Source organism: Pezoporus wallicus, unplaced genomic scaffold (assembly GCF_028554395.1).
Source record: "Pezoporus wallicus isolate ANWC-B61680 ecotype Strahan unplaced genomic scaffold, APGP_CSIRO_Pwel_v1 contig_6658, whole genome shotgun sequence".
NCBI classification, from domain to species: Eukaryota; Metazoa; Chordata; class Aves; order Psittaciformes; family Psittacidae; genus Pezoporus; species Pezoporus wallicus.
In genome coordinates, this window is record NW_026642312.1 from 4,380,853 (window position 1) to 4,523,815 (window position 142,963).

At 41.2% G+C, this 142,963-nt stretch overlaps 6 protein-coding genes, 2 long non-coding RNA genes and 1 pseudogene across 25 annotated transcripts in view; 7 read left to right on the forward strand and 2 right to left on the reverse strand.

Annotated features, from left to right (window-relative positions):
* The first annotated feature begins 13,543 nt into the window (after positions 1-13,543).
* Positions 13,544-20,908, forward strand: SNRNP48 (small nuclear ribonucleoprotein U11/U12 subunit 48). The gene is made up of 9 exons (XM_057428821.1): positions 13,544-13,586; positions 13,663-13,776; positions 13,947-14,007; positions 14,810-14,884; positions 16,920-17,108; positions 18,027-18,148; positions 18,517-18,632; positions 19,691-19,855; positions 20,808-20,908. Exons 1-9 carry the CDS (start codon positions 13,551-13,553, stop codon positions 20,845-20,847), a joined length of 918 nt encoding a protein of 305 aa, XP_057284804.1. The 5' UTR covers positions 13,544-13,550; the 3' UTR covers positions 20,848-20,908.
* Positions 19,833-29,048, reverse strand: ROPN1L (rhophilin associated tail protein 1 like). Of its 2 annotated transcripts, XM_057428822.1 has the most exons (6): positions 28,860-29,013; positions 25,986-26,109; positions 25,653-25,814; positions 23,230-23,405; positions 22,625-22,711; positions 19,833-19,913 (listed from the first exon to the last, which is right to left on the reverse strand). In XM_057428822.1, exons 1-5 carry the CDS (start codon positions 28,988-28,990, stop codon positions 22,648-22,650), a joined length of 657 nt encoding a protein of 218 aa, XP_057284805.1. In that variant the 5' UTR covers positions 28,991-29,013; the 3' UTR covers positions 19,833-19,913; positions 22,625-22,647. The 2 variants fall into 2 exon arrangements, with proteins under 2 accessions (XP_057284805.1, XP_057284806.1); XM_057428823.1 differs by lacking the exon at positions 19,833-19,913 and having other exon boundaries at positions 22,341-22,711; positions 28,860-29,048.
* LOC130609638 (uncharacterized) lies at positions 20,906-29,265 on the forward strand. Of its 2 annotated transcripts, XR_008974833.1 has the most exons (3): positions 20,906-21,582; positions 22,637-22,756; positions 29,127-29,265. It is a non-coding gene; the product is annotated as an uncharacterized LOC130609638 (long non-coding RNA). The 2 variants fall into 2 exon arrangements; XR_008974832.1 differs by lacking the exon at positions 29,127-29,265 and having other exon boundaries at positions 22,637-25,245.
* Positions 29,266-33,740: 4,475 nt separating this feature from the next.
* MARCHF6 (membrane associated ring-CH-type finger 6) lies at positions 33,741-78,659 on the reverse strand. 14 transcript variants are annotated; one of them, XM_057428801.1, is made up of 26 exons: positions 78,502-78,658; positions 73,438-73,534; positions 72,503-72,576; positions 66,354-66,497; positions 64,284-64,356; positions 61,208-61,376; positions 59,551-59,743; positions 59,179-59,240; positions 57,201-57,233; positions 56,116-56,167; positions 52,920-52,978; positions 52,235-52,315; positions 51,090-51,158; positions 50,872-50,946; positions 50,015-50,149; positions 49,419-49,538; positions 48,523-48,623; positions 47,729-47,866; positions 45,290-45,491; positions 41,956-42,025; positions 40,771-40,952; positions 39,730-39,864; positions 38,276-38,365; positions 36,694-36,826; positions 35,652-35,787; positions 33,741-34,899 (listed from the first exon to the last, which is right to left on the reverse strand). In XM_057428801.1, the coding sequence occupies exons 1-26, from the start codon at positions 78,518-78,520 to the stop codon at positions 34,809-34,811; spliced, it is 2,733 nt and encodes a 910-aa protein (XP_057284784.1). In that variant the 5' UTR covers positions 78,521-78,658; the 3' UTR covers positions 33,741-34,808. The 14 variants fall into 14 exon arrangements, with proteins under 14 accessions (XP_057284784.1, XP_057284775.1, XP_057284774.1 ...); XM_057428792.1 differs by having other exon boundaries at positions 40,771-40,967; XM_057428791.1 differs by having other exon boundaries at positions 40,771-40,967; positions 73,438-73,537; positions 78,502-78,648.
* A 220-nt stretch (positions 78,660-78,879) lies between these two features.
* LOC130609632 (uncharacterized) lies at positions 78,880-81,270 on the forward strand. The gene is made up of 2 exons (XR_008974830.1): positions 78,880-79,082; positions 81,122-81,270. It is a non-coding gene; the product is annotated as an uncharacterized LOC130609632 (long non-coding RNA).
* Positions 81,271-98,706: 17,436 nt separating this feature from the next.
* LOC130609631 (carboxymethylenebutenolidase homolog) lies at positions 98,707-104,076 on the forward strand. Its single transcript, XM_057428816.1, has 5 exons — positions 98,707-98,916; positions 99,566-99,673; positions 101,496-101,638; positions 102,053-102,144; positions 103,580-104,076. Exons 1-5 carry the CDS (start codon positions 98,711-98,713, stop codon positions 103,757-103,759), a joined length of 729 nt encoding a protein of 242 aa, XP_057284799.1. The 5' UTR covers positions 98,707-98,710; the 3' UTR covers positions 103,760-104,076.
* A 2,415-nt stretch (positions 104,077-106,491) lies between these two features.
* LOC130609630 (carboxymethylenebutenolidase homolog) lies at positions 106,492-117,259 on the forward strand (annotated as a pseudogene).
* A 1,093-nt stretch (positions 117,260-118,352) lies between these two features.
* On the forward strand, positions 118,353-128,855 carry LOC130609628 (carboxymethylenebutenolidase homolog). 3 transcript variants are annotated; one of them, XM_057428811.1, is made up of 6 exons: positions 118,353-118,436; positions 122,928-123,196; positions 124,018-124,125; positions 125,651-125,793; positions 127,540-127,631; positions 128,623-128,855. In XM_057428811.1, exons 2-6 carry the CDS (start codon positions 122,982-122,984, stop codon positions 128,800-128,802), a joined length of 738 nt encoding a protein of 245 aa, XP_057284794.1. In that variant the 5' UTR covers positions 118,353-118,436; positions 122,928-122,981; the 3' UTR covers positions 128,803-128,855. The 3 variants fall into 3 exon arrangements, with proteins under 3 accessions (XP_057284794.1, XP_057284795.1, XP_057284793.1); XM_057428812.1 differs by having other exon boundaries at positions 118,364-118,436; positions 122,960-123,196; XM_057428810.1 differs by lacking the exon at positions 118,353-118,436 and having other exon boundaries at positions 122,862-123,196.
* Positions 128,856-138,646: 9,791 nt separating this feature from the next.
* Positions 138,647-142,963, forward strand: part of LOC130609626 (serine/threonine-protein kinase SBK2-like) — an 11,414-nt gene continuing 7,097 nt past the window's right edge. Inside the window, exon 1 of the mRNA XM_057428807.1 lies at positions 138,647-141,333. The gene's annotated coding sequence lies outside the window, so the exon portion shown is untranslated. The remainder of the gene's footprint in view (positions 141,334-142,963) is intronic.

Here is a 142,963-nt window from a genome sequence, read left to right on the forward strand (position 1 = left end):
CCTGTCCTGAAGGATTTAAAGTCTAAGACTCTAGTCCTGTAATTTACAGTATATGGCATTCCTTAATCTGCATGAAATGCCAATGCAGTCAGCTACAGGACTGTGGCCTTCCTAGAGCAGAACTGAAAATTGCCTGGGAAGACCCAGCGCTCATTTATTAAATGTATCTAATATGCTTTATTTTCTTGTAAAATTGAGGCAGTGTAGGGCAGCTCCAATAACCCACCGTGACTGCCAAGTGAATCCTGTTGTGATGAGCCTCTGTAAATCCCAGAAGGTCTCCAGGATATATTTTGCTTTTCCTTTAATATGGAAATGGTTATTTACAGCCAGCAATTGCTCTGCGACATAGAGAAATGAACAACTCGCCCGTAGTTCCTGCCTTCTGACTGGACAGACAGAAGCCCTTAAAGCACTGATCTGACTAGTAGCCTAAAAACTGTCATTAATAAATAATTACTATAGTAATTATTTACTATATTTATAGTAATTATTTACTATAAATTATTACTACAGTATAGTATTATTTAGTAGTACCAACTTTACTGCAGGATAAATGTCTTGGAGAAGCCATGAACTCTGTTCATAGTGGCTAATATTGGTGAAGGCATAGCACTCTGCATGCTTTTATGCTGACAGGTCAGTGGTAGTGGAAGGGGGATTTTGCCGTATGTGGTCCAGTGTTTTATTTGTCCATTTTTAAAAGTGCAATTGCCATTCTCTGGATTGTCATCACAGTTTGACACCTGCTGAATGAGGGCTTGCTTGGAGGGGGCAAGGGGATGGTACCCTTCAGGGCTCTGAATGGCAGCCAAACCCAAAGCACTTGTTCAGCAGCAGTGTTCATGACCCAGCCCTGTGGTCCTCCAGTCTGCTCCCTCGTTTGGCTGCCTGTGTGAAAACTGCACAGTCAAGTCCCACATGCACTGCAAGTGTTTTCCTGTGTATTTTGGAATACAGAGCACATATGCACAGGAAACTCACTTTCCCAGTTGTGTAGACAAACAGTTTCTGAAGAGGAAGATCAGAATAAGCCCTATTTGTTGCTGTTGTTGTAGACAGCACCAAGTAAAATAGCTCTTGGGAATCCGCACGTTTAATTACTTAGAAGTCCACTCTACTACTTTTCTTAGTCCAGACACTATCTCAGACATCTCCCTTTCCCTCCCTCCCCCAAGCTTCACTGGAGTAACTTGTACCTCCATTGTGCCAAGCATTTGATGCAGCTATCGTGCCAAAATGAAAGTTAACTGTGTGGGTTTTTCCATTTATTCTGAATGTGCATAGCTTAAAACATAAGGAAATGAAGTGTGAGGAGGGCAAATGTCTTCATTTGTGACAGGACTTTTTGATAATCTATCATGTATTGTAGGGGTTTTTTTCTGCTCCAAAGGTGGGCGAGATGTATTGTCACATCTTAGAGCGCTTGACTATGTTTCTTTTAACACTGGGTATCATGAGATTTCTTCAAAACTGAACTGCTGCCAGCTAACCTACACTGGGGCTGTGCTTTGAGGAAACCAATTCCCCAGCAAGTGTGGGTGCTGCCTGTTGAGGGATGGCAGTTCTGCCTCTCTGTCCATCTGCCAGCCCACAGTCTGCTGTATTTCCAGCTGGGAAATAACGAGCTTCTGAACAAGGTAGCAAAATAATTGAACATATTTTGAAATAGCTAAACCATTAAAACAGCAATTTAGGAAAAAAAAAATCATGTTGGCTATCACAGCTTAGAAAGAGCAAAAAGCTCTGCATTAGCCTTTGTGCTATTTACAGGTAAGAGTCAATTCTTCTAGGTCAAGTTTACCTTCCCACCATGACCAGTGAAAAACATATAAAGCAATACATAGAGCAGCTTCAAACTATATGCATTGACTTAACTCTTCGTTTATTTTCAGCATGATGAGCAGTTATATAGTCCCTCCATAGTGTTTTTAATAAAAGCGTAGGTATAAAACCAATCACTGCTTCCTCTGAAAAAAAATCTGTGTTTACTGCAATTTACTTTGCAACATGGTCATATGTTGTTTTTCATTCACTCTATGCATATATATATATGAAAGAATACTTCTTCTCTTACTAGCACTTAGAAGTTATTTAACTACTGTATATATAGAAGATGAGATCTCAGAGTACTACTCATACTGTGCAGTATTATACTTTCCCTTCTATCTGCTTTTCTCCTTACCCCCACTCTAGCCTGATGTGCACAATAGCAATACTCCTTGCCAAGTCTCATTTTTGCTACCAAAATATCTCCTTTTCAGGGAGAGATAGCCAGGGTGCTGCTCTGTGTGCAGCAGCATGGGATGGGGTAAACGTTGGCAGCACTGTAACACAGTATGGAATCCATAATCTGACTCATTTGCAGAAGTGGTAATTATGCAGTTGAGCAACAAATGAAAGGGCCTGCTTTGTTCCTTAAGGCTATTTATGATGGGTTTAATCACAGCTGCAAGGGGTGGTGTACCTGCACCTGAAGCAATGCCCCCCAGGGGAGTCCCAGTCAGGTCAGACTGAATTCTTACCCCACCTCTGCTGCCCAGCTGCACTGCTGCCTTCAGCATGCCCTGCTGTCTCTGTGTCTCCACTCTCTGTTTGTCAAGTAAAATTAATTGCAATCAGATTTTCCTTCCTGCTACCAAGATTAGAAGGGTAAAGCCAAGCGTGTCTGTGAGGGACTCGGGTGGCAAGTTGTAAACTATTTTCCTGGGTTTGTGGAAGTCCCTTTTTAGCAACGCGTGGTCAGGCAGGAAAGTCCATGATCTCCCATTGTCCCTTCTCCATTTGGGAAAGCACAGGCATAATCTCCTTAGCTAATCTGTGCTGTTGCACCTTCACATTTTACCTGTACGGTGTTTTTCAGAGGAGTAATGAAACCTGTCACAGGGGAACACAAGAAAGAACCCTGCACCGATGCCGGCACAGAGGAGCAACGCTGTGATCCTCCTTATTGCCTACAAATCACAAACTGTGAAATGGAGAAAGGAGAATTGACAGGGGCTTGCCACAGAATGCTTTTACTGTCTTAAGGCTTTCAATGAGGAAAAAAAGCATGCCCAAGTGATTCAAAGCATTGCTTTCTTTTTCCATAAGATTCTTCCCTGATGCTGCTTCCAGGTTTCTATAAGAGAAGATTTTTGGTGATGGCTTTTTCCCATTTTGGGATTTTTCTCTCACACTTAGCGGTTCTCTGACCCCCTTAACACAAGAACAACGATGTTAGTTACCTGGATAATGCTATCTTCTGAAGTTCAAACACAGATACAAAGATATCGTGCTCTGACCACCGGATCAAAGCAAGGGCTTCCATGCATAGCCTGAGCACATGAAGCCTCGCTGTCCCATTAACATGTGTATTATTGTTGGTCACCAGAGAGGTGACACAAACTCCAGGATGATATCTGCCTGAGCACGGGAGTAAACATTGCCAGTTTATTATTTAGTTAATCTGTACCTACAAGCTTCTGACACTAGAGTTTCCACAGCTTCTCTGACATGAGTTTATTCCAGATCACTTTCATTTTGTAGGGACAGCATTCAGTCTAAGCATATACCTCCTAAAGGGGCCTTACAAGTGTTCAGTAAAATATAAGGAGTACTTGCAGGATTACTTATAGTTCTTATTCACTAGTATTCTGTTCATACAGTCCTGTGTAGTGCTCACCTGTTGCACAGCAGTCTGCCACAGGCTTGTGTTCAGTTTATGGTGCACTGTAATTCCCAGACCCTTTTCTCCAACACTTCCTATATATACAGTCCCAGTTTGTACTCATGATATTGATTGTTCCTGCCAAAGGTTGTGCTTTGCACTTGTCTTGACAAAATTTCATCCTCGTTTCTTTTTCAGTCTGTTTCTCCAACTTGTCAACTTTAAATTCAAATCCTGCCACTGGTATATTTGGGAGAAGGAGCTGAAACAGTGATGTACTGAGTGTGGTGAGCATGATCACAGTAACCTCATATCCTTAGGAAACTAGTAAAAAATGCAATGAGAATTCAAGATTTGGCACGTTGCACTAACCATCCTGCGTTTGCTGTAGAAGGGAAAAATAGTGACTACAAACTTCGTTCAAAATTCCAAAAATTCATCCTTTGGCACAGCCAGTCATAGTAGAATCCTGCTGCTGCCCATGCAGCCCAAGGCTCCCCCAAGGATGTCAGAACACCCAGAATTTGGCAGGGTGTGCCCAGACATGCTCCAGCACATGTTGTCAGCATGTGTCTCTTCCTACTGATTTGAAGTCACTGAAACTACAAAGCAAGGTCTGTTTGAAGCGAAGTGTGCACTTGTTACTTTGCTGGACAAGAGCCTTAATCTTCAGATGAAGTGTGAATACAGAAATCCAAGTAAAATCAACCAGATTTTTCTACCTCCTAATAAGAAGGATAAACCAAGCATTTCTTGGTTTCACACCTATACTGGGCTGACAGGACGAGCACTATTGGTGTTTAAGTGAACAGCAATGCATGCTTTCCATAAAGGCACTCATGGTCAGTATGCAGAATAAGGAGATTGTACTTTTCAGTCTTGTTTTCAGTAGATTATTGCCTAATTTACTGGCAGACTTGGATATTTGACAGTGACTACAGTATTTAGCAGCAGCTATTTTGGCCTATTTGTTTGGAAGCCTCTAATAGCTTAGTCTGGTTGAGCTCATTTCAGAGCTTCCTGTAAATGTGGGACCATCTGTTATCCACCTCACTTTTTTTTTCTTTACTTGATTGGTTTCACACAGACCCTGTAGTTCATTTTAAATTAGGGTTGTTTGCAGAAAATCAAACTGCAGTTGTTCCCCCCTCCCTAATTACATTGAAAACATCCCATGATGAAGAACATTGTTGAATTTACAAGGCTTTGTGGAAAAGAGGTGGGGTGTGTGTGATTTTCTCCAAAGCTGGAAGGCTTCTGCAGGTAAGCCTGTAAAACCTGCAGAAGGCAGAAATGATTACAAGACTTTACTGCCATCCTACCAGGTGACCTCTGGTATTTATTCAGCTAGACAGAACAGCTGAAAATAGTGAGACTCATACTGCTCATCTTTTACGCCTATATGCACACACATTCATACATATGTATAAATGCACAGTATTCACCTTTAAAATATATACATAAATAATATTATATATAAAAAAAAACTTATTTCCTTGGAGATTTTCTCTTTTATTTAAGAAGCTCTGGCTTCCTTCTCATACAGGTCATGAGCAAGGCTGGAGAAATGTAAGGGAAACAAAAAGATATTAGAAAATTCCTCTTGAAAAACCTCTCCAGGCACATGAACCTGGGGGGGCCTGGTTTGTTTCTGAGACTTTTTTTATGATCTCAGACTCTGAGCAAGAGCTAGAGAATGTCGGACTGGGGAATTGCTACTGTGGGGAAGATCTTCAGAAGCAATACTTCAGAAACAAAAAGCAATGCCAAGCTGAAGGAACCTTGCCTTTCATCTATTGTCATTTTGTCATAACGAAAAGAGCCCTGTGAAATCCTCTGGGCTTAAACAATTCACATTTCAGACTGAGGAGGAAAACAAAATACCAGGGAGAAGGTGACAAGTTCCAATATCCTCTGTGTTGTCTGAAATAATGTTGCAATAGGCCTAACCATCAACAAGCACAGGAGTGATCTTAACTTGAAATGTTAGACTTTTAAAGCACAAAAGGTCCACTCACTGGCTGCAGGAAATGGGGCATTTGCAGAATTGCTTATGGCATGTTACTGCTGTGGGATTTGTCCAAGTACAGCTATTCTGTCTGTCCCATGGTGCGTTCAGTCTGAGCCTGGCACAAGCTCCTCCAGTTGAAATCTTCTTGTGTACCTTTTTCATAGCCACAGAGAGGAAAAAAAACAGGAAAATGGAAATGTCATTAAATCATAGAATAGTTAGGGTTGGAAAGGACCTTAAGATCATCTAGTTCCAACCCCCCTGCCATGGGCAGGGACACCTCACACTAAACCATGCCACCCAAGGCTCTGTCCAACCTGGTCTTGAACACCACCAGGGATGGAGCATTCACAACCTCCCTGGGCAACCCATTCCAGTGCCTCACCACCCTCACAGTAAAGAATTTCTTCCTTATATCCAATCTAAACTTCCCCTGTTTAAGTTTTAACCCGTTACCCCTTATCCTGTCACTCCAGTCCCTAATGAAGAGTCCCTCCCCAGCATCCTTATAGGCCCCCTTCAGATACTGGAAGGCTGCTATGAGGTCAGCCTGGAAGCACTTCCATTTTGGCCGGGAGTAGGGCACTGCATGGCTCAGGCTGGCTGGGAAGCCTTGGAAGAGCTTCTGAGTCTCTCCTGCCCACCCTCTTACAGCCAGACTGTAGGTACCTGCTGCAGCCATGGCCTCTGCCATCCTTGTCTGCTTCTGGAGCCTGTGCAGGGCTCCTGGGACAGCGGAAGAGTGAGAGGAGAGCTGATGGGATAGGGACGGTTTCCAGGGTCCCTTATGGGGCTGGCAAAGAAAACCCCAAATACAATGGAAAGAGCCGGGTGAAGGACATGCTCCAGGTTTGTACTGGGAGAAGGATGATGGCTACCCCAGTGATGTTAAGACCAGGCCCCTCCAGAAGCTGAGGAAAGTGGTTGTGCAGCTGTTCCATTAGAGACATCACTGCATCCATGTTGCTATGCTTTTCCCAGGCAGTGAGGCATAAATCTGCTGCCTGCAGCAGTCAGGGATGGGACGAAGAAGAGCTGGGGTCCCAAGACAAAGCCATGGGTGTTTTGTTTGAGGAAAGGGAACACCTCTGTGCACCCTGTGCCACCAGCTGGTGCTGCAGGCCTTCACAGTAGTTTTCACAGTCCCATCTGGTGTCAGGCTGTGGCAAGGGAAGCATTCCCAGAGCTGTTCCCGTCCCAAAACTTCCCTCTGCTCTCCTCTCTGTGCATAACAGAAACCACTTCTCTGCCAAAGCCTCCTGAGGTGCCTGGTGAATTCCACCACCCCTTGCCCTTTGCAGCTGCGGAGGGCAGCTGGGATTTCTAAGAAGGGATCGATTGGCATTTGGCTCTTTTGCTACGTATCACTTACTGGGTGAAACTGGTGGTAACCTTCTCATTTATCAGCACGAGCAGGCTGTGAGCAGCGACAAACCGCAGGTGCAACCTGAAGCATGGTTCTACACCACAGGCTCGTGTGGTAGAAAACCACACCGACCCTTGTTAATCAGGCTTGTTTTCTATCAGCAAGAAGAGCCACAGCTAAGGCTTGTTTTAGGAACTGTGTGTTTACAACTTGCTGCACTGCTGCTCCTGCAGATCCCAGTGTGAGGAGACAGAAGAGGTAGCCAGGGAGCTCTTTGCTTCTCGCCCTGCAGCTGCTGCCTGGGTGATAGCACCTGAGCAATCCCAGGAGGAACCAGGGGTAAGTGCAGGTATCAGGGAATGTGATCCTGAATCTTCAGCTCTGAGGTTTATGTCTGCAACCAGAAAACAAAGCCTGGTTTGCAGGACCTCACGTTTTTCAGTGGTATGCAGTAGTAGCTGCTTTTTTCCAATACTGAGTGAGGAACTTTAAGAGGAGTGATGACACTGCTATACCTTGCACGAGCATCTGGTTTAAATCAGCGTTGCTACTTGGTTCCTCATCTGGTTTCCTATGTAGCCCCCTACAGCCTAGGAAAGGCAAGACCGAGTTAAAACATCCTGACTTCCCTGACTGCATCTCCATTCCTGTTAAGACATGTGACTATCCTTCCTCTTACTTTAGCAAGAAGGGGGAGTCTTCCAGGCTTGCAGAACAGCTCCAAATCCTCCCAAGGCAGCCACAGAGACTTTCGGAAGGAATCCTTCCAGCCGTGGGCTGTTGCTTATCCTACTTGTAATCACAGCCGTACCCATCAAGACTCTGCTGCCGGAGACAGGAATAGATCAGAGTAATCCTGTTGACCAGCAGCCTTATAGATAGTTCTGTAATTCACAGCCGTGTGCATGACATATTAATTCAGCTCCTTCTGCCGGGGCACTGCCACATACAATATGTATGGGTGCAATCTGCTTCCCACCCACCAAGGCACTGCTGTTCTCCATCCACGCTGCAGACCTGAGAGGTGTCTGCACCCTCAGCTACAAATCTGGCTTTTCCTACATTTGAGTTTGCAGCTTAAATGACGTAGTCTTAAAGCAGCTCTTTTCACACAGCTTACGACTCTGTATGTACCAGGTGGACCCTGGATTGATTACTGACATGCTCTCGCTTTGCTAACAGCTTTTGCTGATGTGAATGGGGCTGTTGTCTTAAGATATGTCCTATTAGTGTTTCTATATCGCTTCTGCTGTGGTGGGTGGGAGATGTATCTGAGGTGAGACACTTCATTGCACAGTGCGTTTGACAGACATGAAGAACAGCACATGCGAAGTTCTGCCTCAGTGTCTGGATATAAACAACTGTTAAAGGAAAACAAGCTTATTCTTCATGCACACTTGTGTGCCAGGGTGCTGTGTGCACTAGAATGGAAGACAACTGGTGAAGTGGGTGAGGGGGGGTGCTTTTCCTTTCCACTGCAGTCAGTGCCTTGTTGTGAGAGACAAAGTGTATGCTAGGGGATGTGCAAAAAGGTGGTTCAGAACTGCAAAAGTAACAATGGGCTGAGCAAAACGGGGTGTTTTGCTTGGCTGGGAACATTTCTTGTTTGGAGGTAAAAGTGTAGCAGCACAGTGGAGCGGCTCCTGCTTTTCACTGAAGAGGTGAGGTGACTGCAAAACATGTAAAATGGCATTTACATGCCATGATCTGACTGGGAAGGAAATGGGTAATGCTTGCAAAGAAGTAACGGAGGATAGAAGGAAGCCCACACTGAGGAAGAGAGGGATGTGGAGATCACAGTGTGTGTATGGTGAGCGCAGTACTTTAGCTGCAATCTTGCAATGACTTGTATGAGTACAGTCAAGAGAAACTGCGCAGGACATGGATTTTGATGCTGTAATTCAGGCACGCACACACACCTGAGGACCATTTCTGACCACAGGGAAGCAACACTTCTGTTTTATGTCTCAGCCAAGAGGCTGAGCTTCCAAATGTGATGCCGCTGGGGTGCACTTTTAGTGCTGAGCTGATGAAATACCATCACTGATGAGCTCAGCAAACACAGTGATCTTGAATTATGAGCCCCTGTGAGAGCTGAAGCCACACTGTGCTTTCCCTATTGGCAACTATTGAGCGGGATCTCCATTTCTCCTGTGCTTGCTTTCTCTTTCTCCCCCCTCCATGTGCTTGGGAAGCCTGAGATGGTGTGACCATCTGAGCATACGCCAAACTCTTCAAAGGGCATCTCTAATCTCCTGTGCTAATCCTCCTGCAAGAGGAAGGATGCTTGTAGGCAGCACTTGCAAATCCACACCCAGAATATTAAGCTTGTTATAAAACCTGGCCTGTTGTTGTGTCTGTTGACTCTTGTTTCCAAAGAAATCATTGCAGGTGAGTAAGTTTCTCCTTCCTGTCCATTAACCTGAAATGTTGCTTCAGGTTAAAGTAATACTGCTGTTTTCACACACCCTTATGAGAAGAAATGGCTAGGGACAGCTATCATTGTTCACTGTGCTAACAGTGCTAAACATTATAGGCCACATTCTCAAAGTGACCTCTAAAGCTGCACAAGACTGCATATGTAGCAAAAGCAGGTGGCTTGATCCATGTGTCCAGACATGGGCTGCTGACCCCATGCATGGGGCATACACAGGGCCCCCAGGAGAAGGGCTGAAGTTCCCTGTACCGACACAGAGTGGGGCACATGCCCACATGGCAAATGCAAGGGGGCTTCAGCACCAACTGAAACACACAGTTGACACATGAGTTCGGTGTTGCTCTGAAGCTTTAGAAGTGGTGCAAGTGCAGAGTGCGCAGTAAGGTCTGTGCTGTTTCAGCTCCCTGTTGCCTTGCCCTATGTTGTGGTTCATCTGCCGGAGTGTGGAAGAGCTCCAGCTGGCTGTGGTGCAGTGGTGCAGGGCTGGGACTTGGCTGGCTCGCCTGGAAGCATTGAGGTGCTTCAGAGGTTGCAGGTGGCACAAAGGGAGGGGATGGCATCTGTCCCTGGAAGGCACATCCACATGTCCCATTGACACAGGGATGGGTGGGCACCAAGGGGGTGGCCTGCTCCAGCTGATCTTTGGCAGGTGATAAGCTGGGCAGGCTCCCCATATTAACACACACCAGGCAGGGGCCACAGCAATGCAAGGACAAAGGTCTGTCGCAAAGCTGGGACAGCAACTCAGGAAGCAGCATTCATCTGCTGCTGAGCCTTAGATGCACTCACAGAGGGAGGAAGATGTAATTTGGCTAACACCTTTCAGCCACATAACAAATTAACACACACTTAATTCATTAGCTTTTACCCTGGGGTGGGGACCTATTACTGTGGAAAATGAAGCAGAGGCAATAAAAGCATGTATTTTTGGAGGTGGCCACATGTTACCTGCTGTCCTCTGCCCACTGGGCACTCAGACCCTGCTCTCAGACCTTCCCAGAGAAGCAGCACTGCTAAGTGACCACCTATGATGAACACACCCAGCACCTTCATAGAAAATCCTGGATACAACATGGACCCAGGAGGCCCTGATCCAGCCTCCCTCATGTCTCTCCCAGGCCCAGTACCCTTGCCCTCATGAGGAAGCTTTTGGGGCTGCAGCCTGAGGCTATGTGCAGTGCAGAGTACCTGTGGGTATTGCCAGAAGGGATGTGCATTTATACTGGATTACTCCTGATGTCAGACTGCTTCTTTGTCAGCATCAGCTGCTGACCTTGGTGAGAGCTTTTTACAGCCCGGGTCACAGAGCACGGCAGCTTGCTGCATGATGCATGGCTCTGCACAGTGGGCTCTCTCACTAGCAGGGAGCTAACTCCTGATGGGACAGCTCTGCTCAGCAGCTAAGGCAAAACCCAAGCTCCTGGCTGGGACGCATTACACAACCTCACCTCAAGCACTCATCTGGAAAGATTCCCTAAGAGGACTGACACAGGGAAACAGCAAGCAAATGAGTAAATTCTTATCTATCAATTTCAAGCAGACATCAACTGGAAATCAATTGGACATCAATAGTGTGCTTTTAGAAGAAAACCCCAGGCTCTTCTGTGCTTCCTTGGCAATGAGCACAAGCAGCCTCATGCTGGGAGGATCTTCGTGCCTGTGACATGCAGGGCACGGGCACAGCAAAGACAAGCAGGGTCTGAGTCACTAGTCAAAAGTCACCAGTCTCCACAGTTATGGAGCCCTGGCCACACTTTGGTCTACCTGGTTTCCACCTCGGTGGTATTTGTGACAAAAAGTGTGGAAGAGGTTCTCATTCTTCACAGGGATTATGCTTAATCACAGAGGGTGTTAAATAAATGAATATGCTCAAAGCCAAAGGAGACTGTGCCTATCCAAGGCGATTAACAACCCAGGAGGAAATGGCAAAGAAAGGGCAGAAGGAGCATGCAAAGGACTGAGAATCACAGTGCAGCAACTGTGAAGGTGTTATGGCTTAAACAGAAAGATCCGTGCAAGCTCAAAACCACATATACTAAAATCCCATTGTGCAAGAGGACACTGGGTTTATTTCTGCCTGTTTAATGGTGAATTCCCAGCTCTGTCAAGTGAGAATGTTTTACATCAGTATTCCTGCAGCGGTACGTCTTCTCACTATGTTTAAGCACAGATGGTTATGTAGCTTCCATAGAAATCTGTCATGTGGGGTCAACACCAAGCTTTCAATTGCTTTATCTTTAAAGATAAGGATGATACCAACCTGATAAACTGATCTAAATCTGCTAAATCTATGAGACATCACATAGAGATAAAGAAAGAGGAATCAATAAGGCATTAACAGATGTTGGAATTGCCACCTGTATATCAGTTTGGAACTGTCCCCTGTACTGCAGTTCATAAAATACACCTTAGGCTGCAGTTGTTAACTGGACTAACATACAAAAGAGTAAAGATCCAGGAGCCAAGGACTTGTAGCAGGCTCTGAGTGATACACAGCTGAAGGAATAAATCAGCTGCACTCCCCCAGCAGAGGTCTGAGCAGTCTCTTGACTTCCCTGGTTGCCATCAGCACCTGTACTGCTCCAGACCAGGGCTTTGAGATGAGCCGGAATTAAACTAGAACTTGGAGAGCAAATGATGAAAATAAACTCTGGTCTAGGGTCCAGAAGGGAATTAGGGATTGCCTATGTCATCAAGAGTATTTCTGTGAATTGACTTATGCATGCTACAGAAATTCACCTCATGTCCCTGCAGATAGTGAAGCTGATTCAGCTGAATCTGTGCCACAGATTTTGCATGCAGCATCTTAGCTGAGGTCTAAGACAGCAGGGAGTTAATAGCAGCGGTGACAGAAAAATGAAATTCAAGTGTCTATGTGCTTCATCTTTACAAAACCTGTCTCTAGTTAACAGTAGCTTTTGCTGAGTGACGCCCATGCTACCAGCTTGGGTACCACATCTTCTTCCCTGGAGGAAACGAGTTTGACACGTGGGCTCTAGGGGCAAGGGAGGAGAGGCGGCATCACTACAAAGGTAAACGAGCAGAGCTGCTCTGAGGTGAGCGCCATCAGTCTCACCACCGGGGTGCCGGAGCCCCCTGCCTCCCGTTTACCACAGCATAGGTTAAGTTGCAAGGGCAGCTGGGAAGGAAGTCTCTGCTGCAAGTATCCTGAGCCACGTGAAGTCAAAGATCCCCAGGCAAATGTAGCTAGAGGCAGCAAGTCTCTCAAAGGGCTGAAATTCCAGCTGAGTCCCAAATTCACTGTGCAGGAGGGAAAGGGCTGTAATCTGCTAACGAAAGCAGATGTACAAGAGTCATTCTGGCAGCTACATCTGCCGTGCTGCCTCCCCCACCCTGCCTTGTTAAACTCACTCTTCCTTCTAGCCATATGTGCTTTTCTCATAGCGAAAACAGGCAAGCACAAATGTCAATCACGAGACAGTTATTCTGTAGGACAGTAGGTGTTTCTTCATCCGATGTTACAGTCTTACTGAGCTCTAATGCCCCTTCAGCCTCCAGACGAAGGCTCTCACCATCTTGGCCCGGTGACGGGCAGCAGTCCCTTGGGGCATGCTGCAGCCATGTAGCTCCCCCCCGCACTGACCCCTGTGCTGCTTATGCTCGGGAGGGGTGCTGGGAGGAATCACACATCCTGGCCCCGCACTGTGTAGTGTATTCCTTACGGATCCCCTCACGCAGCGCGGGGCTGGCACGGCGGCCTCCTTCCTTCCTCCTGTTGCAAGAGGGAAGCAGGGGCTCGGTGGCGTCGAGACTGATGTCCCCCTGCCCCATCACTAACAGGCCTGTGCTTTAGAGGGGTGGCTCCCGCCCCCGCTGCCCCCCAGAAACAGAGCGGGCTCGCCCAGCACGATCCCGGGCCTCCCCTCCGCGGCGACCGCTTCAAGGCCCCCGGGGAAGGGAGGGGAACCGGCGGTCCTCCTGCACCGCCGTTGCAGCCTCCCGCCGGCAGGCGGCGCTCTCCCACCCCGCTCCGGCCGTGGTTGGTGTCACGACTCTCCGGATGTGACGTCCGGTAGCGCGCCTCGTTCACGCTCCCGTGGTGACGGAGCCTGTGCGCCGCTGCGCGATGGCGGCGCCTTGTGCGGTGTGGCTCGAGGATGTGGTAAGGCGGCGGTGGCGGGTGGGGACGGGCTCTGCCTGGGGCAGTGGGGGTTGCTCTGACCCGTGTCCCGCTGCAGGTGGAACTGGTGCCGTGCCCCTACGATGTCCATCATCGCGTCCCCCCGGCGTCGCTGGAGAGGCACGCCGCGTCCTGCCGGCTCCGCAAGATGGGCTACTCTGCCGAGGAGGAGGTGGGCGGCCCGGGGGAAACCGGCTGCGGGGAAGGGGCACGGGGCCGGGATGCTGTGCGGCAGTGCCACCGGGGGGTCCCCGCTGGCTCGGGGTCACTCGGCGGCAGAGCCCGGAGCCGGTGTCCTTGGGGGCGTTCCCGGGTCCTTGACTGAGGCGCTTGGTCCCGCAGGCCGAGATGTACGACTCCAGCGTTTTCTACGAAAACCTGAAGGTTCCCACCGTCACCATGGGTGAGCGGCAACGGGGGCCTCGGGGTGGGGACAGCTGGGGCTGAGGGGAGGACCGGGGGACACCCTGGGGGAGGCGCGGAGGATGAGGGGAAGTGCCCGGGAGGAGACAGAAGATAAGCGGCTGAGGGGAGACCCTCAGGGAGGGTCAGGGGATAATACTGCAAAGAGGTCACTGGGGGAGGCTTAGGATGGGGTTTAGGGGAAACCCCATGGGTAGAGTTCAGGTCTTGGCAGTAGCACACCCCAGTGCCTTGTCAGCTTTGTCAGGCTTCCTAAACCTCCAGGGTCAGTAGGTTTATTTTCTCACCGTTGTAGTTTGCGTTATTTTACTCTTGCGTTGCTTCTGTCGCTGTGCGTTTCTGCTGTGTAGGTCACTTTTCATCTTGAAATCCAAGGAGGAACGTTTTTTTTTTCCTCTTAGATCATTTTCCAGGTTCTTCCTATGGTCTTGCATCAAGTGCAAGAAGTGGATTAAAAACACATGCTTAGAAGGTGAAAAAGCTGGCCCTAGAATTTGGGGGTATATAAGCAGTAGAGAAGAGAGTTGCAATATACGTGCATGTCTTTTTCCTTATCCCTGTAACTCAGGAATCCGTTTTGTTTTTTTTTTTTACTTTTTCTTTCCCCTCAGTTCAAATGTGGATTAGATTCAAATGATATTTTTAGTTCAGACCTTCCCTTATGTGTAAATAAAACTACAGTGTTCTGTAACATACCATAATAGAAGCTGGGGAATAAAGACTAACCCTCCCAAGTACTCAACATAAAAGTTCTGTGATATTTCTGTCTTCTCTGTCTACAGATAAAGATCTACAGTTTCACATTGTTAAACAAGCTAGAGCTCAAAGTGCCGGAGAAGGCACAGGCTACAGCGAAGGTAAGTAACAAGCAGGCACTGAGGCAACTGTATGAGGTCTCATGGAGAGCTGTTCTTGTCTCTCCTATCGCAGCTTCCTCATTCCGCTTGTGAACTGCTATGAGACTTTTTTTACTTATTTTTAGTATTCCTTCCCTTGTATTTTTTGGAGCATAACTACTTTGTCTGCTTGGAAAGAAAACCTGATAAGAGAGCTCGAGTCTGTTGTGCTCACACCTCTAGTTCTCTGCAGGACTGGAGGATGAAAACTGCAAGATTAAGGAGTTTCTTAAAGCACTAGTCCTTCACTTCCCATCCCACTACCTACACTTTACTTTCTTCCTGTGTTTCCTTCTGCGCTTTGTGGCTCAAACTCTCCTAATGCTGCCTTCAGCCTTGTTGTTTGTGTGATGGTTCTTCATGTAATGTTTTGTTTAAGGATTAATTGCTAGACATGAGTTGTATGTGCTTATCCACCACTCCTTAAATCAAAACAGAGGCAACATGTCTATTATTATGTTGGATTGTTTCGAGACTGTCCTAAACTGTCGTGGTTTAAGCCCAGCCCATAACTCAGAACCGCACAGCTGCTCGCTCACATGCAAGTAAAGAAACGGATACACCCTTTAAAGTGGTGCATTGCAAAGATACATCCGTGAACCACTAGGTGCCAGCATTTGCCACCCACTGCAAGCATGTGTTTTTCTGAAGCTAACACTAAAACTGTGTTGGGATAGTTCTCATTGTGGTATCTTGGCCTCTTGTAAGATTTACTTAGTATTGTTTGTTTAATTTAAAGTCTTCTTTAAGCTGGCTATGTAATAGGACAGGAAGGCTGGTATTAATCACAACCTGTAAAAGCCTTGTAAAATGACAAGTGCATTACAGGGTACTTTTATGGGCTACTGTGACCCTGTATAACAGTGCCTTTTAAAAATGAAATTCTTGTTTTCATGTTTAAATCTGTTAGTTTGGACTGGAAAAGTTCTGGTTTTGGTTTCAAGTACAGTAATGACAAAACCTTGTCTTCTGGGTTTGTTGCAGAGTTATTGTGGCTCCTCTTCTTTGGTGTCTTTAGTGAAATCAGGAGGTGAAGGATTGCCCAGCTTCTGTTAGGTGATGAATAATGTAGAGAAGCAGTAGCTTTGCTGTTCTGCAGGCTCCTGCATAAACCCCACCTTATGTGTTGGCTGTTCTCTCTGTCTGGGTATGTCTGTGTCATATCATCTGGGTATGATTGTGTCTTGAGGGAGAAGGTTGTATTGTGGGGAGCAGGATTATGGGGATCAGGTCAATAGTTGCTGGGAATTGAAATGCTTTTCTGCAGGCAATATCCTAGAATACTGCATCCTGTGTCCTTAGGGAGGTCACTTTGCAGCTGTTGCAATGGATTGAGAAAGGATTTATTATTTGTTTGGAGGATATATGTTTTAACCAGGGAATGGAAATTGCGACTATTCAGGGAAAGAAGAGTATGCAGGCAGTGTGTGTGTTTCCGTAACATTAAAGTTAGTTATCTGAACTAATCTGAAGCATTTTGAAAGTGCCTTTGTAGCCTTAGCTAGAAATGCCTATGGCAGTCTATAATAAAGAGCTCTGTAAAGGAAGTGACAGTGTGAGTGACACTGATTTGCACAGTGTCCAGTTGTTTAGTCTCCTAGAGGCTTTCATTGTTGTTGGCAGAGGAGCAGGTATTTTGCAGATGGTACTTTAAAGAAAATTTTAGGAGTAAGACAAACCCACAGGTTGGAGCTCTGCCTCTTCTCTCATGTAATCCCAGAGCCGAGTGTCCTTTTGAACTAACCTAGTGTGATCCCTTCAAAGCATATGAAAACCTGTAAATAAAAGTATAAAAAGGAAAGGTTACACAGCCTGCATGGGGCTGGGGAGGGATTTGGACCTTTTTTTTTTTTTTAATTTGAGTGATTTTTATCCTTTCAAATTAAGACGGGTGAATAAAGCATCGGTATTTCCTTCATTGGTGTTTGTTGAACTTCTGTGCTTTCCTATAAAATTACACTATTTTACTAATAACAGCTGTCTGTTCTCATTCTAGGATCTTACTCATTACTGCCTGTAGAAGTTCCCCAAAATCACAAGCGTTTCACCTGTGACCTGACTCAAGCTGATCGCCTTGCTCTTTATGATTATGTTGTTGAGGAAACAAAGAAACAGAGGTCTAGGTCCCAAATAACGGAAAATGACAGTGACCTCTTTGTGGATTTAGCAGCAAAAATCACACAAGGTTTGAAGAACTATTTGTTGTTGAGTTTTGTCTTGGATCTTTCATTTTGTATAGTTAGATGACTTTTGTTGCAAGCCAAGCAGAATTGCTTGTGCTGTTTTTAGTGTGAAAAGCATGCTTTTCTTAAAAGCCTCAGTGAAGACTTTGCATCAGAAAACACTAGTTTGGTATCCTTTATGTTGTTTTCCATCTGAGAGAGCCTCAGTGCTCTGCTCCTGGCACACATATTGTGTATGTTGGTGGATGAATCTTTTGTCTTTGCTGCAACTGACAGGTTGCTTAATGTTGCCAGCTTACTACGCACTTGAGAACAGTATTTGCTGTAAGAGATGGTGAGATTAAAGATCACTTAAGAGTAAAAGCCAAACAAGAAAGTTTGGCAGTCATCCGATGGAGCTCTTGAGCAATATACAAACGGGAGTGTTGGACCGAGGCCTCTCATCTCTGTTGAGTCATGCCAGTTTGTAACTGTACGAGTGCAACATAAGCATCAGTGTTACCCTGTGGGCCCTGCTCTGCATGGAGTGTTTGTGATCTACACAGGTAAATTATTTACAGAATCTGGCTTTTTCAGTCTCTGTGCCTTATTGTAATACTGGCTCTGAAAACATGGCTTGTACTTTGTAGCTGTTTGACCAAATTGCAAGCCCATATGTTGATTTAGATCACTGTTAGGAGACTGAGATCACATAAGAGATTTGCTCAGTGGCTTTTTAGTCTTGTGTAAACAGCTAGCAAAAAGGTTGGAGAGGAAGCTTGTGCTGAATTCATAATAGTTACTAAGTACTGGGGAAACTTCAGAAAGAACACAATATATTTTCTGTTTCAGACTTGTATTATTAAAGCCCCAGACTTGCATACCTGCAGGTGCTAATGTCCTGCTAATGACCATCTGTTTTACTTCCAATTTTTCACTAGATGATAGTCAGAAAGGTCCCAAATCCCATCTTGAAATTCTGGCTGAAATGCGAGATTACAAAAGGCGGCGGCAGTCATACAGGGCTAAGAACGTTCATATAACAAAGAAGTCTTACACTGAGGTGAGATCTGAAAATAAGGCGGTTTTTGCACAGAAGTGCTTATTATATATCAGCATAAACAATGCTATACCCTTTCAGACAAAGAAAATGTCTTTTGTTTATTGCTGCAAGTTACAAATAATAGGGGCATTTCTGACTCACATTTTGAATGTGAAAATGGCAGCAAGATGTAGTTGACTGTCTGTTGTAAAAGGGTGCTATTTGAATTTCTGCTGAAATACCTGTTTCTGCAAATCAGACTTTCCATTCAGCCATCCGATTATAGGTTTTGGGGAGGATGTTTACTTTCTGCTGTCTAGTTGCAAATTCAAGCCAGTATCATGACCTGCTGCTTTTCTTGTTTCTTTTTAATATATCTTAATCTCCAGGTGATTCGGGATGTGATTGGTGTGCATATGGAAGAACTCAGCAATCACTGGCAGGAGGAGAATAGGTTGGATAATGCAGAGATGTGTGAAGGAGGAAAGTCAAAATCTTCAGGAAGGTATGCCATCGTTGACAAATTCCTTGGGCATGTGAGTGGGCTGATGGCCTGTAATTGTATCTTACCACCTTCTTCCAGTAGCGCATACCAACCTTGGCTGAGACATGTGCACAGTTTATTTTCTGCTAATGCTATTAATTTCTTGCTTGAGAAGCTCTGCCTGCATGAGGGATGGGGGGGAAAAGGAATTATTAGCTTGCTTTCAGGGGTAAGAAGGTAAGTTACAAGTGATCCAGGTGAACAGGTAGGTTTTGGTGGAGCTGGGGAATCAGTAGTACTCCCTCTTCTGTCCAAATACATATGCATGTGATAGCTGGGGACAGAAGGGTACTTGAAAATAGAAGTGTACAATTTCTTCCCCTTCCCTACAACATGACAGGAAATGCTATGGTAGATATAAAATACCTCAGAAGAAAGGTTTTCCTGAGTTACTAAACATGGGGACCCTTTAAAGTTCTTATCACTGTGAATGCTGCTGTGCTAACTGAGAGTATGTTTTGTATATACATGTATCTTCCTGTATCAAGTAACACCACACACTCTTCCAAACATTTGTCACTGAAATGAAGATGGAATCATGACCTGGCAATAGCCTATTTGTGCTTCTTCAGAAGATCTTTGAGATGAAAATGGTATTGAAAAAAGGTGATACTCAAGGTGTTTTCAGCATTAAAATGAAGGTGAATGAGGCGGCCATACAGGAGATCAAGCTTGCTGGGTTCTCCAGCTGTAGGTAGCGGCTTAAAGGCAGGTTATTGAAGAGTTAGGCACTGAAAGCAAAATGGCGTGAACCCCTTCTACTGCGTCCTGTTCCATGAGCAGAGAATGTAAGACTGAGGGGCAGTGTTTGTAAGAAATAACTACTAGTGTGCTGAGAGGTGCATATACAAGAGAATGGACTTTGGGCCTCTTTTGGGATGTATTGTGTTTCTTAGGGAGATAGAGAGCCTTAATAAAAGATACCTTCTACTGGGCCATTATATGATAAATGTGGTGCTGAAAACAACAGTGACTGTGAAACAGTTTTTATTGAACAGACTCAATAACCTTTGTTTCAGGAAGGAAGACAGGCGGTCAGCTTCGGTGGACTCCCGGCAGTCGGGAGGAAGCTCTAAAGAAACTGAATGCACCAGGCATAGGAGAGAGAGCAGCAGGAGTCCAAGTAAACGAAGGAGGAGTCGTGAAAGAGGCAAAGACAAGGATTCTCGGAGAAAAAGAGAGAGGTGAGCAGACATGGTGACAGCTGAAGTCTGCTTCTGAATCAGGCAGCTGTAGCATTGTCTGTAAGAAATTAATGCAGAGAATTAGAATATTTAGTTCAGTTAAAAAGCTGGGCTCAACTTAGTATACTGTGTAACAAGCCAGTGGCATGAGACTACTCATACTGAACAGAACATGCTGTGAGATCATAAACTGTGATCCAGACTTCAGGATTTACCCTCACATCTGAAAGGTGATGCTTTGAGCTGCATGCTGCAGGATTAGCACGGTACTGTTGCTGCCTGTTCTGCTCCTTGATCAATATACGCACAGGGGAGCATGCTGTCTGTTTAACCAGTGATGTGTGCTTGTCATGTCTCGTGCTGATCTCTGCTCTAGTTTGCACTGGGACTTGACTTAATCAGGAAGATTGTTTTCACCAATACATATGCACACATAATCACTTGAGTTGCATTTCAAAGGTAGTTGCTTTAAAACAGTGTTGGTTTCTTTTCAGTAGTTCTGGGTATGTTCTTAGGCAAAAGAAAACAAATCTAGGCCACACTTCTAATGCCATCAACAAGGGCATGTTTGCACCTGCAAGTCCATAGGTGTGTGGGACCTGTGTTTGAGCAAAGACTTAATTGGCCAGCAGAAATGCTGCATTATTCCTGGTGTGTATGGAAGAAATACTGTAGGTAACTGCACAGAAGGAGATGATTGCTTATCTCAAAACCGGCTTCATTTCCCAGAGATGCCATTCATCCTAAACTAATTGCCACTATGGCACTGCTTGACAAGGCTTTGATTAAACAGCATGGGAAATAAAGTGCTGTAAAGTAGTTTACTTTCTTTCCTTAGAAGAAGGCATCATTACATTTAATGAATGCTTTCCATTTTCCAAATATTTTTTTTTCTTCCGATTTTGTCAGTCAGAGCCTAACAGCCCACACAGTGTTTGTGGTTTTGTTTCAGGGATGAAGAAAAGTATCACAACTATAAAAGAAGAAAGTAGAAGCAAGAACCTGATTATTTTGCCAGCTTTTCAAAAAATGACTTGCACAAGAACTGCTGTTGTGCCAGGGACAGTAATGCTGTGTACGTATTATTGGTGCTACAGCTGTGCTGGGAGACCAAAAGTGTGAAGGTTTGTCAGGATGGAAGCAGTATACATCAGAAAACGTGTATATTTTTTCACTAATGCATCTCTTAATAAATTACATTGATCTCATCTGAGTTCAGTCTCACAAGGCTGAAGAATGAAATCTCAGAGAGGCTGTACTAATTTGCCTTCCTGGCCCATACGTGGTGGATAGAGTACTAATCGCTGGAGTCTGGGATCAATTACAAATGGAAAAGGCATGCAGAGAGCTCCCTTCGTACCCTCCCACCTGACACTGTCACCTCTGGGACCAGGGTTCCAGAACAGCAGCACTTGCTGCCTGGTTACCATATGAACCAGAGGGGACAGGGCATATTTCAGAGTTCTCCAACAGGCTGAAGCGTCTTCAACTGCAGCTAGTGGTAAAAGGACCACAACAGGAAAGTTGCTGTTCCTAAGCTCATGCTCAAAGAAATTTAGGATCAATGTCATGTGGCAAAGATGACAAGAATATAGCTCTCTATGGAAACTAGTGGGGAGGCACCAAGGAAGCCTCTAATATTGCCGAATGCCATTCTCAAACACCAGGTGCCTACCCATTTACTTCCAGAAATAACTAGGAGGAGTTCCCATCCTGCAGACTAGCAGGTAAGTGCACATACCAAGGGCATGCAGGAGGATTCACTTAACTTCAGTGAGATATTTATTATATCAATTCCCAGTTAATTCTTCACACAGTCTACTACAGCAAGGTCAGACATCACCAGCCAAGCTTGTTACCTCAACAAAGCAAGCAACTATAGAAGAACAAGCTTTCAGATTCATCTTTCCTACAACACTCTTCTGCTTCCTCGAGTTGCCAGGAGAGGGCACTCCGCATACTCCTGGTTTTGGCCTTTTCTGTCAAGGGAATCGCTCTAGTTTTACTGTACACTGTCTCACCTCAGTTGTTTCTTCAATTAAGTGTGATTAGATGTCACAAAGAAATCTAGTTCTGATTTAGACTTCTGTACCTACTACAGCTATTCAGCTCAAAAGAACACTGAACTCATTTGTCACCTACATGACAAATGCAGTAGCTTTTCTTGTCAGAAAACAAAATGTATTTTAAAGTAGATCCTGAATTAGACAAGTCTATCTAAGAATGGAAGAAGAGGCTTACTTAAGTTATGTGAAAGGTTCTAATTGGAGGGAAAAAAAATAAGGAACCATTGCAGTTCTTTCTTGATTTAATATTTCTTCTATCAGCTCAGTCACAGGGTTCTCATGAACTTCCCTTAAGGCTTGGTAGAACTACTTATTTAAGAGAGCGTGTTCGAGTAGATGAGGTGGTCAGAAGACAAGCTGTATTTGTGTAAGAGTCACAAAGTCAATGCTAGCAGAAGCATAATGAGAAATACACCAAATACAGCTGTCCAGTCTAAGTTTAATTCTATTGTTTACTTCTTATGACACTAGCAAAGTATAGGTAGGAAGATCCATACCAAAATATGGAGTGAAGGTATTGCTCCCTAGGTGTGAGCATCAATATTTGAGAGGCCCACTGAAGGAAGAGTTCAGGAGTGCGATAAAGAAAAGAAAGTGCCAGGAGAGGGTTGTCTTTTATTGTGATGTACAAATAACAGTCCTTTGAACACAGATTCTTTTCCTGCACATTTGTTTCTTACTTTTTTTTTTTTTCTTCTCTCACCCAATGATGAAGAGTGGGCTTGATCAAAACAGTGTTGAGGCCTGGCTCAAAAAGTTTCTGAGCAGCACCATGCCAGATTGTTTGTCACTGGAAAGGAATAAATGAAATGCTTTAGAACAACATTTGAACATGGTAAGTCCTAGTGTGTTGGACAAGATTACTGAGGGTTATATTAATTTCAAGCCAGAGCAGGGTGATTAAAAATTGGTTCTTACTAATAAATTGTCAATCTGGTAATTAATGCAAAACAAACCAGTTGTGTGCTTTTCTGAGCCCCCATGTATACAGACCTGGGTTTGTGTGTCAAGGTTTTGGTAGTGACAGAGGGAAAGGTGAGGGCAGGCTACATGGGGTGGCTTTTGTGAGAAGCTGCCAGAAGCTTCCCCCATGTCCAACAGAGGCAATGCCTGCCCAGCTCCAAGACGGACCTGCCACTGGCTGAGGCCGAGCCCATCAGTGATGGTGGCAGAACCTCAGTCAATCTTTACTCCTGTCACCATGGCTGTGCCCAAAGTGAAGACAGACTACTCACCTGAAATGAAAGGCTTATGGAAAACCCAGAGGTGCTCGATACATTAAAATTGCATGCATGGATTTTTACTTACGCTTCGTCTTTAATTTTGTGGAGGAAGACTTCAACTTCCTCTTTTGGTATCTCTCCATCGATGCTGGCCAAATACAGGTAAAGAAATGAGAATGTTTCGAAAGGTATGCGAGCTGGTCCACCTTCTGGGTCCTTTGTTAAGATTTCACAGGCATGTTTCACTGAACTCAGCAAGGACTGCAGGGGTGTTCAGTCAAGAAATGAGAGGAACAGTATCAGAGCCATGAACATCCTTTAAACACCATAACAAAATCCACACTGTAAGCCACTAATAGTGTAAATGAGATGAAGGCTTTATCATGGTTGCCTAGGTTTCAACCTCAAATGTACCCTCTGTATCATATGGTGTAGCCTGAGCCCTAATTTCCATATGGCCAAATTGCTCTGCTGCTGTAAAAGCTCCAACGTCACTATACCTACTGACAGGGATATGTGTGTGTATTTATTATCTCAATGGATCTAACTGAATTCTCAGCAGCAGTTAAGACAGAAAAATTTACAAAGCCCAGAAAATTGACAGGGGTTTGATTTTTATTATGGCATTGTAATATAATATGGTATTAATTTTTTAGGCGTGCTGCTATTTACTGTATTCCTTATTCGTGTGCAAGTCCAATTATAGTAGTTAGTGGAAAAAGCACTGAGGCAAAAAGCCTTTCAAGCATATTCCAATTTAGTCAAAGCCCAATAATGTCCAGGTTCCCTTAAAATCAAACATGCCTCAAGGTATTACTTCCAAATACTTTGAAAAACTCCTTTATTCAGTACACTGCCATAACACAGTGCCCAACATGTGCTAAGCTATACAGGGAAATATGTGGAAAAATTCATCATAGAGCTTCACTGAGTCAAAGACTGGTTGCATGCCATTAAAACAAACAAACAAAAACCCACACAGGCCTTTTTTAACCCAAGTTGTAACATTTTTGCTATAACCTTTTCAAAGGGTATCCTTACCCATGTATTAACAAGCAAGCGATGCCTTTGGAAAAAGATAAGTATTTCCTAAGAGCAGAACAGCAATATTTAAAATAAATACAGTGTCTGTTCAATATGTAGAACACAGGCCAGAGAAGTGACAGTTTATAATCCTTTAACAGTTTATTTAGTGCAGTTCCTCCCCTGGGCGGCCTTTCTGCGAAAGGAGAGGCAGCTGCCTATACGATGGCAGACTCTATCTACCCCCTGCTGTTTGCTACCCGGCTACTTCCATTCCTGCTCCTGCCACTCCAAGTGGCTGCTCTCTCACAACACAGCAGAGTTATTCACATTGTTTTTGCCATCTTTGAAAGACAGTTTAATCTGTGTGGTCATTTCTCCAAGGCTGTAAAAACGCACCAGTGCTTTGCAGAAAGATACCTCAGATCACTGGTGTTCTTAAGAAGTTCAGACTTGTCCACTCTTGTATCTTAACTGTGACCTTATTCAACTATGAACATAATTTACAGCGAAGGAAATAAATTTGTGTGTGTCTTCCTCTCTGGTTTAGGAAACTGAAGTTTAGGTTTCATTACATACAGCTGAAATCAAATAATTGACATAATATCTGAAAGGATGGATAGATGGAGGTAAATTTAGGCTGTCTAGCTCAGTCAGAATGAGGTTCCTGTCACTCTGGTTTTGATTTTTTTTTTTTTTTAAATAAGCAATGTTGCTGTTACATTTTTTTTTTAATTCAGAAAAGAGACCAAAATACAAAATCATGTTGAGGGGTGGGATTAGAATCAAGACATACACAGTTGAGATGAATATACATATATTCGCACACATACATAATTCTATCACCAGGCCAGGATAGCATTCAGGACTTCCAGAGATTGCAACGTTGCCAAAATATTATCCAATACATACTTTCTTTTTAGTACCCCTTCTTCCCTACTGCAGAAATCATTAGCAGCGTTATACTTCATAAGATCATCAGCTTAGTGCATTTTATAATCTCTCATTCTGTGGAAATGCTCTGCTGAGATTTTATTACTGACATTAAAAGAATTAAATTTAGATTTAGTAACGTTAACTGCTTCTGTGAAAATTTAATTGACTGCACAATCAATTATGAATTGACGGTTTAATTTCTCCCTCCAGTTCTCCCTCACAGACATTTATACTGATGCCATAAGCATCATTAATTTGATGCCATAAGCATCATTCCTCTATGATCCTCTCTCTCATGGTCCAAGCTCCCTGCAGACATGCTTACTCTTCTAATGCCCTCCCAGGAAGCTGAGGACTTAGCTGTCTTTCTGATTAAGCTTTCCTGATCAAAAGCTGATGGGGAACAAAAGTAAACAGGCCACTTTTCCGGCTGCTGGAAAAGCAATCCCCAAAGTCCATTTGCACTAATTGTTCTGTGGTCTACCTCATACATGATCATATATGACCATTTGTGTTTTGATATGAGGGCTGCTGTTGCTGTTACCATACCTTGCCAAGCACGCTGCACCCAAGTGCCAGAAACTTCATCCATTCCACCTCCTTGCCGAAGTTGTCCAACTGCAGGATAGCCTCCAGCTGCTCCTCTGGCAAGCACAAGTGCTTCCATTTCTCCTTCAGTTCTGCAACATTCACCATGCCTTTGGGAGAAAGCTTTACACAAAATCATGGTACCACAGTAAGAACTCTAAAAACCAGAGTGAAACTAAGAACACTATCCCTCCCCAAAATACATCAGATACTTGACAATCAGTCTCCCCAGCCATCCCCAATGCATCAGCGTTCCTCAACAGCATTGTGCATTTGATAAAGGCTGGTTTATACCTGTTTGTGCAAGACTTTAAGGAGTCCTTTGGTCAAAACAGCATCCGTTTTCTCTATTGCTAGAGGCATTTCCAGCCTCTCCTTCACAGGAAGGGTCTCACCTTTTGACAATGCTGAAAAATACCTAAGTGAATGGGAAGAGAACACACTTGAATGCCTATGGCCATTACAAGCTGCACAGAAATAAATGCTGTTACAGTCCAGTGAATGAATCCACACACTCCCATGCAGGAGCGGCAGCACTCAGCAAGCCGCCTGTGCACACAACTCTCATCTCCCCATGCCCTAGACACCACCTTTCTTTTTAGTGGAAACCACGATCCTTAGGCTTTACACACTCCTTTTTTAAGATATTCTAATAATTCTTCAGGCCTTTAACTTCCTTTGTGCATGACATACTCAGCCCTTCTTGGCAAAGGCAATGATTTATTAACATCAGAGTGCACTTGCAAACTGAAGTGCAGGCTTTTCCTATTTGACTGATGAGCACCTGAGGGCTCATTTGCTTAACATTCCCCTCGCACACTACCCAAGAAGCACAACTGGCTATTATTGCAACTCTCTCGTCAGTGTTTCTGCTATCTCTGCCCACTCCAAAATAAATTGTAAGACTAGAGCAGAAAGGGAATTAGATTTAGATCCTTTCACTTATAAGGCCACCACAGCCTTAAGAGAAACCACCTCTGCCATAGCTGGCCAGCAATCTGAACTATGCAAGGAAACCTCAGTTTTCATTCAGTTAGTGGTAGGTCTAATTTAAGGGCTTTTCTATTCATCCTCCTTCACCCACCCTGGCACCCATGTCCATGCTCAGGCTACCCCATGCTGTCCACCCCATGTTGTCCAAATACTGGCCGAAATTAACAGCAAGCAGCACAGCAGAACTAAGCATTTGCCCTTCTGATTTGTCCTTCTGATTATTCACAGCAACAAGCTCTACAACACTGTAACATCCTATACAGAAATGGCCACACACAAAGAGTTGTGGTCAATGGCTCAATGTCCGGCTGGAGACCAGTAACGAGTGGTGTCCCCCAGGGACTGGTGTTGGGACCGGTCTTGTTTAACATCTTTGTCGCTGACATGGACAGTGGGATTGAGTGTGCCCTCAGCAAGTTTGTCGATGACACCAAGCTGTGTGGCTCGGTTGATATGCTGGAGGGAAGGAATGCCATCCAGAGGGACCTTGACACGCTTGTGAGGTGGGCTGATGCCAACCTCATGAAGTTTAACCATGCCAAGTGCAAGGTCCTACACCTGGGTCAGAGCAGTCCCAGGCACAGCTACAGGTTGGGCAGAGAAGAAATTCAGAGCAGCCCTGCGGAGAAGGACTTGGGGGTGTTGGTCAATGACAAAAAGAACATGAGCAGGCTTCAGTGTACACTCGCAGCCCAGAAAGCCAACCGTATCCTGGGCTGCATCAAAAGGAGCATGACCAGCAGGTCGAAGGAAGTGATCTTGCCCCCCTACTCTGCTCTTGTGAGACCTCACTTGGGAGTATTGTGTGCAGTTCTTGTGCCCTCAACATAAAAAGGACATGCAGCTGTTGGAACAAGTCCAGAGGAGGGCCACGAGGATGATCAGGGGACTGGAGCACCTCCTGTATGAAGAGCACCTCCTGTATGAAGATAGGCTGAGAAAGTTGGGGCTGTTAAGCCTGGAGAAGAGAAGGCTGCGTGGAGACCTCATAGCAGCCTTCCAGTATCTGAAGGGGGCCTATAGGGATGCTGGGGAGGAACTATTCATTAGGGACTGTAGTAACAGTACAAGGGGTAACAGGTTAAAACTTAAACAGGGGAAGTTTAGATTTATATAAGGAAGAAATTCTTTCCTGTTAGGGTGGTGAGGCACTGGAATGGGTTGCCCAGGGAAGCTGTGAATGCTCCATCCCTGGCGATGTTCAAAGCCAGGTTGGGCTGAGCCTTTGCTGACATGGTTTAGTGTGAGGTGTCCCTGTCCATGGCATGGAGGTTGGAACTAGATGATCTTAAGGTCCTTTCCAACCCTAACTATTCTATGATTCTATGCTATGATTGGCAGTGAGTGTGAAACCACAGCTTTGTTCTGCTTCATGTGGCTTGCAGGTCCAGACTTTGCTCTGCCACAGGTGCTCTCACATCAGAGCATATTCCAGAAAGACTGATGTGCAATCAGCAGCAACCACCTACCCATTTGCAGGGACTCCTCCCATCAAACTAGTGCAATCTTCAAGCAAAGGTCATGGCATGGCCATGGCAGTGCCACAATGCCCCTGCTCTCACTAGCCATATACCCTCGTAAGCTCAAGCTACCTTCCTCAGTCTTTGGTGCTTTTGTCTGCTCAGCTGGGGCAAGCTCACTGCACATCCATCACCTCAAGCATCTTAAATCAACTTTACAGTGAGAGGTTTGTAATGTGTACTGTCACCTGTAAGTTGCAACTTTTCAGGATTTTTTCCTATTTCAGTAACATTTAAGGACACTCCTTAATTTTGTGTCTGGAAACAAAAAAAATGCACGAAACCTAAGTAAGCTTAAGAATGAGAAAACTATTTTTTAGTTTTCCTTTAAATTACAAGAATTAAAGTCTCACATGAGAGGAGGAGGAAAAGAAGAAAAATATTTGGTCTTGAGGACAGAGAAACTAATAACCAAAAACTTAAGATGCATTTTTCTGTCTGGAAACCAAACTATTCCAGAAATATGCCAGTCCTCAACCTCAATGAAACAGAAAATATATCAAGTACTCCACCATTTTTAAAAGGCCCAGAAGCACAAAGGCAATATACAGCTTGGTTTAGTAGTCACAGCTATCTTCACTGTACAATAAACGGCAGTGAGATTTCGTGGGTCCATATGCATAGCACTCCATTGTCATGTGAACATCTTACTTACGCAGCTGACCACTGCAAAACATCATGAGGTTGAGTCCTAACAGCAGCTTTGGTGAATTCCTTCAGAATATTAGGTAGCTCAGGGGGGATTCTGATCTGCTCAGCACAAAACATGGTTTCTGGAAGAGGCATGGTCCTTTGTGTTCAGTCATACAGACCTGAAAGGAGTAATGAAACAGCAGTTCACAGACGCACAATGCGAAAAAAAACCTGCATGAGCACATGGGGCTCACCTCGTACCCAAACTCTCTCCTGTCCTACTCAACAGCTGGGGCTACTAGAGAACTGACAGACTCAGAAGGGTGAGCAGACGGGCACTGTGCATCTCCAAACAACCTTGGTGTCAACACCAAGTAGAAGAATGGAGCTGGGACACCAGCCACGGCTCCAGGTAAGGCTTTAATATGTGTCTTTAGATAGTTTTAATCTAATCTTTCTCCTCAAGCCTACCACGATATAAACGTGTAAAGCTGGTAGTCCAGACAAGTCACAGCACTCACGCCCGTGTGAAAGCTAGCTGTGGTGACAACTCACTACTGCACGCCAAGGAGAGTCTTACCATTTTCGTACAGGAGCTAGAGTATGTGGATTACCAAGTTTATATTATGTTTACGTATTAAAACAAACCAAACAAAAAAAAAAAAGATGTAGCAAAAAGTGAGTAATCTGTGCTCCTGGCAGACTTTACATGAAAACCTTACAGCTGGATGAACGAAAAGCATGCTGCAATTACACTGCGCTTTGCTCATACAGGTAGGTTTGTCCCATTCAACTCTTGCTGAACACAGAGGTCACCTCATCTCCGCCACCCCTCCTTGCTCTTACCTCCTACTTTTCTCTCACTCACCCCAAACCAGCCGCAGGTACCTGGCACAAAGCTGAACCCAACAGCTGAGGGCGCGCAGGTCAGGCTGGCTCAGCCGTGACACCGGTTACCCGGTTTGCCAGCAAGCGGGCCCGCGGGCTGAGGGCCGGCCAATCCCTTTTCTCTGTCAGGGCCCGCCGGCAGACCCGAGACAACAGGCCCCAACCGCTCCGTCCGCAACAGCCGCTTCTCCTGCCCCTGGCAGCGGCCCCGGCTGCCGGGCAACGCGGAGGGAGGAGCCGGGCGCGGGCCCAGGGGCGTAACGGGGCAGGGGGGGCCGGGCGCGGGCGTTGTTTGAAGGCGGGAGCGGCGCCCGCCCTCCTCAGCCGTTTGGGAAGAGCCAAAAGCCCGCGGCAGCAGGTAAGCGTAGAAATGCACCACCGAGCACGCTGTGCAAAATAACCAGTGTCCCGTCTCTAAACAGGCTTGGAGTGGGGTTCGGGAGTTCTCTTTCAAACAGGCAACACGTCCAGGCTTGAAGGAGATGTGAACAACCGCTGACTGAGCTGCAAAACAGACATAGCCAATGTATTCCCTAAAATTCCCGTTATAGCAGCTGCTGCTCCAAAGTCCTGGCGGTTCAGGACTGCAATACTGCGGATGGACTGTCCCACCAAGCACAGCACGGGCCGTAGCAGCTGCTGCTCAGCCCTGCTGCTCCAGACCTGGCACCATGGGTGCGGACAGGGCAGCGAGGGCTCTCCTGCTGCTCCAGCACCGCAGTGCTCTCTGGTTTTGTTAAGCAACAATCAAGTCTTTTCTTGCCAGGTAAAAGTAGCGCCATTTTCCAGGACCAGAGGTGCTCCTCAAAGCCAAGTGGTTTAACATAAATCAGAAAGGAAGGGTAAGTAATCCACCTGCCCCAACCTCATGGTATGTTTGATTTTCCCTTATACAGGGGCAAAAAACCCTGAAAAGTGGCTATGCAGCTCTGGCACTGGCCACTACTCAACAAGCAAGAGGCAGCAGCAAGTTAAGTGTGTAAACTGCAAAACTGATGTGCATGCAATGTTACGAAATTATGTTGGTACCGATCCATGCCTCAGTGTTACACTGAATTCCAAACATTCCATTTAGTTTGGAACAGAATTTGACCTTTGGAAATGCCATCTTCTAGAAATGTCTATTATTGAGTAACTTTGATTTCAGCCTATAATTTCTCAATTTATGGAGACTTCCAAACTAAGAAGAAGCAGAGCTTGTCTAGAATAATCAGACTTAATAAAATCCCTATTAACCATGCAATTCTTTAGTTCCAGTCAATACATGCAAGAACTGAAACATCCGAGTAAGAGAACCTTTAACTTACCATTATACTTTGTAAAAGCTGTTCCCTTACCCGTTTCAGAAGAGGGCTTCCTTTTTTTGTTCTGAATTTCATACTACTGAGATTCAATTCTCTGCTTGATGTTTTTACTACAGTAACACTGTTTTTACCAAGAACCCCACTCATTGCTCAGGCTGTATGCTGCCCTTTCACGGGTGAGCAGAACAAGAACACTGACCCTGCTATGGAGAATTTCCAGTCTAAACGAGGAGACAGACAGTGCAGTATGCAGAAATGAAATGGCACTGATCAGTATGTCAGGCAGTGGAGTCAACACACCAGGCAGAGGGCTTCTTATGGAGTTTTCTGAACAACCACAGGGCTGCTGTGCAGAGTTTTATGAAGACCTTTGCTTGAGCTTAGGAGAAAGCAAGGAATTAATGCACCCAGCTGAAAAGTAATGCGAGTACTGTAACTGGTGTTGGAGCTGGCATCACTGAAAATTTAATGGGAGATTAAGGTTAGATGTAAGGACGAAACTTTTTACTGTGAGAGTAAAGGAAGTTGTGAATGTTCCATCCCTGGCAGTGTTCAAGGCTGGGTTGGAAAGGGCCTCGAGTAAGCTGGTCTCATGGGAGGCGTCCCTGCCCATAGCAAGGGGGTTTGAACTAGATGATCTTAAGGGCCTTTCCAACACAAACCATTCTGTGATTGTATCTTACTGAGGTAAGGGCTGACAGAAAATAGTTACAGGTCTCAGAGGGCCCTTGGAAACTGAACAAATAACGTACGCTTTACCCAGCAGAGAAGAGGGAATCAGAGAAAAGATGCAGAGTTTTTACTATTTTTAATCAATCTAAAATAATCTGTGTAAAACCAAAGCTGTGCCACAATTAACTTCAGTAACCAAAAGATGGCTGTAGAGCCATCTGACAGTTCTTTGATGAAGGCCTGTAGAACTGCTAACAGCCATAGATTCTCAACACCGCAGAAGGGATACACAAACTAGGCCAGGTTGCTTCTCCAACCCCTCAAAGATTCAGTGTCAAGTTGTGGTAAAACCACATGCACACACAGAGAATTTTTCCAGCTTTAAGAGTAATACAACCCCTGCATGCTGTATTACTCTAGCAGAGATGGAAGCTTCTGGTATAGAGCTGCCAGCTATGTTAGTAACAGCCAGTTAACTTACATGCTTACTATCAAGTTTCTATGCCAGAGGAGTACAACAGACAGCCCAGTAAGGCAGACTATCAAAATTTAAACCAGTAGAAAAGCAGCGTTACTTAATTCTTGTTCTATATAACTTCCATCTTCTTTCCCAAAACACATGCAAAAATAAGTATATAGGGAGATGAGATTTTGTAAAAATTCACGATGGACAGTTTCAGAAACAAACTTCACCTGGAATCTGTAAAGCAGTGCAAAAGCAAGCACAACTGTTGATTTGAAGCCAGTTCTCCCTAACTAAGAGTGAATACAGGTAATGTAAGCTACAGTAAAATAGCTACAGTTCACACTGCATGACGGGTTCATGCCTGGTTCGGTTTCTTCTGTTATGAGTTGCAAAACAACAGTAATAAGAAATTGCAAAAAGGCTTTTTCTTAATAAATTTTAATGTTAAGACCAGTTTGTCTGGATAAAAACACAAAGTTACAAGAATCACACTGCTGCAAATTCCGCATGATGTGCAGGAGTGCTTGCAATCTTTGAGTGGTAAGACCATTTTGGAACTGTTTAGGAAAGATATGTCAAAGACAGAATCTTGGTGTAAGAAAGAATGTTACCAGTGAGTTTAATATTCTGAAAATATATCTGTCCCACAATGTACACCACTGTAAATAGTCAAATGCAGTATTTATGCACACCAAAATATACTGGGCGAATACTCAATTTGTCATTTAGTCAGTGAATGAGAGAAAAACATTTTGGTTATTTCTTTATGATATTAGTTCACTGGAAGTTTCCTAATAAATCACTCCAAAGGGTAACATTTATGGTTCAAAACAATCAGGACAACAGTGATTCCGTGAGATAGTAGTTTCTGACCTTCTGATAGTGACAGCCCAATCCTCTTGCCACTAGGTTCAGATGCATTTGGCTTGTGCTCACTGCCTCCGAACACGAGTACAGACACTAGAAAATGAACTGCCACCATCACAGCCTGGACCACATTAACTCAAAACACATCAGATCAGAGATGCAACATCAATAAAAGGAGATGATACTCTTAAAGCACCTGCCAAGCGATTCTCAAGTATTAATTATATACACATATGGTCAAGTACGGAATACTGGAGGACAGTATACCGAGCAGCAAGTTTAATGTTCCATCGATTTTCTGATTGCTGCAATGGATACTCACATTTCCCCCATTTAATCTACAAGAGATACTGCGATCTAAGCATATGATTTGATGCTATTTAAAGCTTTGCAATACTGTTATGTAGTTTCTTTAAAATATATACATAAAAATCCCCCAAACATTACTGCAAAAGAACTCTTATCTACATATAGAAATAGCACAGACTTGATTTGGTGGCTTTTGTTTGACTGTGTCCTTGCAAAGAAATCTGCTAACTTTTCCTTGTTTAATAGCATTATGTGTTTCCCTGCCCCACAGGCAATAAATGGTACAAGGTAAATCACTTCCCCAGTATTATTCCCATAAAAAATTCACAGTGACCAATTCCAAAAGAAAAGAGATACTTGCTGTAGGTCTCTTTTGTTTGTTTGCTTGGGGTTTTGTTTTGAAGTAACTGTGCAATATAAAATTCATACTAAAATTTGCAACTTTGGTAACTTACAGAAAAAAAAGATTTCAGGCTCTTTAGTTAAGGACCAGGTCAAAATGGTGCTTACACTCTGTTGTTTTTGTGCAAACACATCAGATAAGGTTCATCCCTCCCCCTGAGGTCCTGAAAATTTCTATTATTGATAAGAAATTGGCTACAATTTCAGTTATGAACCTATCTAATCCTTGGTACCTTTAAATGCTTCCATCACCTAACCTTAGTAAATTATTTACTGTTTCAGTTCAGGAAATCCTGATGCCTAAAGCCGATACCACCCCCCTTGTGTCCCCCCCCCAATCTCCCCCAACAGAAACACCCAGCTGAGTCTCAACAAGTACATCTGAATTCTCAGAAGAGGAAGTATTTTCTTGATTTAACAGCAACTGTACAATATTACAAACTCAGACACATGAAAAACAATCAGGCAATAGAAAAATGTACAACAGCTTTGGTGTTATACAAAATAATAAAAAAGACTTGACAGCAAGATACATAGTTCATTATGTTCTCACCACAGCCACTTCATTGCTGACTGTAAGACAGTTACTTACTTCTGATATTCTGTGTGGTTCTTCCACTCATGAAAACTCATACTATATTACTACAGTAAGAACTGTTATGAACGCCATAAAGTAAGCTCCAAATTTTATAAAAACATCTTGCCTCTTTGCAGTATTGCTTTGTGGCACATTGTCAACAGAACAGCAGTCCAAAATAAAGTGACAACTAGATTTAATAAATTAATATACTTTTTTAAAGATGTACAATGCACATTCTTTTTAATCCAAGGTTTTAGGGTGTCAGGATACTTCTATTTACACATATACAGACCTCAGACAGCATTGATAACATCAGAAAAATGCAGATAAGGAACAGAGCCTTAACTGCTATCTGGATGCTATTAACAGAAGCCAAAACACTGCTGAGAGCATTATTGGAAGAGATATTCAAAGACTGAAGAAGAGTCTATGAAAAAAAAGGACATGTAAAGGCAAAGGGAAGGTCAAGATGTTTATGACCATCTATTCTTGTGAAGACTGAGGTGGAGTTGTTGATGTGCCTTGTTTACCAGACTTCCGTTCATAATTCACAAGTCGTTGCCCGACAAGGTACCTGGGATTATAGTGAAAACAGTGAGAAATTAACACAAGTTAATGCAATTCTGTAACACAAATCGCTTTATCTCCTTTGCTGCAGAAGTAAGTTATCAGTGTAGTAAAAGTTGTTCTACATGTGATTCCCCTTTCCCTCCCAATAGTTTTCATTTTTTCTCATCATCAACCATCCTCATCTTTTTTCTTAACATTCAGGCATGGTATAAGGGAATACAGGCATTACAGGTTTGTGTTTACAGCCTCAACTTCGGTACTCATACAAGCTAAATGAAAATGCGAAATATAAAGAATGTGTTTGCATTATTTTTATACCCAGCCTTTTGCTGGATGGCACTTTTAAGAGCATCTTCACAGTGTTTGTTTGAGCCACCATTACTTGAACATCTGGAACAATTAATCTAAAACCAATGACTGCTAAATGAGGTTCTCAGCTCAAAAAAGAACCTGTCACAATGCAGAACAGGTATTGGGTGTGACTAAGAGAGACTTCCGTTTATAAAGAGTATCTTATAGATAAAAGAGTATCTTCCATTTATAAAGACAGTCTGTTCCTGTGTTTATCTACCTGAACTACAGATAAAACATTTGCCAAGAACAGTTCAGGTCTCCCTTAGAGGGTTGTTAAGTCCAGAAAGCTTCTCAAAATCCTTTTAGCCCCAAGTACCTACAGTGCCTGCATTCAATCTGAAGCTGTTATCACAATTTAAAGTGTAAAAATTAACATTCCCCCCCCCCCCCCCGTATACTCACTTGTCATTTTTAATATGTTCATAAAGGCGCTTGAACTGGCGGACTTGAAAGGAGAGAATTCCCATCAAAACCACCACCATAAGCAGAAAAGGATAAATTCGTCGCTGAACAAGGTTTTGCATTTCAGCAGTAACTCCTGCAAAACAGGACACAATCCCCACATAATCTAACATTGCTGAAGTGACTCATGCATCTCTGCTTCTCTACCTGCTTCCACACTTTGTTGCACTGTAACTTCAGTAAAAGGGATGTGAAATGAATAGCACAACCATTTATCTCACAGATCCAACATAACAGCTACTGTTCTTTTTCATCCAAAGCATTAAAACTGGAAGTTCTCCATTAACACAGTAAAAAAAAAAAGGCAGTTTATCAGTTTTTCTTGCTTATTGGCTTCTTTATAACTTGTGTCAGAAAAAAGGTGACATTAAAATCTGCATTCAAGTGAGAGACTGAAGAATAAAATGGGGCTTCTTGAACATGTAACATCAAAACTAACTAGCAAGAGACAACTGTTGATGAAAAAGCACACCTGCCCTGCTTCTAAGAAAATTTTTCCCTCACCTATGAAGATAGGAAAGCCTGAAAAAAAAACCCAAACCAATTTACGTTTTAATACTGAATGAAAAACTCAACCCGTATTTTCACTTGTTCTAAGCTTCCTTTATAATCTGAAAAGTCAGAAAAGATGTCCTCAGCTTTTAAACAGAGATTAAAGGTTGTCTAAACAAGAAAGGAATTAATCATCCCTTTCCCAAACTAGCTAGATATCTAAAAGTAGAAATGTAGGTATTATGCAGTCCCACGCTCTCACTGTATTCTGCAATTCATTTTTAAAAGCCAGTCAGAATAATATATTGCATTTCTCAAAAAATCCCAAACTTTTAAGATGACACACCAATTCTTAAGGATTTACATTTGCTGGCAGAATAGTGGTGTGTGTTTGTTTTTAAATAACCCAGAGCATGAAGTTTTATTTCCAGATATATTTACATTGCTCTAAACCATCAGATAATGAAAAGTATTCTGAATATATACATACCTAATAAAGGTACAACACCAGAGGCTATGATGTATGGTACACACAGGGAAAGCAACAGAACAGAGATTACGGGTGCTGCCAGTTTACGAATTATGAAGTGTAAATCAATGTTACGAATCCCATTTGCATATACCTAAGAACAAGAAGTCAGAAGGAGAGAGGATCAATTAAAAAGCCATGCTTTGTGCTTACATTAACAATTACAAGGTTTTACACAATTCTCCTTATGAGAGGAAACAGCTGTTCCCAACTTGAAGAAAACCACGATGGCCACAGTCGAAGAAGGAAAAACTCTGTACTAATCTACATCAGGATTCCAGGAAATCATCTGAACAGTGCCCGGGAGAGCAACTTAATCTTGAGTAGTATTGTGATTTGGTTGCAGGAGTGCAAGAGACCAGCTGAAAGATCATTAAATATAGCTGTGGATGGTGGTTTTATGGATGATGACCTGATAATCGCTTTGTGCTGTTAGCTTGCCAAAAGAAGATCCCGTGTTTTGCTAGTAGAGCAAATCTATTCAAGTTGGTAACACAGGCAGAAAATAGGATCTTACATTGTAGTTGACTGGGCAGACCAAAGCCTCTGCATGTGGAATCTGTGCCTGAGGAGAGGGCCTCCATAATTCTGAAGTTTCTGCAGCTACCATCAGGAGGCAAGGTCTCAACATGACTAATCACAGGAAAACACCAGCTCCAAATGGCTACCACATACAGCTAGACAATGGCCTCTGTCCCACAGCCTGGATGCATCCATTTCTAAGGACAGCTCAGGAGAATGTGTGTACAACAAACAGCACCAGGGACAATATTCAGAATGGAAGGAAGAGCTGTTGTATTCATGAAAAGGTACTCACAGAATTAAGATTAATTTCTCCAGTGTGACACCTACAGTGATTAGTAAATGGTTTAGTATCTGGGACTATATGCTAGATTTGAGAGGCCACCTCCTGTACAGAGGCCAGGACATTCACCACAGCCATTACATGTAAGAGGGTTGAAAAGTTACTTTCTGACAAACAATTGAGATACTTCATTGAGACAGCAACCATATAACTTTAAAGATTATCAAGAAAAAAAAACTTCTGCCAAAGAAAGCAACAGGCCATGTGACTCAGAACTGTTCACAAAACCTGTTCCGTCTTAATAATCACAGGGGAATAGAAAGACCGTCTTTCATATGTACACTCATCTATGAATGAGCTAATCTCTACAGCTGTGGAGAAGGCAGAAATTCTGTTCTTGAGTGGCAGACATAAATAATATCCAGTACTTGGGACACGTGTGAATTCATCTGACGAAATAATGATGTTTCTCATCACTTTAATACAAACCCGATAAAATTGCACATACATACACTCTGCAATTGCTTGATTTCAGATTTCTGAGGTTTATTTTTATTATAAAGTGTACCTTAATGGATTGGGCTGTACAATTTAATAGGATTCTACAAAATTAGTTGAGTTTTGCTCGATTACTCAAATTACTCCATCACTACAACAGTAACTGTTTTCCAACTCGCACATTCATAAAACATTAAAAATGTATTACGCAGACAATATACACAGATAATTTTTCCCTACCTGTTCAATAACAGTTTTCAGCCACCACTGGGGACCCATCAGTGTTATGGCAGCAATTATTTTGGCATGCAAAACTCCAAGAGCCCAGTCCTAATTTTGTAAAAATGGACAGTTAGCATTAACATCTTTTTAAACAGTTTGAGAATCAAAAGCTTTTAGAGCAACTTGCTAATATTACTTACAAGTGAAAAGATAATTATTTTTCTTTTTACATGGGATATTGTTTAAAGGACATGGCATCTTCTGCAAACTCATAAGAAAGACAGGATACTCTCAAGCTTAACTGACATCTATAAAATACTCAGCTCTCTGGAACATGCTAGGCTTTTTTAATTCTTCTTTTAAATTTTAATTGTCCACAAAACCCTAAACCCTACCAGATGTGGGAAAAGCTAAACAAAGCAAGGCACTGTTCCTTAAAAAAGAATGTCATACTATTCAGGGAAGAATTTATGCTTTTTACTTAATTTACAATTACTATGGCATGGAATTAAAAGAACACAATTTAACAACAGGCTTCTAGTAAACCCTGCATGTCATGTGTCAGTCTCTTCTGGATTACAGATATTTGTGAAAAGTTCTTCAATAAAACCCATCCAAAATTAGAATGCAAAGGCTGACAAGGGAGAATAAACAGGTGCAGAACTGGTAAGACATCATATGTTAACTAACTTTCTTAAAATGCTGGGGAAATATATTTGCTTTAAGCAATTATTTAAAAATACAGCTTTTATTAACATCTGTTACCCCAGATACATTAAAAAATTTAAGAACTTGTTACAAAAAAGTCCATTTTAAAGTTCCTTTGTGTTTGCTCAAGCATGTAAACTTTGTATAACTATTCTCTTATGAAAAATGGGCATTACTCCCTATTTCAATAGCTCCCTGTTAATTTAGAACAAGACTCAAATCCCACTAATTTGATGTTTCGAGGAAGCTCTGCCACATGAACGTAAAGTCTTCCAGTATATTTAATTGCAAATTTTTAAAGAACTAAGATGATCCTAAAGCATATAAAAACTCCATTCATAGCAAATATCACCACTGAATTGAAACCTTGTATGAAAAAAAGTTCAGCTAAAACTCTTGCTGCATAACTGTAGGCAGAAAGCTGTCCAGAAAGGTCAGAGTATATACATCTGTGTTTAAGTGCATACAACTATACTAACTTCTGTATATATCTTTACAATTATGCTACTGAAAAAAAAAAAATCCAATAACTAAAATGCAAAGACCCTCTAATCCCACAGAGTGTAGCTTTTCATACTTTGAATTCCTAACCATATCCCTTTGGTTGAAATAATCCTCACATCCAGACTGGATGTCTTTGCCACATAGAAACACACTTGCAGAAAATGGTCTGAAGCACACAATCAACATGAAACAAGAACTTCCATACTCCTGAATTCTAAGTAAAGAAATACATCAACAGCAGAAGAATGGGACCAACTGACCTGCCAAGGATAGAAGAGAGGTGTTTGATCCAAAGGAACTCTCAAAGGTGCAACAATAACTAGTTCAAACAGAAGACCAAGTAAAAGCGGAACCACACCAGCTAGCAGTATAGCCACTATTAATGTCTTCATTATCTAAAAAAAACAAACCAAAGGCACCTAAATGAGTATCTTCATCAGAGGATTCTTTTTGTTTAAACTTCAAAATGTAATTTAAACTACACAGAGAAAGCTGGAGGGGAAAAAAAAATACACAGACCTCTAATTAATACATATATACCCCTAAAAATAACATTCTTACATACATAGTTTTGCAATGCAAGTTTTCAAAACTGGGTTCTACTCCAATACTCCCTACAGAATAAGGAATGATTGTGCCTGAATATGTAATATTACTATACTTAGGCAAGAAATTTACTACAGAAATTCTCAAAATCAAAATAAAATAAAATATCCCACTAAAATAAAAAGGTGGGATATAAATTCGTTGCCATGGTGAGAATCTGAACTCATAACAATAATATTTAAAACCATTAATTTGAACAGCACATAGATCTGACAAATTATAAAGATCTTCCTGAAAATATGCATCAAACTTGTTTGTAGGGACAGGTTGTTCATCATCATCTGTCAGCTTAACTAGTTGTTTTTCTTACTTGATAATGTCAAGTTGCTAAATGAGTAATAGTTAAGCCTCCAGGTATATGTGAAAATGTAAATGTATTCAAGGACACATCACACAGGGTAATCTAATGAAACATACTCACTTTTAAAGGAAAACAGAAAAAAACAGGCATATACTATAAAAACCCATGCATATATATGCAAACTTATTTATACTGATGGCTTAATATTGTGCTAAGTGGCTTCCAAAAATAGTTAGCCTATGCAATGAGAGTGTAAGCTGTAAAAGTTTCAAAACAATCTGAAAAGGAAAGCGTAATATACATAACAGAGTAAAACCTGGAAGCAAAACTGAAAGAGCAAGTTTCATTAGTTACTTTCTTAATAATTAAATAAAATGCTTTTCTCCGGACTCACCATGAGAGACCATTCTTTAACCTTCTGAAAAATCACTCGACGACCCTGTGGCATCCAGGCGACCAGCACTGTCACTGCTCGGATAGTTAGCCAACACACATAAAGACCACACGCAGCTGTATACAGCTCATGGATTTTGGCAGTCCCCGTCCAAAATGACATTAACCAACGGCCAGCAAATACTGAAAATACAAACACTGTTAAATAGAGTAATGCTTTTTGATGTATTAAGGAAGGATGCCTATTAAAAAATACTTATCAAATTTACTGTTAAATACTAATGCACAAATATTATTCAACATAAAGCAGCATTTTAACACTACACCCATACAGCACGAATGCGTAAAGCACAATGTAGTTACACAGATGATGCCAAATACATGTGGGATTTTTCCCCCCTAAAATGTCATTACACGAGCAATGTGATCTGAACTACAGCAAAACAAAGCACTATTCAGAACTCTCTGACAAAAATGTGAGACTCATTTGCTACATTTCACTTTTTAATTATGTTTCTATTCACTAGTATTATACTGGAATTATTTTACATAATAATATTAAAACCATAACAAAATTAATATCATTATTAGTACAAGGAAGTAAAAATGTTCATGGGACAATGGTAGCCAGGTTACAAAAATCAAATGAGTTTACATGTCTTAATTTATTCCAAATTATTTTTTAAAATAACCTACAAAGTGCTTTTGATTTGGTTCAACTACTTATTCATGCGATTTTGGGAAATGGCATGTATATCACTTCAAAGTCTCCCAGTGACCTGTCATGATGACACCTTCAGAATATTTATTGAAAAAGATACCATAGAAGACCTGGTAACAACCTATATATTTTCCTTCTCTAAATGGCAAAGCAGGTGTAAGAGTTTCAAATTCTCTTTTGCTCTCAATACTACTACAGAGATTGTCTCAGTATTTGAAGCCTGCCCTTAGAAGAAAATTATTCTACAACAAAAAAATGAAATGGCAATCTCTGTCATTTAAATACAGGCATTATCTCTTATCATTTACATTTTAGATTATTAAAATATGTTGATGTACCATTAAAAACAAGACATCATTTTCCATGCTTTCTCCTTTTAACTTAATAGCTTCAAAACATCTGCCTCTGTTGAGCATGGCAACATGCTGAGGTTGTTTCACTGTAGTTTCACAATAATGGACTTACCTGGTAAGGTAAGGCAGATAAGACTAGCAATCAGTAATGTTATGCACATGAAAACAATCAAAAGAAATATCTGAAAGAGGAAAGAAAAAGAGAAACAGTTTATAAGGAAGTTATTTAACCAAAGCCAATAAAAACATCTAAAAGATGTGTCATCCTAAAAACACAGCTAAACTAGAACACTCAAACACCAACTCATGTTTCACTGTATGAATAGATCAGCAATAAGAAACCTATCCACAGTGTACAAAGCACATCTAGTGTTACTTACTTCTTTTAAAAGTTCACATCAGTTGTCACAACAGTAAAAATTATCATTTGAATCCAGAATGACTTAAGGGTTTTGTTGTGTTACATTAAAAAATAATCTACTTCTGCACTGATCAGCATGACTTTCAATTAAAGGTTTCTCTGCATGCCAGGTATGCAAGACAGTGGTTTTACAACAAGGAAAAAGCTTGCTGAGAGGGCTCTTCCAGATGCCCTCAGGTTTATGCGACCAGCAGCTGACAGCAAAGCTGGCAGCTAGTTAGTCAGGTTTACATCTTATCAGAGAACTCTCATGTACTCGATCTCTTTTAAGTATTTGAATGCCTCTAGCACCACATGCTATGAAATTCTGTTTCACTAATCAAAGCCACACAAAAAAACAATAGAGAAACTAACAGCTTATCATGACAGACTACTGAGAAAGTTAAACCTGTAACGCACATTTTCCTTGATGGGACTTTTTGGGACAATGTAGATCAGTCGCATCTCTACATTAGGATCTCCAGTACTGCTTAAAGGAAGGAAAATCTTGATTTTGTAAATTTGATTTTTTAAAAAAAGATTTGATTTTTTGTACAAAATCGTGTGATTTTGTAAACGTTAGCCTGAGTGAAAAGGAATGATTCCACAATACCCAGCTACTTGCCACGTGACAGCCATGTACCCTTTTTCCCACAAAATACTCTTTAGGGTTAGGGATCCCAAATGATGGAAGGAAGAAAACTGGAGTAGCTGACAACTGGACTGCAGACAAAAAACAACCCTCGATGGTAAGGAAAATACGGTGTGAATTGCTTGGGACCAGTACTGTCTAAACAATTTGTTACTTAGGGAATGCCAGAGGAAAGTCAGTCCATGTGGGAATAAACAACACGTGACAGACTAAAGCCAGAATGAAGCTTCTGAACACTACAAACAGCTGTTTCTTGGATCAGTGAGAACATACAAGAGGAAGAGCAACTCCTGATTTGGACCTAAATAATGCACAGGCAGCAAGTCACTCTTAGGAGAGATGCAGCACTGACAGTAGCGGCAATATATTCAAAGATCTTGCAAATCTCCCTGAAGTTGCCACAGCAAACAGTAAACTAAAAATGGCTTCCAGAAGATGGAATAGACCTCTGTGTGTGTGTGAATAAATCAAACCAATCCAAACCAAACCAGAAAATGGATGAACTTTGATGTGAAATTCAAAACTACAGCCAAAGGGATTTCAGAAATAGCATACCAAAATCCACGAGAAGTAATGATAAATTTATTTGTATAGATAGGGTGTTGTTTGTCTTTTTTTAATTAAAAAGCATCAACAATAAGGTAATAAAATCTAAAAATCCTCAGAATAAAGTTTTCAGAGAGTCTGTAGACTCTGCTGACAACAGTGGATTATGTAAGGAAGGCTGAAAGGAATATAAGGCAGTAGCAGGAAAATTCAACAAATTCCATGCATCCGCATTTGTTCGAGAGGCTTTGGGAGGTTTGTTTATAAAATAAATCAGCTGGAAGAGTTATACAGATTATCTGATAAAACTGATGATAGGCTCTTATGTAGAATACTACTACTACTAAAAAAAATTCTTATCTTTTAAGATTAGCAGTATATGCTTAATTAAATAATAAAAAAAAAAAGTCTTTTTTCCTTCTCAAATGCTTAAAATCCCAACTGAGAAAGTAATACAGCACTGTTCCCCAGTGAGAGCCTATGTGGGAAACACATTTTGCTTAAGATGAAGTTATCAAAGTAGAACCAAGGCCAGTATACTAAAAATTACAGCTGAAGCACTTACAGTGATGCTGAGTGTTTCATTACTTAAGTATTTCTAACAAGTGGAACGAGGGACATAGAATTGCATCAGTGAGCTACCACATGTCTGAGATTGTGCAAGTGCTTGAAAATCTCTTGAAAACAATGGATCAGATATACTATTAATTTCTACACTCTGTCGAATGTCTCCAAAGAACTACTTAAAATACCTAGATGAAGGTAAACAGACCAGAAAAAAGAGTCTTTGGCAGCAAAATATGAAACTGCTTGGTTATTATCACCAGGTGAGCAACCCAAATTACTGAAAGCTTATAGTATGATGATTTTAGCATGTCCTTATCCAGAAGCATCCACAAAAATAAACTCATATAAAGGTATTTCTAGAAAGTATTTAATGAGTCCCTAGGCTAACACAGCCCTTATTTGAGAGTCATTTTAGAGGGTTAAAATCAAGAATCAGGTATAGGGAATTATTTCCCACCTCGGCCACCTTGACCCATCCCAAAGCCCCAACTTCAAACACCCAGAAGCTCAACAGTATCCTAAAATGCTTCCAAATTTGCTCTCAGTTCTACTAGGTTAAGATTAAAGGGGAGAGAGGGGGAGGTGGTAAGAGTATGGTGAGAAAGAAAAAGCTTTATTTTGTACTTTGTCATGAGAATTCTGGCAGATTCTGCGTTTTAAGAAAACTTCATAAGCAATACTGCATTGTTCTAACTTTACCCATTACTTCCACTCTTGAGCTATACCTGGAACCATAGTAAATGAGTTGTGTTTAAGTTTATATTTATTAACTCAGAGTTCTGGTAACAACAAAACAATTTATCTATATATTATTCTAGAAATTGAAGTATTTGCCAACAACAAACTGTAGGGATCCAGAACTTTCACGTATTGTAACACCTTTCTGTGTTTAATACAGATGCAATAAAAGTTCTCCATTTAATTATTTAATAAAGCAAAATAGTTTAAAATACACTTTGGCTACAAGACTGAAGTATGCCTTCTTGAAAACCATGCCGCCTGAACTACCCGTTTGCTGGGGAGTTATTCTGTTTCTCTTCATTAACAACAATTAGGAAAATAAGAACATGAACTAACAGATAATACACAACAATTGTGGTAATTGAATGTCTTAAGTTATAGGCTGATAAAAGCTGTATGTGAGAGCAACTACTTTCTAAAAAGCAGAAATACACAAATAGAACAAGACACAAAACAACATGACCCACCACTTGATTTCTGATAACATGTGGGCCAAATTTTTGGCTTTCCCTTTTGTCTTAATGCATTAGATATACCTACCCTGAGCGGGAATTTTAAAGGCCTACGATAAGGCTGGAAACCCACAGGTCCTCCTTGTTGAAGTATGGCTTGATGGGCTGCATGAAGACCTTCCCCCACAACTGGAATGGCATTATTATTGCGAGCATGCTGGTTGTTAGCTTGCTGGTTTGCATTGTTTTCATTCTCTTCCTGGTCACCAAGCAGGTAAGAATGGAGATCCCTGTAACAATCAAAGTTTCAGTTTTGTTCTGTTTGATATGAATGATAACCTTACAGAAAAAGAGGCTGACCCAGAATGTGTATGAGCTGCATAAAATTTATACAGGCAGATTCTTGATAAAGTAAAATAAACCATTTTCTGATAATGTACTCAATGTCACCCTAAACACAGAATTTAGAAGAAAAATATGAGTGTGGATGTAGATTAGAACAGTGGGAATACAGCCACAAGTAAATGACTTACCTGTTTGACTGCTTTAAAAACATCCGGTATTAAAGTTGTGCATATAAATGGAAAATTGCATCAATATTTCAGTTCATGTAAGCAAGCAGGTCAACTGCCAGCTTTTATTTTACTGCTACTAAGCTCTACTGGAAACAATTGCCTTCAAGCCTAAACTGTACAAGGACAGTACTGAACTGCTATAGACACATTTTCCACAGTACAGTACCGAGTTTTTCAAGATTTTATATTACTCAGAACCTGTTCTGAGCTTTCGAAGAACATCATCCTAAAGAGTGTCAATCTACTTTAAAAAGTATGCTGTTGATATTTCTGGCATACATCAATAGCAAACAGACATTTGAGTCTGATTAACCCCCCTCCCCCAGACCAATATGAACATTTAGAATCTGATTTTCCTCGATTTTAGCAGAATTTTTATTAGCAGTAAGGGTTAGTGTTAGCCAACCATATCCTGGGCTGCATCAAAAGGAGCATGACCAGCAGGTCAAAGGAGGTGATCCTGCCTCCCTACTCTGATCTTGTGAGACCTCACTTGGAGTATTCTGTACATTTCTGATGTCCTCAACATAAAAAGGACATGGAACTGTTGGAACAACAAGGATGATCAGGGGACTGGAGCACCTCCTGCATGAAGACAGGCTGAGAAAGTTGGGGCTGTTCAGCCTGGAGAAGAGAAGGCTGTGTGGAGACCTCATGGCAGCCTTCCAGTATCTGAAGGGGGCCTATAGGGATGCTGGGGAGGGACTCTCCATCAGGGACTGTAGTGACAGTACAAGGGGTAACAGGTTAAAACTTAAACAGGGGAAGTTTAGATTGGATATAAGGAAGAAATTCTTTACTGTGAGGGTGGTGAGGCACTGGAATGGGTTGCCCAGGGAGGTTGTGAATGCTCCATCCCGGGTGGTGTTCAAGACCAGGTTGGACAGAGCCTTGGGTGGCATAGTTTAGTGTGAGGTGTCCCTGCCCATGGTTGGGGGGGTGGAACTAGATGATCCTAAGGTCCTTTCCAACCCTAACTATTCTATGATTCTACTGGCAAACAATGGAAACATTTTTTACAGCACTCTGCCTTTTAAGAAAAGGGAAAAGATTTTCCTCTTCTGTCATACTTAAAAACTATCAAAACATGGACAAATTAAAAATGTAAGTTTCCAAAATGCAAACTAAGAGAACAGGCTGGGAAGAGTTTCCTTATGAAAAGCTAAAATAAGTATTTTGGATTGCAGTGGGAGACAAAAGTCTTTCATTTATCTGTCTCAGACATAGCAAAAAATCAATCTTCGTTTTAATAGTGCTGCATTGGCACAACCCACAATGAACTAGACATGATGAGAGAATGACAATACACTTTGAAGTTAAATCTAAAACTTTATGGAAACAAAATCAACCTTTTTTTTTTTTCTTGGCTAATGTGTTAAACGACATATGAACTAAAAAATAATTTCAAGTTCTAAAGCTCTGCCTGGCAGTCTAAATTAAAGAACCTCACTTTGTATGAACATTTATCTGACAAATACAGTTTTATCCTTCTTTAGAGATTTTTAACTTGAAAATCTCCAATTTAAAAGGTATGCACTTCTTCAGTTTAGTGTTCTAAACTTTTTTTTTCTTCTTCTTATAGTAAGAAATGCAAGATGACTCATGGAAATGCACTGCTGACACTTACCTCTAATTTTTCCATATAACAGGAAGTTAACAAGCTGTTAGTCATACTATTACAGATTTTTTTCTTTTTCTTAACTAAGCAAATGCTGTAAGAGCATACCGAAAGAATTATTTGTCAAGAAGTAGGTACAACTACTCCTTAGAAGAAGAAAATAACTACAGAAGTTTTATATCACGTATTTATGTGTAGAATAGCTTGTCTGTTAGGTAACTCTCTGGAAAGCATGCTGCTTTCATGTGTTCCAGAATCCTTGAACTCCGGAACATACGGTAAAAGGCTAAGCTGGACACAATCTTTGTAGTTGATTTTGTTTTTCTATACTTACAGCAAGTAGCCAGCAGTAACAGTCCATGCTCGTACAAGACCTTTCAACCACTGTCTTGTATGTCCTTGTTCTAGCAAAGCTGGAAGCACTACCTGAAGCAGAAGAAGCTCTAGGGAAAGCTCACTTACTGGAGCATCACTAGAAACAACAGGAAAAACAGAAAATCAGACATGAGGAACATTCTGATAGTAATCTTTCACATTGAGTCACCACCACAATAAAAAAAGTATACTGGATACCAACAGGAACAATTCTTAGTTTTTTGCAGACACTTTTCTTTATATACTATTCCAAGGTGAAGTGTTCACGAGTGTTTAGGCATTAAGAAAGAAAAAACTGTTGAGAAGGATTATATAAGAATATGATTGGGTCTTTTACTTGCTTTTATCATTGCTGTTTCAGTTATTGCTTAGAAACAGAAAGATACTGATATTAAAAAGAACCAGTTACAGATATTCTTTTAGTCTTGAAGTAATGATAATCAGGAATGAGCGTGAAAACAAACATGACAGCAACTTCACTATCAAGAAGTTGAAGGGGAAAGTGTTCTAAGGGCACATAAAAGCCTAATAGCTATCATCATGGATGTAATACAAAATGCCTTTTATTTTTCTTGCTGGCTTTTTATTTTGATGTATCCACATCCTTTTTATTTTCTAGAACAATGAAGTTTAGATTAATTGAAAACAAAAAAAGTAACATACCAGTGTCACACTAATGCTCAAAGAGTGCAAATAATTTTTTTCTAGTTACAGGGAGACTGAAAAAACATCTTTTAAAAAATAAACACTTACCTGTAAAGCATAACATTATATGGAAGAAAGTTAGGCAGAAGATATTTAATAATGCGTATAGGAAGCCAGAGCATGAGCAGTACAATTGATCCAAAGACAATCTGGAACAAAGAAGTTAGAATTTAGTCCAATTAGCAGAAACAACCAAACATAGCTCCCTACCAATCTCTCTGACATGTTGCTTGTGTGTGATGGGTTAACCCTGGCTATCAACCCAGCTGCTCATTCATTCTCCTCTGTAGCTGAATGGGGAGAAAATAGAAGGATGACAAGAAGACTCATGGATTGAAATAATGACAGTTTAACAGAGAATGGAAAAGCTGAGAAAAAGCCTTGATGCTGTGCAAGCACCCTTCAGCCACAGCCAAAACAGCAGTGTGTTAGCAATACTGTTTCAGCCACTAATCCAGTGCAGGACATGGGCCACTATGAAGAAAATAAATAGATAAATATATATTAAATAAATATATAAATAAATATGAAAAACTCCGTCCCCTATTCCAGTGTGAGGCTGGTAAAAGTTCTGAAATAATTAGCTAAGTAAATTAAAACTGTGAGGCACTGGAAGGTGTTGCCCCGGGAAGTTGTGAATGCTCCATCTCTGGCAGCGTTCAAGGCCAGGCTGGACAGAGCCTTGGGTGACACGGTTTAGTATGAGGTGTCCCTGCCCATGGCAGGCGGGTTGGAACTAGATGATCTTAAGATCCTTTCCAACCCTAACTATTCTATGATTCTGTGATTAAAAGGTGAAGTTCAAGTAACCATCAGCTCTAACACAGTCTGAGAACATATCTTTTAAGACTTTTCAGTAACAAGCAGATCATGGCAGTGTATAGGAGAGGTAATGTGTGACATTTTCTTCCCAAATAAAGAAAAATTTTGAAAAAAGTCCTTACCACTGATAAGATAAATCTCCTGAGATGTCTATAAATGGGCAAGTGAATCATTTCCTGCACAGGATTAAAGTCTGGATCATTCAAATTCCTGAGAAACCATAAGACACCAGGTCTCAATACCTGAAAGAAGAAATAGAAAATTATATATGAAAATTACCTATTTTTCAGTTTTGATTTTGGGCAAGACCGCTGCAGTAAATAAGTTCTAAACATAATAAGGTTATTTGTTGAACAATGTTCAACAAAATGGTACATAGAACAAAGAAAGCATTATCAGAAAGACATAAAGAAGCAATAACCAATTACAAGCTTATTTCTCAAGTATTAATCTAAAAGAACTGAACTACATTTAGATTCATTTGAAGTCAACACCTATGTTTAAGGACACTTTGTTACGATAAATCTGTAAATAAAATAGACTCTTATCATCATTTCCCACTGCAGTAAGTAAGTGTGACCCTTTTTACATAAGGTTGAAATCCAATATACACAGATAAAACACAGTACCAGCAACACCCATATGTGAAATATTTAACCAAAAGTTCAACATCCAAGGTTCTCTGTGTTCTATACCAATCTTGTTCTTACAGACTTACCTCTCTCAATAAAAGGATGAAGGATGCAAAATAAAAGACGTAAACCATCCCAACTAACCAGTGCAGAAACATTGTGGTACCTGGGGCAGACTGAAAGCTCAATTCTCTATCTTTCAAAGTGGCATCAAACATCTCCTAGAAGATAAGTAGGAAACAAATATGAATAAAGTTTGGCAGTCTTCCACAGTTACTCATTTTGTTACCCTAGTTCACATATACTACTAGGCATTTAATTTAAATGTCTGCCTTGTTCTCACACATAAATAATTATAACATTTAATTAGGGAAAAAAAAGAGGGAATAATTTACAATAAAAACAGCAAATAAAGATCAATTTCTGATCAATTTCTTTCTTCTGACAGAAAGAAGTAAACTCAAACACTAACATATAGTACATAAGTTCTAAACCAGTTCAAACAAAGTGGCACTGTGGTGGAAGCAAATACTTCCTTAAGTAAAGTTCTATTTCAACTAAGACCAGAAGAAATTAATTTTCTCCATTTCTAATTAATCACAGAAAAACTGTCCTTCTCAATTCAAAGTAAAGATAACACCTATCTTCTTCAAAAACAGAGATTGGATAACTATTAAAATATGCAGTCATTGCCATTTCCCATAAGATGGCTACATAAATAAGTTTATTCAGTACACAAGTTTGCATTTGTATTTAGTAACACAAAGGAAAACAAAATCAGCATTAAGCAGTACCTAAAAATCTCTTTCCTGCTGGAAACACTATATTCATAAAAAGAGAATACTGTTGTCAAACTCTTTAACAACTCTGTTCTCAACAAAACTTTTCCATTAAATATAAACACTGTTAAAAAAGATTTTATCCCATTTATTTCCATTCTTACCAAAGAGCATATATCCAGCCACCAGCCACAGATGAGAGGAAACACACCAATTTCAACCACTACTAACAAGGAAACCTTTAGGAAAAAAAGAGAAAGAAAAAAATCTCACTAGTTTAACAGAAATTGCTAAGACAATTATAAGTTTAAATTGACAGGATTTTTTGCTACACGTACACACACACACACACACACACACACACACACACACACAGGATTACCTTGACAACAATATAGCAAACTCCTAATAAACGACGTGATCGCTGGAACTTAACAAGAGCTGCCAAACCCTGAACAGTTTTGTCAAGAAAATAATACTGAAAAATATTTTATAACATAATTTGATTAACATGAAACACTGTATTATGTGGCTTTTATAAACAGAAAATTTTATAAAAGACAACTCTGAAAGAGGAAGTATATATTTTATCAGGGTTCTATTTTCAAAATTGCCAATGACTCCGGAAGTCACAATCTGATGTGCTGGATAACTCCCCTCAACATGCATCTAAAGCAAACAAAAAAAAAAAATACTAGCACCCTTCTTAAATTAAGCATCCACAAGTTTTCTCAAGAAATACAGTTGCCTTTGAATACATCTGCCATCAGTAAGGATGTTTCAAAACTGAAGGCCTATCTTAAATGGTAGCTTTCCTTTTTATTCAGTCTGAAACAAATTCACACCTTTTCCAAGAAGAGCTGGATACATATTATATTTAGGGGACTTGTTTTGTTTTCTTTTAGGAAGTAAAACAGAGATGTGCCATCAACTGTTTTACCACATTTGCACTGGACATTGGTACAGTGTGGTCTAAAGTTGATGTTGGCTTTTCTTAAACAGAAAGCTGCCTACAAATGTTTATTCTTTCTAATTGATTTTGGGGTAGTCCCTTTAAAAAACATACAGCTCAAATACAGACTTTTTACTTGCGATCAAATCCTTCTAGCTTTCAGGACTCTGCCATTGCTTAATTTTCTCTGTGATATCACCTGAAAGAAGTTCATACTGCAAACTTTCAGTGCTTCAGAGACATGAAAGAGAAACTAGAGCAATCTGCCCTCTAAGGATCTGACAGGATCAAAAAGATGTGAATAAATTTCCCATCATACCTTATGTTTTCATAAGCCCATTTATCTTTCTGCTGAAAGTACGTAGCCCATAGCAATAGCGTAAGGATTGTGAGAGGAAAAATTAATGATTCTTCCCTCCTCAGACAGAAGAGATCTTTTCTTTTATTTCACCAAAATAGCAGAACAAAACGGTAAACTGACTGCATCTATATTATGTCTGGGACTCCTCAAAATACAGCCAGAAAATTTATTTACATGTAAAATCTAAACCAGGTAACTACTGACAAAAGGATACATGGCAAACAATTAAAGTCACTGCTAGCAGAACATATCCGACTATAGTTGTAATCAGGCCTTCAAAGTGAGATGCTTGAACCTGGAGGGGAGAGAAAAAAAGGGAACATTTATCAGTCTCTTAAGAGATTACACCTCCTTCTTATGTAATTAAGATAAACCCCAAATCTCAACTCTTCCAAGAAGAATGACATTTTTCTTTAGTTTTAACATATTTTAATAATCTATTACTTTTTTGGTATCACCAAAAATAGAAAATGTTTATATTTTCTGGAAAAGCATGAGAGCTACTTTCTTCAAACATGAAACAACCTCTATATGTGAAATGAAAAGTGTCATTTGACAACACTAGCTTTCGCTACCTAGTATCATCAACTATGGAAATTACTCAAGTGCACAGATTAAAAATATACATGGGGAACAAAAGACTCTTAAACCCCCCTCAAAACATATGCATTTTTTTGTAAAAGGAAACTTCACTTGGAATGTATATAATGGAGGAAGTGGGAAAGAGTGAGAGAACATTTTTAATCAGAGATTAAAAAACGCATGAGGAGAAAATATGGGACACACTCCAGGTGACTTTTGTAATCACAAATGTAAGTGGAAGGATGCTGTAAAAATATTGTGACTAAATAAATAGTAGCAGGTTTTTTTCCATTTTGACACTATAAACTAGTACTTACATATTCTTCAAAGCCCAGGCCAACAATGGAGAAGTGACCAATATGGTATGGACAAAATGCTGCATAAGACAAGTAGAAAGAAAGCAGAAAAAAGAAGACCATGAAACAGAGCCTTTTTTACAGGTTGTGTATTGTAACATGGGAATTATTCTATTTCTCATCAATTTTGGGAAAACTACTGAAAAAAATTACTTTCTGTACAAATATTTGGAAGTATTATATTACTATAATTTTAGAAAACACAATCAGATCAGAATTCACACTGTAAGACTACAAACAATACAAAACTACACAGAAAAAGATGACAGTCTTTTAGGCTTTTATTCTTCTTGCTTTGTGTAAATTTATTTAATTTCTCAGTCTTATGTACTAGGCTCGTATGGGTCTCACAGACTGCTGTAGGACCCTGCCCTGTATATTTACTCTTTCCCATGCACTAAAAGCCTTAAGTAGCCATTTCGGGTCAGGTGGGACTTGATTTAGCAAGTTTCAGTTTTAGTGCTTTAATTCTTAAGAATACTGTGAAACATGTAAGCCCTGCAGAAATTTGCAACAAGAAGAGAAGATGATGGGGAAAAAGACAATGCTCCAGTGAAGGGATGAGGAACAACTGAGAAGTCTTTACTGTGACTTAACATACTAAAGACAGTCATCATCCCTGAGAGCTCACTCCGGCCAATTTGGAGGTCTCAGGAGGAATGAATTAAAAAAACCCACAGGACTTGCCCCATTTTTGGACACCTGTGTATTTACAACAGGATCAAGCAGTTCTTTTATCTGTCTTTGTGGTCTTTTAACCAAGCCACAGAGGACTACAGAATACAATATCGCTTTTCTACAGGAGTAGGAGTCAGTAATGAAGTAAAGGGCTGTAGTAACTGCAAGCTTTTATTTTCACCTGTATTACCTTCACTATATCATGATAATCAACGCCAGGCACTACTGCAGACTAAACATACCCTCAAATGAAAAGCCTGCTGATTTTCCTAATTTCCATCTGACTGATACATTTAAAAAAAACCAAAACAACCCAAACCCTAGGAAAAGACTGCAGAGGACATGTATTACCTCAATCAGTTTTCAGAAAGTGTTAATTTACGCCCCTTTCAGAGGGATCAACAGTTACCAGGAATAGCAAAAATATAAAAGATAAAGGGAGGACTTGAGCTCTCTTCCTGCTCCATAAGAACAAGAAAAAGTGAGGAGGGGGAAAAAAATAAAAAAATCAGACTCCTATAGACATCAGACTCATTTTACCTTTTTGACAGTGTTTTATGAGATTATAGTGCACAATTTATAATGTTTTTTAAGTAACTTTCTTTAAATCAGAATTTCTAATAGATTGCTTTTAATGAAAAGTGTGAAGAAGTACAAAATCCTCTGAGCACTAAAGTGGACTGCAAAAAATATGAATTAAGTCCAATTTAATTAACTTGTCCAAGAGAACATCACAGGAGAATTTCTGGACTGGCAATTAAGGTTTCAAATGCTTTCCTTCCAATCTTATCTTCTAGAAAATACCTCCTACGACATCTAAACTCACCAGGACCATAATTAAAATTAAGAGATTTGGCAGTTGTAAATTAGGCAATGTTACTTAATAGGAAAGATACTAAAAATAGGCTTGAGAGGCACATATTAAGTTTCCAGAACTCCTGCTCACTTGCTTGGGAAAGTTGTTCCCCTTCTCTACCTGTTAGTTTCCCATTTGTTAAAGCACACTTATTGTTCCTGAAAGCACATCTATATGACAACTTCATTAATTATTCTTGTTACTAATTTAATCAAGAATTTAGAAATTTCATAGCTATTATCTACTTCTTAAAAAAGCCTGATTTTTTTTTAGTAGCTAAAAACCTAATTAACTTGTGAGAACTAGAGATTAAAATAGACTAAGTATCAGAAATAATTCAAGTATTTTCCAATTCTAATTAGAACAGTTACAGTTTCTTCTGAATTAAATATACATAATATTTCTTTTTATTTTCTTGATCAGCTGATTCATTTAAATAACTAGATGCTCAAATCACTGGTTCAATACATGAGCTTTACTCTGCTTATTTCTTATCTACAGTATGACTTCAGTTTTTAAAGTTCAAACTCTTCTGCCAAGAAAGAACACTGAAAAAAACAGTGCAACATTATCCATATATAAAGTACTCCATCTTGCCATGACTATGCTATTGGTTCTACACACGGTTATGTCAAATTAACAACACTAACAAGGCTCAAGCACCATAATGCAAAAGCTTCTGTTGCTGAACAGGTAAAACTGAGTCACAGGGAAGAGCTGTTATTCTCTCAGGTTACTCAACAGGTATAAGGCACCAATAAAAAAGCATTTCTAAATTTGTTACCTCCCTTTCTCCAGTAAAACCAGAGTGGAAATGCAAATTTACCCTACATATCAGCAGTAAATATGAAACAGGAATTCCAGAAACTTTCAAGGGGAAACTTACTGCTATGTACAATGCATATTATCCTAAGGCAGGTATATTATCCTTTTAGGTTTCAAATAATTGAGAAATATACATACACCTGTGGTTAGGGGATTTATATACACACACATATATGTGTCTCTGGGAAGGAGAAAAAAAAATAAAGTAAAATACACGACTGATTAGAATTTACTGTTTTCTAAAATTAATCCAACTTGTATGAACTAAGAAAAGTTGTTCCATAGTAATTTTTGACACAAAATGGAAATACATTTGACAGCTCTTTAGAGTCAGCTACATTCTTATACACCCTGCTCCCTCCCAGTTTGAGCTGCAAAAAATGTATTCTTGATGGAAAAATGGATTCTTGATGGAAAAAGGAATTTAACTATATCTAGCAAAAACTGTAAGGAGAAAAAAAGAAATAAAAAATTCTGTCCATTCCTAAAAGTACTTCACTTGCTACTAAATTAAAAGTTTCCTCCTTTAATTTAATAGTATTCAAATATTATTTTCCATGCTTTGGTTGACATCATTAAGCTTTTGGTAGATTTCCTATTTTAAACCTATTAGCTTAAAAGAACTAAAATGACAGAACTAGAAGCAACAAAGATTTATTATTCATATTCCCAGCTTGTTTATGTTTCCATTTTTAGATGTCACAACTTTATCTATTCTGAAAGAATAGCTTTAAAATTAAGCTTCATTATTGCTACAGAGAAGGAACTTCATAAAACTCAAGAGCAAATGATACTTACCAAACACAAGTATGAACAATGTATTTAAAGATACCACCCAAAAAACATGCTCCTGCAAGGGGTATGGGAGAAGGAGGAAGGAAGATGATGGTTAGTATCAGTCATTTAAGTACACAACTTTACTTTTGTATCTAAACTTCTTTCAACTGCCTATTATTACCAGAAATTGCACATCACTTGTCAGAACCAAGAAATTCACTCAAGCACAAAGAACAAAACATGCAGGACAGATTACGAAAGCATCTGCACATTTATCTAGGTGAGAGTACTTACATTTGCTTTAATACTCATGTTTTTAAAGTAAGCTTTTATTTTAAAATCTATATGAATAGTTCCACCCTCAAAAACAATTTCATGAAATATATGTAATTGTTTTATAAATGAGAAAATGTTCATATTTAAAAAATATAATAAAATTGATATTGATATAAATTAAAATAATATTCAAGAAGGAAAAAATTCTAGAAGGAATAAAAAAAACCCCAAACCAAATGAAGTCAATTTAAAATCTAGTTTATGGTAAAAATTCACTAGTGGTAGTTATGGTGGTATCAGGACAAATCACAAAAGTCTGAATGAGGATACTATTTTAACTATAACATAACAAGCAAAACTTGAGGCTAGAACAGATACGTATTTTCAGTGTATACCAGGGAGTACATGATCCAAAGCTACCTACGTCTTTTAAGAATCACCACTTCTAAACTGCAAGAGGGTAGATTCAGACTGGATATTAGGAAGAAGTTCTTTACTGTGAGGGTGGTGAGGCACTGGCACAGGTTGTCCAGAGAAGCTGTGGCTGCCGCATCCCTGGCAGTGTTCAAGGCCAGGCTGGACTGGGATTTGAGCAACCTGGTTTAGAGGAAGGTGTCCCCACCCATGGCAAGGGGACTGGAACTGGATGATCTTTAAGGTCCTTTCCAACCCAAACCATTCTGTGATTCTATTCTGAATACGTATTATATAAAAATAGGGACTTCAAATAGAATGATGTAATTTTAAAAACTAGTTTTACTTAAAAAAAAAAAAAAAAAAAAAAAAAAAAGCCTTCTATAGAAATTCTTGAAATGCAGGATTTCACTTACTAAAAAAACCAGAGATCCATCGAGTCCAAGCATCTGGGAAAATAAGAAAGTTGATTTTTTTATTCATTAGGAAAACTAAGCAACACACATCTAAAATAAGTCTCATAGAAGTCTCTTTCAAACCAACTTTTTATGTCCAATACAGGCAAAAGTTATTTTTTTTTTAATTGCTCAACCAAGAGAACCAGGACATAAATTCTCACAGTAAGTTCTCATTCAACAAAGTAAACACAGTTGATCAAAGGCACTGATATACATGTGGAATATCTTAATACACTTGTATTTATATATTGCAGACCATACAGATAATCAATTTATAGGCTATTTCACTCTAAGACTTTGAAGACTGACAAAGATTTTCTATGTTCAGAACATTTTAGTGATTGAACTGATTTTTAAACAACATTAAAACACAAGAGCAACATTTTTTTTTTTCTTCCTAATTGCAAGGTATCAGTTTATGTTGCACTGAGAAAATTAAAAGGTTTGTATTTTACCTTCAATGTATAAAAGCAACTAGTAACAGGCTAATGTTGCTACACTATATAATTAAATTTAGAGCACAAGTGGTCTACAGCTAGGGAAGACAGGAATCAAATTCCATCACACTGCACAGCTGTTATGGGAAGCATCCAAAGAATAGGCAGAAGTAAAGCATCTATTAAAAAAAAATAACAAAAGTCTCTCCTTTTCCCTTTGTGGTTTTCTTACTATTTTAATACAGACACTTCTACTCCATGATTACTGCTGTGAAGAACCAGGATCAAGGCTATTTTTTTTTAACCAGGATTTTGCACTAAGTTACACATATTTCACAAAATAAACCAAGATGCAAGTATTTTCAAAAATTCAGAAAGCTTGCATACTATTTTCACAAGATGAAATAACAGAAAACTCTACCTCACTTCTGATACTAAATGCCAAGTAGATGGCTACTGCCTATGCCAGCACGTAGGATGGGAAATGGTTATGAAGCCAATTTATATTCCTGGAGAGGTATCAAAGTATTTTCAATTAAGAGTACATCAACATTTCCCAGCACATAAACTGGGTTCGGAAACATAACACTTTCATTTTGAGATCTGCACCAGAATGGTTCAGTAAACCTGAATTTATGCATGCCCTTTTTCACTAAAAATCTTTCAAAACAAAAATTTTTCACTAGATACAAAACAAAGTTGAAGACCTGTCCCTTATGATGAAAAATTTATTTCTACTACACGGCAATCACGGCAACAATTGTATCACAGCCTGGCAACACAATGACTAGTTTTACAACCGTTTGCAATAGGCATTAGTAAACGATGCTGGTAAATCCCATGAAGCTGCTCTATCTACCTTCAAGTAGATTTTGCTGCCATGTGAACTTTGAACTCAAATATTGGCTACCTCTAAACCAGCTACAAAAAACTAGTTCTTGAGTCTCTACACTACTCTATGATTACAGTGCACATTATTTCATGCTTTAATTAAGGGATTTATGATCCATAAACAAAACAGATGCAACGTTATATTAAAATGCTCCATAATGTTTTAAGAAATATATTTGTCTTTTGCAAATACATAAATTTCTTTAGTTTAATGCTTTCATGAATACAAAGATTAAGAATTAATCTACATATAACACAATACCTATGTGCTCCTAATCTGGCCTACATCCTCAGTGCAAGCTGCAATTCATTTCTAAACCTGACCAAGTTGAAAACTTCAGAAAAGTCTGTGCTTAAAATAAGTCTTGTTTTAAGCTGCTGCTATATTTAAAATCAAAGAAACGCCTTTTGGATAGTTAATAAGTAGCATAATAACATTTGGCTTTTAAATACAATGAGTTTTAGATCACTAAAGCCTCTTGCTGGTAGTTTTCACACTACACAATGGTATCAACATTTACCCCAAATGGATTTTAACACAGCAATACTACAAATAATTTCAAGTATGGGTCTTCATTATTCAATTCAAGAAAATTATTCTTACTCACTCGCTCCCAAGTAAGTTCTTCTGCTGCTCGATCCCATTCCAAAGCATTCCAGTTCATGTCATCTGAGGAAACAATGGCCATTTTTGCAGCTGTTAGACTCACACAAAATAAGATGCAACCACTCCATGCTATGTTTTAAATGAACAAAAAGACTTAAGTGCATAATATTCAACTTATAACTGCTGACAGCTTTTCTGCAAGCAAATGATCCAGCACTCAAAAGAAATATATGAATTTTACAAAAAACAAGGGTTAATAATAAGCTGAAGTGGGAATTTTCACAGCTTCCTTGAATTATGACAGTTCTGTTTTCGATGGTTTCACTTGTATTTACAAAGAACTAGAACATTACTGTTTTGAGTCACCTGTTACCTTGTGCTCCATTGTTTGCATCTGCTGCATCTTCAACTACAGCATCTTCTTCATCTTCATTATCCTCCTCCTCTTCATCTACTTGTTCTTCTTGAATTTCAGGGTTCTCACCTACAACTGCATTCTCAGCAGCTGGGTTAGCAGGTTGATCCAGCACAGCATTTTCAACACCTCCATTGACAACAGCCTGAGCCTGCAGAAACAGGATTTAGTATTCAGTTAAATTAATCAACCTCACTCCGTACACTTATTCTGCGTACAGAAAAAATAAAGAGTATTTTAAAAAATTTTATTAATGTCTTTTTTTTTAGACAAACATTAAATTTGGGACTACTAAACCTTTTAAAAGGGGAAGATAAAAATCAGACTTCTTCCCAGAAAGCTGAGACTGGAAAGACCCTTTAAGGATCATCTAAGTCAATCCAACCCAAAGAATGGTCAGCTAGAGCAGGTTGGCTGGTCCTGTTGCAGTTGGCTTTTGACTGTCTCCAGAGATGGATACTTTACAACCTCCCCCAGCAACCTGTTTCAGTAATTGATCACACTTACAGAAAAGGAACAAAATACAACAAAACCCCAATCAAGAAATAAAACACAAACAAACAAAAAAAAACCAAAACCGGTATCCAGATTGTTCTGGTTGGTTGGTTTTGTTTGTCTGGGGGCTGTTTATTTCTTTGTTTGCTTAGGGCTTTTTTGGTCTAAATGAAATTTCCTGTGTTTTGATTTGAGCTTACTGTCTGTTGTCCTGTCACTCAATTCTACCAAGAAGACGTTGGCTCTGTCTTCTTTACATCTTTCAATCAGGCATTTATACATACTGGGAAAGTCTACCCCAGCCCTTTTCATGTCCAGGATGAACAGTTACAGCTCTCACAGCCTCTCACAGCATGCCAGATGCTCCAGTCCTTCAACCACTTTTGTTGGCTCTTCACAGCATGCACTCAACTATGCCCATGTCTCTTGTACAAGGGCGAGCCTAAAACTAAATACAGCACTCTAGATGTGATATCACCACTGCTCAAGACAGGGGAGCTCTCTTATGAAAGCTGTCATTGTAATTCAAGGACAACCCAAGCCAGTCATCAAGCTGAGGACCTCCATCTGTCTTTAAAAAACCCTGACATTTATTACAAAAGAAAAAATTCTAATTATTTCCTCCCTATGCACATGCTGCCTATCTCTGCTGCTGCCCAAGAGGGTCCTGTAAGCAGTAAAGCGGTGCTGCATGTGGTTGGGAGATCGGGGGAGGGCAGAGAAGCTTCAACTTCAGTTCCAGCAACACCTCCAACTGCTTTGAAAACAATGAATTGTTACCTCATGAACTACAGAAATACATAAGAAAAAAAAAACAAAAGCAAGCTGTATCTTCCCTGATTGTGGCTGACAGCTTGGCTTTACAAAATTATCTTAAAAAGTGTAAGGATACAGACATAAGAACGTAAAAACATTACAGTTGGTTTACAAAAACATACTATAACATCCATTAAAATTTTACAGAATTTCAAAAACAGTGATATCACCAAGTTTATACAGGAACACAGGTTCAACTTCTACTAACGTACAAAGAAACCCTGCAGTAAAATAACATTACTGTTGGGTTCTGAGAATGTATTTATTCACAACAGCACTTAACTACTGAGTAGTGAAGTTTTACCTCATTTGGTTGACCAACACCATTGAGTGGCTGTTGCTGATTTTGTTCCAACCATTGTGGCGCTCCTCCATGGACAATCTGTTCACGTAACCAAACAAGGCTGATGAATGCACACAGAGTGCAAGTTACCACAAAACACCCCTGCAAACAGTCAGCCAGCAAGTTCTCCCTGTTAAAAAAAGAAAAACATCCCAAAACAAAACATTAATGACAAATATATTTTGCTAATTTAGTAAATTTAGTCATTGTAACTACCAGAAATATAACCTCCTAGTCCAAATCAACAAATAAACTGGTATTTGTGCAAAAAAAGCTTTATTTACTTACATGTCATAGAATCACAGAACAGTTAGGGTTGGAAAGGACCCTTAAGATCATCTAGTTCCATCCTCCACGCCATGGGCAGGGACAACTCACACTAAACCATACCACCCAAGGCTCGGCCCAACCTGGCTTTGAACATCGCCAGGGATGGAGCATTCACAACCTCCCTGGGCAACCCATTCTAGTGCCTCACCACCCTAACAGTAAAGAACTTCCTCCTTATATAAATCTAAACTTCCCCTGTTTAAGTTTTAACCTGTTACCCCTTGTCCTATCACTACAGTCCCTAATGGAGAGTCCCTCCCCAGCATCCCTATAGGCCCCCTTCAGATACTGGAAGGCTGCCATGAGGTCTCCACGCAGCCTTCTCTTCTCCAGGCTGAACAGCCCCAACTTTCTCAGCCTGTCTTCATACAGGAGGTGCTCCAGTCCCCTGAGCATCCTCGTGGCCCTCCTCTGGACTTGTTCCAACAGTTCCATGTCCTTTTTATCTTGAGGACACCAGAACTGCACACAATACTCCAGGTGAGGCCTCACAAGAGCAGAGTAGGGGGGGAGGATCACCTCCTTCGACCTGCTGGTCACGCTGCTTTTGATGCAGCCCAGGATATGGTTGGCTTTCTGGGCTGCTGGCTCATGTTCATTTTCTGTTGACCAACACCCCCAAGTCAGAGTAGGGCTGCTCTGACTCTCTTCTCTACCCAACCTGTAGCTGTGCCTGGGATTGCTCTGACCCAGGTGTAGGACCTTGCACTTGTCATGGTTAAACTTCATGAGGTTGGCATCAGTCCAGGTAGATGACATCAACTGCTCTACCCCTGCCCATCAGTTCTGTAGCCCCATCATAGAAGGCCACCAAATTGGTCAGGCAGGATTTCCCCTTAGTGAAGCCATGCTGGCTGTCACCAAGCACCTTGTTGTTTTTCATGTGCCTTAGCATGCCTTCCAGGAGAATCTGCTCCAAGATTTTGCCAGGTACACAGGTGAGACTGACTGGTCTGTATCTAGATGTAATTTTTAATTACTTTTGAGAAATCATGCAAAACCAAGTTTCTTTTAGGAAGGCTGTATGTACCTGCATATAAATGGTTTTAATGCCAAGATAAACACTGATTTGGAACAGATTTCCCTCTCGTATGGTTTGTGAAATTACTGTTTAAACGTAAATACTCCTGCAAAATGGGATTTGACTCAATATGAAAAAAAGCTTCAAGAATAGTTCAGGAAAAACAATCTTCAAAAATAGCAAAGGAAATACAATAGTTGCTAAGTAAATGCTACAGTAAAAGCTCTGTTTCAATGGCTACATGCACAATATCCACTCCACTGAAACATTTAACCTGCTGAGCTACCCTAACCAAAAGAATGGAACTGCAGGGTTTGTCTTCCACAGCTGTATTTCAGGTAGTCTTTACCCCATCTATTATCTCTATACTTTAAAAATCCTCATTTATCAAAACATACATAACTGTAAAGCAGCAGTAAAGTAAAATGCACTTAGCCAACTGAAAGTAGGGTTTCATGCAATGCAAAGGTACTTAAATTGGCTTAATCAACTCTCATCCCTAATTCCAGGTACCCCCTCCCACTTGTTTCCACCCTTGCACTACTCCTTGACCACAGTGGATTTGCTTAGGGAACTAATTACAGTATGTTCTTTAAAATATGCCACCATAGCATTTTGCCACCCCTAGTCTAGCTCTCAATGCAGCCACACAAACACTTGTGCCTGCACAGCAGAGTGAATACCACAGGGACAGGATGTCTAAAATGAAACGATGCAAAACGCTATTATCATTGACTCTAACAAAGAAATATGTGTCAAAGCACAGCTTCACATGCCATTAAAACCGGACACTAGAGTCCTTTATTTTCTCCCTAGACTACAGAAAAATACAAGAACAGGTGCTAGGTTCAGTTGTTTCAGATTCTTCTCAAAAATCTAAACTTACTGGGAGATAACAGGAAAAACACTGCTACTAATCTCAAGCTAGCGTTTCTCTTTATTAATAAAAAACAATTAACATCACCTGATGTCTCAAATCAAATAGCCCAAGTGAGATGGCTCAGCTGCACAGCACAGGACATTCACTCAAAATTTACTAGATTCTACTCAAACAGTTTCAGTTTCTCATGTTCAAGATAATAAAACAAAGTAAGAACCAGCCTGAAACTTTGTTATGCTGGTATTTATTGTTTTAAGTAAAACTGATTTATAAAAAGACAAAGATAGACAATATTCAATAGCAAGCATATGGTGATTGACTCAAAACTAAGTGTCGGGTAGAAGGAAATTGAGAAGGAAAAAAAAAATTTAAAAAAGTCTCTATCACATAAGAGACCCAGGTGGATAAAAGTAAAAATGTAACAAAGCAAACAGAATATTAATATCCTACTATGTGGCATCTGAGTCATACTGCAGGAAAATAATTTTTTTAAATTATTAAGTATAATTTTGCAGTGTAAGTTTTCTTGGCTTCAAATACAAAACTTCATTACCTAGGGCCCATTTTTTAAAATCAGCTTTCCATCTCCAAAGATCCTGCATAACAGAACTTCAAAGTAAAATGATTTCTACTGTAATACTTTAGCTACATATCTCGTTTTGCAAAGGGTAACAGACAGCTGCTCACGTAAGATGATGGAAGATAATAAGCACAACTGGAAGAAAGGGGTGCGACGTTCCAAAGCAATCATTTTCACAGTAATCAGACTGGAAAAGTTATTTGTATCAAACTGTTTAAGTACTTACGTTGATAGAATATCTAATGGCAGTGTCAGTAGTGAGCTCACAGAGCCAGTAAACAAGCACTTGTAGATACGACCTGCATGTACAAACAGACGCATGGTATAAATTAGATTTTGGTTACAGTTTATTTTTTATTTTTTTTTATAACTGGCTTTCTCATGCACTGATGTAAATACACTTTATGTTAACACAACAGCAACAGCATATCATAACCTGCTGGGATTAGGCTGAGGGTATGCACAGATGGATAAATTCCTTTTACTCAACCATATAAGGCACGTACACAATAAAGAAGTGAAATTACCAAAAAAGAACGTGGAATTTATCCTACAATGGGATAACTGCATGATGAGCAAGTTAATCTGGAAGACAAATTTGTTCAACCATACATCTCATTTGGTATGTTTGACAACTTTTATGCTGCACTTTCTTCTCCCAGATATAATGAGAAGAATATCCCTTACGAAACCAGTCTCACAAAATTATGAACCATATGAGAGAAACAGGGAAGGCAAAAGATTACATTAAAAAGTATTTAGGTATTACAGAAAACGAAAGATTACATTACAGGCATTTGAAGTAAGAAGACAAGAATTATACAAAATCAATCCAAGACAGAGACTGACAAATTTCAGAAGTAAATGGATTTTTCAAGGTTTGTTAGACTGAATGAACCTATCACGTTGGACATCATCCTGTGTAAATACATTACCCTTCACAGTATATTAATTCTTAAAGGAATCCACAAACATGGATATATGCGCAACGTTAGAGACAGAAATTAAGACAAAGTAAAAAAAAACCCCACAAAACAAACTGGTCACTTGTAAATCAAAATCATAGATAAGTTATATTGGTTTATTAAACAAGCATTAAAACCCCAAAATGACATTTGTAAGAAAAAAACAAAACAGAACAAAACAAAACAACCTCCCCCCAACTCTTACATAACGATGTAGGTGGTGACTTCCGGTAACATTTCAGTGTTACTGAAGAGCCAGCATCAGGTTTTCAGACAGTTATGAAACATAACTACCTTAATTAAGCTACTGAATATAATTTTGCTGTCCTTCAGAAGCTTTAGAAAGAAAAATGCACAACATTTGCATTTTGAAAGAAAGTGCTAAAAAAATCAAGATTCATCTAAAAACCTAAGGAAGAATTTTCAGATCTTTTTTAGTGCTAATTCAATTTGTAAATCTTGTTTTCTCAAGCCCTAGAAAAGTTCCTTTTCTTGCACAGGAAGGAGAGGCAGCAGAAACAGGATCACTTTTTCATAGCTGCCAGTACTGTGCTATTCCCAAACTAAGTCAGTGCCAGCTACAAGTAAAAGCACAGAACATATTGAGAAACTGTCTAGGGAGATGCATGTACTGCCTCAGTACTATTTTGTTAAAGGGGTAATTACTGTTTGGAAAGATGCACTTCCAATCATTTCCTTCACTGAACACTATATCCCTTTTACCTCTTTTTATCTTCTCTATATTTTTAGCTTGTTGAAACATCAATAGTTCTCTTTCCATTTGTTTTTGAAAAGTAAATTTCAAACTGAATACTACAGTAGTTTAAACACGTGCTCTTTTTCTACTGAATTCCTTTAGTACTCATAGTTCTTTATTTCAGTTTTTTTTTTTTAAGAGGAGCTTTACTAATCAATTTATGTATGACTGTAAAGGGATTTTGGGTTTCATACTAAAAAGTAAAAATAAATACTGCACTTTGATTTATAGATAGTTAGAAAAACCAGGACAATTCTTCTATCCTATTAAATGGTATAAAATAAAAAGGTCCATGAAATAAGATAACTGAAAAGAGGCATTTTATTGGAATAAGAAGTTTTAAAGCCCTTTTATGCATTTTCTTCTACCTCTTAACACCTTCCTGGCATTGCACTACTGGCGTAAGAGTCAAGCAGCTAGAACTTCCAAGCAATACATAAGTGAAATAATGTCTTCAAACTTAAGATTTATTATTTTTTTAATAAACCAACAATGACCTCACAAAACTTTGCTGCAGGAAGCGGCGTATTTTCCTGCCTGCAAGACTATTACAGTACAAAAAATTAATACTTACATGCAGTAAGAGGTACTACTCCCAACCATGCAAAGGCCACAAGTGTATAATGAAACCAGTATCGTATTGCTGTGCCAATACTTGTAACCAGTCCAGCAAAGATGTCTTGGATTGGAAGCCGTGAAGGCATATCTGGGGAATAAACTGTGTAGAAAATGCACTTATGAAACAGTTCTTCCTTTATAAGAAACATTTATGTAAAATTCCTGCCAACTACAAAATGCTCGTGTTTGGCAAAAGCTTACTAGAAGAATAAGCACATTTTACAGATTCCCAAGAGATGACCCCAAACAAACAACAGAAAAAACTTCACATGATACATCTGTTACATTGTGTACTGAGTGGAAGGAGAAAATTAATAAACTCCATGCTAGTTCTTGACTTGGAGAAGTTTTCTTATTAGCTTTATCAACTGGAAACTGATTATCTCAAAATAAGCTCAAGCCTGCAAGAAAAAGCAGATTCTAAATTCAGCAGCCCTCCTACTCTGCAGTACCTCAAAGATATCCCTGTCTGTTATTCATAAACTTAGTTCAAGGAAAGAGTACAAGGAACAAGAACAATTAGCAGTTTTGTATACTGACAATCTGTTTGTATTAAGTAACTTAGATTCCTACCTGCTATCCAACAGCACAAAATCAAAAAAAAAGGGGAAAATGAGAGCACCTCACAGACAGGAAAACAGAAGGTAACCGAGTATTTACAGACCTTGAAATTTACATAGAATGCCTTTTACTTTCAACAGATATCTATTTCATATCATGCAAGACTTCTTTAAAGGTCACTCCTATTACAGAACACAATGCAAATCTCTCAGCCACTACATTTTCATAATAGTGTATTTTCACAACTTTTAAATTCAACACCTATATATTACATAAACCTGTCCTTACTCAAAAGCCAAGAAAAACAGTGACAGAGTTTCTTCTTTTGCAAACAATTAGAAAACATTTATCTCTAATGATTACATTACATTTCATTACATTTCAATCACAGATTTGAATAAAGAAGATAAACTACAGTTAGAAGTTGCACAAAGACATTGCTGCCTGGATATTTAAGTTATGTTGAAAACAGCTGAGCTTGAAGACTTTCACCCATTTAATTAACGGACTACTTTTCAAAAAGAAAGAAAAAAAATCACATGCTTGTAACTACATAAAGAAATGTAAGTTTTTTAAGAATGACTAGAGAAAAGTTTTCCTTCCCTCTCATGGACAACCCTTTGAAGTCTGAGAAATACTGCTTCATACAACCCACTTGCATCCCCTCATTTTCTCTAATGAACATCTTTACTATCTTTACCTACACTCCTAACCATTTACTAATCTCAGAGAGTAAGCTTCTGTAGGATAAAAAAAAACCTCTCTTTTCTCTCCAGGGATATTTCCCATAGTTTCTGTATTGTAAAAAAACCCTCAAGAACATAGAGAAGTAGTATCAACGTGCATAAGTAGTCAAAGAATGTGGAGAGATTGGTGCATTTCAACATGTGGATTATATTTGACACAAATTAACAACAAAACGGTAACCGTAACGCAAACAGTAACTTGTTTTAAATTTCAAAGGTTCTCAGTTGTCAGGTAACTGGCAAGGAACTGGAATTTATAAAAAAGAGGGCTACAAACATAGCGCTAGGGAAGTGTAGCTGTGAGAACATAAAGCAGTAAAAGAAAGCAGGACAGAAACATGTTTTGACACTATCTACCAAGTTACTATTTTCTTATTACAAAAATGGATTTAGTATACAATTTGGCAGTATTATAGAAAATGCCAACTGAAACAAAACTGTACTCAGCAGACACTCAAGAGGCTTATTTTTTCCATTTTACAAAAATGTGTTTTACTCAACACTTTGGAACTTTAACAGAGCCTACAAGGAAAACATTAACTTTGCATTTATCATTTATTTATTAGGGAAAAGCTGGGATGGTTTAAAGTTTTGTTTGGTGTTTTTTTTTTTTTAGAAAAATGCATATTTCAGGAATTACTCAACACTTACACAGGGGATTGTAGAAAATGGATGCTCAACTCAGGAAAACTGAAGTGGTTGTAAATTTTAGCACCTCTACATACTCACTCTTCTAAGGCTTTAGGATTACAACTGAACATTCAAATAAATGCACAGCACATCTACTACTCAGAGAAGACAAGCTGCCACAGTGCAACTGCATCCTATTTCATGTCTCACTCTTTTCCCATTCAAGTCTACCTATTTACTTCCCATAACCTGAATGGGTGCATATCTAGCGTGGAAGAAAGTAAAACATCTTTCTTTGATTAGGTAAAACATTTAGCCTACTTCACAGAATCTCCATACTTAAAGAGTCCTCTTACCCATAAATTTGCTATTCACTATTACACTTGCAAGCCATTTAGAAGCCACCTCCCTCATCCATGTGCACTGATCATGAAATAAGAATCACAGAACAGGTAGGGTTGGAAACAACCTTAAGAACACCCAGTTCCAACCCCCCTGCCATGGGCAGGGACACCTCACACTAATTCACAGCTTCCCTGGGCAAACCATTCCAGACTGTGTAACTCAGAAGCAAAACTTTGTGTTTTATAAATGATGGATTAAAGCAGTGGTTTGGTAAAACAGGGGTTGTGAGTTACTCTTTAGGCTGGATAAGATGATCTGCAAAAGACCCTTCCAACACGAATCATTCTATGTTTCTGTTTCACACTTTTGAGACATATACAGACTTTGCTGCAGACTTCTAAGGTAAAGGAAAAAAATGCCACCCCTTCTCATGCAAGCCATGGATCTAATAAAACATATGACGTGACACTTGAATGTATCTCACCTGCATGTTTACCCTACACCCTGAATCTGGCAGCAGACATGCTGAATTCTGTGCCAGCATGTAGTATTTTCTTTCAGAAGTTTGGTTTTCCAAACTACAGTTTCTAGAAATGCTGACGCTATGGGCTACTGTATTAAAGTTTGTCAAAATGAACAAGTAAAAAAAAAAAAACAGCCCATTATATTTGTCAATAAAATCTTAATTACTTCAAATAACAAGCCCAAGAAAATGGGTCACTTAGTATAATTACATACCTTTCTACAGATAGTTTTGTACAAAATTAAAGATCCAAACGCTTGGAACTTAATGAAGTCTACAAACAACATGCAATTACTAAGGGCTGGTTTTTGCACAAGTTTCTTAAAAATACAAACATATAATTTAATAATTTACAATTATTTCAGAGAGCTACTAATTTTTCTTTGCCTTTAAATCTGTGAACCATGAACACTTTCATATTAAGCTAGATAGGTTAGTCACATCCAAAAGGCTTTAAAGATGATCAATAAAAGTATCAAGGCTTATGGCTTAATAAAAAACACAAAACAACCCCAACAACAACCGTAAGTATTTAATGTGGAGAATCTCAGTATGCCATAGGATAGTTTAGGAGTCCAATCAATCCAAATGATCAAAGGAACAAACAGTTCCCAATCCAACAAACTTTCCTATTAACTATTACATGTGAACAAAGGTGGCAAATAACAAGAAAGAGGAAGAACAGTAACAAAACAGGATTACAGCAATACAGTTAGGTCCAAATACATGCAACCCTTGAACTAGGAACAATGCATGCATAAATCAAAAGCTTATTATAAAATAATTTATAAACTGAAGAGTAGCCTACCCATGTACCCTCCTTCTATTTTACAATCTTTGTTACTAGCTATGTTTGTGACATCATAATGACCACTTAGGAAGCAGAGAAATAAACCCCAATCCCCAAAGATCAGGCTAGTCTACCTCCATATTTGTGTTTTTAAAAATATTTATGTTACTGTTACCTTCTACAGAAAAGAGAAGTTTTGAAAACTATCTTCTCTTGGGAAATGCAGTCTTTCACTGGTGAGTGCTTACGAACATTTAGTGTAGCATCAAGAAAAGTGCACCCTAGCACATGACAAAAGAAAGTGCATGTGTAGGGAGGAAAAGAATACACAGTAGCTGGCTCTTTAAAAACTCAGAAAGAAAACATCCAGGTTAAAAAGGAACAATCACTTTTTAAAACAGCTGTATGAATTTGTAACTGGAGAACTGCAGAAAATGAGTATTTAAAACATGAATTTAGCTTCAAAGTGTGCATTTGAAAATAGAGTCATTAGCCTACATGACTAAACATTTTGAGAGAATGGTGCCATTATCCAGAAGAAAAATCAGTTCCTTTGTACTCCTGCCAAGACGCAAGTTGAACCTTCTACTCTTTCCTTCCTCTACAAACAGTAACTAACTTTGTAGCTCAGGTGCTAAAGAAGTCACAAGATGTTACAAAACTTAAAGAATATATGCCCTAGGAATATTTTATGAATACTCCATATGCAAAAAGTTATGCTAGCAAAGGAGCCTTTTTGACAGGATGACAGCAACAGTCTTAACAAGAAAACCAAGCTAAACTAAAAGAGGAGGTGCTGCTATTACTGCACTATTATTCTCTGCACTCTTACTGCACGTCTGTTGAAGCACAGATTCTAATTATATACATGTGTTTATGCAACCACATCCTGTGGAGAATTATATCTGAAAGTGATTTAAACATGACATGGTTATAGACCAGATCCACCTTCGTTCTGGATGACTGGCACATACATCAATCCTGCCTCTGCCTTATCGTTCTCTCCCCAGCACCAGTGACTCTTTCCCAGCTCCTGCAAAGAGACCCAGCTTCCAGACAGCACATCCACATTAGAGTCCAAATAAAGAAGGGTAAGAGAAACTAAGGACACTGTAACTGCATGAGTGCTGGGCATGAGGGAAACAATGAAACAAGAAGCGCTGGGTAGAGAGGGCTGGAGGAATCTGTGCTAGATACCTGACATACGCTACTGTGTGCAGCCTGGCAGAAAAGAAAAACAAACCAACCAAACCACACTGTGCAATGTGCAATGGGAAGAAGAAAACATTACCAGCTGAAGGTGCTCAGCCTGGGGAGTGGCCAGTGTGTGACAGGAGGATAAGACGACCTTTGCTAGAGGCTGAATGTGGAGGAAGTGCTTTATTACACAGTGAAGAAAAAGGTTCACTTACTATCAATTTCAAGGCTCCTCTGACAAATGCTAACTTGTTAAAACCACAGTAATTCAATTACATTTTCTCATATGTCCATAAACTGCAGCTACATTACAAGCTGTGCTACCAACAGCTGTGTCAGGCAAGGATTAAACTTCTGCAGGAACATTTCTGTTGATAAGGACAGTGAACAAGCTTTCTAGTGCAAATAGTAACACACATATAAAGCGCATTTCAATTAGAGCTTCATGTCCTCTTTTTTCTCAAGACATGAACAGTGCAGATACTCAACAGTTTTTTTTTTTTAAATACATGTCTGCACCATGAAGAATTGAGCTCAGCAGCTGCAAAGAATAAATTGGCACAAATAGATTTAATGAGAAAAACAGGTATACAAGAACCGCTTTACCTGTTCAACAGGCAGTAAGTTGGCAATACTAAATAACGAGCCTAGCCTGCCACCAAGCCAAATGACCTAATTTATTTCTACTACTATCTGTTAGAATGTAATTAAGAATCCTCTGGGAACTACATAAAGATACCGCTGTTCACCATAAGCTGCGTAACTTACTTAGTTGAATCTAACATAACAAGTGATGCAATATTGGACATTTACTATATTTTGACTGAAATACAAGTGGAGCATTTTTTTGCATTATCTGTCAAGATCATTTGAATCTAAACTGACAGAGAAGTCAGGTGGTAGTGTTGCAGATGGATAGTTCAAAGGCAACTAACAAATGTTTTTCAAATTCAAATTTTGCTGTGGTTTCACCCTAACATTCAAACTTTCAAATACTCAAAATTTATCAATGAAGCTGAAAACATGACATATGCTGTAATGTTGGCAACAAAAGAATGGGACTGAAGCAGTCACAAAAGGTGCAGAACAACACTTCTTTTATGGCTCATGTAAGATTATAAAAGACCAGATTATCCATTATTTAAACAATTCACAGTCTGCAATAATATGCATAGGAACTGCAATTCAAACAAGAATGTATGTTAAAATGCAAGTTTAGATCTACCATGCTGAGTGAAAAAGTAAACATTTCACATATACTAAGAAAAAAATAACAAAAGAAATTAAAAAAATAGGAGCAGTAAAACACTTACTTGGTGTGAAAGCAAATCTGTGCTTACATAATTCACAGTATTCTTTTCTGCTGTGTTTAAGCCACTGAACTAAGCTGCAATAAAAAGTGATCATATTAACACATGCTATTACATCTCCTGCTTTACCCCTCCCTTAAGGAAAACACAGTAATTCTCTGTTTTCAAACATAAATCAGGCTACTTGTACTATCAAGCAGGACTTCAATCAGCACACTTATTAACGCCATTTAGGCCATCAAGTAAGTTTCGCAAAGTTATAAAGATAAGCTGACTATGAGAAATAGCAATTCCTCAAGTCCATCACTTTATTTATTGATAAAGTACATTCTTGGAGTATGTTATTAAAAAGGCTAATAAACTGAAACATATCCCAGCATGGACACAAACAAGTGACACTATTCCTTATAAATACTTTGAGATGACACATATATGCACACAGCTAAGATTTAGAACTCTTGTATTTGCAAAAGAATGGCTATTAAAATACCTTCAAAAGGAATGTGTGCTTTAGGCCACAATTACTGTTTTCACTTCAGCTAATTTCTTTGATCAAACACACACCTCAAAATGATCCGAAAGTACTATGGTATTTTTATTTCTTGCTATGAGGTTAGTTGTTCTTTTTATTCACAACTAGAATTGGGCAGAAAATGCCCCAGCATACTGACTTTTCTGCTCAGTTTTCATAAAGCTGACATATGAGCAGAACTGTAGTCCTAAACACAAACAATTGTCAGTACTTCCTTTTCACGTAAAATCACTAAATTCTTTGTGAACTGTAATGAACCATCAAATAAAAAACATCAAACCCCTAACACTTCTGGCAAAACCTGGATTTTCTTACTAGCTAACCTGAAGACTTAGGATGTATTGGTTTTAGAAACACGTGTTTTATTAACAACAAATAATTAAAACCCCACAAAGACAGAACTCACCATTCCTGATGAATAAATTTAATACTCCCAGTACACACACATGGATGATAGAGAGGTTTCTCAGGAGTTCCTTCAGACCGACAGACTCTGCATATATCTGCTGACAAGGACACAAAGCTTATTACACTGCTGCTTAAAGAAGTCAAATTTACAAGACAAATTATACAGTTAAATTCCAGAAGCTTTGCCATGTAGCAAAATCAAACTAGAATACATTGAAAGAGGATGAAAGAGATTTCATCTGAAGCAGGACATGAACTCTAAGAGATCACCAAAAAAAGCAAGAAAAATATTATCTGCCCGTTTGCATTATTAAAAAAAAAAAAAACCACACCAAAACCAACCAACCAAAACCTCAGAACAGTGTATTTTTACGATTTCTAGGAAATAAATACAGTAAAACTCCACACAGAAGTGCTCTTTGCCTAAAAACGTTATTGCTAAACAAACATAAGTGTTAAGGATAATCTTCCAGCAAGCAGAGACTTTAAAATGGAAAAAAAATCGTTTACGTTTTGGACAACTTAAATGAAGACTGAGCAGATGAGATTTACTAACCCTAACAATGACTTAGACATGCCACTTGCTACTCTTGAACCTAACATGGATGGTCCTTGGTGCTCCTGATTAAGGGAAAAAAATAATCCATCAAAATAAACAGAAACAGGTATTCTGTGAGTATTAAGTTTACTCCAGTTGAATAAGGCCATCCATTTAGCAATCTACAGTCTAGTCACAAAAGGAAAGACATTTTCCACTTCTTATTTCATGATTTCAATTTCATTAATATTCCAGTAAGTCCGACACCTTCTTTATTCTATTTTTTTTTGACATTTTCTTACACCAAAGTGTGCAAAATGTTTTATGGACAAAAATAATGAGTGTAAACCTCTCCCTCTAAAGAACAGATGGTATTTTAATACCACTCAGTTATCCAGAGCATTTAAATACACAACTAAATATAAATAGAAAACAAGTTCTTGATTTCACAGAATCATAGACAAGTTTGGGTTGGAAGTGACATTAAAGATCATCTAATTCACACCCCCTGCCACAGGTAGAGACACCTTCCACCAGACCAGGCTGCTTAAAGCTCATCCAGCCTGGCCTTGAACACTTCCAGGGATGGGCATCCACAGCTTGTCTGAGTAAATTTACTTATGGAGAAACGGTATCTTCCCTTCACTACTTCTTTTACTTCTATTAAGAAAATGAACATAATCCATCTATTTTTAGAGAAGATTTTAAGTTCAGGATTTTCTCTTTTGTAAATTACTTCTCTATCAACCACCATCCAGCAAACCTGCATCACTGTAACATGCAGAAACTGTAACACATCAGAGACCCTCATTAGTAAATTACCAGCTTAAAGTACTGATGTAAGAATATTGAAAATACGTAGTTCCAAGTGTGAATCACTTATCTTTGTTCTTGGTTGAAAGAGGCACTGGAACAGGTTGCCCAGGGAGGTTGTGAATGCTCCATCCCTGGCAGTGTTCAAGACCAGGTTGGATGAGGCCTTGGGTGATATGATTTAGCGTAAGGTGTCCCTGCCCATGGCAGGGGGGTTGGAACTAGATGATCTTAAGGTCCTTTCCAACCCTGATTATTCTATGATTCTAAGTTAATGTTTTTTTTTACAAGAACTTCCAAAAGATACCAAACATTCAAATGTGAATATTCTTCTATATCCATAGTCTGCACAGTATTAGTTTCTACACAAAAAGTGTAAGAATTTAAATGATTCTAAAGTAAAAATATAATTTTCTATTTATAAAAAAGAGATTTAAATTTATTTGTATATGCCAACCCCCCCGAATTAACAAAAACATGTATTCAGTACCACATTAAAGATGCTACAAAGAGACATAAAAGAGTACTTCTGTCGCAGCCATATTGGGCAATGACATATCGCTGCAAACATCAAGAGCCCCTGGTTTCTCTGAGGACAAGGCCGACCAGACCCACTACTCCAACTAATGAATTATTTTTTTGCCACAGAGAGTATTTCCAAATGGCTGCTCAGGACAGGCCTCTTCATCTGAGAGGCAGGACCCACCCACCGACTGCAGCATGCCCACCTTTCTCCGGCATTTCCTCCAACAGAGCTATTTCAACTACAGCAAGTTGACAACTTTGTACACTGGATAAGCCTCATAAAGGGTCAAACAAGCACAAGAGAGGATGTGAAACCGCTGCTCTAAGAACACTCTCTGGCATGAAAGACAGTAAGTTAAGAGCACACTGCTCTCTGGAAGAGCCCCAGAGATCTCTGAACCCAGTCATTAATGGTCTGTTGGCTTCCACAGCAGTTCGCTTATCCTCAAGACTGCTAAGAAGAAAAAATGTAATTTACTGAAAGCAAATTAATTCTTTCTTTGGAAAAGGTTTTCTTCTGCTAGCTTACTAAAATAAGTTAAACCTACATTTTATTTTTTCAAAGGATATGAGACTTTCTAGATATTCCCACTTGTTTTATAAATCCAAATAAACATATTATGAGTTTAACAATCTGGACTGTTAAGCAGCTGGTATCTTCAAATCGATAAACATTGCTGAGGGCCAAAATGTAAAGCTACTTATGACCTACTGTCACATTCAGAGGGAATTCCACTGCGTCATACACGCTGTTTTTCCACTTGCACAGACGCTTTGTGCCCTGTCCTTCATGTATGTGTTTTGGAAAGAATGACCTTGGGTAATAGCTCTTTTTTGTTCCCCCAGAGAGCAATTCTCTATCACCTCTCTAACTGAATGTTCACTGAGGTAGCATTCAAAAGTGGAGATTATGTTGTTATTTTGCAACAAACTGATTTAACTAGAAAGAAACAGAAGCACCTCTCAGCAAAACCTGGTATCTGTCCCTTTCAGGTGCTAGAGAAGAAACAACCATTCTGAGGTGAAGCTGCTGCTTTGATCTAGCCTTTATTACCCTCCACAGCCTCTCTTATCTGAGCTCTCACCATCCAGTCACATTTTCTAGCTCCACAATGTAATTCAGTAAAGCACAAAATCCATCAGAAACACAACGATCGTAATGTCGTTAGTGGGCTATCAACAGCTAAGGAAGTGCATCTGACACTGCGACAAAAGTTCAGGCACACACCAACACCAGAGCAGGTACTTCCTCTTCCTTAAGGCACAAACAGTCTTTTCTGCTACTCTTGTTTAGAGCTTTATAACCTTGGGAAGCCTCTTCAGCATCCTGGCAAGTGTTGTGAAATTCTAATAGTGGGAACTGAAGTCTGAAACTGTAGAAGTTGTAACATTCTTGTGGTATTTATGGAAAGCGAGTGTATATATAGACTACTTTCATGCTACTATTCAGAGCTTTCAAGGGTAACATTGATAAGGCTATGAAATGGTATCTGAGACTACATGTATATGTATTTGTGTGTTTTTTTATATATATATATAAATGAGACAATGCCTTTAGATACAACAGCCCTCTCTGCTTTCTCTTCATTACCACTGTTAATAACAGCTCGTAACAAGGTACAGAGATAGTGTCTGAATGAAATCCACCAAGATGGATTCACCAACTACTGGAGTGGTGGGAACTCAGCTGGACATTTCCAAGAAACCACAGTTTGCAACAGTCCAGGTTTTTCAGGCAACTGCGGGCCAAGCAATCAAAGCTTCAGGTTGTTAATTTCACCACTGCGAGCAACTGTTGGCGTACTGAGGCAGGCCAAGGTTGCAGCAAGCAGTCTGAAAAGTTGTTAGATATTAAACACACTAATTTAATAAATATTAGTTTGGATAAGCACAAAAGATATCTACAGCACAACCCAGGTGCCGTCTTTCTTCATCCAGTGTTTCATGGTTTTGCATTCTCTTTAGCTTTCTTCTTTTTAATTCTCTCAAGCTGGAAAATCCAGCGCCACTAGATAAAAAAAACTACATTCAGAATTATGCCAAAGCAACAAAAGCCAAGACACAAAGCACTTTCCTTGGAACTGCTTCCTTGCTGCAATACGTATTTGTAGTTATTGCTTAGGTTGACAAACAAAGCTCAAATACTTCAAGAAACATGGCACAACACGTATCCTTTATTTATTTTGGTTTACACTACAGTATGAACTACTGGCTTATCAAAGTTCCGCATCATCAGCTTGAACTATGCAGCTCCTCAACATTCTCTGAGCCGAGCAAAAGTGCTGATGAAACATACCCTCGTTTATCCCAAGTAAAGCAATAACCTTAAAAACGCTAACTAAGCATTAAAAGAACATGACTATGACCTCTTTGACAACTTAACTTTTTAAAATGAGGTAAGTTGCTATGTGTCAGCCCCTTGTGGAAGAGCCAGTAAAACATGCCAGCCCCTCCATCATTTCACTATTTCATTTTTCAAAGTACATTTTCTCAGCATAAAGTTAAGGCTGCAAAACAAGCAGCAGCTAAAGCTGCTCTTACTAATCAGATGGAAGCGTATGTTTTGCACTCGCTAAGCTACAGGGCCGGGTACAACAGCGTCTGCCACCTAAGCGACGCCGGGACCTGGCGAGGGTTTCACAGAGGCTTCGGGCTGGTCCCTCCCTCACGGCCTCTCACGCTGTGCCACGGCTCCCACGGTTTCCTCTCACACAGCCCCCTCCCTACAAGCGCAAGGCCGGCGGCACCCCGCACCGGGTACCGACCGACCGGACCTGCCCCACGCCGGGTGCCGTGTTACCACAGCACCGCCCTCCCCGCCCCCACCGCCGCGCAGCGCCCAGCTCCCAACGGCCGCGGTTATGTAAGGGGCACCCCCGCGCGCGCTACCCCCGTGCGCGCCGCCCGCCCTCTCTCTCTCCCCCTTTCCCCCGCCTCACGCCGGGCCCAGTAGAGGAGGGATGGGGGGTTAGGGGGGAGGCCTGCCCGGGCACCTGCCGCCAGGTACACTAAGTGTCCCCCCTTCGAGCGTAAACAGCAGCAGGCCAGCAGAGCAAATACTAGGCCGCGTGATGTTTCCCCCCCCACCGCCCCGCGTCCACCCTCCACCCCTCGAGGCTTCCCGTGCAGAGCCCCTCTTCGGCCGGGACCCGCGGGTTGGCGGCGATCGCGGGTCGAGCGCGCTACCTTCCTCGACGGTCTCCATCTTGCCGGGCTGACGCAGCGCCGGCCGAGCGGGTGGTGTGACCGTGGGGGGCGGAGCCGCGCGGGTACTTGGTGCGGGCACCGTAGAGACCGCACCACTGAGCTGATGGGATAGAGCGCCGCTCTCGCTGCGAGCGCCGCCTGGTGGAGTTGATGGAGGCGGCCGACCCGGGAGGAAGGGGTCCGTGTGAGGCGCTGCACCGGGCCACGCCGGGCTTCGGGGCAGCCCGATGGTGGCTGCTGCGTGGCTGCCCCCCTCCGGCAGCGCCTGGCCCTGCCGCCGCGGGCGGGGCCCCTTGCCAAGGGCGGGCGGGACGGGGCGGTTGGTAACCGTGGAGGCGCCCGCCGCGGCAGGGGGACGCGTTCGTGCCCTGGGCAACGATTGCACCGGGTGGAGTGCGGGGGTCAGGCACACTACTGCTAACACAGGTTCTACATTGCACCTCAAACCAAGGGCAAACACGGCGTGCAACTTGAAGTCGGACAAGCTTTGGGGATGGTGGGTGCTGCAGGGCGCAGGAACTTGTGGCCCTGCGAACAGCCTTCCACCCTTCAGGCTGAATGTGTTACTTGTGAGTGCTCTTCTTCAAACCCTACCTCTCCTTCCTCAGCCTGAGATTTCCAACAGGAAAATAGGACTCTTCAGTAAAACACAACAACCTTTTTAGCTTAATAATTTGTTTTCAGGTCTTGCCAGCCTAAGTAGCTCAGGCAGCATACATTAAAACGTTGTACTCTGCCGGGGGCAGATAACAGAGTTATCAGATCGTCTCTGGTGAGTTGGCAAGAATCTTATTAAGGAAGAAAATGGAAGTTCATTCATTAAGGATAAAGCGAAATTCTATGCTGATGAAGTGCACGCATGTACGTATTATTTCATTTTCCATTGTGGCACCTATTTTTTACCCTTCTAGTTGATCAACGAGTTGTAGCAACTTTCATCTCTCAATGTCCAAACAGTTATTAAATCCTTTGCATTAAGCCTCTGGCCATCATGTCAGCAGCAGAGTGAATGGTAGTTCAAGTCTGGACTTGGAGTGCAGAGGTGGCACGTGCCCAAGTTACACTTTTAAAACTCTTTTTCCCTCAACTTTAACCATATCAGTGCTTTCAATAGTATCGTTTTCAAGCTGGTGGGATAAATGATACTGGTCTATGCAAGCAAAAAAAGATCAGGAAATTGTGAAGGCTTGGTGTGGCTCTCCAGTAGCTATATAATTACAGCAAAGTGCTGCAATGAAACATGTGGGCTATGCTATTACATTCAGCTCTTCCGTGTTCTCCCTCTCAGAAAGGCAAGGCGAGAAAACTCCTACTTAAAACTTTAAAAATCAACTTTAATTTAAAATCAAGCTCATTTTCATCTTGACAAATTATCTTGGCATGTTAAGAAGTGCAAGCACAGTGCTGAGGATATGAGAAATTCCAGCATATTCAGTTTGCCTGAATGAGGAAAAATTGATTAAAAAAAAACAAGAAATGGGGCACTTCAATTTCCAGGTGCATTTGTAATTCCTACTCTTTATTTCCCAAACATGAAACCATTGTTGTTAATCTGCTGAGATAAATGTCACAAAATTCACTTTTAAGAAGCCATGGCAGGATTAATGTATATAATACGCCAATTTCAGTCATTCATGGTAGGCTTTTTTAAATTAGATGAAACCTTTTGAAATGAGTCTCTGTAAATTGCCAGTGAATAATTTCATTCCTGCCTGTATCTGTCTATTCAGTCATTTAAATTACATAACAGATATTACATGTACACCCTCTTCTCAGCATGTAGAGAGAATTAATCCCAAAATTTTGTTCTTAGTGCTTCAGTATGGGCTACACAACAGCTCACCAGTAACCGTGAGCTGATGGCAGGCTAGTATAGTTTAAACAGAAAAGGAAAAAAAATAAGTTAAATGAAATTAAATCTCTCTCAGCCTTCTTGGTGTTTTTGGTGAATGTATTATTGATCCTCATATATTTGGTAATATGTTAGGTGTTCTTCACCTGAGAAATGCACACGGCTTAAGTAGTTCTTAATTTTTGGTACAGAAGAGGATGTTAGGAGACTGCTATTAGCTTCTGACTGTCATCAAGGTCAAGTGCCAACAGCCACTGAACAGAGGTACTGGAACAAAAATCTCTGCTCCAAACAAGTTACCTGGATAGCAGAGGAAATACAGATATTCTACAGGTGAAAACTGAAGACAGTAATAGACATAACCCGAATCACAGAAGGTTATGGCAAAATTAAGGGCATATTTAGAGTGGGTGGGAGGAGTAAGAGACAAGATTATTTCAAACATGGTTTTATTTTGGTAAAATAGTTTGGGTTTGTAATATTTAAATGCTTAGATTTATTTTTTTCAAAAAACTCTCTTAAAAGAACACAAAATATATATTGCAAAATTAAAACTATCCAGCTTTTGTATTATGACATTTCCATCTTTTCTTCCATTTTAAAATGACTTCATTAAGATGCTTCACTTATACTTTTAGAGTTATTTTGAATGTTCAGACCATTAAAAAAGCAAAAGCTAATGCTTTTCAGGGTTGTTTGGTTTTTTTTTAGCTTAACAGTTCAAAATACATTTATTTTCTTACCCAGTTGTTTGGCTTTTTTCAGTGCTGTCCTAGTTCTTTTCCTCAGTTGGTTGCCTGACACACCACAAAAATGGTTCATCTGGTTATGAACAGCAAGTAACAGAGATATGGAAACTGGTAGACTATCTTAAGGAAACCCAAATGGATGTCAGTTTATATGAAAAAAAAAAATGGCAGTATTTGGGGTGAACATGTATCTGGTTCCTGAACAACTGATTCACCACTGCTAGGGAGGTCTAGCACTTTCATGGCAGGAGAAAAACTGCTAGAGCAGGCACTCTGGTATATAGCACAAAGTATGGCCTCCAGAAAATTAGCCTGGCACAATCAGAAGGCACAAAGGTTTGCGGACTACAGAAACATACATTGAAAGCCACTGGCATCCCGGATCTTCCTCATGCACTGCAAGGCCTTTTGAGGACATGCTTCCTGGTGACTGGCCATTTTGCCACTACATCTCATAAAGCTGCCCCTAACCAGCAGGTAGCTGTTGTGCAGGTAGATTCCCAGCATGAAGACAGGGAGCAGTCATCTTGGGTGTACTGTGTACACAATAATGTTTACTGCTGCACCAGGAGCATGGCCCAGGCGGTTGCACTGATGCTAAATGCTGACTCTGAAGCCTCAGTATTGACCAATGTGTTTTCTTCCCACTGGTGTTTGCTTCCTTCTGAGCTAGGCTATGATCAGCAGCTACCCGAGGAATCAAACTTTCTGAATAAAAGTGTGACTTGTGATTCCTGTTTTGCACACCTACTATGTGCTGTAAAATACGTAGTAGTACTGCATCGAACATAAATTTAGGGACAGACATAATGACTCTGTACCATCAGACACAGCCATGATATAGACTCCAGATCTACTTGTTTTAGAAACTACTTCTGAGGAGGTGCTTGGCTCTGCAGTGGGGTTTGGCCTATGAATTACTGACATTTCAACCAAGAAAAAATCTATGCCACTGGCGTTTTCAGTGAGAGATAAGGTTTTTCTAGAGTTTAAAAAACCTGGTCTGGAATTATATTACAGGAGAAATCACCGTTTAATAGTTTTCACTAATAAGGAAATCAAGTCTGTTTATATATGTCTAGATTTCAAGCTAGGTAATACTTGAATGATTGATACATATCTGTTTCCACGCAGAAAAAGTATTTTCAGAACTTTGTGACTCTTCTCAAGGTCTGCAGGTTGTGCATCATCAAATTATATTGCTTAAATGCAGCAAGGACCTTTTCACATATATTAGATACACTGGATTTTCTGTTTAAAACATAGGCCCCATCAACTTGGTTGGGATCCCACTGTCATGCTGTGAGTGGAGCCAACGGCTGTTGTTAATCTACCGGGGATTCAAAATGCTGTGGCAACTGTTGCTCGGTGAGGAACTTCTGAGTTTAAATCAGTAAAAAAGGGCTGTATTTGTCTTCCAGAATATCCCATTCCTAATAACTGTAGTTATCATTTGAGGCATACAGTTCTTTACCTGAAATGCTTCCATCAACTTCAAGTGAACTTTTTGGATAGTTACATATTTGTGTCATTAGATTAGAATGATTTTATGTGTGTGTGTATATATATATATTTTTATATATATATATATATATATTGGTAATAGAGATAACAATAACCATTGTTAAGAGACTGCTTATAAGTCTTTCCGAGGACATGTTTGTTCTCATGTATTTAAGAATCTGTGAAAATATCCTTACAGATGACAGCAGTCAGGGATTATCCTCAGTATTATCAGGAGCAATCTTGTTTTGCCAGAAACCTTTTTGTTGCCCTTCCACGTGTTATTGGAGGTTATGACTGCCAACCAAATTAAACTGAACTCCTCAGGGCAAGGTTCATTTCTACTTAATTTAAAACCATGAACGTTGCCAGAAAGAGAACATGTCTATTGTGTAGAATGATCCACATAGTTAGTACAAATACTTTTTGTAATGACACCTATGTTACTGCATCTGCTTCCGCTGCACTGACTAGGAAAGAAATACAGAAGGACTGTGATTTCTAATGGCTTATCACTTTTTGTCAAACATTTACAGCAACAGGAAAAAACAGCTGGAGAAAAGTGAGCTATGGTCTAAAGGTCAGAGTTACTACAGGTTGATCAGGGTCAATGACCTCTGCTGTCTGATTTCTGTAGTAACTTTCACTTCACTATAGCTTGGACATTGAGAATTTGGGCATAAACCCCACTTTTTGCTTGTTGCCGTGTAGCAATAATGTATTTGCTGTGTGTGCGCTGCCTTCAGTGCAGGGTCTGCAAATACAGTGAAGAAACCACTTAATAATGCTTTTGATGTCTATAGAGAAGGGCAAAATGCTTGGCTCAGTGCAGTAGATTTTCAGTTGGGTGACCGAAATGAAAAATGGAACATAAATACTATTCAAAATCTACATTTTCTTGACTCTCCTGTGTTGATCAATTAAACATTCTGTTGCACTATTTTTTTAATGCAGTTGTGATGGCACATGGGCCTCTGCCAGGGCTTCTGCCTGGTTAAAGGCAATAAAGAAAGAGATATCTCACAAGGATAATGATAATGCACAGAAATGGCAGTACATGGTATTTCTCATGGCCTTGTCGTCACCCGGTCTGGAGAGTATCTGAGCGGCTCAGTGTCCCCGTTCAGCTCCTGAGAGCAAGCCTGTTTGGAATCTGTCCTTTTCAAAGGAGAACATCTGGTAACGTCCCTACTTCAGAAGTGAGTGTCTAGTTTATCCTTGCTTTGGAAGGAAGAATCTTCTGAGAGCCTGGTTTTCTGACTCATTATCAGCTGAACTCTGAGAACACAAACTGCTGTCACAAACCTGGACATTTTAACCTGGACCCTTAAGTATGGTTCCCTTCCTCCTCTCCTCTCACTGATCTTCTACCAGGAAGAAAAGCAGGGGTCTTCAAATTACTGCTCCCTGAGGGGGAGCCAGTTCCTGATCTTGCTTCTATGGAAGGGCAGGGAGTTCTACAGAGGCCTGAACCTCATGGTAGGTTCAAGGAAAAGAGAGGCTCATGGACAACTGTTTTCCTCCCTCAACCTCACACCTGATGGGGGCAAGCTGAAGCTGGGCAAATAGTTTCTCCTCTGTGCTGGGGTCTTACCATGCAGGAGGGCAGGAACAGCCAGGAGCTGCCCAGATGCAAAGTGCGGTGGAAAGGATTGTGGTGAATAGCATGGCCAAGGTGAGTGTGGAGAGTCAGGAGGGGTGTGTGTATGGGTGACTGAGGAGAGGGGCTAGGAGAGAGACTAGAAGTCAAGAAGTGGTAATATGAGGAGGTCCTTGAAAACGGGAAGAAGGCAAGTGTCACAGCTATCTTCGAGGCAAAGAAGGAGAACCCAGGGAACTACAGGTCAGTCAGCCTAATTTCATTGCACAGAAAGAGTATGGAAGGTGCAGTGAAAGAGCCTCCAGCCAACAGAGACCTGGAGAGCAGGAAGGACAGGAGTGTGGGCAGATCCAAGAGGGGACACAGCCCGGTGGGTGCCACAAGAGGGCACCTCCGCTCCAGCCCCAGGAAGTGGGCAGAGGCTGGGAAGAGGGTGTCAAAGGGGATGGAGCACCTCCGCGGCCTGCATTGGGCCAGCCGGGCCGGGACCATGGCGGTATGCACCCGGTTGTTGCCATCTGGCAGTTTGATGGGCCATGAAATGCCCAGCTGCCGATGTTGGGAAACCAGCTGCTTCGAATGCTGCCACCTGAGTAAGCCTATTACCTGACGAGCCCCAGGGCATTTCTAGGTGTCTGAAGCCTTCAACATATGAAGCAGCACCCTGCATAGCTGCTCTGCACCTTGCCAAATGAGTGACTCTCCAAGGGCTGCGGACTTGCTGTCCTGCCTCAGGACACCCTCCCTTGCTGCATCATCACTAGAATAACCCCCAGGTCACATCCCATGACTGCCAGAACCCCTTGAGTTTGGTCAGTCATTGCCTGTGCTCAGCTGGGGCTGGAGGTGGCTGGAGCAGCTAGGTGATGTGCCAGTGGCTGATGGTCTCTGCCTCCAGTCAGCTGCAGAAAGTCCCAACTCCTGCCCCTTGTCCCTCTGTTCAGGTGATATGGGAACAACGCGCCATCAGTTTCTAAGCTTGCCTTATTGATGAGGGCCTAGGTAGGGGTCACTGCCACCCTTATGACATTCAGTGAAGGTCTGGTTCAAATCAAAGGAAATTCTGTGCAAAATGCTACTTGCTAAAATGTCCTGTTGGTAGCATCAAGCAGTCCAAAGTCAAGAGGAAGGAGAAAGGCTTTAGCTCCCCACGGGGAAGGGGGCAGAGGGCAGGGATGGGGTGTGGGAGCACTCTAGCACTGATGCAATGAATGGTCTCATGTTAGGAACCTATTGTATGAACCTGGACATAAAGGATTTGATCTAATCTGGCAGCATGTTAGCACAGTCCTGCTGAGCAGCGTGCGTGTGTGAATTGATGTGTTCTCACCAGCAGCCTTTATCTTGCAGTCTAAGTAGGTCAAGAGAGAGGGGTCCCTAAGCTATCTAGTTTATCTGGGCAATGGAGATCTGTGAATGTAAGTGAATTGGAATCTGTACAGCAAAGAGAGTTTTGTGCCTAGTTTTCTGCTTTAGATTTTATCAGCTGTAGTTGAAAACTGTTTTGAGAATGGATGCTTATGTTAAATATGTTGACGCATTTATGTTAATACATATTTTATGATTATATCTGAAATGTTCTTGGACCTACACTATACTTCAGATTGGCTGGTATGTTTTGGATGTAGGGTCAATTCCAGATCAGCTATCATGACCAAAAAAGGGTCAAATTTAGATTGTCACTGAAAGACACATGAGAAGAAAGACATTAAAGAGCAATTTTTCTGGTTTTGAAAACCCATATTCATAATATGCAGACCAAAAAAAAAATTTACAAAAATGTAGTTACAGTTCAATAGTTTTCCATCTATTTTTCCATCACACTTCCCCTGTCTGCTATATTCCAGTTGCTGTATTGATCTCTGTCAATTTCTTAAAGGTATTTACTAATGTCCCACTTTAGTATCATATATAATTACAGACTCTCAATAAGATTATTTGCCTATTAATTTTCAGTTATTTAATATGACATTTTAATGAAAGTTGGAAGCTGAAAGATACAAATTTTTACTCACCTGGATGTCCATCCAAAATACCTGTTCTGATGAAAATGCCATATATATTTAGTATTGTGCTCCATGGACAAATCAAAGTCCCTTGTGGAGCCTAGGGAATCAAGTGAACAGGGTCTTGGGAAAGTGGTGTGAATTGTAGGACTGGGACCTGTACTGGTTTGGCTTTTCTGAGGCTGGCTTGAGCTCGGCTTCTTCAGCATCTCAGTCATGCTCATTTTGTTTCAATCCAGAGACAACAAACTGGAAAAAATCATCTATTTCTTGTTTTGATTTAAAAACAAAGAAAAAAAAACCCAAACAAAAAACCAAAACAAACCACCACCCAACAAACCCAACAAAACAAACAAACAAAAAAGAAAAACCCAGTGTATTCTTGTTTGTAAAATTTGCATGTAAGATAAATTGAGAGACATTTTCTACAACAGAAAAGAAAGTTACAAGTGTGACAAGGAGCTGGCTTTTAGCTGCTGTTGGGAGATCACAGAAAGAAGTGTTCCTCAAAAAGATACATTATCCAAGGAATATGAAGCATTCCTAAGAGCCTTCGAAGCCTGAAGATCCTCCGAGAGATTTGCAGGAGTAAGCAAGATGACTGCCGCCTGCAAGATGTTCAGCTGCCTGACAGACAAACATAAACACATCAGAAACTACTCTGAACTATACTCAGGTGAAATGTGCAGAATCTAGTTTGCATTTAGGAAAACCAGCTGTTTCCCAAATTCCACAAAACCTTTTTATCCCATCAAAGCAGAAAACATAAACCAGGCCTTTTAATAAACCTATGTTATAAAAGCATCTCATGTGGTAATGAAGAGCCTTAATTGCAAATAGTAAGGCAGAAGCCTGTTATTTAATTTCTGACTTTCTATTTGCATAATTCACAAGTTGACTGAGGAATGTGCAGTTTCATTGCTGTTCTTCTGAGTCATGCCATGCTTACTGTTGGCTTTCAGCTCTCATAACATGTAGTTTTCTATAAGAATTTGTTTAGCTGTCAGAGTTTTACATTTAAAAATACTGGCATTTATGTCTTTTCTCACAGGAAAGAATTTACCACAGTTGTTGCATAATTGCAACGGAAATGGTTGTGCTCAGCTAAATCATGGATTTTAAACCTGAGGAAGTGAAATGAGCTGGCTGTGATTTTTAATTTTTTTTTAGGATAAATATACATAAAATATCTATCTGTCTAAAAATGTAGTTTTCATGCTGATTTTGAAGAAATTTCAGGGGAAGAGATCAAGCACTAATTTCTGCTTAAAACCAGAGAGGGAGTGTTGGAATAATAGTATACTGATATCTGACTGGAATGAGAGGAGGAAGCCAGTGGCTTCTGGTTCCTACTTACATGAAAGCTTAAGTGTCTGTACTGGCAGGATCTCACAGAGAAGACAGACAGAGGGTAAGAAGTAGCCACGTGGGTATGGCAGCCTCTGCACAAATGAGGATGGTGGAACAGTAGCTTGAATGTGGATCTCTGACCCAGCGTATTTATGTTAAAACTTCGAGGCCACACTAAGATCATATGTCCTGGATAGCAAGTCCTTGGTCCTTCTTTCAGGACCAGCCTACCCAAGACTTCCTCCCACAGTGTTATTCCTATCTTCTTTATATCAAATTTTTATTTTTGCCTTGGCTTTCAGACAAATGCTACTCCAGTAGTATCAATCTATCACTCTCTCATTAGAGTTTGTGATGGTAGAGACACACTATGAATTCTTTCCTGGGAGAAGATGGCTAATTTTCCTTCTTCCCTCCCCTTCGTTATCCAGAGAACAAGCTGGAAGATCGCCCACATGCTGGAGAACTTTGTTGTTTGTATCTGAGCTTACAAGAATGTTTTCACAAGGAGGAAAGGGAACCCACTAGGGTCTGGCTTGGTAGAAGCAGGTGGTGATCTCAGCTCCCTGAGCAATTCTACATGCAAGCTGGGACATCTGGGGAAGTTAATAAGTTGTGGCTCAGACTGTTGGTCTCTTTGAAGAGAGGTAGGTGACTGGGGATTTGATTCCAGCTTGATGGGGAAAGGTTTCTGGTTTGGGTTGTTTTTTTCCTCCTGAACCAGGAGAACAGGCTGTAATGAACAGATGAGCTTGGCCTGAGGTCTGAGCTGCAGGTCAAGGCAAGGCTCTGGAAGGGGCCTGCCTTATGGTAGCTGTTGTGTCAAGTACAGACAGGCCATCATCTCCATAGCTTCCTGGGATAAAGAAAAGGAAAATCAAAGTACCCTAGAAAGGAAACTTGTGAAGGACTGAATGAGGTAGTCCTAAGCTTTGTGCCTCACAGCCCATAACTTGTGAGCTCTCTGAGGTCTCATTGTGGGTCTATCAGGCAACTGAGGTCCATTTCTTTCAGACCAGAAAGAATCAGAATGCTGTGAATTGTCAGGGCTGGAGGCTCTAAAATCAGCCCTGAAGAGAAAATCTGATAAGGCCTTGAAGTTTCCTGCTTAAGCTTGTGCTGAAACCTTCAGTTTGAAACTCTCTAGTTCACAAACAAGCTGTGGAAGAGCAAGACTGAGAGTTCAGTCCTTGTTAGTACAGCTGCTTTGGCACAAATAGCCCTTGCAAAAGTTTTAACTGACCAGACGTCTGGGTGAGCCGGGGGAGACAACCTCTTCTGCATCATGGTGCTGGATGCCACACGTCAGACCTCCTCTCTGACGCAGATGGACAGTGAGTGCAGTTTGGTTGCCCTCTGTGGTCCAAATGCTCCCTTCCACACGTAATACACGTTGCCCGTGTGCCTGCCTGTGCCTGCCCTGGGCAGCACTACGCAGGAGACACATGATGGGCTGGCCCCTTCCCTTTATCTCTTCTGAGATCCTCAGTTACGTGGTTACATGTTTACTCCAGCTTATGCTGAGGGACTCTTAGAAACTGATTTTGTCAAACTGGCACAGACTGCAGGGTGGGTACACTCACTCCCAGCACAGACTCCACCATTTGCAGGATTACACTCACATGTAATTTCTTTCTGCTAGGCCAAAGTTCATTATTTCACTTTAGAAAAAGGGTAGGAACAGGTGCTGTCTGCAAATGTATTTAATAAAGTACTTTGGTTGCTCTGAATTGCTTTATGTATGGTAATTACCTTGTAATATAATTAGAAGCTCCTATATATACTTTCCTTAAACTTGCTGCTTTGATATTGCACCTAGGCGTCTGTATGGCTTTGTAGGATGCAGTCTGAAGCTGACTGGATCCAGTCCAAGGTTACTAACACATAGACACGTTTGAAAAACAGGACTTTTAAAGTCAAGCAAACATGGGAAGAAGGTTTGGTCAAACAGTTCAAGTGCGCACTGGAAGTTTACAGAGGAAAGGCCAGATTTCTACTCATTAAAGTTGCCTCTTCTGGAAAGTGTGGTTAATTCTACTGGCGCAAGGTGCAGCTTTTTGTCCAAGGCAACTTATTTGTACTGACAACAAAGAGTGTGTCTATATCTCAGAACAAACACAGCCTCAATTACAAGCAAACAAAATGCTCCGGCAGGGGATTGGACTAGATGATCTTTCGAGGTCCTTCCAATCTCTAACATACATGCACCCTTCTTGCTGATTATTTCCCAAAAGTTCCAGAAACATAAGAAGAACTTTAGATGAGTTTTGTATGAGACAATGCATTTTATGGGGAAAACTCTGCATACAAAATTCAGCTTTCAATGACTAGATATGAGGAATGAAGTAAGCTTTGAACGCCATAGTCTGAGTGGTGGATAACTGAAAGGAAAAGTACTTCTTTTGTCATTTCTGGAGTCCAACTTTTTGTAGTTTTAGAGAAGAAGACAAAATATTTGCTAAGAAAAAATAAATAAGACATATTCTTAAACAATGCAAATAACAGATGTTCATGATTTTAGATAAGGAAATCAGCCCTTAAACCATGCAATTATCCATGTAATCTTAATTCTGTTGTCTTGCTCATGTTTCTATTTATGCTGTTCAGTGCAACAGTGATGCTGCCTCTGATCTGGGGTACCTATTCAGAGCCATTGCTCCAAAATGTACTATTTTCCTTATATATTGCTATTAACATTCATTATTGTTTGGAATTGTGTGCCTTGTACTGAAATTCCATTAAAAGTGTTTCTTAATAAAGCAATGAGCTACTGAATAACCTAGAAACACCTGGGCAGCGTTAGCTAATTTTAATACGCCTCTTTGCCTGTCACCTGGAATAAAACAGTTCCTGTTATTGCTTTGGCATAATTGAAGTTACACTCCACCCTTTTTCTATAAAGTTCACAAAACACACCCCCTGAAATCCCACAAGCTCTGTCAGCAAAAACAGGAAATTTGAGACTAAACACTCACAATTTATTTTAGGTAAAAATTAATCCAAACCAGGCATGAGAAACCCAGAAGATGTTGACTCAACCAGTTCTACATGCCAACAAGCAAGTTAGTAACATGCCTATTGAATATGATTTTTTGCAGATGATCTTCTGTCCCTGTGATCAGAACCACACTTTTGATTTTAGGGAGAAAAGGAGTTGTGTGTTCTGACAGCTGACCCTAGCTTACCCAAAATAAAAATGGGACAACCAGAAACAAGTTGACACCAGTGGCTTCAGATAACTCACAGAAATGGAGTGGAAAGCAGGGATGCAATGGGGAGATGGCCAAAGGGGAGAGATGATGACAGATTGAATCTTTTATTTTTTTAGCAGCAAATAAAAATGCATAGCAAGAGATGCAAAGATTAATAGCAAAGAAGCAGCAATTGGCCTGGCCTGGGTCTTGGTGTCCTGTGAGGAATGACGCGTGCTCTGCTCAGGGAACACGGCGGTGCCTGCCAGTGCGGCAACAGATGAAGCAGATAAGGTCACTCCCACAGAGGAAAGACTTCAGAGCCTTTCTTCTTAGACACATGAGAAAGCATGGGAAAGAATGGGGACATGGCTCACTACTAGCCAAATCAGAGAATTCCTGGAGACTTTTTTTAATGCTGCAGGCAAAAGCAGCAACAAACTCCCAAGTACCACACTAGGTAAACAGTAAAGAACAAAACTGTGAGACTAGTTTTCACCAGTGGCAGTGAAAGTATATGTTAACCTCCTGTCAAGCCTTGATTTGCAATAACAAGAGTTGGTTCAATTTCGAAGGGTTTTTATTCAAACACTGACTAGAGACCAAAGCCAGAAACCTGAAATCAGACTTGTTAAACTATACTTCTTCCCTCCCAAGCGATGCCTTAGTAGATAAGTTTAGGTATGCAGCCTTTTACTGGATGGAGGGAAAGGAATCAGAATAACATATGTTATACCGAAACAAGAGCCCCAAACCCAGCTCCAAGTTACAAGCCTACTGATAAGGCCCTCTTTCCACTGAATGTGTGAGAGGGACTAGCTCTGCTGTGCTCCTGTAGCCGCCCAAAGTCCCGAAGGATGACACTTGTTCTCAGGACAGGAGCTAGCTACAGAGCCCTCGCTGGGCTACAGTTGGCCCTGCAGAGCTGCACTCTTCTGGCCCCATCTCACCATGCCTCTCTGCTAACCCTTCATGAGAGCCTCTCCATCATTTCCTCTCAAGTACCCTTACTGATGGTAACTCCTTACCAAGGCTGCTATTGCCAGCAGAACCCATGCAAGAAGGGAGAGGAGCCTTGCCGTCCCTCTTGATTTGTCTGCAGCTTCTAGGCTGCAAGGAGAGCATCACTCATCATAGTTGCTTTGAACAGGTTTTTCACAACATAAATATAACATCTGTAATGATTTCAACTTTCTGAGAAGTCTGTTGCTACCAGCAGCACTTCAAATACTGCACCAGGTGATGGTAAAAGTGACATGTTTGAGCCTGTCCATTGGTCTCTCTGTTGGACTCTTTCCCTTCTGCACTAGATGCTAGCAACATACTTGCCTTTAGGGGGTTTTATCTATCAGTAGTTGTCTGGGAGAGAATACCCTTCTATTTTGCCTCCAGAGAGCAGATGTCCTAGGATGTTGGGTTTTATGTTAACATCCAGCTAAAATTACAGCCGACAGCCATAAGGATTGTGGTGAGCTGACCCTGGCTGGATGCCAGGTGCCCACCAAAGCTGGTCTATCACTGTCCTCCTCAGCTGGACAGGGGAGAGAAAATATAACAAAAGGCTCGTGGGTTGGGATAAGGTCAGTGAGAGATTATTTAGTAATTACTATTATGGGTGAAACAGATTCCATCTGGGGAAATCAGTTTAATGTATCACCAATCAAATCAGAGCAGGATAATGAGAAATAAAACCCATCTGAAAAATACCTTCCCTCACCCCTCCCTTCTTTCCAGGCTCAACTTTACTCCTGATTTCTCTACATCCTCCCTCCTAACGGCACAGGAAAACAGGGAATAGGGGCTGTTGTCTCTGCTGCTGCTTCCTCCTCAGGATGAGGACTCCTCACACTCTTCCCTGCTCCACCGTGGAGTCCTCCATGGGCTGCAGGAGCACAACTACCCCACCATGATCTGCACCACAGGCTGCAGGGGAATCTCTGCTCCAGTGCCTGGAGCACCTTCTTCCCTCCTTCTGCGCTGACCTTGGTGTCTACAGAGCTGCTTCTCTCACATATTCTCACTCCTATCTCTGGCTGCAGTTTTTTCCGTGCAGTAACTATTTCCCCTCTAAACTCTGTTACCCCAGAGGTGCTGCCCCCATCACCGTTGGGCTCGGCCTCAGCCAGCAGTGGGTCTGTCTTGTAGCTGGCTGGCATTGACTCCATTGGACATGGGGGAAGCTTCCGGCAGCTTCTCACAGCAGCCACACCTGTAGCCCCACCACTACCAAAACCTTGGCACACAAACCCAATAGAGAATTTATTTGGGGTTTTATTCTACGTTCTATAAAATTTCTGTGAATTTTTTCTATAAAATTTCTATTCTATAAAATACCATTTCTATAAAATCAGGAGAATTGGAGGAGTACTGGTGAAACTTTCAGGGAGAAAGACATAAAACCAAACAAAAAACAGCTGTGTGTTTCAGGTAAAGGAAAAATTTGACAACTGTGTGTTTGATTAAGTGAATCTGTTGTCCTCATTCCAACCTGCATTTGTCTTCTTCCCCCTTTTTTTTTAAACCGTAAAAGTAGAGATATTCACAGCAGGCTTAAAAAATAGAGTTATAAAGTTTTTGAGACTGTAGGAAATGCATGGATGCAATGAACTCCATAATCCTAAATCCATTACAGAGGTGATTATATCTTAAGGGGAATGAGAGTCTTTTCACATATGTGAGATAGAAATGATTTAGGATTTGCAGATCACCATAATCAGTGTGCAGGTAAAGGCTTGCATTACAGCAGAGCAAGCCTTTTGCTCTGCTTCCACCTTAACCACCCAAATTAGAGATGCTGGGCATGAAGACAGTATTTACAGTCATGAAATGCATGTGGGATCAGATGCCTGCTCCTGCTGGCCCAATCTGTTCTGTAAGTTCTGGGAAAACTGGACTTCAGTCTTGCGGATCTGCATGCAGCTTGCCCAGTCAGATGAGGTTAGACAAGCTCAAGGAAGATGCCATTAATATCGAAGTATAAACCAGATCTTTTCAGTGAAGTGTCCCCACTCCCTCCCTTGCAACACAAGCAATCTTTTTAATGGTTTCTTATAGATGTGCAGAGTTACTGACAGGTATGACAGGACAAACACCCTCTCTTTGTGGTCATGACAAACCTTAATTTTAAGTTGCGTGTAGCACACAGAGGTGGTACTCCTCTTGGCTGAGTGATGATGCCCTCAGCACAGCAATCTGCACCTGCATGGGGCGGGTAGGCTGCTATTAAACTCTGAGATCAGCACAGTTGGTGGCGTCTAGGGGACTATCCATTTCATTCTAAAGAAGTCACCTATAGAGTATGAATCATACCCTAAATCTTGATGACAACTGTGGAAGTGTAGACACTTTGCTGACATGTAGGCATCCTCATTGTAAATGTCTGAAGTTTGGTAAACTGAATCCAACCGTCACTTGTTTTACACAGTCTTCAGATTGCACAGTGGTCACTACCACACAGAGCACCACTGAGAATGTACAGAGTGACTGTGGGACTTGTTTGTCATAAACATTTATTGATCTTTGACTTGAAATGGAATTGTCATTTTCTTTGAGCTATTTTGTCTCTCTCATTCCTTCTCCTCCAACATGCACACACACACAAACCACGTGCACACACAGAGAAAATTAAAGCTATAGTAGACATCAGCCTTAGGGCTAAGCTAATGTTCCTTGCATACAAAGCCATTATGGAAATAGAAATGGAAAATTTCAATGAGCCACCATCAGCAGCAACCAGCTCATACTCAAATCTTTCTAACTTGTTGAAAACAAGTCTAATCAAAAATAACCTGGAACACTTTTGGACTTGTTGGGAATACTTATGGGTGTGGCTGCAATATGTTTAATCTCTGGGCTAGGGAGACTTTTTCATGCTGCAACTTTGCCTGGACAGATTCATTTTAATTCAGCACAAAGTCCATTAAAGACATTTACAATGGACAATAAAAGTGCATGAATATACTGCAAGAAAACGTATCTCTGAATTTAACAATGTGTCATCAAACACATCACTGATGCTAAATGTCTCAGCTATATAAACACTGAATAAAGATTCTGCAGTATCTTCAATAGCTGCATCACACACAAATCATTTGCTTTGTAGTGTACAGGTCTGGAAGGGAAATTTTCCCAGAAAACTGAAATGTACTGGCAATAAGACTCAGCAGTCTTGTTTCAGCCTCTCTATACTGTTTTGTTAGGAATCACACATATTTAGAGAGATGAAAAAAGAAAAAAGAAAAAAAAAGTGCATGATAGTGTTTGTGTGCATCCTGCTTTCTGAACTCCTGGAATAATAAATAAATAAAGCAACTGATGTGGAGGTGAACCCTGCCTCTCTGCATGATGCGTCCCCACCCCTTCCGGCTGGGATGACTCCTTTGCTAAGCCTCTCCTCCTCACCTCCCAATCCCAAAGTCTGCAGAAGAGTTGAAGAGCACCTGGAAACTGGATGGGCAGCAGCAGGAGCAAAACTGCCAGCAGAACTGGTTTTCTTCTTTTTGTGTTTAGAGAAATCTAGCTGGTATCTCACTGAGCAGAAGAAGCGAGCTGGGCTGAAGCAGGATCCTGTACTCCAGGTATGTGATGGCAAACTGGTCCACAAAGACTGAGTTGGCAGTGGAGAAAAGCTAACTACTTTTAACTGTGTGAAAAGGGAGAAATCTGAAACTGCTAGGCAATTAGATATAGCTCTTTGTAAAGGCACAGAACATTCAGCAAAACCAACTCCTTTAAAAAGAGGCTTTCATTTCAGTAATGCACAAAGACAAGTGTTAGGGAGCAGATAAGGTGAAGATGAAGGGTGTCAAATTTAGGAAAGGCTGGACTTCATTTTGAGCCCTTGATGCAAGCTGTAGTACAGCAACAGTGGAGAGGACACTGATAACCATTTTATGTTCATCAGTAGCAAGATCGCATTAAAGGGCCATAATAATTTCTTTTGCCTTTATGGTGATGAAATTCCATTCTTTCTCTTGTTAGGTCCACTGGAGCACTTATCATTAAAATAAATTACTGCAGTAGTTTAAAATGCTGTCACTGGATCCAGGAAAAGGGCAGAGATGTCACATCTTGGCATCACTAGTCCAACATCCTGCCAAACATCACAGTGCATTGAGATCACATGCTCATACTCACTTTCTGAGAAGCAGGGAATATCCTTAGGATTGTTTGCCCATTTTACCTGATTGATTTTTAAAGATTTTTAGCCTTGCCTTCTTGGTAGAGATTTGGTTTTTGCTATTGAAAAATTAAGACTTGGCATGATTTAACCATGTGATTTGCTGTTCCCTAAAAATGTAGTAGTCTGCATCTGTCCTACCACCCAAGGGAGAGCCCACCTTTGCCTTGTGATAATAGTAAATTACTCTCCTCAGTTTTTATGTTATTTGCACAAAAGCTGAATGGTATCAAGACAACCAAGGAAGAGCAGGACCACTGGTGTGAAGAAAAAGCTACTAGAAGGCCTTCTCTTAATAAGCAGGAGGATGACAGCAGACTCATGGATATCAGAGCAGGCAGCTCTGTTCCCATTCCTCACTTCCCACCATGCTCTGCATCTCCTCAGTGATGCTGAAGCTCAGAGGAGCGGGATGCTGCCTGCTTGGAACAGTGCCATGGGGAAAGCAGGAAAAGGAAAAGTATAATGGCTGAAACTGGTGGGAAGAGGGAATGAGGTGAGGCAGGAGAGGCAGGAAATATCCTGGCTTGTTGCTTCGCCACACCATGTTGCGTGGGACAAAGTGGGTGGCAACAAATAAAGCTGCTGACTGAACAGGATCCCATCAAAGACTTCTAAGCAGTTCAGGTGTGGCTGACTATTTACTAACGTTCTCCGCAGCCTGGTGCCTGGAGAAGAGCCATCTGGCTGAGCCTCAGTGAAGACAGGCCAGAGAAATATTTGTGGGAAGGAACCAACAGATATGGAGCAGGCTTTTCACAACCATTGCAAAGTTTAATTCCTCCTCAACACTACTTCCTTGAAGGGGACACCATCAGTTGTGCCCTTCTGAACAAATGACCTTAGCAGAGTGGGGCTGTGGCTGCCATCTCAGAAGCCAGTGGTGTTAGCTATCTTTGGGAGCACCTGTGAATTCTCCAGGCAGCCTCTTGCACTTGGAGACGCTCATTCATCTTAGTTTAAGAAAAAGAGATAGGAAGCACTTTTGCATGGACAGATCTCTCTCAGTCATTTTCAGGCTTAGTATGTGGGGCTTAAACTAGAAAATACTCTCCCATGCATGTTACAACTTCCACTGTCATATAATGCCAAAACAACAGAGGTTCTAGTCCTGAAATCAAGCTATTTCGTGATTCTTAGCACCAATCCTGACATTCAGATGTTGAGAAAGGTGAGAGAACAATTAACAAATGTAATCAGCTCTCAGTTATAGCATAGACCTTATCATGTGAGGTCACCCACTTCATGGCTATTTCTGAAGCAGCTTGATTCTAGCAGTAAAGCCACATTGGCCCAGTTCCTGCATTTCTACACCACACTCTATCAGCCAAGGGTTATGGCTGTAATCAAGCATATTTGCTTAAACTCAGTACTGCCTTGCCAGATCTGGTGACAGCAGCCCCAGGGTTGGGAGAGGAGGAGGAAGAACAGTGTCTCTGCACTATACATTGGGAAGAAAGCTGATTATCTTGTGTATAAGGCACTCTAAATGCATGTAAGATTTGCATGCTGTTGAGTCTGTTAATTATGCAAGCTGGAAAGTGTTGTGTAAGGGATAAGTGGTCTCCACACCACTGACTCTGTTCTTCAGCCTGCCTGCACCATGTGTCTGACACCAAACCTTTCTGTACTGCCTAGGCAAAATTTCCAATTACTCAGTGAGACCTTGCTCTCTGCTGCTGTGGTCAATGTAAAGCTGAGGAAGGTATACGTTTTTACCAGAATTTGACACACTTCCAGATTGTGCACGTTACAACACAAACAGAAATAATAGGCTGATGCAGAAATGATGAAGCAGAGACAGTCATCATGTATATGTAAGTGCATGTACTACATCTTCAAGGACAGGTTCAAAGTCAGTACATGGCTAGGAAATGGTACTACTAACACTGCCCCTGCAGACTTGCATAGATGCATTATAACACTACTCTTAATTACAGGATCACATTCTACTTTTTGTAGAGTCCATTCCAAGCTCCTGACACAGACAGTCAGAACAACTTTTGGCTTTAATACCTCCAGCACAGCTACTGACTCATTGCCTGTAATTGCTATTTTGGGAGAAGGGACAAAACTAAATACTCTGACATATTTTGAATGAGATTTGCATATCTTGTTTTCTTGCAATCCCTTTCAAAGGCATATGGGCCTAAGGCATTAGAATCTAATTTACAAATCTGTACTGCAGTCCTTCACCAACTGCACCCCATACATTGGCTCCCAGTACAGCTGTGATACTGTTACCGAAAGCACAGATTAGCTAGCAGGCACCAACGCTGAAAGAAGCACCAAACACTGTACTTTTCAGTAGCAGTTGAGTGCTGTGGTCCTTACCAATCACATAATTCAGAGAAATCAGCATAGGATTCCCTATGAAGACATGCATGATGGCCCCATGTGTGGGGAAAGAGTGACACTGACATGCCTCACACTAGTGCTGACAGACTGGTATGGGAGCAAAACAGATGTGACATGAAAGTCAGGACCTACATGTGCAGGTTGTTTGTAATTTTATAACCTTGCTTTTGGTATTTGTCTTCATTCTCAGCTCAATACCACATAGTGGACTAGGAGCCATTCTGCACAGCAACACTACTGCTATTTTTCTACTTTTCTCCTTTCAGACAAGGATGTCAACGTTATTTACAGAAGTTATTACTTTCTGCAGATATTTGCTTTTATTTGCCCTTAATAAGTGTGTTAATAAATTATTTTTACCTTATTGCTCTCTTTTTTTTTTCTTTTTTTAGGTTTTCAAATGGCTGATCCTTTTCTGTATCATACTGGAGACAGATCTGGATATGGGTGCCTTGGACATGAAGTACAAATTGAGCACATCAAGGCATATGTCTGTAGACCATCTTTTTTCACAGACAAAGCTGTGATTGTGATTCATGACATATTTGGATGGATGTTCCCAGACATTAGATACATAGTTGATTTGATTGCAGGTCATGGATACATGTAAATAACTGTTTTTCCTATCTTGCTCTTCAATGCACAGATAGATCATCAGGACCAAGGCTAGGCATGGCATTTGATATTTCCTATATGCATGCGTGTTGCAACCATACCATTTCAATCTGAGTGAATAAAAACACAAAGGGACAAAATGTTCCCATGAGGTTTCCAAAGCTGCTAAAACTGACCCATCAAAAATGGCTACCTGAGCACAAAGACACAAGGAGAGTCACAAAGTGTCAGTATTTATGCTTGCATGGCAGTATAGCTGATTAAAATATAAACGCTGAAATCTATCTTTAATTTGTGTAAGCTCTTCAGAACCAAACCTTTTAAACAGCTGCTTTAGTTTTTACTAGCAGAGATACATATATATGTATCTAGAATCAGGAGGGTTGCTTAATCACTTTAGTCTTAAATATGTCCAAGGGTGAGAGGTGGTGGGTTTTGGTTGGTTGGTTGGTTGATTTTTCCATAGAAAGACATATACTTTTAGCTCTGCTGATTGCCAGAACAAAGTGAGTAAAATATGATTCAGATAGTAACCATGAAAATGTGTACTCTGGAGTAAAAGACATTAGCAGACATTTAGACATCCACAAATTCTCCCAGCCTGGGTGTGAAAGTTGACTTGATTCCATGTCTCGTACAGAACTATCTGCCCAGACTTCTTCAAAGGGACAGACCCCTGGAAAACTACTGATCACTGGGCTGACTTTGCTGACTGGATGAAACACCATGATCCTACGAAAGTAGACAAGTAAGATACATATTTTTACTTCAGCTTTAAAGAACACCCAGCAAACAAGGGGAATTTGTATGAAAATATGTGTCACCTCACAGCAGGGCAAGCTAGCTGCATGCACAGAATTGCTTATTCTGGGCAGTTCTGTGGTTATGGGCACTGCCTTGGCTGTGATGAAAGGATCATCTGCTCTGTCCGTCACTCAGCTTATTGTCCCCATCTTGTTTTCCTGGGCCGCTTTCCAACTATTATACTGGCCATACAGGCTCACAGACAGTGTTTCAGGCTATCAAATACCCAGTACTCTCACCCACAAGTACTGATTCTGCCTCCAGTCCATCAAGACAAGGAGGAAAACTCTTCCACAACTGCCAGTTGTCACTTGCCCATCTTTCTTTCTGCCTTGTAGATAATAATAGGTGCAGATGATACTCTCCTGAGCAGCACTACATCAAAATTTGCAAGACTGCACAAAACCTAAGATACATGATGCACTATAGTGTTTTCCTCAATGGGAAATAGAGGGCCCACCATCTGCAGAGCCTAGCAGTCACTGTAACAAGGCTTCCCTGAATTATGGGAGGCAGTACTGTTTCTTCAGCATCTATCAATCCAGTGTAAAACTTCAGAAGATGATAGTGAGGCAGTGCCACTCTATTACTCAGCTATCATCTTGTTAGCTACAAATATTATTCTGGCCCTTTTGAGTGGTCTCAGCAGTCCCAGCCTAACTTCAACATGTCTCAGCAATGCTTTTGACCATATAGTTGCAGAAGCTGTGACCAAATCACTAACATCTATAAAAAAATGCAACTCCAAAGAGTGAGCAGATTATGCACACTGTCTTAAACAAGTAAGACCTTGAGGACATGTGTCCTTTGAGGGTTCATTTGTAGGTGCCCTCAAGGGCAGTTCCATTGCTCTTTCAGGATGTGTGCATCCTTGTGTTGGATGCATAAGGAATCCAACATACCTATGACTGACTTAGTTACCCTTCCAAACAAACTGAATTTGAAAGAGCCGAGGACATGACCTCCTCCTCATCTCACTTTCATACCATTTTTTTGTCAGCCTAACCAAAATTGTGATGACCATAATAATATACCTAATATTTGAAAATACAGTTATTAGTATGCACAGTCTGCATTTAAAATTAATTTAAAACTCTGTAGATGATAGAAAAGATAAAACTATTGAGACCTAAGAAGTTAGCAATTAAAAAAAAAAAAACCTGCTCTGGCCTACATTAAACCCTATTATTTTTTGCATTATACCTCATGTTTAAAAAACATAGTTATACCAGCAATTTAATTTTGAGTAATTGCTACTTTAGTATAGTATTATTGCCTGTGAACTTGGTATAGGATATTTTAGTATTAACTCATGCAACAGGAATGACATACTCAGGATAAATCTTTATCTACATAGGTGGACTCTGTAGAGATAGCAAAGTGAAGCTTATCTATTCCTACAGTCCATAATGCAAGATGTTGTTCTACTTGCAGATATGTCTTGTCTTTAGTTGCCCTGTCCTAGACAAAGTGATTCAATTAAATATTTGCTTATTTTGAAACAAAGGAGCAGGTCACAATTCAGGTAAGTATTTAATTACCTAAACCTGTACTTCCCTAAACTAGAACCAGAGATGTTAACTCCTGTTTAAGAACATAAGTCACTGCTCTGGGCTGAAATGTGTTTTTTATAGGTATTCCCTGTTTTAAAAGATTGGGGGTGCAGACACAGAAAAATCCATGTATCTCTTTTCATTTTATTCTTAAATTGTAAAGTATTGATTCTGCAATAGATTCCTTAGTTTGCTTTTGTTTATATGTCTTAGGGAAGCTGATGTTGTCTTGAAGTATCTAAAGGAACAATGCGATGCAAAGAAGATTGGTATCGTTGGGTTTTCCTGGGGTGGAATGGCAGTACATCACTTGATGCTGAAAAATCCTCAATTAACCGCTGGGGTTTCCCTCTATGGTAGTGTAGAACACATGAAAACTTACCTGGGCTCACATGACTATGCATAGTGTGTAATTCTAGTTATCGCTTTGCAACAAATTCTGTAAATACTCAACTCAAAGATGAAATGCAGATTTTAATTATGGTTATTTCAACAATATGCTATATTGCTATAAAAATTTAATAGTTCTGTAAACTAGAAAAAATTGCTTCCTTTTGCATGGTAATTTTCTAATTTTTTTTTTTTTTAGTGCTTGGAGAGTGGGGAAATACATTTTCCAAATGCTTTTTTCTCTATCCAAATAGAGACTGTCCTGATCTAAAAAATGTGCATAATGAGTAAACCTAAATAGAAATTTTGTGGTTTAATTTGCCATTTATCTTGCAAGAACATTAACCTCACTAACAGGTTCTTTCTCTAAAACATTCTAGGAATAATTAGGGACTCTGAAGAAAGATACAATTTACTAAATCCCACATTTTTCATTTTTGGTGAGAAAGACCACACTATTTCTTATGATCAGGTAAGCTGTTGTACTGGAAATGCTTTTTCTTTTCCCATAGTTTTTTTATCCCACACAGAAACTGTAGCTTGTTAGAAACCACTTTCATATACAAAATGGACAGACTGGGTTGTTTTGCTTATATCTGAACTTTCCCTGTATTTTGCTCAGATTATTCAAAGCTTCCTTTTTGAGGTAAGAAATGCAGTGAAGACCAGTCATTGGTCTCTGAGTGGCTAGACAAGCAGAGTGTGAAACTGGGCAGGGAGATCCAACTGGTATGAGCCAAACACCTCAAAAACTTGGATACTACTGCTATAGGTGAGAGAACAGGTAGCTAAACCACTGAACTTGGAACTGGAAAAAAAGTAATTTCAGCTCAGTAACTGAACTTTCTGATGATGTGGGCCAATCAATGACTAATTGCTTGTGGTATGAAGACAAAACGCACTGTGCCAGAAGAGTGGGCATGAATTTTGACTAAGATTATGACAACTTGTAGATTCTGTTTTGACCTTTGCCTGCCATCTATATTCTGATATAATCTCTATCATAAGCATACGTGAAAGGCTGGATAAATATATGGGTAAGAAACTGGTGCCCTCTTCTGTGCATAAACTCTTTTTCATCAGTGACAAGGATAACATACCACCTCTAGCATAGTTTGTTGTGCAGGAGTAGGGTCTAACTCGGGAATGGGTGATGTACTCTGGGAATGCAGAAGCCAATCAATATTTACTTCTGTGTTATTCAGCACATGTTGATCTGTACCTCAAACATGTGTCTCCTCTGCGCAAGAAAACTAATCCTTCACTCCCTGTCTCCTTTTTATGGTGAAAGTGTCTTTTTCCAGGGGCAAAATTATCATAAATGCTTTTTTTTTCATCATGTGTTACACATTGAAAGCATACCTTTTTCTCCTGAAGTGTTCTCTCTGAGCTGTCTGTGTGGATTGTGTAAGAAAAATTCCTGTGTAAAAAAAAAAAAAAAAATAATTGAGCTTGCAGGGACTTTTTAATGGAAACAAGTACAAAAATGTGTCTACATGTGTATATAGGTACATAATCATATGATTAGTACTCTGTAAGCATGCGTGTACTTATTATCAAAAGATCATGCGCTGAGAGTCACTGAGGTTTAGGGAATATGTTCTTTCAAGATCAGAGTTTAAGATTAGGTTGTAAGCCCAAGTCTCTGAATAGAAATGCACCCATTCCTTTATAGCAATGAGATTTACCAAACTATCTTTGCAGCAATGTTGAGATTCTTAGACCTATCCTTGCTTTCAAAAAATGTTTCAGTCTTATATTCCAAAGGGGGGTTTTCCCATTTGCTAAACAACAGAACCTGCCTTAAGTGTGACAGTGGAAAAAAGACAAAGAAGTACAGATGTGAGAAATGCAAGTCTGGCAAACTTAAAAATACAATATAATGGAAAAAAAGCTTTCTTTTACAGATAAACTTATTGGAGGAGAAGCTGAAACAGTACTGTAAGGTTGAATATAAAATTAAAGTTTATCCTGGACAAGTTCATGGTTTTGCACAATTGAAGCCAGAAGATATGAAACCTGCTGACAAACCTTATATTGAAGAAGCTAGAAAGGATATGATTGACTGGATCAAAATGTTTGTTTGACAAAAGCATGAAGTAACACTAGGCATCAAGATCAGTGACTTAATCTGAGAGAAGAAAACAGTCAAGGGAAAACTATTTGGGTTTGAAAATTGTTATAAACAAAATTAGGAACATTTTAATTTATAATTCTTAATTATTTTTTTACAAGTTTTATACAAGACTGTGAAATCAAAGTTGGACTAAAGGACAATTAGGAATTAAAAACTTGCTTGAACTTACCTTGTTTTGCATTTGCCTCATTATTCTGCTTTATGACATCAATCATAACGATACTTTTTTATCCCTTTGTCCTTGCTAGTGAGCATGACTTCATTGTGACTTTACCCAAGTAGTTTCAAGCTTTATTTTGGTGTGATAGTTGGTGGTTATATGTGCCAACATGGAAATACCCTGATCTTGCACACAGATGTTTGTTTTTTATTAACTACAAGGCACTTGTCTCGGGTATACTGCTGTAGTGGGCAGAATTTCCTGCGTGTGAAACAAACACTTGTTAAGCTATGTCACGTATGTTAAGGAGCTAGGAAAGAATGCTCTTGTTAGGTGGCACCCTCCCGGTATTCTCTTCACAATATTAACTGGGGCACTTCTAGTATTCCTCCATCTACATCAAGGAAAAAAATAACCCGTCCCTCCTGGCTGTGGAAGGAACCCAGCCATGAACACTATGGAAACAGTGGGTTTACTGTCCTGGTCCTAACTCGGGTGACTGGGCACAGGGCTGACGAATGGGTACTTCAGTCAGTCCTCCTTATACTGTTTGCTTCCTTGGTCCTCTAAGTTCTTTCCTTTTATCACCCTTATGTCCTCCCAATTACACAGTGTATAAACAACTATAAACATCCCTGTTTACTCTGTTTACTGCACTGACTCCAGTTTTGTTGACCTGCTGACTTGCTTTGGTTTGACTTGAATTTCTTGGGCAGCTGTATGTTTTTTAGTGTATTATCAATTTCATTGCCTTGGTAATGACTTGGCAACTTGTGTTTAGTCAGAGATCCTATAAAGGACCCACATCCCTTTTTATTTTCTACACCATCTGTCATTTCCTCACCCCATTGCCTTGCTAATATAGCCATAAATCAAGGCTAGCTATCTGTGTGGTTGACTTTCTCTTTGATAACAGGCATGTTTGTCAGTTTCACACATTGCTATCCTGTCAGTGTAACCCCACGGTCACAGTATGCTGCTTGTCTGCATGCCTCAACAGACTGAGTACGTTCAAGAACATCGCTGTGAGAACACGGTGATGAAGTTAAGAGGCGCCGTACCTACCGCAGCGCTCAGTTCTCAGGTCTGCCAGTCAGTGTCCATATGGCCAGTCAGCATGCCTGTCTGCACCTTTGGGCAGCTGTATCAATGGCGGAATGGCTATAGACATGGTGATGGAGGATGTTCAATAACGAGAGAGAAGAAAACTCGAAATGTAAAATACAAGCCTTGTGTAACCACACGGGTGTCTCCAGGGCTGACCTTGCTGGGGCGCTGTGCTCCTGCAAAGATGGCAACTGCAGCCCCATGCACTCTGTTCCACTCACCCACCTGCCGAAATAGATTACCTCAAACACCGAGGCAGAAGGATTAAAGGAAAAAACTGCGCAGTATGAATGCCCTCCCTGGCCGTGCTTTTCAACTCCAGACCAGGTTTAACGCAGCTCTGGGCAGACCTGTGTGTCACCACCACCACCCCCCCCCCCAACCCCGCAGGACTGACCGCTTCTCTAAGAGGCCGGGGACCCCAGCCCTGCGGCAGCCGAGTGCTCAGGAAGGGATGGAGGGGAGACCGAGCCTCCCACAGCCACACGTACCCCACCCGCGAGGACGGCCCCAACGACTGCGCCCGGAAGGGCCCCTGCCCTCCGGCAGCTTGAGCCCGCTTGGCGCCCAGCCAGGGACACGCACCGACTGGGGGCCCTCCGCTGGTGCCCGGAGCCCTCCCGCCCCGGATCCGGGAAGCCGGCACCGCACTCTGCATGTCAGGCGCGACCTCTACCGGCTGCGGCCTCAGGGACAGGGGAGGCGGCGGCCGCAGCATCGGCCCACGGCTCCCGCGGAGGGGAGCGGCTGGGGCCCCTCTGGAGGAGGAAGGAGCTGGGCAGCCCGAGCGCGACGGGAGGGGGACTGTGGCCGGGCAGGGCCAGGGGGCTGAGGGGCCCCCGGCGTGCGGCCGCCTTCGCCTTCCGTGGGTCGCGGTGTCGGCGGAGGGAGCTCCGTGAGGAGGGCGCAGGCAGGCGGGGGATGCAGCCGGGGAAGTGCTGAGCTGTGAGGAGAGGATGGTTGTTTCACGATCGAGCTCTGGAGCAACCCGCCTAGAGAAGTGATGGAATCTCCCTCTCTGGAGAGTTTCAAAACCCCTCGGGGTAATGCCTGGAATAGCGCCGTCTGGTTTAGGAACTGTTCTGGCCCATGGTGCGGGGTTGCATAGGAGAACTGCCTTCCAGGGCAAACCTCAGTCCCCCAGAATCCCGTTGTTAACCTGGTGTATTGTGCATGATAACCCGAGCTTGTGTTAGCCCGTGGCCCCAGATGGCCATACCGGTCCTTAGATGTATCTTGTGTAGCTAGGTCCGGGTCTTGCATCATTCCTCTGTGCCCCCAGGAGAGCTCTTGACATCGCTCCTGTCTCCCTGTGCCTTCATGACCTCGGAAAAATCCTCCAAGTATTGTGGGTTTGTGAAGGGAGTGCCATATGTGATATTGTTTTTGTAGGAGATGAAGGGTCATTAGGATCAGGGTGTCTCCAGCCATGCTGGGGATCCCGGCTCTGCTGCTGTTCATAGCACATGAACACAGATGACATGGCTTCTGCGCCCTTCATCAATTGTTTCCAGGCTTGGCTGGTTGACCTTGGTGGTGATGGATGCCCTGACCTCATCCCGGTTCATTCCCTTCTGCCGTCATTGACCCTCCTCAGTGTGCAGGTAAGGAGGTTGCAGGCAATATGTAAGCTTTCCTCCAGGTCTTTAAAAGCAGTACTGAGCCAGGATTCCTCTCACCTGCAGAAAGGGGAGAGAAAGAAAGGAGGTGTTTTCTGTGCATAGCCCCTAGCTGTTCAGCCCAGATGTAACTCTCGTTTCGTTCAGGTCTGATGTAGATGGCTATATTAGCTAGTTTTTCAGCACTGTATTGACAGCACTGTGGTTAACAGCTTCACAGCCATACTCGCTCCAGGAAACATCCACAGGATGGGGCCTCTCTCCTTGATTGTTACGAAGAAGGCTGTCAGGGTGTTTGGCTCTAATTACAATAATCAACACTCAGAACGATCCCTGTCAAATCCGGCAGTAAAGTACACCACTGTCAGAGGAAACTTGGCTTCCTAGTTAAGTGGGAGCTTGTAGCAAGCAAAACTGCTGAATCTTGTTTCGCGTGCAGCAAGGCACTGCAGCCTGCTGGATTAATGTAAAAGATGGAATGTCCTTTGGACTGTAGTTGCTCAAAGGGAGCCCTCATTGTGATACAACATTGCCCCACCCTGCGTTTTATTTTGCTCTACTGAATGTTTATCTGTTTATCTCCTCTATGTGCCAAATTTGGTTTGCCTTGGGATAGCATTAAACTTGATAAGCCAATGATTTGGAAGCAGCATGATTTGAATTGTACCCTGGAGGTATTCTGTTTATGCTTGCTCATCATAAGTAAGATCTTTTCTCTCATATAAACAAATATAAATAGAGGTATACTAAACTGTTTAAGAGAATTTTAACCATGACAAACAGTATTAGTTCCAAACTGCTGAATTAATCTCCTTGCAACTCTTTTATCTAAACATGATTAGACAAATAGTACAAAAATCACATTAAAATGACTGAGCAAACTAAAACTCAGTTGAGAGGGGTTGGCCTTATGCTACCTGAATATATATCACTGAAGAAGTAGCATTCAAATAATAGCAGCTGGTAAATCTGACCTTTTGCCATCCCAGTATCACTAGTGCTATCACTAGTGCTCATTAAAGGTAGTAGAAATCTTTGCTATGGTATGGACTGTTCTGGAAACCATTTTTCCCAGTTTCTTCTCTGGCAGTCCTATCACTTGGGGATCAGAGCTGGCTGGATGAGAAAACAGGGAGTTGCCACGCTCATGACATGACAAGGGGGCTTATGCGATAGCCTAAAACTTGAAATGGGGAACGGTGAATTAAGGCCAGATGTGGGCTGTAAATAATGTCATGTGTGGCCTTGATAAAATGTGAGAGTGTCTAGAACTGTGAGCCTGCATAGTGAGTAGCTCTTTGGAAGAAGGCAAGGCATGCAGCATTTTGAAGTCATGCTGAAATTCACAGTTTGTAAAGCTCTGAAAAAAAAGTGAAAAGAGATGGCAATGCATCTGATTTCTTAGGTGGGGATCAAACCTGGGTAGTTGATATGCTAAAAGTCTTCGTGTCTCAGCTGCAACAAGTTTGAACTGTGTTTCATTTGAAGTTTTATAAATGCAAAGAACTGATCTCGCCTACACGTGCAAAGAGCTGCTCTAAACTGCAAATGCAATCAGAGAACCTTCCGCTCATTAAACTTGTGGTGGTTGAATTATATATAGGTGAAAATTAGAATTCAGTTTAAAAGTAATTTTTAAAATCCTAGGTTCCTGCAATCTTTATTTAAATGTATTTTAGCTGTACCAGACAAATTCTGTGAAGTGTGGGGAGAAAAACGTGTTTTGCTCATGGTCTGCTCAGCATCTCTGTTAATCCCTTCTGTGAACTATTCTTACGGACTTTTGAAAATTAGTTTAATTAGTATTTTTCACCAATCATTCAAAAGCCTGTTCAAAGGCTGTGAATTTTGTCATGTTTGTGGAGAGAGCCTCAGTAGTACAAGATGATTTACCCCTTTCTATGAATAATTCCTAAACATTCTTCAAGCCATTATGTTTTTTAAAATCTTATTAATGCAGCATTTTGGTTTTGTTCATTAAAATCTGTCAATACTCTTATTTCTGTTTAAACACAGATTGTGTGGTTTGTTTTTTTTTTTTAACAGATTTATTTTAAAAGAACCAAGTATTCTGCTTAAATAGAAATCAATTTTTGTTGGCTTTCTGCTCACATGAACTGCTGGTGAAGGCAAACAGTCGGCAAACACTATGGTAGAGTTGTTCTAAGCTGGTCAGTTAGACCAAGTATGTTTGAAGTCTCACACCTTTGCCTGAGGTTTGTAAAAGGTTCTTCTGCCTCACTGTAATGCTGGCAAAGTTGCAGCCAGTCTGACTGGAGAGCTAAACTCCAACTGCATCTCTTGGAGGTTATGTGGAGATTGACTGCAGAAGGTCAGGAGACAAGCTTTGCTCAAAAGAGACACAGTTGAGAGGTGTCCTTAAAGGAGGATGGTTCTCAGTGATGGGAACCTCTCCAGATATCACCCCAAAGTTCATTGTCCTGTGAAAAGAGCATAGCTGGTGTAAAGAGGCAGGATTGTTAGTAATTTGTTTTATTATTCACTGTGTTTTCTTGTTTTGTTTTTAATACCATTTACCACATTCCACATATATGTAGCAGAGAAACTGAACAGGGAAGGGAGTATTGGAAGTGTATTAAAGGTCTAATTTGACATCTGTTTGAGTTAGTTATAAAATCTAGAAGGGAATAAATGGCTAAGATATATTCCTAACAAAAATAGTTGCACGTTGAAGAGTACGTTTGATTTTTATTGCCACAATGCTGCATTTCACTTTAGTCAGGGGACCAGCCAGACCAAGGAGTATTGTTCCAGTGCATGCATTTACATGGGAAGAGAGACTAGCTCTTGTTAAGAAGGAAGCAGTGCCATTTTGATTGGTTAAGAGTGGGCAGAGCGAGGTTAAACAGCTTCTCAGACTGAAGTATTAAAAATGCTCTGTGTATGACCACCTACTGCTTGGTGGAGGGGGAAGAGTAGGAAGCACCAAAAGTTAGCTGGGTTTAACAAGATGCTACAGTGTCTTGTCTCCAGTTGAAATGAACAAGTAATTAAACTGAGCTTGAGGGAGTCTCCCGAGAAGACATCTTAGGTCATAAACTCTTCAGAAACCTTTCTTCACTTGAGAAGTGGAGGAATGTCCGGTTTCTCCTTTACAACGTATACTTCTAGAGAAGTTACATATCTGTGATGTGTGAGGGAATGTTAAATGTACAACACTGGTGTATGTCTGTATTCCTCTGACCACTCTCAGTTCAGGTTATGTAGTGTGCAACTCTCAGAGAAAAGCCTCTGCTGATTTATGTTTTTCGAGTTGATTTATTAGAACTTTTAGAGATGCCAGTTAATGGTGGGTTTGCTGGAAAAGGGCCATACACAGCAAGGGACACAAGGAACAAGCAAAGTGCATGTAGGCAGCAGCGGCAGCAGCCTTGCATTCTTCATAGAGGAAGGGAAAGGGGATACGCAATATGAAAACTTGAAGGGAAAAAGTAGCCAGAAAAGCAACATGCTGACAGTGGGGTCTCACAGGAGTAACAGTAAGGGGTTACCAGGTGCTAGCCTGTGAGGAGGAACTGTAAGACCACATGAGAGGACTAGTTATGATGCAAAGGGTGTGGGGACATCACATGGAAATGTAGTTACCATATGCAGGATTGCTCCAGGCAATGTCAGGCCTGACATAAACCCTTCTTCTGCCCTTACTGCACACCTGGATTATGCTGACTGACCTGGAATTCAAGGATATTTATGCCAACCAGAAAGGGCTGGTGCCAAGAGCCTGTGCACAATAAAAATCTGGAGCTTTCTCTTCTAACCTTGCAGTGTCAAGTAGGTATTACTTGATAGTGCAAGGATAATTAGTTGCCTGCAGGGGACTGTGAGGACTGCATGAAGATTATGAGCTGTAATCAAAGCTGTTACTCCAAATAAGTTGCATGAGCATTTGTCCTTTTTGCTTTCCTGCAGATTCCTAGATGGCTAATGAATCGAGGCCCTGCCCATGTGATATTGGAGACAGGTTTGACTATGGAGGCCGTGGGCAGGAAGTGCAAGTCGAGTACATCAAGGTGTATGTTTGCAAACCACCTGCCAGCACAGACAAGGCTGTGATTGTGATTCATGATATGTTTGGATGGAACTCCCAAACATCAGATACGTAGCTGATATGCTAGCAACTAATGAATACGTGTAAGAAACCCTTCCTTCTCCAAGAAATCATACTCTTATCATTTCTAGCCTTCTATTAGACCTGTTATTCCCGTGCATGAGAGGAAACTATTACCAGAGCAGTCTGAGTGATTTATTTCCATAATACAAAACCACAAAGGAACATTGTTGTGAAATGTTGCAGAGTACAGCATGCTTCCTTTATACTTTGCTGCTTACAGGAGTGACTGCACACATAGAATGCATGATGCAGTAAAAAGTGATTCTGATGGTTTTCAGTGTGAGGTGGCTTTAAAAACTAGTTTTGAAATGGAAGTGGGTATTCTGGTTTTAGAACTACTTAAAACAGTAATTCAAGCAAAATTGTACAATGGGATTTAAACAAATTTTCAGCAGCAGAGATTTCATAAATTTTGATATGATATTGAATATGCACATTGACTATGTGCATATGAATGATTCATATGCACACATGGGATATTAAATACAATCTCCTTCCTCCCTGCAAATCCTTCACACTCATTTTTGGTACCTAGAGCAGTTAAATTCCAAAATGCAGCAACACCTTACAATAACCAAAATGCAGCAACATCTTACAATAACTGGATATGCTGCAGAGTATCTGCAGTATACATTGCAAACATTCATATAGGGTTGGGACTGGCCTGGAGTTCCAAAAAGCAAACCTCCATCTAATACTGTAGTAGTCTAGTTTTGAGAGAAGGTGCCTTTAATGCTCTCAGCCTGTGGAGCATGAGGGAAGTCACTTCAGCAGACAGTTGCCATGTGGCTGAGATTTGTCTGTGGAGATGAAAGGAGCTTTATGTCTCCGAGATAAAGATAATACCTTTGTGAGGATTTGGGTTTTCTAATACACTGGAACAATGAATTGGTCTATAATCTGCTCCTTGTTACTGTCTTTCCTGAGGACTTGACATCCCTTATTCGGCTCCATAATTGGAATTACATTTGCCTCATGACCAAATGCAATCATTCCCAATGTTAGACTGGATGCAGTAATTTTTCCCTGATTCATGCCATGTTATACTTCTTTTTGTAATATCTTCTTTCCCCCAACCAGTACTGCTAATACAGCAGCGATCAAATGGCTCGTGTTCCCATTGCTCTAGGCAGGAAGACAGCTGAGAGTTTTCAGGCAGCAGTGTCTGAATGAAGAGTGGCCATGCGTGTATTTCCTGACTGCTTCAGGATGTTGCTGATCTGGTGCACCAATGTTTATTGGGAGAAAAACAGCTGGATTTTTTCCAGTGTGGTGTGGGATGAGGAGCTATGAGAGCTGTATTTCAGAGACCAGATTAAGAATGATGGCTTGTAGTTCTTATCAGGCTAGTTTGAATGGGAAAGAACATGTTCTAGGTGGGCTTGGGAAGATTCACTTTCAAAGCAGTATGTAGCCTTCCTGACACGTACTTATCCAAAGGCTGTGCAATTTTGCCTCTGCCTTTCCAAACATGAGTTTACTTGCCATATACATTGATCTGCTTTAGGCCAAACTGATCCATTGTTTCACCATGATCATTAAGATACATACGGTGTGTCAGAGGAGGGAGAGAGCTGAAGGCAATGACTGCAGTTTCACAAGGACCTCATTAATTCCCTGGGGGCTGGGAGAAAGCATAGCAGCATCTGGGGCAGCCTCCAGACTCCCTGCTTGTTTCCTTCTCTCCATGAGAGACTGCACCACCACAATTCTGCTGCTGGTCTCACAACACATTTCAGTCAAGGTCATCCTGAATCATGGTTTGGGCATCCCCATGGTGCAGGAACTCTTTAGTACTGAGTGGCCTCTTACTGTACTTTCCTTTACCCAGTCACTAAATGATCTGCACAACAAAACACTCCTCCCTTTCTCCCCACAGGTTCTTCTTTAACTTGTTCTTTGCTGACCTCAGTCCATTTGGTGTTTTTTTTTTTTTTTAGAAGCTCATAAATAAGCCTCATGATGTGCTCTGTAGTAAAGAGCTATTTTATGTAATTGAAAAAAGTCTATGTAGATGTCTACTGAAGTTTTCTAAAGCTCATAGGCATTTCTGTGGAACAGTTAACAATGATATTTAAAAAAGTTACTTTCTCTGAAAGTAGTGAAAAAGAAATCAAATCAAAATTATGCCTGGATAGAAAATTTCCCTGCTATGAAGGGCTAAAAAAATTGATGGTGTTTGATTAATTCAGTCAATTTGGTTTGGTTTTTTGTGTGTGTGTGCAGAACCATCTGCCCAGACTTTTTTTGCAGGAAGAGAAGCTTGGAAGACTTCTGATGATCAGTCCAAGTTTGATGATTGGCTGAAAACTTGAGATGCCAGGAAAATAAACAAGGAAGATGTCAGGGAGCTGGATATCACATTACCTGGATATCACATCTGCTGTCAGATATCGGTTGCTTTGCTTTCTTTTCCTCTTTTTATTTTGTTTGTTTGTTTGAGGTTGAGTGCAGCTAATCTGTCAGTGAAGGTGGTGTTTTTTAATGACTCCTTAGAAGTGAATGGAATTGGTGACCTTTCATTTTGCCTTGGACAGAGTTCAAGGACAAGTCTCTCAGTAGTGGCTTAATGAAGAGTTTTGTCATCTGATGTTGATAACATAGACTGCAAGTTGCTTTCTCTGCCTCAAAATGCTTGGCTTAAAAATGACCAGTGACACAGCAGTGAGAATGCATGTTTCTTATCTTGAGTTTCACTGAGACTGATACTTTAAGATATTGTATGGAAAGAAGATGAGGTTTTGACTGCACTGTAGTACTTGCCCAGCATGATGTAACTTGCCCAGGTAGCTGATGGCTGAATCATCACAGAATGGTTTGGATTGGAAGGGACCTTAAAGCTCATCTAGTTCCAAACCCCTTCCACTAGGGACACCTTCCACTAGACCAGGTTGCTCAAAGCCCGGTCCAGCCTGGTCTTGCATGTTGTCATCTGTTGTCCAGGCACAGTGAGCGCTGGTGGCACCAAGAGGAGGGTCATGTTTCTCTCTCATATGTGCAACACTGCCCGAGCATTTGCCAGAAAAGACTTGTCACTGGCAGAGGCGCTGTGCTGCCCGAATAACACAGAAGGAAGATACTGGCAAGACAGTGCTGAGAAGGGCTCACTGATTAGAGATCAAATGAATTAACTTCCTGGGAGAGCAAATATCTCTCTTGGATTGCTGGAAGTAGCTATGTTGAAGGCTGCTGGGTTTAGGTATTTGGTGAGAAAGTTATAGGAGACATAACTGAATCATTTTCACAGAGCTCCTGTCTCAGAGGGGTCAGTTGTGGAAACGTTTTAGTTCAGAATCTGTCCCTTCTGTGGGGCAGTGGGAAGGAAGGGTTGGGCTCTGCCTCACATTTCTTACAGACGCTTCACATGTTTCAAGTGTCAGCTCCAGTGAAGAAAGATTCTTTTGGCGCTTAATTTGCTTCTGTGTGCGCTTGTGTGTTGATGGATCCTGTGGTATTTGCGAAGCTGATGTACTGAGGGCATATATAGCTTGAGTGCCCCAGGGGGGTGAGAAACTGGGGATGAAAATACAGTCTTGAGGTGATACAAAAGACTTAACTGCAACCTCTCTCCCACCAATACTTTCTTTTTGCTGCCTCGGCATAGTAACACTTGCTTCAGGGGTAAATGGGTGTTTTCAGAACACAGCATCTGGGCAAGGTGCATTTCAAGATACATTGTTAATTCTGAAAACATCTACCGTTTTTGCTACACTGGCCTTCCTGCAGCAAATCTCTGAGACACTAAATTAAAGTTACTGTCAGTATTTTGAGTGCCTAGTGAACAGAATTCTCTATAAAGCTTTTTATTACTTTTTCTATTTACAGTCATGAAGCAAAAATGCATCCAGCTTCTCAGAGAATTTTAAGCTTTTTGAGCTCATAGGTAGTTGCTTAATCAATCATCTACTTTACATCTTTTTTTTTTTTTTTCCCTTCAGTGTGTGTTATTCATGTTGTGGTTTTATTTGATTCCATTCAGTTTGGTTTTTTTGTTTGTTTGTTTTTCTTTCTGATAATTTCAGATTAGCAACCCCTAATATTTGTCTGAAATAATTTATTTAAAGTATGTGAAAGAAAACATAGTAGCAGAATGGTATGGGGGACAGTTATATGCATTTCTGTATTTTCATGTTTTCAAATATTGATTTTACTATGGATGCTTAATTTGCATTTGCTTATATGTTTCAGAGAAGCTGATGCAGTCCTGAAATATCTAAAGGAGCAGTGTGGTGCTAAGAAATTAGTGGTCGTTGGTTTTTGCTGAGGTGGTATTGCTGTACATCACGTGAGGCTGACACACCTGGAATTAAAGGCTGGTGTAGCTCTCTATGGTGGCTAAATACAATAAGTGAAATAAATAAATACAATGATAAAATACAAGCAGGTGCACATGCATATGTATGTAGTGTAGCGTAAGTTCTTGATCTAGCATTGTTTCTTCAGATCTGGCTCTCAGCTGATGAAGAGATATTTTCAGCAGAGTAGGAAGGATACTGTGCAAAGAAGATGGTGGTGAGGGTATTTGTTCTAGTTTCAGAATAGGTCATAACAGCTATGTCTTTATTTCAGGTCTGCACAGACAGATATGGTGTCCTTTGGTCACCTTCTCAATTTAGCTCCCTTTTCCTGTTTACTACTGCTCTGAATGCTTCACTCAAGAGCAGAGAGTGTTATTTTTGCTCTAGCTACTCTGTAAAGTTAGATTTTGGCTATTTTAACACTAGCTTTCCTTTTATGCTATGCTTAAGAAACTGGAATAGCTAAGCTGCCCTTTGCTGGTGTTCTCTGAAAGTAAATTTTGGACTACTCGCTAAAGCATTGACTTTTCTAGTCAGGTTGAAAGAACTCAAGCTTGCTTGCACAGAGGGCATCTTTCAAGTCTTATTAATTCAGGTATTCAGTATGTATCTTAAGAAACTGGTTTAAATTAAGTTTTAATCTAGGAAGGTATTCTTCTAGGAGCCATGTTTACAGTAGCTTGGAAGTAAAGGTAGTACGTGTAGCTACATGTTGCATGTGACGTGAAATTTTTCACTGCAGAAGCCGAGTGCTGTGTTTGAATCTAGATTTGTCCTTAAGAGTCAATTGAACAGATTCTTTTTTCCCTTTCATGTTTTCTAGGACTGATGAATGATTCTGATGATGCATCCAACCTCCTGAACCCTACATTTTTCATTTTTACTGAAAAAGATGACTTAATTCCCCTTCATCAAGTATGCTAATAACCTTTGTCTTCTTTCATTTCTGCATGTTTAAATTTTCATCCCAAATTTGGAGTCAACACTCAACCTTGTAATAGTGCTTGGAGGTCAAAAAATAATGAGAAAAAGTGGGATAGACATAGAAAGGCTAATGTAACCTAGGCAAAGAATTAAAACTGGATTTATTTTCCTTAAGTCTCTTTCTTTTGTGGAAGTATGGCTAGCAACCCAGGTAACAAGGTTTTATCAAAATCCCATTGGTGTTTTGGACTACTCTACTCAGGGAGCTATCATTTGCTGTATGACATTGTTTTCCATTTATTCTAGAAACCCATAAACCATGTTGGATACCTCAAACTGCATCCATAGGTGTCTGTTAGGAGGGTTTTATTCAGATGTAGTGTATTTAGCATTGTCATATGTTTCACATATACGAAATACTTTTGTTATATCCATATCTTTGCAGATTGTTGGACCTGCCTTTAGATTATAACAAATTTCCTACACCCTTACTGCAAAGGTGGATTTTCTGTGTATAATTTTACTTTTTGTTTTGCCCATATGGAGCTTGGTTATTAGTGTCCAGCCTGAATGATAAATCAGGAAGTTGAACAATGGCAGCATGGAATATAGTTACAGTAATATAACTACTACTGTGCTCTGCATTACAGATCACCCTACTGGAGCAGAAGCTAAAGAAAAAATGAAAAATTTGATTATGAAATTAGAATTTATCCTGGACAAACTCATGGGTTTGTACATCATAGAAGAGAAGATATCAATCCTCAAGCCTTATATTGAGGAAGGAAGAAAGGATATGATCAACTGGCTGAATAAATGCATCTAAAAGAAGAGCAAGCAACTTGATTTATGATGCAGTTTATGTAATACACTGTGGAGGTTTTTGGTAAGACTGTATAAAACTGGGGGGAGAGTTTGTTGAAACAAATTAAAGAAATGAGCAAACAGAATATTATAGATTTTTTTTGTTGGTAGATTCTAATTGATACTTTCCTATTATGTTCTTTTGAAGAAGTCTCAGATTTCACCTGGCAGTGTCATGTTTTAATGTGCTGTGAAATATTCTCCACTTCCTTGAGATTTTTCTTAATGCTTGAAATAAATTAATCCAGTGGTAAATTAATCTGTTTGTTTATTATGGCCATTATCCATCTAAGCAGTACATAAATCACAAGTCCAAACTTTGAGGACACAGACATTGTTTGGTGAAGCTTATTTTGTCAGACTAAGCTTTTTATGTCAGATGACATAAGTGAGCATATCTTGTTTCAAAATTTGTGGCTAAGATTCTTCAGATGGGGTGCTGCTTTTGCAGATTACCTTTCTGAGCTGGATGTGGCCACTGGAGCAGTGTGTGGAATGGCCACTGACGGACCATTTTATGACAGTGGCTTCTACAGTTTAATTATGCGGCATGAGGAGAAAGGCTTGTATTCATTAGTTTGAAACCAGCTGCCTAGTATCTGCACTGGCTGCTGGTACTTCCTGTTGTAAGAAAAAAAAGAATCTATGTCCCTTTTCACCTTCTCAGTGCTACTGATAAAGACTGCCATGTGATTTAATGGTGAGAAAACGTAATTTAGGAAAGTCTTAATTTTACTATTCTCTCAAATTAAAGATACTATCAGAGAAGTATACATTGTGGTGTGCTTCTTGTAAAAATAACCAACAGTACTAATTAAACATATCTCTGTCAATGGGATTTTAATTCTTTTGCTTTTTCCCAACCTTCCATGTAATATATTAATCCAGCTATTACCTGGGTGATTACAGGTCTGGTAGCATGTTTTTCCTGGAGAAGACTATATAGGTCTGAAAGCTTATTGTGCCTTAATTACCCCAGTAAAAGCTGGATAACTCCACATTAATGAAGTTCCATTAGCTAATGGTAGCTAATGTGTAGGAGGATGATCAGTTTGTAGATTTAGGGAACACAGTCATTCAGAAATGCCGAAACCATGTGTGCTGTAGCCCTAATACCGTGACTAAGCAAAAAGCAAAAAACCAGATGCAGCTCTTGTTTGAATTAGTACAAAGTGCAACCAACTGCATAGAGAGCATAAGTGTGTTGAATTTTTTGCCTTCTAAGTAAAAAAAAACCTGCATGGATTTCCTATCAAGCAACATGAAATCACAGCAAAACGAAAGTTATTCAGTATCTAAAGTTTAATGTTAAGGTAAAGGGGCACTCAACTTTGTGACTCTGCGTTAGGCAAAAATAAAGGCAGGAACCTTACATAACTCTTATTTGGAGAAACCCGATCCCTGCGCTCGCCCCTTTCGTTTTCTGAGTAAGCATTGTCTGCCGGGATCACACGCAGCGGTGACCATCTGCACTGAGTTCTTGCGACCTGCCTCCGCTGCCTCGCACACTTGCTGTGCTACAGGTATGTGTGGGGTGTTTGGTTTGTTAAGAAGCCCTCACGGCTTTTTGTGCTGAGAAATGTAAACAAGTGCGTACTGAGGCCTGACTCAGCGTTCCCGGGGGACTTCCATTTTGTCTACGTGCGTTTTTAAAGAGTCCATGCTCATTTATATGCTATCAGGGGGCTGCTTTCTTCCCTGATTGTTTGAGATGATGGCTCAGAAACCTTTTATTTTCCTTCCTGAGATGAGGAAAACCTCTCACAGGGGGAGGACTCAGGAGGGTCTGTTAAAAGTGCTACACAGCAGTGTCTTTGTAATTTGTCTGCTTGTGGATTCGAGTTTCTGAAAACCAAAGTTCCTGTTTGTTCTTCAGATAAATGCTCAAGTGCTTGCAGGTGGAGGTGGTGGAACACAAGGCTGTGTGTTAACACATCCTCCTAAAAGAATAGCTTTGATGGATGTGTGATACATTAATGTGGTGGCTTTTGCAAATCATAGGTGTTGCTATGTGGATATAACCGTATGAGATCGCAATAACAGAAACAAAGCTCACTAAAGACACAAGATTAGGCGACAAGTTGAAAATGGCCAGAACTCTTAAGCAAAATGGAGTCACATAGCAAAAGAATTTGTAAAGGTAAAAAAGAAAGTGGGGGGGGGGACAACGGGACGACAGGACGACACACTAGATATGAGGAAAGCTCGTGCCTGGAAAACATGGGGTCAAAGTACTTTTAGCTTAACTTAGGTCGAAGATAAAGAACAATGCTTGTGGTGTAAGTCTGTGGTGAGATAACAGGATTTAGTGGCCCCAGTAAACATGAGTGTGTTATTTCACACCATCCTTCTACTTCTCAGTTAGTTTAGAGACAGTGCCTCCCTAACATCTTAGAATCATAGAATAGTTAGGGTTGGAAAGGACCTTAAGATCATCTAGTTCCAACTCTCCTGCCATGGGCAGGGGCACCTCACACTAAACCATATCACCCAAGGCCTCATCCAACCTGGTCTTGAACACTGCCAGGGATGCAGCATTCACAACCTCCCTGGGCAGCCTATTCCGGTGCCTCACCACCCTAACAGGAAAGAATTTCCTCCTTATATGCAATCTAAACTTCCCCTCTTTAAGTTTTAAGCCGTTACCCCTTGTCCTGTCACTGCAGTCCCTAATGAAGAGTCCCTCTCCAGCATCCCTATAGGCCCCCTTCAGATACTGGAAGGCTGCTAGGAGGTCTCCACGCAGCCTTCTCTTCTCCAGGCTGAACAGCCCCAACTTTCTCAGCCTGTCTTCATACAGGAGGTGCTCCAGTCCCCTGATCATCCTCGTGGCCCTTCTCTGGACTTGTTCCAACAGTTCCGTGTCCTTTTTATGTTGAGGACACCAGAACTGCACACAATACTCCAGGTGAGGTCTCACGAGAGCAGAGTAGAGGGGCAGGATCACCTCCTTCAACCTGCTGGTTACGTTCTTTTTGATGCAGCCCAGGATACGGTTGGCTTTCTGGGCTGCGAGCGCACACTGAAGCCGGCTCATGTTCATTTTCTCATCGACCAACACCCCCAAGTCCTTCTCTGCAGGGCTGCTCTGAATCTTTTCTCTGCCCAACCTGTAGCTGTGCCTGGGATTGCTCTGACCCAGGTGTAGGACCTTGCACTTGGCATGGTTAAACTTCATGAGGTTGGCATCAGCCCACCTCACAAGTGTGTCAAGGTCCCTCCGGATGGCATTCCTTCCCTCCAGCGTCTCAACCGAACCACACAGCTTGGTGTCATCGACAAACTTGCTGAGGGCACACTCAATCCCGCTGTCCATGTCAGCGACAAAGATGTTGAACAAGACCGGTCCCAACACCGATCCCTGAGGGACACCACTCGTTACTGGTCTCCAGCTGGACATTGAGCCATTGACCACAACTCTTTGTGTGTGGCCATCCAGCCAGTTCTTTATCCACTGAGTGGTCCATCCATCAAATTGATGTCTTGCTAGCTTTGGATCCTCTTTGTCTGCCCGTCCTGTTTTGCTTGCAATAAATTTTGCAGGAAGGTCACACTGCTCCAAGTCTTTGCTAGCTATCAGACTGCTTACTTCATCTTCAAGACCCCTGCCCACATGAGGAAGACTGATTATTTCATCCTCAAGGCCCCTGCCCATGATCACCAGAGAGCAGTGCGCAGACGCCAAGAGGAGGAGACTTATGATACTAAGTTCCTGGAGCTAGCTATAATATTCCCCGCCTATACGCAGGAATTATGAATATGTATGTGGCTAATGCAGTACTGAAAGTATATAAACCTGTAACAAATGCTAATCAGCGCGCCTCTGGCTATGGTCACGCACCCAGCACTGTTGCTTTTGCTTTACTGACTCTGTCCCTCATTAAACCCCTGTTAATCTGGATTAGAGGAGTGAGCTCGTATTTCAGATGTAAGAGGGGGATGGATTTAATTCTTAAGGAATGTGTCGGTGGCACCTTAGAAAATGAAACTGTATGGAATGCATACTGCAACAAATGTAGAAATAGTGAACCATTTTAACTGCTCTACAAAGCTTGCAAGTCTGTATGGCTTTTACAACCATTACAAGCAAACACACCCCTCACAGGTTTGTGCCTGGAGTTTTTCTTACTCAGCCGCTACACCTGCATCTTTAAATATATCATGTTTCACATGTTGCTTTACGTTTTGTCAGATAATGTGAAATGCTTCAATTGAAGCCTTTAAGGATACACTGACCGGTAAGGGCATTGTATTTGTGCTTCTGCAGTTCTGAAAATACGTATTTATTTAATACTCAATTGCTGGCTTTGTTATATTTTCTGGTTTTAATCTAACCAAAGGGAAATAGTTTGTGAATGCAAAATTAATTATCAACGCCTTCCTGTTATAAACTGTATTTTGTCTTATATGCTCATCTATTAATTTATTTTTTCCTGATAGACTAATTTTAAACTAGAAGTCCTATGTGTGAGACTAGTGAATATGTGAACATTCATAATAATATGTGAAAATATTATGTGAAAATATGTGAAAATAATATGTGAAAAACCCCACCTATGCATGGGTGTGGCTTACTTAAAAGAGAAGTAGAGGATTAGTGTAAATGTATGCCCAGAGTTGACAGAGCTTTCAAATAGGATAGAACTTGTCTAGAATTGATCTGTGAAAATGAAGTCTGTAAACCTATCCCTGCTAATACTGTTTGGGATATTCTGAATTTTGAAGTCTGAAAATCCAGAACATCTTGGTTCCTGGAAATCTGTGCAGATCCTAAAGCTCTCCCTTTGGTGCTACAGCTACTTACATCCCAGTAGTTCAGGACTGTTCAGTAACCTGCTTTTTCCCATTTTTCTCCAGGAGTATATTTGGCATAGTCAAGTTTGAGCATCCTTGTTTCTGTACTAGCAAAGTTTTCTTAGGTAGTACACGCAATTTATCCTTAGCGAATTTAGGTAAAGCTTTATCTAAATTCTCTCCAAGTTCTTTAATAATTTGAAGCTGCTCTGTCCATATTCAAGTAAGTTATTCGGGACATTTTGCAGCAATATGAAGTCAGTTCACCCTGTTGATAAACCTAAGATTGATGGCATAAATCATTAACTTGAGACTAAGGAGCTACATAAACCTGTGTTAGATTCTGTTGGCATTTTATGAGGTCTGTGAGCTACTTATTTTCACTTCAACAATAGTTTGTAAAAAATTAACCAGACCACATTGTTACCACATTGACAAAACATTTGGCTCAACTTAAGGAATTTTTCCTTATATTCAGTTTTCTTTATTCCTATCTTGGAGCTTGAACGCATTTGTTATTTAATATTACATAAATATGATTTTATACTCTAGCTTTCATTGGTATATTTTTCTTGGTGCCTTCTCTGAGTATCCTTCTTCAAAAGCCTGCATTATCTGAGGCTAAAGCTGGTTTAGAAAAATTATTTCTTGACGCTAAAAGTCAGCTGTGGGATATTTTAAGTCTTTGGATGAAAATATCATGTTAAGTGTCATTTTTATCTTTCTACACAGCAGCTGGGGCTGGTGGTGGTGGTGTTTGTTTGGTTGGGTTTTGTTTGTTTGTTTGCTTGTTTTTCTTCAAAATGCCAAGTACTGTATTAAGCCTTTACATTCTATACTAAAGACAGTTATGCATTCCTGACATGGACATACGCACGACGAAGAGTGAAAGAACTGACTTAATTGCTATTTAATTAACCTCTGATGGTTGCCTGGCTGGTTGGTCATAACTTTATTTTTACTCTATTATTTACTGTAAGGCATGGAAATCCCGGTTATGTACCCCACTGAAGAGCTCATACCATATGTTGATAAGTAACTAAAAAGATTATTATTTATAAGTAACTAATAAGATTATTATTTATAAGTAAAACAAACCAGTGGGCTTATTGACTAATGCAGCATCTTAGATCTAACAGTAATCAGCATGTTCACAGTATTACTGCAATGATTCAGAAATTCAACAGTCTATGATATCACTGTGCTTTAATATTTTCCAGTATGGTGTGCTGTGGTATTCACAACTGTATAGCTTTTGTTCCCTAGTATCACACATGGCTAATGAATCAAGGCCCTGTCCATGTGATATTGGAGACAAGTTTGACTATGGAGGCCGTGGGCAGGAAGTGCAAGTCGAGCACATCAAGGCGTATGTTTGCAAACCACCTGCCAGCACAGACAAGGCTGTGATTGTGATTCATGATATATTTGGATGGGAACTCCCGAACACCAGATACATAGCTGATATGCTAGCAACTAATGGATACATGTAAGAAACACTACTGTTTTCACACTGTCTTTTTAATAAAAAAGTTTGTTGAACCATTTCCTTTTTTTTTTTTAACATAAACCATACATATAATTTCATGGCCTTCCCTTGCATGTTTCTCTAAAAAGTTCCTTCTTTGTTCTAACAGTGTAAGAAATCTAACCTAGCGAGTAGTCCTACTAGAACAAGATAGTAGGTAAGCATAGGAGAGATGAAAGAGAGAAACATCCTATTCTGTATCGTTCATCCTCTATGAGCCCAAAGCAGCCTGCTTCCTTCCTCCTGACATAGCATCTGTGCAACTTTGCTCGTAGGGTAAAAATTCCAGAGAAGCTGAAAAGCGTTCTGTGAAGATGAAGTGTGCCAGCTTGCATCAAAGAAAGAAACAAGTACTCAATTATGTGAAAAGCATATTGGGTATCCTCTTTTCTGTATTACTGGATTAGCATCCCTTCTAGCCCAAATGTATTTACCGTGTATGTACATAGTATATGTACCATGTATGTACAATGTATGTAAAATGGGCGGTTGTGTCTGTTTGTTTTATTTTGGTAGGAAACCACTGAGTATTTTTAATTGCAGTTAACAATTTGTCAAATTAATTAATGAATTTTAACAGGACAAAATGTATCTGGAAGTTATGCTAAGCCTGCTTATTATGCATAGAAAAATAATGAGGGTTGCTTGTGTAGTGTTTTGATATAGGTTAAATTCTAAGCGTACCCAACAAAATGAATTTGCTGTACAGTACACACAGACTTCTCTTTAATCCTTTCTCAGTATTACCTTGTGGTCATAAAGTGTTTTAATTCTTCTTTCAGAGCCACCTGCCCAGATTTTTTTGTGGGACAAGAAGCTTGGAAACTTTCTAATGACTGGGCAACTTTCGATGACTGGCTGAAAACCCGAAATGCTGGCAAAATAGACAAGTATGACCACTGTTCCTTTCCCAGCCAGTGGGCATCCTTCTTTTGTAGCAATTTCTGCCTCAGTAAAGATGCAGGATTAGATCCTAAACTATTAATGGGTCAAGTACAATCTACAAACAGAAATTTCATGCAGCTTGTGGGTCAAGCTCATGCTTATGTGAGGGGGTGCTTCTGTTGAGAAAAGTAAGACTCTGAATAAGAATAGAAGTGCTCCCTGTTTACTTGTGCAGAAAGTGAGATGAGCAACTCAAAACAAAAGACCAAGCGAAGGCCAGAAAATGTAGCTCACTCCTTCCACTTCAATTTGATTTAGTTCCCACAGGTAGGCACATCTTCCATGGGTTTCAGAGAGGGTGCAAACAGTCACTGAACACTATTTAACTAGGGAACACTGGTCCTGCTCCCCATCGGATCCCAGGTATTTTAAAACATGCTACTTTCCCGTTCTTCTGCCTGTATTTTTCCTGGTTTTATCTGACATGTAGCTCAGTTGCATGTTACTGCTGAGTTTGATGCAGTAATCCCAAATTTACTTACGCAATTTCATAGAATATTTGCCTCCCTGATAAGACAGTTTGCTTATAGTCACATTTGTGATAATGGGATATTCTTGACTGGCTGTGAGTCTCTTAAACTTTTATTCATGTTAGCCTGTAAGACAGTGTCATGGTTTAAGCGCAGCCGGTAACTCGGAACCACACAGCTTCTTTCTCACTTCCCCCCTCTTCCTCCCCCACATTCCTGGAGGGATGGGGAGGAGAATTGAAAGAATGTAACTCCCACAGGTTGAGATAAGAACAGTGCAGTAACTAAGGTATAACACAAATCACTGCTGCTACCACCAATAATAATAATGATAAGGGAAATAACAAGGGAAGAGAATACAACCACTCACCACCCACTGACTGATACCCAGCCCAACCAAGCAGTGATTCAGCCCTTCCGGGTAACTGCCCCCAGTTACATCCCGGGCATGACATGCTGTGGTATGGAATACCTCTTTGGTTAGTTTGGGTCAAGTGTCCTGTCTCTGCTTCCTCCTGGCTTCCCCTCCTCCCTGGCAGAGAAAGTCCTTGGTCAGAGTAAACACTACTGAGCAGCAACTAAAAACATCGGTGTTATCAGCGCTGTTCCCAGGACGAAAGTCAAAACCACAGCACTGAACCAGCTACAAAGAAGGAGAAAAATGACTGCTACTGCTGAACCCAGGACAGACTAGTATTGCCCTTTGTGAAATTAATTGGGCTGCTGTTAATAAAATCACCTTAAGCACCTTTACCATCACTCAGTCACCCCCAATCCCCCCAAAACGGGGAAGAGAATAAAAGGAACAAAGGAAGAAAACTCATGGGTTGAGATAAAGACAGTTTGATGAGTGAAGGAAAGATTAAAGACAGAGTGATGCAAAGAGAGTCACTGCCTCCCATAAGCAGACCAATGCCCAGCCAGTCTCTGAACAGCAGCCACCTTGGAGGGCAGGGGAATAGAGCTAGGGGCTTAATTCACTTTCATTTACATGTTTCAGAGAAGTTGATGTCATCCTGAAGTATCTAAAGGAACAATGTGGTGCAAAGAAGATTGGTGTCGTTGGGTTTTGCTGGGGCGGAGCAGCAGTACAACATCTGATGCTGAAAAATCCTCATTTACAGGCTGGGGTGTCCCTCTATGGTGAGTCTTAAATACCTATTCTCAGCAGACATGACTGGTACTATTCTGTAGGACTACTGCTGTAACAAAATTCAGTGCAACATCTCATGGAAGAAGGTAATTTTATTACACAAAATCTTTAAGCAATTTGATTTTGCACACTCACATTTTTGTACTTAATCATAACCAGCATGATCTAAATATTCAAGTGGCATGGTTAGGATTGCTTCCGTGCAGCACAGCTTACAAGGGACAACAAATGCCAAGGCCTCGTTATGGCTGAGGTTCCTCTTGGCTGGTGATAACAAAATGGTTTCTGGGCACATCTTTTTTAGGAGCCAGCAGTTACTAAGAGGTGCATCTTTGCCACAGCATTTTTCTCTACCTCAGTCTGCATAAGTCAGGACAGGTTGCTGCCCACCATCTTTTTTTCATTGTTTGGAAAACCTGTTCGATGCACAACTCTGTACTCTGTTCCCCTGTTGGGCTGACAGAGGCAGTGGTGGTATGCTGCAGCCTTTTTGCTGCCCTTCTGTTAGAGTGCAGGGTCTTTTGCTGATGAGAAATAGGGCCTGGGGGCTACACAGGCTGCAGCCTTTCAGGTCATGACACGAGCAACTTATTCCTCAATGCTACCAGTGGTCCATTGTTACTGATATGAACCGCTTTTTAACTCAGTGTTTTCGCACTCTCTTGCTTCCATTCTTAATGCATTTGTGCTACCTTTAATATTTTTTTTATAAACATCTGTACTTCTCCCTGAAGGGGGCCTATAGGGATGCTGGGGAGGGACTCTTCATTAGGGACTGTAGTGACAGGACAAGGGGTAACGGGTTCAAACTTAAACAGGGGAGGTTTAGATTGGATATAAGGAAGAAATTCTTTCCTGTGAGGGTGGTGAGGCACTGGAATGGGTTGCTCAGGGAGGTTGTGAATGCTCCACCCCTAGCAGTGTTAAAGGCCAGGTTGGATGAGGCCTTGAGTGGCATGGTTTAGTGTGAGGTGTCCCTGCCCATAGCACAGGGGCTGGAACTAGATGAGTTAAGGTCCTTTCCAACCCTAACTATTCTATGATTCTATGTATAACGCAGAGCAATTGATATTCGTTTGAGGTGAAAGGAAGTTGAAGGTATTTTTCTAGAAAGTTTATGGGGACTCCTTTTCTGCACTGATTTGCTGATCAGCTGAGTCAATTCAGCAATGCTACTTGCTAATTTTTTGCTTGTCTGTTGTAATAATTTCAATAATGAAAAGTGTGGCCAGGGTCGCAGCTAGTTAGTTTTACTGTTACTCAAATTCAAATATATTTGAATAGCCATACTTACAATATCAATTTGTTATGAATTTATATCAGTGTAAATATATGTACACTGAAATCCTAACCATGTATTTGGAATTATGAATATTTACAATTATCTTAAAAATGGCCATGCCAGGCTAGAGGCCAGCAGCTTTCAAGTGTCCATCTTTCACAGGACCCTGTCTCTGGCAATGGTCAGAAGCAGATGTGCAAGGAAAACCACAAAAATGTAATAATCCTCCCATGACTTTTTCAGACAGAGCTGTCTTTCTGTTTTTAATGACATCCTAAATCACAAGAAGTTCTCACACCAAAAGTGACTTTTAAGCAGAGCGTGTTTAATTCCATTACAAACTGATCAGCTTTTACTGAACAGAATGTCTTTTATTTCAACTGTACAGCTTTGGTAGTGATTTAACTACTCTAAGTAGCATGACTCATTGTATATGCCTCTTCTTCTTCCCTAGGAGTGATAAAGTTCTTTGCGGACACATCCAGTTTTCTTCATCCCACCTTTTTCATTTTTGGTGAAAAGGATGAGATCATCCCATTGCAGCAGGTGCATTTCCTATCAGAGATATTTAATGTCTTCTAATGTTTTTCATGCTTGTTTTGTAATTTGATGTTTAATTAAGAGAAACTAGAAAACTAATTTGCATTTTCTTCCTCTTTCACTATTACGATAATTCTACACAAATTTATGTTCATCCTCAAATCCAAAAGTTTTAAAGTGACCCAAAAAAATATTCTCTGTTTCTGTTGCAAAATATGGATGATTTATATATGAACGCTTCTAGGAGGAAAAGAGCAAGAATCCAAATGAAAACTTCTGTCAGATTTAAGACAGGAGACCCTCTTTAATCATGCTGATGGTGCACAAGCTCAGCAGAAAATCCCCATCTCTGCTGCTGGAATCACTAGTTGTAGGAGAATTTAAAAGATCCCATGACCTTCCCCCGCTGTCGTGCAGAGCTGCTCCTTTGTGGTACTTTTGGCAACAGCCTTCCTGGGGAGCCCAGGGGGAGAATGGCGGGAGGAAGATGATTATCTACCAAAGGGATCAAAGAGGAAGATACTCTTTCATTGAGTGGTGTTGGCTTTAATTTTCCTGCCAAGAATGCCAGTCGCTTTGAACTGCTGATTCTGTATCTGTGCCTCTCCTCCCTCAATTTCAAACCAGTTCAGTTTCTTGTCCTGTTTTGTTTGGCAAGGTCTGTCAGCAGTAACTGGTACAGTGATCACTACATGCTAACCTTCTCACGACACTGAGCAATAGGTGTTTTTACCTTTACATGTATTATTGCAGTAACTCATATACTTTTTATAGTTTTTTATAGCCACATGCTCTTATTTTCCCAGAGAAAAAAAGCCTACTTACGTAAAGAAAGTGTAGTAAAAGAAATGGATTTGGGTATAAAATCATTAGAAGGAAAACAATGGCAAGAACACACTGTCTCACAGAAGAGTGAAAAACCAGGGCAATTTAAGGAGTGTAAGTACATACCATGTTAACAATGTACTTAACCAACATGGAACATTCTGTGTTACAGGTCACCGTACTGGAGCAGAAGCTTAAACAAAACTGTAAAGTTGATTATGAAGTTAAAATTTACCCTGGCCAGACGCATGGGTTTGTACATCGCAAAAGAGAAGATATCAATCCTCAAGATAAACCTTACATTGAGGAAGGAAGAAAGGATATGATCAACTGGCTGAATAAATATCTCTAGCATAAATAAATGTCCCTAATATAAGTCAATTGTTGACGGAAACCAGAAAATAACGCAGACTATATTGATTAAGACGTTCATAAAGCCATCAAAATATTTTCTAAAACGACACTGCTTATTTTCACTTACTTTCTAAGTAGATGCTCAGAAATGGCTTTTCAAATGCTGAAACCTATAAATATAAAAATAGATTTTAAAATCTGATCTTGTGTATCTTAACATTATTAGAACCTCATGTGAGCCCAGGGAGCCCTCAGCTTTCACAGAACATTGCCCTTCAAGGTGCAGCGCCTCAATTGTTTCCATTGCTCCACAATGCTTTTCTTCTCTCATTTGCCTCTGCCAGCCATGCCTGGCAGGTCCCTCATGCAGTCACATTCGGTCTAGCTTCATCCTGCCCGGGGGCATGTGTCAGCCCAGATCTGAGTGGTCTGTGGTGGAGATGCAGCCACTGTGTGTCTTTGAACTCACCAGTGCCTTTGCTTCAGTCTCCCTCGAGGCGGGTTCCACCTCAGATTCCATCCAGGGGTTCTTCAGCCATCCCTCCATTTCAAACCCTTTCTTTACATCACTTCTTCCACTTCCTCCTGCAACGCACCACATATCTCCCACAAGAAAATAGTTCTCCCTGCATCATACTGAGTTGATATGAAACTTTCCTGTATTTCAAAAATATTTCATCCAGACCTCTGAGGTAAAAGTGCAAAATCTTCCCTCGCTTCTTCACTTATACCCTTGGTCAGTGACTAATGCTCTTACCCAGTTTGGGCAACACACATTGTGTTCCCATCTCCTTGCTCTTTAATTTCAGGAAAGGTAAGCCTGATCTTCATGGGTCCAGCCAGCACAGGAAAAGTCTCTTCAGGCCTGCAGGGTGTTGTTGCCATGAATCATGCTGGTAAAAATAGTACCTCCACATGGGAGGTGAGAAGTTCCATGATGCCCTCCCTGATCTTGCCCTTGGGCTGGATCTGTGCAGCTTCCAGTGACCTACAGATGAAGGGAAGAGCCAGACAGTGACTGCTGTGCTTCCTACCAGTCCTGACATGGTTCTAGATTCATCACATATAGAAAAGAAACAGTATGGGAGAACTGCAGATACCTTTATTCACTGGTGAAGACATATCTGATACATGTGCCTGTGCAGTGCTGGGGTAATGGGAGGATAGCAATGTACAAACCTTCCTGGAAGAAAGCAATGTGGGTTTGTGGTTCAGACACTCTATAAAGTCAGTTCAAAATCCCAGCTATGGATTCGAGCCTCATTTATCAGGGTTGCTATGAGAACAGACAGAGATAATGAAATTGATCTCCCTACAACCACTGTCTCACATGGATTTTAAATAAAAGAGCCTTGGTCTCTTAGAAGGTAATATCTTGGCTGGCAAACCATTACAGCTTGGTTTTTATGTGAATGAACAGATGTCTCAGGGAATTTGGCTAAGCTTTGCCAAATTACTCCTGAGACAAGGGAAGACTGTGAAACCAAGGCGTATTTTGTCAAAATTCATTGACCTTGGAGAATTGAGAACGGCTGTAGGACAGGTATTGCATTTCATTATATATTTGGTTTATGTATTTGAGAAATATGGCATCTAAGATGGAAAACTCAGCATTTTGCCAGTGTTAACATTTAGTTTACTAAAAACCACACACATTGTCAAAACTTGTATTTGAGAATATCCTTTGTGTCTACAGAGCACTGACAAACAGGTGTGTAGATTGTACATTACAAACTCAGGTTTATAATGTTCACTTCTACTGAACCTAGCAGCCTTGATATAAGGTGAATCAGCTGCAGAAGAACAGTGGGGTAGGCATAGTAGATACGTGATGCCTGATCAGGGGACCTCAAGCAGATGCTTTTGTTCCTTTGGGTGTTGTTCTGTCTTGTAAGTCCTTTCCTATTAACCTTAGAGCATTTTGATCAATTCAAGGGAAGTGGTGAAGTAACCAACTCTGGAGGTATTTAAAAGATGTGAATATGTGGCACCTGGGGACGCAGTTTAGTGGTGGGCTTGGCAGTTTTGGGTTTATGGCTGGACTCAATGATCTTAAAGGTCTTTTCCAACCTGAATGATTTTATGATTCTATGATATCCTGCCCACTGCTGATAAACTCCTCTTCACAAGCAGATGAAGGTCCTTTATAAAAGAGAAAATAGTCAGCTACAGCTTGAATCTGAACCACTGGATCCTCTGCCTTCTTGGAATTTGAATTCCAGATTCTGATTTCTGCTCTCTGGCACAAGTGTTTTGGTAGCATCTGATACCTTTGTTTAATATTGCACAGAATTAACTTTTAGTTCTTCTTTACTTGTTTACTTTTTTTACACACTGAGTGGGATCTCTTTTATGGGGTTTCAGTTTAATCTTTATGGCAGCAATTTTTAATCAACAAGATGACTCTTTGCTTCATTTTTGCATTTCTTTCTGTCAGGTTAGCATTACTTTATTATTTTTCTTTACTGTATTTTTTTACTGTGATGTCTAAACCAGACAGTCACTGTTTTGTCTTAATTATTTTCCTCAGCTTTTCTGACTCCTAAACTCCAAGCAGGAATGGGCTTTTAGTGTACTGCCCATAGTCACCAATGACAAAGAAAAGCACATCCCCGTGACTCATCCACCCACATAAATGCACATGCCAATATGTCCACAAAGTAACATTCACTCGGTCAGCGTACAAAAATACCTAATACCTTCTTTTCTGCAGGTAGAATGGCATCTGTGCTTTGTGGTACCTTATAACAGACTGTGCACTTCCTTTAAACATATGTGCCTCTGCACAGTGCCAGCTGTGCTAGCATGAGGAGCAGTTCTCCTTCCTCAGCAGCAAGCTCTGGCTCTGAGGAACTCTGCTGATACGTCTTGGAAGGGTTTTTGTCTCTGCAGACAGAGCAGGCCACAGGGAGAAAGCTGAATGATTGCTGGGCTGGATTAGTGAGGCTTCGGGGCTGGCAGGCTGACCAGAAGTTGAACTTGTTTGGACTTGGAGAATTGATGGAAGATGTTGTAAAGGTGACTACACCTGTAAATTCAGCTCCTGTCCATCTGAAGGCCTCTCTGCAACTCATTTTGGCCACATACATAGGCATACTAAGTTTTGTTATTTAGGACTGTATTTGCCTACGTAGTGTAGGTTTTAATCAAACTGGACTTCATACCTTTAACTAATGAGACTCCAATGCGTTTCACTGCAGGCAGTGAGTAATAGCTTTAGCCTCTAGAAAGGTGTAGCGAGGGGGCCATATTTCAGGTAGGTAGTTTTGCCACAGAGACACAAACCAATCTAGCTTTGTTTCATGTAAGGTAGGGAAACATAAAGGTAAACGCATAATGAGTACTTTTGCTGCAGAGGTCCCATGGGAGTTTAGTGCCTACCTCCTCTTTCTGCTTTCAGAAACCTCCCTCAGCCGCATGTTATTTATTTGCCCATTTCTCATCTTTGGCACTGAAGTATATCAAAGTCCAGCAGATTACAGAATACTGGATTTCAGATAGTGGAGAATAAAATGGGTTTATAAAGCTCTAAAACAAAGTTCTCCTTTCAGACCATGGAGCAGATGGTGGCACCTGTGGCAATATATTTTCTTTCCTTCCCTTCCTGCCACTGCTATACTAAGAGCTAGTGAGGGAATTTTGCATCTGGGCTGGTAGTTTGCCATGAACTTCAGTAAAACTGTCATAATGTTATTTGTTAAGAGGATTGCAAAATATCCCAACTGCACTATTAAACTGTTCTTTAGTTTTTCTTCCAGGTGTTGAGCTTACAGACTGTTGAAGCTTTCTTTAAGGTTCTTTCTTTTTCCCCAGAGTCCTTAGAAAATGAAGAAAGTTGCCGAGGTACCTCAGATGGGTGCCTAACCACAAGTGAAAAACCCCTGTCCTTTAGTAAAGACAAAACATTATTGCCTCCTCTGACTGTTTTGGGCAAAAAGCTGAAAGTAATTTTTAGGCATTGGTGTTTGCAACCAGAAGGAGATGCAGGGGGAAGGAGTAGTTTGCGTGTTGTTGCATATATTTGCAAATACTGTACTTTGTAGTGCTCTGTGATGTTGCTTTGGAGAGCAGTGAGCTGTGAAAATTGTCCCTGTGAGTAGGATTGCCACTGTGAGTAGCTAAATGCAGCAGGCTAGCAGCTTGAGGTAGTTTAGCAGTGTAAGGGTAAGGTGAGCCCACCAGATGGTTAGAGTAAAATGTGTGCTTATTATTGTCCCAGATTTTCCCTGTTTTGCTCACCCAGCTGGTTTAGCTCTAACTTTGCTCAGATTTTTTTGTTTCTGAGAGGCATAAAGATAACCTGGGTCAAAAGCCAAAGGGCTTCCAAGTGAGACTGGGCTTGTACTGTAGTGGCTGGCAACACGACTAGAGTGCACATAATCCTGTCATTTTTGCCTCTGCAAAATACTGCTGAGACCCAGCCCTAACTATCTGTCTATATAACATCTCTCTCTTTCAATTTTCTCACTTTTTGCCAACTAAATGTCTGCAAGCAGCTACCTGTGCTAAGTGACTACAGGTAGAGCAACATAGACCACAGAACAGGAAGAGATGGCACAGCTGTAGGGTCTTTCTGGAAGGAGAGAGAAGAAGGAGTCTTTGATGAAACTGGAACAGGCAAAAAGTGAAGAGTTACTAGGTGGGATGAAGAGGGAGCACATGACTGGCTGTGAAAGGGAAAGGTGCGGGAGACGGGCACTGGAGAGAGCAGGGAGTAAACAAGAGGAAAAGAGACCTAAGGCTGACCCTTGAAGATCATCTCCACTAGTCCATGTACATCTTACTTGTGCAGATATATTTTCCTTGCCAAGGACCTGCTGAACATGTCTTTTCTGTCTGTGAGGATAGAGAGGTGAAAAAACAAATAGATAAGTGAAGCGGGTAAGAGGCAGATGGTAAGGCAGGACATGCAGAAGTGAGGTGTCCAAGTGGGGAAAGACACTGGCAATGATGGTGCTTCCTGAAAGTCATGGGTATCCCATGCCTCCCCTCCATCTCCCCATCTTACTGTCCCAAGAATCAGCCCCAGCTGCACACTTGATAACATTAGCAGAGATACCTTGGTTGGAGAACAGAAGCCAGCAGTACTAAGTGGAGGTAGAGCCCCTCTGTGGAGAGAGATAAAGGGATATCTGCTTCAAAGGGAAGGCAGTGGGTCAGCACGGGAGAGGCAAGGCAGGGGACATTTCTATTTCCAGGTGCCCTAGAGATTTGAAGAGATAAACAGTCCTTGCTGTGACTAATCCCTTCCCCATCAGACTGCGAGCAATGGCACTGTAAAGAGACAGGTGGCCTTGTGTTGCTTCATGGCTGTTGCTGGGTGATCTGTAGGTCTTATGCCAAATTGCAAAGTGAAATCCCCAGGAATTGCTGAACCTGGATAATGACAGGAAGTAGACAGCAAAGTTGGTGGGATGATGGAAGTTAATCCTCAGCAAGACAAAGGCATCTTGGTGAAAAATGGGCATCTGGGATTCTTCTGGGATCTCACCCAACCCCTTTCCTTGCTAGGCCCTTATTTCACTGTCTTCCAGATGTCCTTATGCTGCTGGGCTGATGCCAAGTGGTACATGCAAAGGGAACTAAAGAGAAGAATGTCAGCAAGTTTCAGTAGAAAGACAAGGAGCTAGAAAATAATTTGAAAGGAAAGAAATAAATCAGGAATTAATAAGGAGGAACAAATTTTAAATATCAATTCTTTCTCTCCCCCTCCCCCTCCCCCCCCAGCAAACTGGGGAATGGTCAGTCTAGAAGGAAGGAAAATAGCTGGAAGAGAAAGGAAAAGAAAGATGTCTGTACTGTTTCATGCTACACTATTAGGAGGGATGCAGGCTGATGGAGGGGAGAGGGGACCATCCCAAGTCTTACTGTTTTCCAGCTGGCTCAGATTGCTGGTGTTTGCTATTCTCATGATATCGTTGACAGCATCTGTCTGATGTACTAATGACAAGACGCTCCATTCACTACTCAAGAGAGGGATTAGGGCTCAAATTGCCATTCCCGCTTGTCACTCACCAAGGAATTAAAATCTTCTTTGAATATGGAATTTACTGACCCCATGGGAGAGCCTAAGACAAAGGAAATGATTCTTTAGACATGAGATCACTGAAAGAAAATAATGCATTAGCTGGAAAGCTTTCAGCTTTCAAAGCTGTGACTGAGAGCCATTGGGCAACATTACACAGAGGCACCTAATTTGTGCTCCAGCGAGATCATCACCAATACCCCAACCATTTCCTCCTCTGAAGGATTAGCAGAATATAGCACAGGGACCCCAGCAGATGGATAGTTTTTAAAGACTTGATATGGCCATTATAGAAGAAGCTTTAATCTGCATATTTCCTAATGGAGGAAAATATCTACTTAATGTCCTGTTTTTATCACTGACAGCTGGCCATGGTCACAAGTGTGGGTCAGTGGCTGTGGAGAGAAGCACTTTGAATTTCCTCTGAGCAAAAGACTGATGCTCATAGTGATACCTTAAGCAAACTCATATATGTGTGCCTGTGTGGGAAGACCAGCTTCCTGTAGTGCAAGCCTATGATCTCTGCTAGCCTAGTCAAGCTGTGAGGTTTTTCAGCAGAAGTGAGCTGGTACTGAACTAAATGGGCACAATGGTAATGAGCAGCAATAACTCAGGAAACTAGATGGCTGGGCAATGATACACAATCACTTTGGGTACTCTGGGTTCCTCCAAAGATTGCTGGCACATGTGATTTTAGGAAGTCTGTGGACAACTTCCCTCCCTGAGTTTTTGTTAAAAAGGTATCTTTAGAAGCATCCAGGAAATAAAATCCTTTAAGAAATGATCTGTGGATTCAAGTTCTTACTATTTTATGTTGGTTGTAGTTTTTTTGGCAGGGTTGGTTTGTTTTTTCTTATTGTTCTAGGACTAGTTTCTGTTCATACTGCGCACAGTTTTGTTGCAATAATTCTGAACTTACCTCCTTTGGAATATAAGTGCAGTATAAGCCAAAATGTGTTGCAAATTGAAACAGCTCTGTTTAATTGCCAGAGTTATGATGGATTGATGGAGGTACAAAAGAACAAGATGTCACTCAAGGCCAAAGACTTTTTTTCTGTTCCCTGTTTTGCATGGGTTGGATAATACATTTTGGTTTAGCATCTTGGCATGTCCACTCTTACTGGCCAAGCCTACTAAGGAGTTTTCCAAACCTGCTCAGTACATTGTTCCACAGATTTCTGTTTGCACTGTCAGAAACAGTAATATGTCCAAGACACAATAGGATGGACAGGTTTATCCTGGATGTATCCTTTCTGCCTGGTTCTGTGATTCAGAACTGAGCATTAGAAGAGAGAAGCCTCTCCACAAAGTGTGGGAATGCTTTACAAGGTATGTCTGGTTGCTGAGAACTGATGGAGCCACTGGCTATGACAGTGTATAAAGGTGAGGCAGCTCAGGGTTAGTCTGGAGGATCAGTTCCTTTTATCTCTGGAACAATCCCTGCTAACATCCCTGCACCCGCAGCTTGCTCTGACTCTCCGATGAGGGAGGACTTTGAACCTCCCGTGAGTGAAGCCTGTTCTCATGTGGTCTCCTCTCTGGAAGGCTTAAACTGTACCTGAGCTTCCCTGGAGACAGAGCACAGCTGGGCATCCTATAGCTTGTGTCATACGTGCAGATTATCCCTGAGAGGGAAGCTCCCTGCATGGGCTATGCAAACAGAAATATCTCCAGAGACTACAGCAGTAGACAGTTCCTACAGCTCCTACAGGGTTTACCTTCCTACAGCAGGGTAGCTGTAGGGTAGCATCCCCTAGCTGTAGGGTAGCATCCAGGCTAGCAGGGATGGGGGTCTGCCCCAGGGCTGCCACAGCTGTCCTGCCTCTCTTTTTCTCTGTGAATTGTGGTAGCAGGGATGTTGAAGTTGAAATCCCTATCCCTGCCATGCACGTCCATGCAACAGCATCTCATCAGGTTAAGGAGACTGGCATATCTGAAAGCTGTCACCCTGGCAGGGAGAGACTGCAGAGGTGATGAGCTAGCCCAGGACAGACAATCACTCACCAGCTATTTAAATAGCAGGTATGGGGCTCTTTTGGGAGAAGTGGCTGCACAGGAGGGCCATGGGGCTTATTGCCTTGCTAGCTGTGCTCAAGGGGTGCTGCAGCATAATGAACATTTCATTAGTGTGATGAATGAGAATGGCCGAACCAGATCAGAATAAAACACTGTTTAATGATACATCCTGCCTCTGAGACTGTCCAGCAGCAAATTCCTCATGGAAAATAAAAGAGCAAGGAAGTATGTAGTAAATCCCCCATATATACTCTTAGCCTCCAGCAGCCTGAGACAGATGTTGAACCTTTGTATTTAATTGTGCATTTCCTCTGCAGCATCTCTATCCAGTTATTTTATGAAACCATATAAGCGTTTATTACCCACACTCTCCTGAGGCAAGGTGTCCATGGCTTGAAGGTGTGCTGCGGGAGGAAGCCTTGTGCTTACTTGGACTTCACCCTAGTTCTTATGTCTTATCTTTTGAAGAGACAGTGAGCAGTAATTTGTGTTCACCTTTTTTATTCCCTTCAAGGTTTTATTATACCTATTTATTATAGCTAATACAGCTTCTCTCCTCTGTCATCTTTTCTTTAGAGAAGAAGGCAGTGTTGCAGGCAGCCAGGAGCCTATGTCACTGGATGTCTTTCATAGAATCACAGAATGAACTAGGTTGGAAAAGACCTTTAAGATCATCAAGTCCAATCATTACCCCAGGAGAACATTTTTCCAGGAATGATCTTGGCTGAAGCTGCCCTGGGGAAGCATGAACTGGTCTCGAGATGGGCCTCCTGGCACTGTGATACTATGATACCCCTTGCCAGTGCCAGAGCCCAGCTGACCTGTGTGCCCCAAACATTCATCCATGAGCATTCCCAGCCCCTCCCTGGCCACCTAGATGTGTCAGAAAGCAGGCACTCGCTGCTGGTACCCCATGTGGGACCTAACTCTGCCTCCTAATTTTGTGGACAGCCCAATGAGAGGCCTGTGCAGTGCCTTGGCATTAGATGAGACAGTGACACTGGGACACTGTCCCAGCAGCACTGGTCCCTAGGGTCTGGTTGCTGGAAGATGCTTTGCAGGGCACTGAGCAGCTGCTCTGTGAAGATGAAGCTGTAGAAATGAGGAGAGGAAAGCACAGGAGGGGTCAGTGTTCCTCAGGGACTAGAAGCATCCTTTGCCTTCAAGTGCATTGTTAGAGGCAGACATGAAGCTGCTGAAAAATTGAGAAGTAGGCATGAGCCATAGTTTTGTCTTGTCCCAAGGGCACTGATAGGTCTTGATGGCTTTGACCAGCCTCCACCTGCAACCTTTGCCCATGGGACCAGGAGCCCCATTTCAGCTCAGCCCTGGGTTTTTAGTCTTTGTCTGAACTGTATCATGGTTACCTCCATCTCTTTCACAGCTGTCTGTCCATAGACACAGTGTCTCTGGAGCCTGGCACGTGGACTGACTTCCTGTCTTGACCTCAGAGCTGCCTGGCAATCACTGGGCTGTGTCTGGCACTGGCTACCACTGACTGGCCCTGACCTGCAGCTTCTTACCTGGACCTTGGACCTGCTTCGTCACCACAAGATCACCTGATGAATGAGCTCGGCTGAACCCAAGTCTATCCCTGGGCCTGTCCTGCTCTCATCTTGTGCAAAACTATGGGAAAAGCCCACCCTGGCACCTGGGCAGTGCCTGGCTGTACCTGTGATGACAAGAAAGTCATTGAGCTTCAGGAAGAAGGCTAATGTGCATCCTAAATACTGGTTATTGTATATCGTTTTAAGCCCTGGAGGACAGGCTGGGAGAGATTACAATAGATTATTACAAAAATAAGCTATTATGAGTGCCTCTCCCTGTGCTGGGGTAGAAGGGCACCGCCTCAGCATTGCTCTGAGGCATTTGGATCAGTGCTCAAAGATTCCAGTGGATTAGCACTGCCTCTTGCAACCGCTCTGCACCCAACACAGGGTGTTTGGAGCAGATATGGTGGTCAGTGGGTGACCAGAGGCCTTGGGTCCAAGGGGCTTTGCCAAAGCTGGGGGGCATGGCTGGGAAGTACCTCTGGGGAGCAGGGCCTGGGCTCAGCACGAGCATGCTGTGATAGCTGGCAGGCGAGGTGGGACACTGTACGGCACTGTCAGGAAGGAGGCCAGCAGATTCCTCAGTGATGGGATAGCTCTGAATGACCTCAGCACAAATGGTTGGCGCAGCTGGTGGACTCCTCTGAGCACCCTGCCTGTGCCGAGGAGAGCCAAGCGCCCCAGCTCTCTGTCCAGGAGGCACCCCTCACCCTACAGCACCCCGCAGCACCCTGTAGCACCCCGCTTGCTTGCCTGCCTGCTGAAGCTGAAGGGGACAAAAGTGTTGGCAGCTCACAGAATTGTTAGTAGAAGAAGTAGGAAGTCAATGGGGAAAGTCAAAGAGCTATTCCCTTCTCAGCATCAGGCAAAGCTGGCTCTGAAAAGGGTTGAGTAAAATTGAGTGCTGGAAATTAAGGCATAGTGACTGTATGAAAAGCTACCATCAGTGATGCACTGGGTAAATGCTTATGGCCCATTTGAATATATACAGATAAACTGAGTATTGCCATAGACTACAATATTGAAACAGCAGTGCCATTTATATTCTGGTAAAGGAGCTTGATGTCTGTGTTTCAGCAGCTTTCTCTCACACATGCCCTTGTTAATAAGCCTCCATACCACCAAAGAGTGCTCTCTTGGGTTCAAATGGCATCAAATCTTCCATCACTCTAGATGCTGTTGGTGCCTCTCATAGTACGGAATGATGTGGGTTTGCGTAACTCTGAAACAGCAGTACAAACCTCCTCACCCAACTTACTTCCTTTGGAAATCACCAAAGTCATTGGCTAGGGACACTGTGAAAAAGGGTTCACACTAAAGCCAACACTGGAGAAACTGAGTGTCCTGCTAACAGTGTGTTGGAACAGGCAGTCTCCTCAGGGGCTCTTCAGGTGCTTGCTGGAGCAGGGCAAATTTCTCTGTGAAGGGGCAGTGTTCTAGTTGCAACTGTACCTCTGGTATCATCTGGCTGGAGCACTGACAACCCTGATCCTTTAGAGCTGTATATGGTGTGTACCTGAAGAACTGTTGCTATTCTGATGGGAGTGAAGTGGGCTGTTGTGTGTATGCTAAGGAAGGGGATAAGGGAAGAGAAGGAAGTATTATAGAGGTGTGGGAGTCCTTCTTGATTAAGTCCCTTCGCTGCACCTGCTTTAACCCAGCACATTGAAGACCTTTCCCAGTCTGTGGAGCATCCTTCAAGAATGAGTGTGAAGGAGCAGCCTGGAGCGGCACTAGACCTGTAGGCCATCAGCACCACAACCTCAGTCTCTACATCTTATCCAGAAGCACAGGGATGGCTGGGAGCCTCACTGCTACTCAGGACTGAATCTTCTTGCCTGCTCTCTGAAGAGAGGGCAGTTACCTGCACTGGAGACCCAGAGTACTTATGGTTATGGGGCTGCTCTGCTCTCTTCTGGGACATTGTCTTTTACCTCTGTCTTCTCAGCCTTCCTCATGAAACTGCATCCCCAGAGGTAGCACAGAGGCTTATCAGGGCAGTTCAAGCCCTACAGGTCCCCTACATGGCCCCAGCTCTAGGGAAGAGGGAGGCCCGCGTCACAGCTGCACGCATCACTGCTGCAGATACACAAACTGATCTATCTCCTCAGGAGAAAAAACAGTGCCTCAGAGCCAAGATCTAGGACCCACATTGTGTCCATGACCCCAGGAGCTGCTTTCCTCTCCACAATCACGTGGAAGGAAGCGGACTTTGGCACAGGACTATAGCCTGGGTGCAGGTACTGAGAACAGGTGAAGTGCCTGCAAGTCACTGTAGTTGTCATTAATAATTTCAGCTTCATCGTAATGCTTTGTGGTAATGGTGTGTGTGAGGAGTCTGACCACACTGGGCCCCTTGAAGGGACCTTGGACCAGTTGTAGTTTGTGCCTGGTCTCTAACGCTCACTGACACTGGCCGTCTTGGTAGCCAAGGGCAAGCTCTGACAGCCCACAGTCATTCTGAGCCTTGCCATCAGGGACTCTTACTTGGCATAGCCCCAGAGCAAGGCCCATGCACCAGCACAGGGAGCTGCTTTGCTCCCTCAGCTGTAACGAGAGCCCAGGCTGGAGGGAAGGGCTGAAAAGGGTGGGTCTGCTGAAGGGTCCCTTGGGCTTATGATGGTATGGCTAGAGCAGAAACAACCACTCACTCTGATCCATGCAACACGTCCCTCTCCATAGACAGGGCAGATGGATACCCCCTTTCCCCCCTCCCCGGCTCCCCCTCTTTTCTTCCCTCCTGGAGGTCACCTTCAGCAGGGAGGCAGCGTGCCCCCAGGACCAGAGGCAGGGGGAAGGGGCGGAGCGTCACGCTTAGCCCCGTAATGCCTGGCAGCCCCCTCCGGCTGCTCCGTGCAGGCTGAACCCAGCCTAGAGTCTGCGGCTGGAGAAGGGAGGGAGTCCACGGCTGGCTGTCAGTGCTGTGCTGCTGGAGAAGGTGAGCGGCTTCGTGCGGACAGGGAAGGAGTGTGGGAAGAGAAGTTACAGCCGTAGCGGGATGAAGGAGACAGGGCAGGAGCATAGAAGGGCACCCACCCCTCACAAACTGGTTTTGGAGACTCTAGCATAGCGTGCCGGCAGAACGTGGAGTGCACCCATTTCCCACACCTGGTTGATGGTGAGCTCCTTGGGTGTCTCTGCCCCAAAAGGTTGGTTTTTGTCTGGTTGTGTCCAGTGAGATGGTGCCGTAGTGCTGGCTGGTTGCTTGGGAGGAGGGTGTGATGGGGCTTGGTCCCAGTGAGACTATGTGTGCCATCTTCTGCCCGAGGAGGCTGCTGTGTGGATGGAGATTGTGGTATACTGCTTGCTGGGGAGAGGCTTACAGGGCTCTCTCTGGGGAGGCTGTTAGGTGTTTCTGCCCGAGAAGAGCGATACACGTTTCTGTAAGGGACGGCGATGCGGTTCTCCACAGTGATATTAAGCACTAGTCTGCTGACCGCTTTTAGAAAGGACCCCATAAACCTGCCCACAGAAAGGCCAGAAACAACCACAAGGATAATCTTTTCAGGTCCCTTGCGTGTATTAAACGTGGTTTGCACTAGAGTGGACCTTATGGGGAAAAAAATAGTGCCATTCTTGAGTTGAAAGTTCCAGAGATGGAAGGATATTCTTCCACTCTGTTTGATGAGATTTTCAAGGATAAATGTCCTTCTTCACAAGATATGCCCTTCATCTGAGGTATGAAATTGCCTCATTTCAGCTTCAGCTATTCATTTTATTGTAAAGCTTTTATTAATTATAATGCTTTTACTAAGGGAGAACCCTTTGTAGTGAAATTCTAGTGCCCACAAAGGTATACACAGATGACGGAGTAACTTCTTTGCTCTCTGTTTGATAAGCTAAAAAGACTGCTCCCCTGGAAGTTTCCCCTGTAATTGGAAGCCCCACTGTCATTCTGTCATTCTCATGGTTCTTCTCTAGTCCTTTTTCCATCAAACCATGAACACCAGCTCAAGCTTGCTGATCTATGTTTTCACCGATACCCGTAAAATATAGAAAGCATCTAGTAGCTAGTTCTGTTAACCCGTCAGCTAGCCTCTGGAGGAGTTCAGGAAATTTACTCTAGAAACCATCCTTTCACATCAGTATGTTTTTAACATTATAAAAAAATCACAGAAAAGTAAATAAATAAGAATGCAAAGTAGAGCACATGGAAGGAATACATTTCTAATCAAAACACAAACCCCGCTGGTGCACAGTGTTCTCAATTCTAGTGAAGATGCCGTCAGCAGGTGGCCAGCTTTTCAGAAATACAGCTTTCCTAACTCAGCTGATTTTCAGAGATTAAATTTCAGACTGTCTCAGGGCATCTGTGTGTAGGAACCTCTGCAGAAACCAGAGTTCACTGTAGGAGGCACTTCGCCTCAGAACAGATCTCTTATTATGATCTGTCTCAGTCTAAGTAAAGCTGACCGGCTATATCTATTTTTTTTTTTCCTAATTTAGCATCAGAAAAATGCTATTTTGCCTCTTGCTGCTGCTGATTCCTGTGTCTGACGCTTCTTGGGCATTCTCTTCAGCAAAGTAAATGCAAAAGTAACATCAGTAACCCTTGTAGGGCCAATCTT

Bases quoted from the DNA above. Each gene is read 5' to 3' on its own strand.
- ROPN1L (XM_057428822.1), bottom strand. From the start codon at position 28,990: ATGCCTCTTCCAGAAACCATGTTTTGTGCTGAGCAGATCAGAATCCCC. The intron at 26,110-28,859 runs GTAAGTAAGATG...CCATTCACTTAG, and splicing joins GTTTTGCAGTGGTCAGCTGC to GTATTTTTCAGCATTGTCAA. The intron at 25,815-25,985 runs GTATAAACCAGC...TTTTGTGTAAAG, and splicing joins TTAAAGTCTTGCACAAACAG to CTTTCTCCCAAAGGCATGGT.
- LOC130609628 (XM_057428810.1), top strand. From the start codon at position 122,898: ATGATATCACTGTGCTTTAATATTTTCCAGTATGGTGTGCTGTGGTAT. The intron at 123,197-124,017 runs GTAAGAAACACT...TTCTTCTTTCAG, and splicing joins CTAGCAACTAATGGATACAT to AGCCACCTGCCCAGATTTTT. The intron at 127,632-128,622 runs GTGCATTTCCTA...TCTGTGTTACAG, and splicing joins AGATCATCCCATTGCAGCAG to GTCACCGTACTGGAGCAGAA.
- LOC130609631 (XM_057428816.1), top strand. From the start codon at position 98,711: ATGGCTGATCCTTTTCTGTATCATACTGGAGACAGATCTGGATATGGG. The intron at 98,917-99,565 runs GTAAATAACTGT...TGTCTCGTACAG, and splicing joins ATTGCAGGTCATGGATACAT to AACTATCTGCCCAGACTTCT. The intron at 101,639-102,052 runs GTAGTGTAGAAC...AAAACATTCTAG, and splicing joins CGCTGGGGTTTCCCTCTATG to GAATAATTAGGGACTCTGAA.
- MARCHF6 (XM_057428788.1), bottom strand. From the start codon at position 75,512: ATGCTGCAGTCGGTGGGTGGGTCCTGCCTCTCAGATGAAGAGGCCTGT. The intron at 59,241-59,550 runs GTAACAGGTGAC...TTGTTTCCTCAG, and splicing joins TGCAAACAATGGAGCACAAG to ATGACATGAACTGGAATGCT. The intron at 48,624-49,418 runs GTAAGGACTTTT...TCTTTGTTCCAG, and splicing joins GGAGATTTATCTTATCAGTG to ATTGTCTTTGGATCAATTGT.
- SNRNP48 (XM_057428821.1), top strand. From the start codon at position 13,551: ATGGCGGCGCCTTGTGCGGTGTGGCTCGAGGATGTG. The intron at 13,587-13,662 runs GTAAGGCGGCGG...GTCCCGCTGCAG, and splicing joins CGGTGTGGCTCGAGGATGTG to GTGGAACTGGTGCCGTGCCC. The intron at 19,856-20,807 runs GTGAGCAGACAT...GTTTTGTTTCAG, and splicing joins TCTCGGAGAAAAAGAGAGAG to GGATGAAGAAAAGTATCACA.